General features: G+C 44.2%; 3 protein-coding genes across 14 annotated transcripts in view; 1 reads left to right on the plus strand and 2 right to left on the minus strand.

The window, feature by feature from the left end:
• tspan33b (tetraspanin 33b) overlaps positions 1-13,327 on the plus strand; it is a 16,168-nt gene extending 2,841 nt beyond the window's left edge. Inside the window, exons 2-8 of one of the 2 annotated variants that reach the window (XM_084476873.1) lie at positions 3,546-3,603; positions 4,221-4,348; positions 4,477-4,551; positions 6,367-6,462; positions 8,842-8,970; positions 9,786-9,947; positions 12,935-13,327. In XM_084476873.1, coding sequence (XP_084332999.1) covers positions 3,546-3,603; positions 4,221-4,348; positions 4,477-4,551; positions 6,367-6,462; positions 8,842-8,970; positions 9,786-9,947; positions 12,935-13,003 — 717 coding nt within the window. In that variant the 3' untranslated portion in view covers positions 13,004-13,327. Of the gene's footprint in view, positions 1-3,545; positions 3,604-4,220; positions 4,349-4,476; positions 4,552-6,366; positions 6,463-8,841; positions 8,971-9,785; positions 9,948-10,425; positions 10,515-12,934 lie in introns of those variants that run through there. The other variant, XM_084476874.1, reaches the window with a different exon arrangement.
• An 11,797-nt stretch (positions 13,328-25,124) lies between these two features.
• On the minus strand, positions 25,125-34,399 carry ttc38 (tetratricopeptide repeat domain 38). Its single transcript, XM_084477423.1, has 14 exons — positions 34,264-34,399; positions 32,745-32,822; positions 32,526-32,607; positions 32,180-32,351; positions 30,979-31,152; positions 30,305-30,380; positions 29,896-30,015; positions 29,657-29,716; positions 29,400-29,438; positions 29,092-29,173; positions 28,805-28,970; positions 27,015-27,174; positions 26,675-26,748; positions 25,125-26,087 (listed from the first exon to the last, which is right to left on the minus strand). Exons 1-14 carry the CDS (start codon positions 34,291-34,293, stop codon positions 26,000-26,002), a joined length of 1,401 nt encoding a protein of 466 aa, XP_084333549.1. The 5' UTR covers positions 34,294-34,399; the 3' UTR covers positions 25,125-25,999.
• Positions 34,400-43,917: 9,518 nt separating this feature from the next.
• Positions 43,918-117,601, minus strand: mical3a (microtubule associated monooxygenase, calponin and LIM domain containing 3a). Of its 11 annotated transcripts, XM_084477306.1 has the most exons (46): positions 99,648-99,778; positions 88,971-89,406; positions 88,397-88,604; positions 87,777-87,893; positions 87,320-87,421; positions 86,800-86,955; positions 86,355-86,455; positions 85,010-85,267; positions 84,536-84,651; positions 81,733-81,859; positions 81,373-81,466; positions 81,187-81,216; positions 80,540-80,687; positions 79,332-79,525; positions 78,858-78,976; positions 78,693-78,764; positions 78,401-78,583; positions 76,992-77,093; positions 75,241-75,351; positions 73,934-74,047; positions 73,277-73,378; positions 72,680-72,793; positions 71,785-71,886; positions 70,440-70,547; positions 69,883-70,069; positions 68,657-68,751; positions 68,059-68,161; positions 65,657-65,852; positions 64,820-65,187; positions 64,443-64,535; positions 63,507-63,671; positions 62,748-62,813; positions 61,030-61,104; positions 60,781-60,894; positions 60,583-60,662; positions 58,285-60,496; positions 58,000-58,094; positions 57,655-57,840; positions 56,471-56,521; positions 55,549-55,656; positions 54,168-54,261; positions 52,064-52,114; positions 49,280-49,348; positions 47,298-47,397; positions 46,524-46,597; positions 43,918-46,298 (listed from the first exon to the last, which is right to left on the minus strand). In XM_084477306.1, the coding sequence occupies exons 2-46, from the start codon at positions 89,250-89,252 to the stop codon at positions 46,114-46,116; spliced, it is 7,827 nt and encodes a 2,608-aa protein (XP_084333432.1). In that variant the 5' UTR covers positions 89,253-89,406; positions 99,648-99,778; the 3' UTR covers positions 43,918-46,113. The 11 variants fall into 11 exon arrangements, with proteins under 11 accessions (XP_084333432.1, XP_084333433.1, XP_084333430.1 ...); XM_084477307.1 differs by lacking the exons at positions 52,064-52,114; positions 57,655-57,840; positions 99,648-99,778 and adding an exon at positions 117,432-117,601; XM_084477304.1 differs by lacking the exons at positions 52,064-52,114; positions 57,655-57,840.
• Between the last annotated feature and the right edge of the window lie 3,226 nt (positions 117,602-120,827).

The following is a 120,827-nucleotide window of genomic DNA, read 5'->3' on the forward strand; positions in this document are numbered from 1 at the left end:
GGATATGGTATATTTCTAGGTCGCAACATATGCACACATAAATGTGTTCTATTAGTACCACTATACTATTTTCACCTGCATTTACCCTGTGCATTTACCCTGGCATATTGATCACACAATGTTATAAAAATAAAAAAGAACTGCTGCAGACTAGGTAACCCTGACAAGAACGTTTTTAAGTGTGGTGATCAGACCCCATGATTGCCTAGGATAGCATTGGGAATAGCTACACTATTTTGCATTGTTAGCCTCCCCAATAGAACACGCAAGTAAAACAGCTTACTTTAATCTTTGACTTTGCTAGATTCAGATGTAATGTGTAAGTATTCTCCAAGTCTTAGGGCTTGTCCTCAGAATATCAGGGAGGCACTGAATTTGAAACTTTATGACACAGGAGGTCTGGCTTTCTGACTAAAAAGCATGACAATAGATGGAATGGATCTGGCAACCTCTTGATTACAGAGTTAGTGTCGCTGCCACAATGGCCACACAATTTTAAGCAGTTTCGCTCATATACAAGTATATGACGCTACAACTGAGAACTTTGTACATAATGTATCTTATTAGAATTCATGACATTTAACAAAACAAATAGGATATATAGAATATATAAAATACATTAACCCCATTCATATAAAGTACACAAATGCGCAAAGTACACGAATGCCCGGGAATTCCCACACATGCGTGATGCCCATACGCATCGCAAAGGGTGTTTTTAGCCCAACTGTGTGGCCAAGGCTATTCATACCAGGGGTACGAATAGACACTCCGTTTAGTTGTTTATCGCAGGGACAACATGTATTTCTTTGTTTCCTCTGCTCTAAAAGGCTCAGTTTGGAAAAAGCTTAAAGAGGCTTAAAGTGGGAATACAAATTGAATTGACACCTCTGGGATTCTTTTTCTGTAAAAGAAAATTATGCTAACATTACCAAAAAAACTGTGCTTGATGTGGCTTAGTGAAATGCATACCAGTTACACGTCATCTTGGGGACATGCTATGATGAGAAATGAGAGTTATGGAAACATTTTTAGATAGCCTCTCAGCTTTGTAAAAAAAAAAAACCACGTTCTGGCTAAAACTAATTTAAAAAAAGATGAAGAAAACCTTAATGCAGTGGAAAAAGTTCCACACCATCCCCTAAGTATTTATCAGGAAGTGTACTCAAGAGGAAGTGTAGTTTAAAATTAAGTGCAATTACAGTTGAAGCTGACTTAATTTGAAGTGTACTTACATTTTAGGTGCACTTAAAATTAATTTATAATAATAATTACATACATAATACATCCAAATTGGGAGTGCCTTTGATATTACTCAAAAACACTCTACGGGGAAGGTTTTAAGGACAGGAAACAGAGACCTAATTGGTGAGTAATATAATAAAGTTGGGCTTTGCGGGCATTCATAAATGCTGAAACTCTTATGAGTCTCTTATGAGCAGTAGCAGTCAAGGGCGTGTCTTTTGTTTCAGCTTTGGAAGGCTTGAAAAAAGATGGAGAGCTCGAGAAGATAGCAAAAAAGGGAATGAAAAAGAGGCAGAAAACGAGAAATTTGAATCATTTTTTTCCCTCCACCTCTAGAATACTTTTTCTGAAATTGGATTTATCTTTCTCATTTAGGTCATTTTCTGCATATTTTAGGTTTTGATGCAGAGCAGCCTAGGCGGGACTGGATCTCAGGTCTCCTGCACTGATAAGCAAGAACTCTCTTCTGAGCCAACAAGCATTGTTGTGGTTGGAGGTTATCATTTACATACAATTCACATGACATCGTTCGATTTCCAAAAGTCATTATGTCAGGTTTCCATGGAGGGCGGCCTCAGCAGAACTTGAACCTAGACACCCAGATCTGAGAACCAACAGATTTCTCCACTGTGCCACTGAGATGCTGGCTGTGATCTGGTCAGAGGTTATAAGAGGAAAAGGCATTATTTCCAAAATTATATTTATACTTTAGGATTCCATGGAGAGCTTCCTCTGCAGGACTTGAAGCCAGGTCTCCAGAGCTTCCTACCAGCTCTCTCTGCCTGACCACCGAGACAAGGACATGAGGTGGTCGGAGGTTATAATTTATGTTAAATGAATGCGCTATCTTGCAACGATATGATCCATCATCCGAGACATGTTTGTCTTTTCTAGGTGACCCATCTCCTTGAATCCTGGAGGGTTGGCAGCCCTACATGTAATTTGTGGAAATGTTTACCAAGTACCTCATAATGATGAATTATTATCTCATAATGATGACTCAAAATAATGACTTGCATATTATGTCCTTATCTAATCATTCTAACATAAATTATAATAAGATAATTTTTTATAATCATAATTAATACTGTAGAGAGAAAGTTTATAGGACTATTTCAAATGTGAATTTTACAAATGGGATGAATTTGCTACGGTTTGCATTTATTTGCCCTAACCATTTGTTGTTTTAGGCATCATGATCCTCTGCATGCTAAACTGGTATCCAAATATATTTAAATTTCACATTAAAATTACATTATTCTCAGGGAGTGTTTTCCCCCATCTTCCCCTATTAGACAACTGTACACTTGAAAGGGTTTAAGGCTTTGGTGTAGTCAGACTATGCAGATGAGGTAGCGCCCATTGAATTGCAAATGGTTTCACCCTAAATACATGATGCACAAACATCCAGGGGTGGACTGGCCATTCAGAGATTTGGGATAATTCCCTTATGGACGCAGCGTCCGGCCAATAGGACCCAGCACCGGGCTAGGTTAGGGTTAGGGGAGGAACCTGCAGAGCCTGCTGGAGTCCGACTGCAGCCGCACCAAAAAGAGCCGAGCGCACGGAGCTCGGCCCTGCAGTGCACATCGTCAACATGTTTTATTTAGGGCAAAGGCATGTGGCTGTGAGGTTTATCTCTTAGGGATTTTGGGATAACAATTCTGCATATTCTACTGCAGATATTTTGCATAGTTAACATTTACTTGCATAATTATGTGATTACTTTTATGGATAAGAATAATTGACATATAGGAAGACATTTGGTACTTTGCGAGGCAATTATACTACTTGAAGCCTTCATCCCTTAACCCAGAGCCTTATGCCTAAGAGGCATGAGAGCTTACCAATGAGCCATCTCAGCTGGCCTCCTCTATGGAGAACTTTACCTTTTTATCCTCTTCAGTGGCCAACACAACATTGTTTTTAGGGGCTTAACATTGTCCTCCATTAAAATCCATAATTACCAGTGCACTTAATTTTGAAGTGCCCTTCAATTTCCTATCTCTTACTCCCACCTTTGTGCTGGGAGTCAAGCACATTGATAAGTAGACTATTAAGTCAGGTCCACATTTCTTTTGTATGCTATGTCATATATTTTCTAAAAATGATGTTAAAATAATAATTACCCATTCATTTAGGTACGATTCTGGCTTATGACGACATTGGGAATCGAAGTTCGAACAATTCTGCTGGGAGTCAAGCACGCTAACCACTAAACCTCTAACCTCTAAAACTTCTTTGTAGGGGGCTATTTTAGGGGCTATTTTAACTGTTTTCACATTTCATTTTCTCTGCAGGTTTTCTCCTTGTTGATTGTCATGATAGGTGTGTATGCCAAGGTGCAGAAAGCAACAGGTATGTACAGTAAGGGACGCACTTGTGTTGCTCATTTTAGATTGGAATTATTATAACTGAATTACAACGTGGAAGATACAATTATACCCGTTTACTCTCTTTGAATGTACAATAGGAATGGATAGTCATTGAGAAGGGATCATCACACTGATGATTTCATCTCAAATGAAATAAGTGTGTTTTGTTGTTTTCAATCAAATGACACAAGAAGGGAGAAAGCAGGGAAACATAGTTGCTTGGTCCATAGCCCTGGTGTAGAGCAGATGGGGGACATCAAGGAGAGAGTTAAAGAGCAAAGGAGTTGCAGGCTTTCTGGTTAAAAGGCAAAGTATTGACAGCAAACAGTACAAAATCAATACCGACAGAGGGAGAGGGAGAGAGGGAGAAAGAGAGGGAGAGGGAGAAAGAGAGAGAGAAAGAAAGAAAGAGCAAAATAGAGGGATAACCAGAGAGAGAAAAAGAGAGAGGGCAAAAGAGAGAGAGAGAGAATAAGAGCGAGATAGAGGGAAAAAACGATAGCAAGAGGGAGAGAGACAGAGTGAGAAAGAGAGCAGTGAAGGGGAAGTGGATAATGCAGCTGGACCTGCGGGACGTCTGTTGATCCGTCTGTTCTTCAGACACCGTGAGGGACACCTTCCTCATCGACCCGGCCATCGTCCTCATCGCGGTTGGGGTGGTCATGTTCTTCATCACCTTCTGCGGCTGCGTTGGGGCTCTGCGGGACAATATCCGTCTCCTGAGAGCGGTAGGCTGGTGTGGCCATAGCAACCCATCGACAGAGGGCACCACCTCTGATGCAGATGCTCTCCTATGATAATTCATTCTTTGTGTCTGAATCAATATCTACGTACGCCCTTTTCCTGTCTCTTCCAGTTCTCCTTCAGTCTGACCCTGGTCTTCCTCACCCAGCTGTCCATAGCAGTCCTGGGGTTCTTTTACTCGGATCAGGTAGGTCTACGATGTATGTGAAGGATCCTACTCATCACAGGATCAGGTAGGCCTAATCTGTATGTTAGGGATCCCACTCATCACAGGATCAGGTAGGTCTACGCCGTATGATAGGGATCCTACTATTCATACTCTTTTTTTATTTTCATGTTCAACGTATCAATGTCTAGTTACATTTGTTATGGGGTGCTTGCTTGTGTGTTTGTGTGTGTGTGTGTGTGTGTGGGGGTCTGTGTGCGTGCGAGAGACACACAAATAATAACAACCTACAAATCAATGACAAAATACTATTATTTTCCTCCAACGGCACCATAATATTCCCCTGTACACCACAGAGAATAACAAATACAACTCCACATAAAAAAAGAACACACGGATAAAACGAATAATACCAATAAATAAATAATAACACAAATGTGATCCGCGGTGAGGCACCTCTGGATCGTCTCTATGGCGCCTCCAGTCCCCCACCGCCCCGCCCCTCCCCTGTGTACTGTCTTCCGTCCCGGCACCTGCTGCTAAACAGAGCAGCCTAACATACCCTCCTGGCATCCTCTCCCCTCCGCGCTAAATGATTAAAACGACGCCACGGCACTTCAAAGTGGAGCCAAGTTGTTCCATTTCCACAGCTATCCCCTTCAAGGATATCCCTGTTGCTCATGACACGTGGGGGCGGGGCATGTCTGAGTGGCAGGAACACACAGGCCTAGGACGGGGGCAACAATGCCGTACATGTTTATATCGACGCGAGGGTCGGACGGGTTGGTGAGGAAAAAGTTTTGCCAGAGAGTGCTTAGGGACTCATTCCCTAAGCACCCATTCCCTAGTTGGTACAACAAATAAAATATTATATTAGTTTTGTAGGGGTTTGAACTTACCACACTTGCATATTCTATCTGTAGTTAGTTTAATGTGGACTAGAAAGGACAACTTGAAAAGCAATTTTATTTTCAAACTTCTTCATGTACACGTGCTTTATTTTCTTTGGTCGTTTCTTTGGTAGCAACAGTAGCAACGCACGCCAGTGTTGCCTATGGTTAGCTTTATTGCTCCCCGTCGCCCTCCATGTTTTAATGTAAAGATTTGAGCCCTGCAAGAGCTAATGGATGTCCTCAACTTAAGAGAAACCCCCAGTGGATACAGCTAATCCCTATCTCACTAGACTGCCTTATGGAACACTGCTGGTCGGAAAAATTCTTTAATTATCGAACTCCATGCTGTGTTAGGAGGAGATAAAAAACTTAATTTGAGGGTTACTTCAACTGACATGGCTGGGGTAAAAAAGAACGGTGGATATTTTTATTCAAAGGTCTCTTGAACAGCGCTTGCAGAAGAGGGTGAGCCCCCACTCGTCCGATAGCTGTAGCTCAAACTTATTTATGATTGGCAGATTCCATCTGCTGTCTCAGGTGTAGTGAATTTATATGACTTCATTATTTAAATCTGGAGAGATGCTTATCTTCTGTAACTCAACATATGACCTAAAATAGCAGTGTGTGTGTGTGTGTGTGTGTGTGTGTGTGTGTGTGTGTGTGTGTGTGTGTGTGTGTGTGTTGAGTGTAGGGGAAGTGTGTACTGTGTGTTTGAATGGTTCTCTTGGGGAAGTGGGGGGTAGGGGGCGTAGGTTGTTTCATTACTCTTTTTAAAGTCAACATTATGAAAGCCATCATGGTGAATCAGGACTCTCCGGCTGTAATCCAGAGTTCGCCTTGTTGAGACACATCCCTCGGGTCCGCTCACTTCGTATTAACATCTTACAATAAGCCCCTCAAACACGTACTGATGGAAACACCCTCTGTTCCCCTTCTGCCACAGACGCGCCATGCTGTGGGGACGTTTGTGAAGAAGGCCATAGTGCACTACAGAGATGACTTGGATCTGCAGAACCTGATGGATTACATCCAGAAAGAGGTGCTCCAGTTTCCTTACCAAGCCAGAAAAATTATTTCATATCTGTTTGTGTGTGTGTGTGTGTGTGTGTGTGTGTGTGTGGTATAGGGCCAAGGATGACCATCCTCCCTCATTTTCAATAGCTGGCAGTGAGATTCATGTCTATGAAAGACACAAAACTTACAGCTATCTGGGTCATAACTTTAATGTAGCAGGTGAATGGCAAGAACAGGTAGGAGACATCTGCAATGAATATCCTGCCAGATTGGACTTGATAGATCAATGCCCTCTGCCGACCTGTATGAAACTTCAGGCAGTTCGGGATATAGCCCTCTCCAAGAACTGAATAATAAGACATACATCAACAACCACAACAAGTATTATTTTCTTGAACAAATCAGAGGGGGGCCTTGGGGTCCCCAACATCGAATGGATTTATACAGCCACCAGGATAAGTAATCTATTACGCATGCTAAATAACGACGACCCGACAGTTCGAGCAATGGCACATGGCTCATTGCTGGACCTACGCAAAGGCAAGATCCCCCTTGCCCCTCATGGAGAACCAGGTTTCCTGGGCTTCAGAAAGAAACCCAGTGGGAAGCTGGACACCAGGGCCACAGGATTTGGAGTGCACTCAGACTGGCCTGATTTGAATGATTTGTGTAATAACAATAACATACAGCTAAATTGGGTGCACAAGCAGGGAACAGGTAAGCGTCAGCGAGGAGTTAATCATGGACTTAAATGTGCATGTTGAAGCTTGACGATTCCAGCAAAAAGCTGGACAGCCGGACATACAGTTATGAAATCCTACAGCACCTTCACTCACAACAATTACAACCAGGTTCACCCAGCAATTACTGGGTGAACCTGGGTAAACTTGCATGCCTACAGTGTGTGGACCCAGCAGTTTCACATTCGGTGCTCCATAATGCAGCTGTTAACGCAGGCATTCTAAAATTTGTAATCAAAGCTAGACTGCAAGCACTCCCCACTCAACATAACATCCCTATGGTTTACAAACTGTCATGAACCATTCTGTTTATTACATAACAATAAACACTTGGAATCAACAGTGCACATATTGAATGGATGCCCTGCATTTAAAGGACTATACATTGCCCGTCACGATCGCATTGTTGACATTACAGCAAATAAACTACGCAAAGTATATGGACTGGTTCATACAATGATTATTCCCTAGAAAGTGTTCTTAGAGACTCTCCAAATACTCCTGACATTGTTGTTGTTGATGATCTTTTAAAAACTATTGTGATTCTGGAAGTGGGTTGCTGCTTCGACATGTATATGGACTGTGCTGCTCTGAAAAAATGTTAAAATTACCAGCCATTAATACATGCTTTGACAGTAGGTGGTTATAGCACAAAACTAATTGGACTCATTCATGGTAGCCTTGGACATGTTCATAAACTCTGTGTTAGAGGATTGCAAATTGCTGGACTCAATAAGAAGAACTCTAAGCAAATAGCCAAATACTGCTCTGTGTCAGCAATCATAGGCAGTCTGACTCTGCATATATGGAGAAGGCGCCGTCATCTCTACCCATAATATAACTATAACTATATATTTATCTCTATTGATTCACTTGGTTGTGGATACTTGCAGTGTTTGTGTTGTTGTGTGAGACATAATAGGCTGTGTGTGTGTACACTGATGTAAGGACCGCAGAGTCGCACACCAGCTTCCGCAAAAGACTCCAGACTCACCTGTCAGAGTTCACCTAGACTGTTCATAGCCTTGTTGTATGTTGTACGTCTTGGTACTTAATGCACACACTTATTGTATGTCCTATTTGGTTATAGTACTTGGTGTAGCATCTTATCCTAGCTATCTTTGTTGCTGCTAAATGCCCTACATTTAGAATGTAAATGTAAATGTATTGCCTATATGGAATACAGGCCATTAAAAATTGTGTTTTTTGTTGTATAAGGGCAATGGGTTAATCTAGCAATCAATATATTGTTTCTCTTTCTTCTGGCAAATGTACTTATTGTAAGTTGCTCTGGATAAAAGTGTCTGCTAAATGCCCTAAATGTAAATGTAAATGTGTATTGTGTGTGTGTGTTTGTGTAGGTTGGCCCCATGTTCCATGTGAGCGTCTATAAATAGCATTGTAGTTCCTGCTTTGAGGCTCTCTTCATGTGCTTTCTCTCTGCATATCTATCCATCTGCATATGTTCTCACAAATGCAATGGTGCTTCCAACAGGGACATCCTCCGTTGGAAACAGCCCCCCCCCCCCCATTAATGTACAGAACACTGTGCAACATGTCTCTTAATGTATACTTCCTCTCCTTTGATCCTTGTGTAATATTCATTTGTTTGTGTGTGTGTCTTTGTGTGTGTGTGTGTGTGTGTGTTTGTGTGTGTGTGTTAGTTTAAATGCTGCGGGTGGAACGACTATACCGACTGGTCGTGGAACCTCTACTTCAACTGTACAGAGGGAAACCCGAGCACGGAGCGCTGCGCCGTACCCTTCTCCTGCTGCACCCCCATCCCGGGAGAGGTGGGTGGGTGGGTGGGGTGGGGTCGCTAGTACGGACAACCAGTACACACAACAATGTACACACACACACACACACACACACACACACACACACACACACACACACACACAAACCGCATAGTAGAGTCTAGGGTCCTGACCTGTGTATCGCCGATGAATGCTGGAAGACTCTTTGGAAAACCTTGACTATTTCACAAGCGCACGACGTGTTGATCTCGCTCTGGGCTCATATCGACTTTATACCCTCTTGGACAGAGAGGGCAGATCACAGGGCGACCTTTCTGTACTACTGGCAGCACTGATGGTATGTGTCGTAGGTGCGGCGAGGGTAATTGGCCATGACATGAGCGGAGGCCATGTTCTGACCTATGGACTGTAACTCTTACGGTTGAGACGTGAAATGTTGTAATATAACACAAAATGTATAGATGCCGTGATTGTATTGGGCGATGATGAATTGGATTGTGGAAATGGGCTGGCTGAATAACATAACATATATCGTATACGGTAGCTGGCACTGATATTTGAGAATTTAAAACAAATATATATATATATACATTGTGGTCAGCAGAACAGCTCAATTTCTTACTCTGAAGCAATAGGCATAAAAAAGGCTTCTGAAAAACCAAGTAATTGTAAGTAATTGTCTGATTTAAGACCCAACCGAGCCCACAATTTACTGCCACCCATAAAACCGATGTGATCTCTCTGCCTGATGCTTGATGAAAGGAAAGTGCTACAAGATGAGTATTTCCTGTGCAGGAAAAACTTCATCCCTCACACCCCACGCCCACTGGCGCTTTCTTTGCTCGCAGGCCGTCATCAACACCATGTGTGGCTTCGGCGTCCAGGCGCAGAACTCCTTGGAGGCCGATAAGTCCATCTACCCCGTGGGCTGTGCAGACAGAGCCGTGGTGTGGATCGAATCCCATCTGCTGCTGGTGGGAGCTCTTACCCTGGGTCTCGCCCTCCCCCAGGTAACTCCACATCCCAGCTCGGAAACCCGACTCCATTGAGTGAGGTCAAGCTTCACAGTTGGTGTGTCACAAACGTCCAACATTCAAAGCAAAACCTGAAGGTTTCTTGTTTTAAAAACCGTAAGATGAGGAATAGAACACGAAGGACAGAGAGCCCTGAATGAATACATGAGTTAGCCGTGAAATAATACCAATAGGACTACATGTGTAGACACCGTGGAAATCAACCGCAAGCATGAAGCGTGGCATAAAATATGTACATTTAGGATGTCAAGGATGGAGTACAAATCCCCTGTTGGAAGCATGATGCAACATCACTGGCTGAAAGTTTGGAGGGTTAAGATCGTTCTGTTAAAGAATGCATGAGTCTGAGAGTATCTGGAAGAGTGGACGTAACGCTGGGTTCAGATTGGTTCAAAGCAAGTTTGGATGAATTTGAACCCCGTTGAGACCCGTTGGACAGTCTGAAGTGAAACAGAGGCCTGTCTACATTGCAGTAGTGATCCGAGCCATTGAGAGACTAATGAAAACATGATGGATCGGAGGCACATGGGATGCGGTTGTTGTTCTCAGTGGAAGACAAAAGGTGCGTTTGGGATAAGTTTGACCTTTCCTACAAAAGTTAATTTCTTGTGTGTGTGTGAGAACAGGACATGCAGGGGCTCTATCTGCAGGGTCTGGATGATGTTGGTGTCTGCTGATCAAATGCAGGCCTTGTTTTCTTGAAACATCCTAGCCTTCTTTGATGGTTGGCTTTAAAATATAAGATGATTTATCAGATCTGAAATGGGAGCCCCGAAGGAATCCAAATTAAATTGATGATGATAATGTTCCCAGTCTGGTTAATAAAATTCAGGCAGGCTTTCAAAATATCTGAAAGAGCTCTTTCTACTCGTTAAAAACATATGAACAGAGATCATAAGCCATCAAGGTGGTTTGTTGGTGATGAATAGCAGTATAATTGGTATTTACAAAACCGTCTATTTTTTTATAGAGGTTTTTCAATTATTCATAACATTCATAAACAGACACGGTAACACAAAAACAGGAACAAAGGGACAAAACATAAAGAGGAAATAGAAAAAGCTGCCGACCCAGATGTGAGGTATCATTTACTAGCATGTTTACTAATAACAGTAATTTCCAACAGACACATTGTAAATCCATAAAAAAAAAAATCGAATTAAGAGCAGGTTTCACATATTGTGGTGTTACTGCTTTGCATTATTCACGTTCTTTTGGTCCCCAAATGCTGGGAAATCTGCTCCCTGTGTTGATTTGATTAAATGTTGTTGTTCCATCCGAACAGCATCTTCTTTTAAATGATGTGCAGAGTCAGTTTCCATTCTCAAGAATGAGCTTTTTGGCCCACGCCATACCCAGACACAAGCCCAAAGTCTCCTCCCAGCGTCAAAGATGGTTAAGGTCAGGCTGAATGTCTTTGTTGTAGGCGACAGCTACTCTTATGCTACTATTGCTTCTATCTACTACCCAGTTCACCAATGGATTTTTTAGCTTTAACTGCCTGTCTAACTGAGAACCCCTCAGTAGCCCTTGATGATGTAGTTTGCAGTTGGTAAGACCGACACATGGCCCATACCGAGATTCACACCCGATTTGTCTCTGGAGCCATCGACCTATCGACGGGCCCTGTGGCCTTAGCACTCAGCTGACACACAGTGTCAGCCAGCCCAGTGAGATACCGCAAGCGTCTGTCAGTACCGACCTGCCCCTTGCCTCCCAGCTCCATGGTCAGACTAGGCCCTCGGCAGTGACTCGGTACCACTGTTCAGGAAAACACAGCAGAATCTCTTCAGGAGCGGAATTTATGAGAGAAAGCTGTTTGAGATTCGAGTCCTACTAAAACATTATTGAATTTTTTACAGAGACATTCGATGAGGGACAATGTGTTATAACGCCTGCAACATTTTGCAAGCACGTTCACGTTCACGTTGCACGTTGCGTGCATGTGTTCATCATTAATTAATTCTGTCTCATCCACTCCCAGAGCAAACAGTTGGTGTAATAGCTCGCTCTGTGCTTGTACTATCTTGTATTTGCAAGTCATCGATTCACTTTTGATGGCCAGTGAGGGCAGCAGGGAGCTGAATATGTGTGTGCGCTGTTACCGAGCACTACCTCCAAGGAGTCTCCTGCTCTTCCCGTGCAGCTTGAGGCTGTTATGAAATGCAGTCATCCTTCATCATATCCTGCTGATTGGAACCCCTAGAATACTGATGGGAGAGAGAGAAAGAGCCGGTAAATTACCCATGAGTCCCGTCAAAACAATCGCGCTACAATTGCAATCGCTTTGATGTTGAGTAAATCGGATGGGGAGGCTCTTCACATCTTCTATTGCTTCATCATCAACTTTACGTGGAAACGGAAATACACTCTTCACAAGAATGTAAAGAGAATGGAGTTCTCATTAATCAGACATTCAGCTTCAGGTTCCATTTTCCGAGCAACCTCTGATTTAAAATGTTGTCAAGGTTTGAGAAATAAACACATTTACTATAAATGTGGTGCTCTCTTGTGACAAATTTCATTTTGTACATTTCGGATAGGCCTCTGGTATCTGTGTGGAAACCAAACCAACAGTAATATATAATAAAACAATTGATAACTTATGTGAATTCCTGCTCTGAATAGAAGCCAATCATTCTTGCACCCCTAGAATAACTAGGCATGCTTTATAGGTTCACAATACTTCGGCAATACCAAATCACACTTTAATACACCAAAAATAAGACAATATGACACCCCATAATTTGATATGGTAAATATAAACATAATTAATATTTTGCATTACTATTGTATTACTGTATTACTATTGTATTTTTATTGTACTTATGATTGCATTTATGTTTTCGTTATGCAAGATTTGCAGCCCAACCTGAGCGATCCCATTCCAAACAAGATACTTGATTCTTAGTACAAACCATTGATCTGTGTGTTGATGTGCCGTGCCGTCTCCCCACCCTCAGATCGCGGGCATCGTGCTGTCCCAGATCCTGATCACCCAGATCCAGGACGAGATCGGCGCGGTGTTGTGAGGCCCCGCCCCCGGACACGGGGGAGGAAGCGGGATGAAAGGAGGAGCGCAGACCTGACAGCAACCGGTGACATCTGTAGAGGAAGTCTTGTTTTCCCCCATCACCCCAACCGCTAACCGCTCTCAAGTATGATCTCTCCTTGTTTATTGTGCTGTAGCCGTGGGGACACCGGAGGGTACTTCATCCCACAGTGGGAAGAAGCTACAACCGTGAGTCCACAGAGCGGGAGGTGAAAACTGTGGACTTAATTGGATTGGATCGATTGGTATTCATTGTATTCATAACTTTTTTTTTTACCTGGGAAGTATTTAATTGATCATGTGATTTATTTGGGCGACACACATTTGGTGTTTTAAGAAATGTTTTTTAAAAATACTGTGTTTTTTGGGGTTAATAACATCCTAGGATTAAAGTGGACGCAGTAGAGGTACATTTCTTTTTGTCAGAGCATTTCAATTTATTGATTGTGGAACTCCAACAAATATAATTAAAAAAATGCTTCTAAAATAAATGTCCTACCGTAGCTTTAAGAGGTATTAAAAGTGCAATGGGCAACATGTTTTTTTTTTTATTACATATTTGGCTGCATAGACCAGCTGTCAACCAGCAAACCTTCCTTCATAGTAATTAATGCGGGGAATGTAGATGCCTTCGGGAAGGGGATGGGGTTGGGAATGTGCAATGTTGCATCCTAGCCGTGGAGTGCTCTCTGGATCAGACGACGACAGTAGACACCTGGAGGAGATGGAGAGAACACAGAGATCAATGGACATCTTTCAGTCCTTCGCCTGTCAGGCCTTATGGATGGAAGAACATAAAAACAACCTGTACAGGACTACTAATTAAAGCTGTGAGCAGCATCAAACCTAACCCTAACCCTACCGACCAATAAACCATCAAACCTAACCCTAACCCCAACCATTAAGACCATAGACTAACCCTAACCCTAACCTGTGTTGGGGTAGTTACTCCAAAAAAGAAATTAGTTACTGCATTTGAAAAGTAACTTAACTACTTATTACTTTACTTTCAATAAAAAATATAAAAATAAAGGTCACTTTATCCCCTAAAATTAAAACAGAAATGCACTTAAGCGGCGGTGACACATGCTGTTACTTTATGCGATGGTCCAAGGGCTGAATGAACCTGATCTATTTCGCAAGCTATGACATCGTGTCTTCCTCTCTCTTGCAGGCAAGAGCAGCCTTCTCACGTTTAAAACTAATGCTGTTTATCCAGTGCACCGTCATTCCTAAGTAACTTTTGTTGTTGGCGGACACATGACCCAGGGACTCAAGTTATTTTGAGCTTCGATTCCATGGCGGAATAACACTTGTCCAGGTAATGGGAAAATGTTTTCCTGTTGGATATTGGCTTGCGCGTCGCGGGTATTTTAATCTACTGTTTTTCAAAATTTGGGTTGCGACAGTTGAAAGACGCCTGTCGCCTGGGCATAGAGTGCATTTCACTCGAATATTTTTGTCCTTTCAAGTTATAAACTGAAAGTAGCTAATCGCCACTGGCCGAAACACCCTGTCTCCGTCTCCGTCTCTATCTCCATTTCCCTCTCCCCTTCGCACCAGCAGCTACGTCACTCAAATCGATCGCTATGGCAACGTGCCGAGGCAAGCAGCGCACACAGGCAGCGCACACACAGGCAGCACGCATGCACGCACCACTTAAACGGATCAGAACTTTACACACAGGCAAACACGGCTTGAGTAACGCAGGAACGCGCGTTCCTATAGTCTACAGCATGCAAACTAGCAAACTAGTCACCTTTCGGTGAAATTGGCCACTTGTGTGATTCGTGGAGATCCATTGAGAAAACATTGGGGGGGGGGGGGGGGGGCGAAAACGAGACGATAAGTCTGACGAAAACGAGACGATAACTAAATCAAAATCAATTTAGAATGACAAAAACTACGACGAAATCTTTTGACACTTCGTTAACGAATAAAAACAAGACGATAATGTAAGCGGAACGATTTGGGAAGCAATCTAATCAGAACTAAGCTCTTTATGTATGGAGGTAGATTTGTGTCTTTATTATGCAATCAAACAGAATAGGTTTGAGAGCAAAACTTTCCACACTGCAATCAAAAAATAGATTTGAGAGCAAAACTATCGACACTGCAATCAAAAAATGTTTTATTGCAAGTAAAATAAATGTGATTAAAAATGTATTAATGGGAATCCAAAAGTTTTGTTTGCGAATCCAAAAGTTTTGTTTGCGAATCCAAAAGTTTTGCTTGTGAATCCAAAAGTTTTGCTTGCGAATCCAAAAGTTTCGCTTGCGAATCCAAAAGTTTTGCTTGCTGTTGAGCTGAATCTCGTGGGCGGAACCTAGGGCCTACGCCAAAAGATGTAAAGCCCAGTTCAGACCAAAGATTCGCGACGCAACGACTTGCAACGAGACGGTTTTAGAACGTCGCAGGGGAAAAGTTGCAGCAGTGTGAACTGGTCGTCGCAAGGCGTTGCAAGGAGTCGCCAAAGATTGAACATGTCAAATCGCCAGGTCCAGTTTTAGAACGCAACGATGTGGCTATTTCTCTTCAGCCAATCAGGACACAGCACAGAACAATTTAGGCTTATTAAATAGGCCTACAAGTTGTAGATCCTTATCTTTGGTTCCAGAACAACGATTGTAGATTGTAGACTTTTGGATTTGCAAACAAAACTTTTGGATTCCCATTAATACATTTTTTATACATTTTTTTTCACATTTATTTTACTTGCAATAAAACATTTTTTGATTGCAGTGTCGATAGTTTTGCTCTCAAATCTATTTTTTGATTGCAGTGTGGAAAGTTTTGCTCTCAAACCTATTCTGTTTGATTGCATAATAAAGACACAAATCTACCTCCATACGCACGCATCTTTTTTTTTTTACATGCGCGCAGGTCCAAAAAAAAAGATGCGTCCGCAGGTCAAATTTTTTTAATTTTTTTATTTTTTATAGAATTCTTTTATATATATATATATATATATATATATATATATGCTTTTTTATAGAATTTCTTTTTTTTTTTTTTTTTTATAGAATGTTTAAAAAAAAAAAAAAATTATTATAGAATTTTTATACTCCCCGGAGTATAACCCTGGAACCCCCTAGTGGGTCTGTGTTTTCCTTGGCTCACACATCATTCTCACCTTTTTCACCCCAAACCAGTTTGCATGCTTGAGTCTAGTAAAGTAGTGTAGTTATCGATATTTTTAGTGTAATGCGTTACTTTACTTCGTTACACAAAAAAGTAATAACGTTACTGTAATCCGTTATCCGTTAATCTTTGTAACTTGTTACCCCCAACACTGACCCTAACCATAACATAACCCTAACCATTAAGACCGTGACGCAGACCATAAACCTAACCATTAAGTATAACCTAACCTAACCTATAACCTAACCAAAAATGGCCAAATTTGCAAGTACGTCTCGCTGGGACCTGCGGGAAGGCAGTTCATTCAAATACAAGGCGAAAAAGTTAAAATGACCACAAAATGGCGATGATGATTTTTGAATTTTTGGACTGTTGCTATAGCGCCACCTTTAGGTCGATTTAGGTCGACTTAGGCAATTTACTGTTTTTAACTAAATTCAAAATGGCGGTAAATCTGGAAACCGGAAGTCATAGGTTCTTGAGGCATATTTGTTCAGCATGTGGATATGCATGTGTGAACAAAGTTTTGTGAGTGTAGGTGAAACCGGTTACGAGATATGCTTGTGCAAAGTTCGCATTTTTGGACAGTTGGTATAGCGCCACCTTTGGGCCAATCAGTGTAATATTTGCTGTCTGTTAATCTTGGGTCAACCTCTACAGGTCTAGTAAGTTTCATAAAAAAGTGTGCGAGCAGTTTAGGCTGTGTAAGTCAAACGTGTCAGAATAATAATAAAACTAACGATTACAATAGGTTGCCTCGCACTTTGTGCTTGGCACCTAATTATAATAAACACAGATCATTGAAGGGAGTCAGAGGGAGAGTGTGGCTGAGTGTGAGTGGCAGCATTTGTGTGTCTGTGTGTGTGTGTGTGTGTGTCTGCAGGTGCACAATGCCTCTCTGAGCTTAACAAACCTTGAAGCGTATGATGGGAGCCAGTAAACTGAAAACAAAATTACAAGTAAAGAAAGAAAATATTTCAAATAGACCCTCTCCCATTCCCTTTAGCACTTTACGACATGCGTTGCATGCTGTATGTACACTTAGGGGAATAGTTTCCCCTTGACACACAATACCTGGAGTCCATCAGCTTCCAGGATACAGATCCATAATTCATACGTTGGTGCATAGCATGTGTGTGTGTGTGTGTGTGTGTGTGTGTATACTGATGGTGCTGAAGGGCTCTAGTTTTCATTATACAACACAACCTTTTTTCATCAATGCTCCCAACGTCTATACTGTCCTTGTACAAGCAGGTTGAAACTGCACAGCAAACAAACATAAGTTTGCCATCAAGGATCTCAACACACACAAAACCAAAACATGTGTTAGCACCACCTCGAAAAAGAGGTGGTGCACCACCATTATATATACATGTGTTAGCAACACCTCGACAGAGTTGCAAAGTGGGGCAAAGCACACTTTTCCCCACACCTGTCAATCACTGCCCCCTGTTTCCATCAGGCAGTGGCGTAGGGGCTGCAGCAGCTCCACGGTGCGGCTGTGGTTGCCCTGGTCCACCATGGCCTGGCTCATCCCCTGGGTTGTCTCTGTGGGGGTTTTGGTTGCCATCCAATACGGGTCATTTTTTAAAAGGATATTTTTGGGTATTTATTTGAATTGATTGACATATACATACCTATAATGAATAAATAAAGGTATCAGTGATGGAATATGTTGCAGGATTACTATATTCATAGAAATATGAATGTGTGCCCAAAAGGTGCATTAAACTCAAAGACAATCACTTTGCTTCACATGTAAGTATGTTAGAAATCTTTTTGGTCAAATAGGCAATCGTATTGTTGGATAAGACCCACATACTGCTACGTAACTTGATGTTGTCTTGTCTGAATGTTCTTTCCTTTTGACGAGGTTGACGTTACTTAAGTTAAGATAGGTGATAGATATAGCTAATACTGATGATTTGATTCCTGAACATTGTTCTAAAGTAATATGTATTATATATATAACCCGGGCCGTGGCCAGGGTTTAGAAATGAGTAAAGTCCTTTTTTATTTAATATATTTACAAATGTTTGGACTGTAACACAACATTGGCTGCTATACACTACTCATGAACACAATATCAGTGTCTGAATTTCGACAAAACTGTCTTTAATTAGGATATATAAAACGTGCCACATAATGTGCTTTTATGCTAATGCTATGTGTGTCAGAGAAGTTTAACCCTTTCTCGAACACAGACAAAAAAAATCAACTGCTACCCAGAAGGCGCTCCACACACCCACAGACACACAGCTGTTATACTATAAGTGTACGAGAAACATAAACTTCTCTTGGACACAGATCAAAGTCCACCACTGCCCAGACTGCCAGTGTAAAGAGTATGCTCATAGGCACTTCGACGTCACCAAAGAACGTCCCCTGAGTTTGGAGAAGAGATGAATGTTCACAAACTGGTTGACAGAGATTGTATACAACCATGTTTGAAACAATATAACGATTCCGGGTTCACAGCCCTTTTAATGTCATTGTGTGACTATTTGCTTAATTGATTGATTTTAATTGCCTGGTTATAGTGCTGGGCAGAAGTAGCTTAGTGTTAGAGGTAGGCCTACAACCGTCATAGATTGCACTGTCCGTGGTTTACTATTCCATGCAATGTTACATTTATTATCATCGTACATATGCTGCATTTACATGGTAGCGATAAAATGTTAATGTTGATCTTTGGGCTAAATATTGCATGAAGTTGTAAAGCAATTTAGGATTATCCCTATTTAAAGATAACTCTTCCCAAAGGCTGCAATAGAATATACAGTATGTTAAGTGAAATTAAGGCTCAATGACTTGGTGGATTATGTAAAACGTTAAAATGTTTCATCACACCAAACACAACTATAGTAAGCCATGGTATATATGGTATTAATCTGGGATCCAGCAGTCTAGCTTTGCTATAGCAGAACTTCTAAAGGCAGACGGCACAGAGCCTGGGCCGGAAACAAAAGACTGAGAGATGCAGAGTAACACTTTGTTTCCTGTTTCGTTATAGGCATATTCTTTTGAAATGAGAAACTCATACGCATGAATGAATGAAGCTTCAGAAGGGGATTTTAAAAGCGTATTTCTACAGTGGGCATTCTACAAAGTGTTGATTTGAAACCTTTACACAGTCTGTGTGTGACTTAAAATGTCCTACTCTTTTTTGGGTTTCCCTGGATAGCCCACATTTCGCCCACGGACGAATTTCCCTGAATGCGTCCGTACCAAACACATTACATAACCATTTAACAAGGTTTAACCAGTTACACCTGGTTAACAGACGATAACCAGGTTTAACAGGACGCCTTAAGGTGGACTGTTTAACAAGGGTTAACCAGTTAGACCTTGTTAACAGATGATAAGGCAAGGCAAGGCAACTTTATTTATATAGCACTTTTCATACACAAGGCAGACTCAAAGTGCTTCACATATAAACATTGTCATAAAATAAAATAATAGTAGATAAGTAAAAGAAAAAAAAAGTAAAATAGAGAAAATAAAGGAAAAGTTAAAAAAAAAAACATTTTAGAAAGTGCAATGTATTTAAGATCAACAGTCTCTGATACCCACGTCGGGACTCCAACCCGACCTAAAGGAACTTGGTCCTTACCCACGTGGGGACTCCAACCCGACCTAAAGGAACTTGGTCCTTAAGTTGGGGCAAGTCTTAAATCCTCAGGGAGTTTATTCCAGCTATTTGTTGCATAGTAACTAAATCCTGCTTCCCCATGTTTCATGTTGACTCTGGGGATAATTAACAGATTGGTCTCAGAAGATCTAACCAAGTTTAACAGGACGCCTGGAAGTAGGACAGAAAGAACAGAGAAGGCTCCAGTATGTATTTTCTCTAAAGGGCCCCATGGAGACCCAGAGGAGACTGGGACCTCACCCTCCATCTGCAGTCTGTAGAGCAGAGAGCAGGCATCCACCGTGTCCGACATGCCTCCAGTAGATTTAAGGCTTCTGGACACCTGACATGAGGAAAAGGCCATGTTAGCCCCCAACCACAAACAACACACTCTGTACATATACTAAAAACCGCACATTGTGGCATTTACCAAGGAAAATAACTGTCCTGAAAAATTCAAGAGCCTAGTTGACATGTGGGTGGACAGATATGAGTGCATAGCCACAAGATAATGAAATGTTCCTGAAGGATTTGGAAAAAAAGGACATGGCCAGGGTCGCCATCTGTCCGTAGCTCTATTTTAAGACAACGGCCAGATTAAAAAATCATGACAGACCTCAGCAAATAGAGCCTCTTACATGTGCACTCTTAACACGCACTTGACCTACACACGGTGGGTGCAGACATTTCCTGCATGTCTTCATGCGGTCGTTGGATTGGCAGACGCGTTCATCCTTTAGACAGGAAACGGTGATCCCCCCGATGTATGGAGCGGAAACTATACCGCTACTTGCCGAAGACTGGGCTTGCTACCTTGCTCTCAGCACAGCTCCATATAGTCTCCCTGTAAAGAGAGAGAGAAAGAAAGAAACAAGAGATAAATCAGCAATAACATACACGGCACGTCCCTTTAAAATAAGTTGAATCTGTTATAAGTGTATGCTGTCTCTTTTAACTGACTAATGGCACATAGTGCCAATCACAAATTGCTTGCTTGACTGAACAAACTCATTATATTTATTACCTTCTTCATAGAGTACAACGCCCAGTGCCAGTAGTTATGACAGGCATGTCACATCCCTGGACAAATAAGCAAATAAATATCTCTAATGAATAATTTTTTCAAACACAAGTACACTTTGGAGACCTTCCTGACACATTGTTGTTTAATCATCTCCACGTTGAGGATCTATTCAGCGAGGAGATGGGGAGGAGTATTAGAAGAGGGACGCGATGGACAAAGGAAAGGGCGGGGAACCCACCTGCCAGTCTGTCTCTGTGGTCTCCAGGAACCTGAGCCCCCTGGTCCACCGCGCCACCACATCTCATGAACGTGAACCCACCAGGGGGCAGTCCTCAGTATCGCCAGACTCTTGGGAAGGGAGAGATGAGGCACCTTTACATTTAGCAGACACTTTCATTTAAATCCATTTACAATTGAGGCTGAGAACATTCAAGGCTGACGACCAGTAGTGACTACAAAAAACAAAAAAACATGCACAAGCAACAACAAAAGTTTAAAAAATAGATCAAAACTGGACACAAAAACTTTAGGAATCAGAAGCGCTGGGAATGCAGGGAAAATAAAAATAAAGAACTGGACTACAGGAGAACAGTGGCAATTTAATAAATGATTCAAGTTTGCCATCTCATCAGGCATTGGCCATTCCGGAGACTAGATGTGCTGCTTAGCACTTCTAATTGACTCAACCTAACTTTTCTAATGCTGACTGACAGTAATGGCCCCACCAGAATAACAACGGCACAATGAATGTTCCGACCACAGTAGTGTGAGTGAGTGGCCCATTGTGCCACCTCAACCGCAAATTAATTACTTTAGGATTCATTATTTCATCCAGAGATAAGGTAAATGTCAATTAATTACAGCATAATGTAAGGGAGACTTTTTCTGCTCAGGCATAGTAATGAGTCTCCAACAAACCTTTCAGGTAGCTAAGAACAGACACAATCACAAAATATAATCGCGTAACACAATTTTCATGAGATTTTAATGTGCCTCCACAATTTATGATATAGCGGTGTATCGATGTATTCTTTTTCAGACGACGTTCCCCTAAGGCAACACAACCCTGAATGAGAGTGGATGAGAGCGGATGAATGATCATAGCCATGCTTTTATTTAAAGCGAATCAATCTGATGATGACAATAAAATGTCATCACCTAGCTAGAGTTGTATGTTCCCACACCCCTCGTGTCCCTGCTGACTTGTGCATCACACTAAGCACCATCAGGTGCACTTTGGATTTTGGAGTCAATCCTACATAATACATGCAACTCTTTGCCAATACATATATTGAGCTTCACCAACCGGAGAGAGTCTACATGACGTGATCATTATCACAATTGTTTCAGGACAAAGCTGCACTCTCAACTGAACAAGCATCACTTTTCACCATGGTAACAAGCCACCTAGTTGCTGAAACTTACTGATGGCTGGGCAGTACGTGACGTTGATTGATTACTAACATAGTGCAGCATGTGTCCTGAAACCCTGCCACTATATGTGAAGATAAAGCTGCTAGGTTATGTACATTATCATGTGGTATAACCCTTATATCCAAGGACTGTTCAATCTGAACAGTTAATTTGACTTAAACCTTGCTTAAACTACCATTAAATCTGTTATGGCAACTATGTTTGTTCAGAGTTGTTGTTGTTGCAGGTAGTTTCCCCAAACAGAACCATACCACCATAATGTGTTGTCCCGGCTCCTTATACAAAATGTACTTTAGCAAAAGTGGTCTGCATGAAACAGGATTAACTAAGAGTAGTATAAATTGCTATTAGTAATAATAATAATTGCATTTAACCTCTAAGAATACCATGTCAACAATACATTGTAGTCATGCTTTGGCAATACAGCTGAAATAATCGTATAACCTGACATTGTATTAAGTCAACAATTTTAATAAGCACATGGGCACTTATTACCTCCAGTTTGTCAGTGAGCGAGTTGGGTTGTACTTGAACAGCTGTGTGGTGGGCATATAAGCACTTATAACACATCGTTTTCCTGTATGCACCCTATCTATGGTTTGCACAATCTCAGAAAATTAGTGTGAGTGAGTGATGAGTGATAACCAAGGAGAAAGATTCTGTGTTGCAGCCACACTGTATCTGTGTTTTACTAATTAAATTTAATTGCAAACACATGCAGTAGGTGCAGAAAGGTGTCTTCATCTGTAAATATATATTTAGTGTGATTGTTGATAGCACAGATCATTATTTTCTTCCTGTAGAATATCCTGCTAGGATTTATTGCAGGGCAGATAAATATTTGGCTTGTGTGTTAGTGTGACCTCCCCTTCAGCCACGCCCAGCAGTCAGGCCTGCACTGTTTACTGACCAAAAGGGGCTGCGTACAGCATGAGGGCCAAGTTCAACCAGTTGGTGTAGCCAGGGAACCAGCAGGTGATCCATGCCCCTGAGAGATACCACAGTAGCTCTGCCAAAGTTTAACCAAATATTCTAAAGCCTAAATATTAGAAATGAGTGTTCTAGGAATCAAAAAAACGTCTTTAGTTCGATTCTGTTTGCATATTGCACTGGTTGTGCAGGGATTTGTTAGTATGATTACAAGTGAATTGTATGATATTGAATTGTAAATCTCGGTGCATCTTATGTTAACTGTATAACAAACCTATACATTTTACCATTGTTGCTTCCTAACTCCCAATTTAAATAAGGCCTTCCCAGCATCACCCTTTATTGTTCTCTTATTAAAATACATTTTGCTGCAGTCCCACTTGAGGACCAATAGCTCAAATGTATATGTGCCTCCTGGCCCCCTGCAGCCTGCATGGCTCTTTGTTTTACAATTCCTCCAGGGCTTTCTGTCTTGGTTCTATATGTTCTTGTGGTAGGCCTTGCCCTTACAAGATGCTTGTTGATGCACTTTGCATGTATAGCTTTGCATCCCATGGCCAAACTGTCACAAAACATAGACTCAATGCTCGTCTAGTATGTCAGTCTTAGTTTTCTTCAACACTAACGTTTAACCATGGGAGTATGAGGGAGGGAGGCTGGAACCAAGTCAAGCTGGAAAAGGCCATGTGGCGGTGAGCTGGGGAGCCATTTGGCCAGGCTTTCCCAGACAAACATTGCCAGGAAGGCTGAGCAGCTGGGTTAGCCAGGCGGCCCAGTGTTAACTCAGTGAAACGTGCAGAAAGCATCATGCACAATACAAAATTGATATTTGTTTTCATTGTTAGTTATTTTTTATGTATACAATTGGAATTGGTAGATTATTGCATGTGAAGAAAAATTGTGTTGGGATAACCAAAGTATTTTGTACGCCACTGTGACACGTTGAATCATCCAAATAACCATCTCAATCCACGTTAAAGTTGTAATTGAAAATTACATGAGAAAACATTGAACTTGTATGTGTTTGATTTATAATTCAAGAGTTATGGTTATCACTCATCATAACTTGTTCAGTGGCATGACATAATGTTTAAGGAGACATGACCTTAATGGTTTGCCTTACTTTATCTTTAAAGCTACTGGGGTCACATTTTACACATTTTTTTTACACATTTTTTCTTTAAAAGGTGACCGTCCATCATGATCCCGGCTAGTTAGGGTCAATGAATGAATGATAATTCTTCCATCAAATGGTAGATTGACAACTGCTTTCCTGAAGATGGACAATGCTTTCCTTACAGTTCTGTTTGTGTAAAGGGTGAAAATTCATGTTAAAATGAAGTACCCATATAAATGTGCATTTTCATTGTAAGATTTTGCAAGCTGCGGATGGCGACATTTGCATGTAAAAATCAATTTACCCTCTGTTTACTTTAGTCACTGACACAGAAGAAAATGAACAGACGCTGTCAATCAAAGCTCAGCTTTGAGGAGATTGAGATAAAAAGAAAGTGGAAGGTGATGGAGATGAGAAAGGAAGAGCAGTTACTGCCCGCTGTGCACAGGGAAGTGTGTCCCTTTGCTGTTGAACACAAACACGATCTGCAATGATGTTATTCAAGCAATATAATTACCGCAGATATACCGCAGTGTTTGTGTTGTTAAATTTGGCCTACAGGTTCCACTGTGATGGCCAAAGAATATATATATATATATATATATATTCTTTGGCCATATATAATTTTAATATATATATATATATATTCTTTGGCCATCACAGTGGAACCTGTAGGCCAAATTTAACAACACAAACACTGCGGTATATATATTCTTTGGCCATCACAGTGGAACCTGTAGGCACAATTTAACAACACAAACATCTAGCATAATTATAGTTTAATAATACATTATTATTGTATGCATATATCATTGTATAACACACATTTTGTAAAACACTTTGCGGAGTCAGTTTCTAGTTTCGGCCCAAGCTCTGTGCCATCGAACCCAGAAGTTATATTTTAACATGGTAGAAAGGCTAGCTAACGGACATGACTAATAGTAATACTAGTAGTATTACTAGTCATGCATAAGCAGTAATTTTTGCTTGTAATTTTGACTTAAATTTATATATAATGAATACATTGATCATTTTTTTATTTGCTCCAACAGTATATTTTTTATTTTATTTTGATACATTTAGTGAGTATGTATGTGTATTTGGTATCTAGATACAACTAGATACATTTCAATGGGTTTCCCCCCTACCTGGTTACAGATACTACCAAATCCCAACCTTCTGACTCCGCCTACAAGGAGGCCAGAGAGGCGGCTCAGGTCATCTCTACACTTGGGAATAATGAGGCCAACAGCCTTACAGCCAACTTCCAGCAGCATTGACATGGTTCGGGTAAAAAAAAAAAAAAGTTATTAACATTACATCCATTCTACCCTTTTACAAACCATGTGACAAGCAAACTCTGAGCCAGATATCCACATAACTAATTCCTTCAGCTCGCTCCAAACTCACAAAGAAAAGGCAGCTTTTTAATGCTTTCATTAAGGCTAGTGCTCATCGCTGAGTATGAGTGTTACAATAACAGATTATTGTAATTGTATTGTTGTATATGAAATGTGTCACAGAAACTACAATGTTCATCATAGAAGTAAAAAAAAAAAAAAGAGAAAAACAGCATGATGTTGGGTTCAGTGGCTACATCAGGGTTTGCTTGTTTACTTCCTTCATAGCAATTAATACAAAGGAATGTAGATGCCTTTGAAAGGAGCGCTGGGATGGGGATGGGAATGTGCATCTCATCCTAGCCGTGAAGTGCATGGGCTCTCTGGATCAGACGAGTGGTGAGCGGGGAGTTATCTTTTTGAGCATCTCGTTCATTCAGCAGACACCTGCAGGAGATGGAGAGAACACAGAGATCAATGGACTTCAATCCTTCCCCTGTGAGGCCTTCCGGATGGAAGGCCTTATATCCAAGGACTTTGGATATAAGGGTTATAAAAAATATTTTGGTTTGACTATTGCTGGAAACGTCACCTTTTACTCCAGCAAAAGGATAAGTTCTTATCAACAAATGGGAATACACTCCAAACATAGTACAACTGAGTAGTGTCAGCCACACTTTATAGACCACGTGGGAACGAATGCTGTGAGCTAGATCTTGTTGTAATCAAGATATGTCATTCAATGATGGATAATAATTTAATAATACTACAGAGAGACGATGGGGGTTATGTGGACACTGATGTGCGAATACACCATGAAAGGAAATGGGTGTGAGTTTGAGTGCGAGCCCTTATTTATTCGTGTGTGTATGTATGTGCGTGTTTGTGTGTATGCAAATGAACAACGACTCTTTATGCTTCCTATATATCTCGCCAGCTGCTATAAACAAAACGTGCGGCTGCTGATAAGAGTCATATATGTATACTGTATGTATAAATCGAAAAAGAGGAAATATTGCAGATAGAGTCATTACCTGGCCAGTTTGTTGTGGTGCTTGTTGCTGGACTTCATGGCTGCTTGAATGAGCAGCAGGTTGAACACGTCCCGCTGCAGCCACAGTAAACAATTCCATGAGACAATGTACAAAACAAGGCAAGACCCTCTCCCTTTCCCTTGAGCACTGTAGGACATGTCTTGTATGCTGTATGTACACTTAAGGAAATAGATTCCCCTCAACACACAATACCTGGAGTCTGCACCAAAACGATGGATTTCAATGGACGCAAAAAAGAATAATGGTTCTTAGCACGACCCAGAATGAGGTTCGGTCTACACACACCCATCCAGCTCGGTCTGCTGGCCTCTCCCCTCACCTGTGCATCACTGCCCCCTATTTCATTCAGGCGGTAGCGTAGGGGCTGCAGCAGCTCCACGGTGCGGCTGTAGTTGCCCTGGTCGTACTCCACCATGGCCTCACACATGGGGACGCCCAGCCCCATGGAGAGCCGGTGCTGATAGTTGTCCCCTGGGTCTCTGTGTGGGGGGGGGGGGGGGGGGACAGCATCAGCCGAATTAGCTTTAGTTCAGCACATTGTTGTTTAAACATATATACTGTGTAGTCTCTACTGGATGATTCATATAGAATAAACAAAGATTCACACACATTTTATCATTTTCGCATGTGAGGGATAATCCTCACATGCGTGTGTGGTTATCGTAGAATATTGCAAGATGCAGTGGTTTGCCTCTGCAAAAAAATTTAAACACTATGGGTTTGACCGTATAAATATTTTGGTTTGACTATTGCTGGAAACGTCACCTTCTACTCCAGCAAAAGGATAAGTTCTTATCAACAAATGGGAATAGACTCCAAACATAGTACAACTGAGTAGTGTCAGCCACACTTTATAGACCACATTGGAAAGAATGCTGTGAGCTAGAGCTTGTTGTAATCAAGATAATCATACTTTTTTTTTTCCATGGAGATGCTTGCAACTACGCGAAGATTTTGCAACTACATCCGGGAAATTCGCAATATTTTTAAGCTAGCATCACCTCACGCAAAAGTACTAAAGAAATAACTTTGGAGGGCAAATTATTTATCGTTTTCATTTTGTAGGAGAATTCTTTATTTTTGCTATCTTGTTAACTGATGGTATCCTATGACCTTACAGGGCTGTTGCTCACAGAACACTGGCCAGCTAATGTGAGTTTCTGAGTTTCAGAATTTTTGCTGTGCCTTTATTGTACAAGAAATATCTATGTTTTTCAGTTACGACTGTTTTTCATGACCCATAAGTCATTCTTTCTTAGGTTTCAGGGAACTAAAATGTAAGTAAAAAGAAAGTATAAAGGTGTCTTTATGCTTGTCAGGATAGGAGAATCACACCATGGCGCTCATAATAAGGCACTGAAAGAGGACGGTCACAGAGGCAGGGTGATGCATGGAATCTCTGGCATTATGCTGAACATCCAGCCTTGGAAAGCCATTTAGGATTATCCCTATTCAAAGATGCCTTTATCCCAAGGCTGCAATGAAGGATATGTAAAGTGAAATTAGAGCTAAATGTGGATTATATAAAACAGTTTCACCACATCGAACGCAACCACAGTAAAACACAGTGCATTATGCATATGATAGAATAAGAAATATAATGTATTATTAGTACACAAACCATTCAATGAATGCAGAGCCCTTGCAGTCCATCTTCAGGAAACCCCCATTACCCGATGACGCTAAAAACGTCCTTCTCCCCGGAAGCCCCGCCCCCCCCTCCGTGCCCGGCCCCTTTCTTAACATTACATAACGGAACAAGCTTTTCTCTGCGAGAGTCTTGTCGCTGTGGGGAATGGAACAGGACAGCTGGGGCGGACTCGCTGTGGTCAGCGTGTCAGAACACATTTTAAGAGCACCGAGATGCACGCAAACATGGGCCAGCGGCGGCTGCGAGCACAACGCCCGCCATTCAGACACGGGGGGGGGGGGGGGGGGGTGTGGGTGTACACAGCTCTGAATCCAGGACAATTTTTTAGCCTTAATCCATCACGCGCCAGCACTCGTTCCTGTCTACAGCGCGGAGGCAGAAAGAAGGCCAGTTATGTAAAGGGTGGTGGTGGGGGTGGTGGGGGTGTGGGGGGGGAGGAGATGATGAGCAGAACTTACTGGGCCACGGCGCGGAGCCCGTCCAGCAGGCGCTGGGAGGCGTCGGCCTCCTTCGCACCGAGAGACGCCATGAGGAAGTGGACGTCGTTGAACACCGTCACGTGGTCGTCGGTGTGAGGCAGCGTGGCCTGGACCAGCTCCCGCCATCGGTCCTTCACACACACACCTGCACCAGACACCATGACAACCAGGTTCAACAGGGCGCCTTAAGGTGGACTGTTTAACCAGGTTTAACCAGTTACACCTGGTAAACAGACGATAACCAGGTTTAACAGACTGGGCCTCACCCTCCATCTGCAGTCTGTAGAGCATAGAGCAGGCGTCCACCGTGTCCAACATGGCTCCAGTAGATTTTAGGCTTTTGGACACCTGACATGAAGAAAAGGCCACGTTAGCCTCCAACCACAAACAACACACTCTGTACATATACTAAAACAACACACATTTTGGCATTTACCAAGGAAAAAAAGAACAAGGAAAAAAGAAAACACCATTAAGCTTTTCTTTCTTATCCGTAGCAAAGTTGATGTCGATATGGGTGTGGCGCAAAAGGGAGTGCATAGCAAGAAGAACAAAATATAAATAAATAACTGACCTTGCCATCAAACACTCTCAGTGCAGCTTCATAGTCTCCCTATGAGGAGAGAAATACAGAAACGATAGATAAATCTGAATTAGTAGCAATAAAATACATGGCACATTGCTTTGAGATGGCTTGTTTGAATCTATTAGTGGCAATCCGCCGTACCTTTCAACTGACTAATGGGACACCGGGCCAATCAGTAAGAGACCCTGCAATGCATTTGAGTGCAATCTGTTTGCTTGACTGAGCAAACTCATTATATTTATTACCTTCTCGATATAGTACAACGCCCAGTGCCAGTAGTTATGACAGGCCAGCATGTCGCAGCCCTGGAAAAAATAGCTCTGATGAATAACTTTTCCCACACACAAGTACACTTTGGAGACATTCTTGACACAAGTTGTTATTAAATCTTCTCAATGTGGAGGATCTTTTCAGCATTGGAGCTGAGGAGTAGGAAGTATTAGAAGAAGGACGCGATGGACAAAGGAAAGGGCGTGGAACCCACCTGCCAGTCCGTCTCTGTGGTCTCCAGGAACTTGAGCCCCTTGTCGACCTCGCCCTTCATCTCATGAATGTGGGCCATAGAGTGGACACACCAAGCGTCATTCCTCGTCATCTCCAGACCCTGATCAAGCACATTTGCATTAAGTCGTTTAGCAGACACTCTTCTGAAAAGAACTAGAAAATATACAATTCCAGAAGATATTGTAGTGTGCCGCTTGCTGAAAATAAAGTTTTTAGTACCTGCTACTTTTGAAATGTACAGCAGAGGGAAGTTAGCAAGTGCTAAAGCTAGAGCTGCACAACTAACAGGAAGTTAGTAGATTTAATATTTTTCATTATTATGATAATGGAGGGGAAACGGAAAGGGGAAAGAAACAAGAACAGCTTTTAATAAAGAGGACAGTGATTACCTCTTTGGCAACTTTCTCTGCTTCGTCATAGAAATGAGTCTCCAGCAACCCAAAGGCGTACAGGCCTTTCAGGTAGCTAACCACAAACAGAGAAACCCCAATCACATTACACAATGTACTGGAAATCTCAATGCATCGCCTCAATTTCTGACATTATGACAGCTCACTCTGTGGTAATTAGGAGGCGAATCGATTTTTTTCCGGCCGACGCGCCCCTAAGGCAACACAATGTTGATTGAGCGAGAGTGAATGAATGAAAAGCCCAGTGCTTTCATTTTTAACTAGTCAATATGATGATTACATTACAATCGACCTGCAGGAGGTTCATCTAACACCCCTTGTGTCCCTGCTGACTTTTCCATCATACTGAGCACCGTCTTCCAGGTGTGAATTGGATTCGGTGTCAATACATGATTACATCATTTGCGACTCCTTGCCAATACACATCCATGATTAACTTATTATAGTAACAATTGGTCATAGATGTTAACCTCTCTAAGCAGGCCATGTCAAGACAACACATAAGTCCACGTAAGTCCTGCGGCTGTAGTGCTATGGGGATACAGCCTTCTATATAACCTGACATCATCATATAACCTGATGACTTTGTATTTACGTCACCCGTTTTAAGCACTTGGGCGTAGATAGCCTCAGGTGAGTAAGTCAGTGAGTACCTGTACAGAGGGATATGTGGCTTCCAGTAAGGCATCACCCGGGCCACAGAGTCTCTCAACTGGGCCTGGGCACCCATGTAGAAGTAGCCGTCATGAGCGAACTTCAGGGCCAGCAGGTCCGTGGGGTGCTCCACCAGAATACTTTCCCATACATCACATGCTTTAGGAAAGTTCCTGTAAGGAGAAAGCAACGGCCTTTAAGTCCCTGCAATGTTCAATAAGGAAGACGTTTACACAAAGGACACAAAGCGCTTACTGGTTACAGGTATGCACCACATCCAGGGTTGGCACCATCTCGAAAAAAAAAAAGCAGGGGCACGGGAGATGTTTGATGTGTTTAAAAGGTGCAGTGTGTAGAATTTAGGGTCATAGCGGACCGGACTAAGGAGATGTAATACATTATTCATAAGAACATTATCCTTTACAGACCCTGCCATGTTGCACCACTATGTTTATACGGCAGCTAAGAATGGAACATTTTAAAGCTTTATTTTGAAATTAGATGTTTGTTTCAGCCAGTAAACAACTGCGATAAGGGCATCTGTGTGGACTATATGCAGTCAACCTCACTACGTGACCTGGGGCTGCATATACCACATAATGGTTGTGGGGCCATCTATTGTGTGAATTGTATGACATTCAATTGCAAATCTATATTCATCTTCTGCTAACTGTGTAAACTGTAGTACCCACTTGCCAATTGTTGATGCTGCCTTCCTAATTAAAATATGGCCATTTAAAGCTATGTTAGTATGTTAATGATGCCTTCCTAGCATCACCCCTTATTGTTCCTTCATTAAAATACTTTTTGCTGCAGTCCCATTTCATGTTCAACAACACCCCAAACAGGGAGACACAGAGAGAGAGACACAGAGTTTTGTGCGTTCAGAATAATTGTGTCAGCAATACACAAGTATTTTCCTCACAAGTGTATTTGTTTCAAGGATTTTAAACATCCTTGCCGTTGTTTATATTCCATGCTTTATTTCCTAAAATATTATACAAGGCCTCTCCATATGTATCAGTGCACAATATAAACCCTTTGGATTGAACAGTATCAACATTGTCTCTCATCTGAAAATGTGAGATCAGCAAAATGATTCCTGTTAGTTTGGCATTGTCGCCAACTGCAAAAACTAAAAATCACGAGTACAACCACATGTCTCGACCAACCAACTCCACAGCCAAGGCATGTTCCTACCCAACGGAGAAGAGCTCCACAGCCTGGGCGTGGAGCTTCTCCCGGGGTGTGATGTTCTGAGCTGCGGCCAGCTCCATCGTGGTCTTCACGGCACTGGCCAGCCGTTGGTTGAGCCTGATGGAGCTGCCTGTCCCCACCAGCTCCAGACCGGTGGTCATCACATGGCCCATGACTGCGGGGGGAAAGGGTCCGTCGTTAGAGAACCGATTAATCAAACCGACGTGGTCCCGGGTGGGGTCTCCGGGCCCCACCAGTCATCTGTGGACTGATGGTGATTTAAACAGGGGATGACACCAGTTACCCTGCAGATCGCACCACACAAATGTTGCACCGTATTCACACGTACCAAAATTTGGATCGGCTTCCTTAATTGCAGTCATGCAGCCTTGTATTCCGCCCAAAGTTTCATCATTACGCCAGGTCACATACTGGATACAGAATGACATTGATTAACTTAATGCGCGTGTGCGTGTGTGTGTGTGTGTGTGTGTGTGTGTGTGTGTGTGTGTGTGTGTGTGTGTGTGTGTGTGTCAGAGGGATGAGTGGCTGAAAGGAGACCGGATACCTGAGAGAGTATTGCGTCATACATTTTGCAGGCGTCATTGCTGCTGGTTGTCAATGGAAGACCCTCATCCTTCCATGCCTGTCCCAACAGAGATGGTCAGAGATGAGCCTTTTGCACAAAGAAGTCTGCTATAAGAAAAACACAGGACTACGTCTATGGCGATTTCTGGTGGATGTCCAGTCCCATGTGTGTGTCATTATCGTTTATTACAAAGGGCTGTAAACAAATTAATACTGGGGGTGGAGGGGGGGCACATTAAGAGGGGTGTCTGCAGGACACCTTGAGCGTCAAACACTACATTTCCTGCATTCTTGTGATGTTGTAAGTGCCAATTGGGCGTTTTCTCTGCATCACTTTACGGTGGAAATGTCTCTCTTCATGTAAAAAAACACCAAATTCAAGTAAAAGGTAAAATTAAAAAAATATCAACTCTTTTGTGTGTGTGTGTGTGTGTGTGTGTGTGTGTGTGTGTGTGTGTGTGTGTGTGTGTGTGTGTGTGTGTGTGTGTGTGTGTGTGTGTGTGTGTCATATTAAATATGATGTAGCCTGGATGATTATTATGTTATATGATGATTTATTTTTGGAGTGTGACAGTCAGACTGTTTAGACCCTGGGGCTTGGTGAGGCTTCATTGGGCAATGAAGGCTCACAGGATAAACCAGCACACACACACACAAAAAAAATAATTGACAGTTGTATTGGACTTGAGACATTTGTTTCACCCAGTAAACACTAGATAAGGGCAACCGTACGGATTGTGTGCATTCTATGTCGCTATGTTACCAAAGGCTGGTGATAACCAGCCTTGTAAAGCATTGTTATTATATAACCATGGGTAAAGTACAAGCTTCTCCAACATCAATCAACTAACGTGCATGCACGCTGCTCGGCGTCTAGAACTGAACCTCATTACGATCACAAATCGTCTTGGTTTAATAATCGACCGTTTATTAAGAGCAATAAAAAAAAATACAAATAAAAACGTGTAATAAGCTATATAGCTTAATACAAGTTATACAACTATACAACTTAATACAAGTTAATACAAAAACTTGTAATAGCTTAGCTTAATACAAGTTTGGATTGTTTCATCTTTCGAATAATGTTAATAAATAAAGCTTCGTGTAAATAGGTATAGAGGCGAATAGCCTACATGTACATGGAATGAAAATAAACGATAGTCTACGCATAGCCTACATGTTAAAAAGGAGGAATGGGGTATTACGTAATTTTATAATTATTTACTAATTCTGTTTTTCATTTTGTCGGGTCGTTTCCAGTTGCAGATGAAATACTTAGTTACCTTGTTGAGCCCATATGGAGTTCTGTGGATCCTACCTCAATCTCCTATCTGCCTAGCTCTATGCAGTATTCTTTAGTTATCAAAATATGCCTACTGCCAGTTTTGTATGTTATAGTTCGTTTTGAAGCTCGTTATTCCAATGATGTTTAATGTTAGGTTTCGTTTCAACAGTTATCTGAACACATACCAGTTTACCGGATTTTATACAGAACTTACCTTGCAGTCCCTAAAACTTGAGGCGAGCATCTTAAGTAGTTCTGAAGTTCTGCAACCAAGGTAAGGTCAGTGCCAATGTGTTCCATGGACCTATAAGGGTTCACCTAGCGCAAGTCTTCCGGTACCTAGACCCCGCCTCCGCTAAACCCAAGTGGGGCTCGCTGCGGAATCAAATGGGCGGAGCTTGACCCAGTACAGCTCCACCTCTCTGGACCTAGGGTTAACTCATTTTCATGGGTTTTATGCCATCAACCCAGGCATGTGGGTTATGGTAATGTTTATGGGTTAAGGTGAAGGTTAGGTGTTAAAGTGATAGTGAGTTATTGTTTCAGCTAGATTCGAACAATATTAAATTTAATTTGAATGCGTTTTGGGCAGAAAGTTCAGTAGCCGATGGGAACAACTCAAGCGTTTCTGAAGCGTCTCGGTTATGATGTGTAGGCCTATTATCTGATGAATCTTGAAAATACAGCGAAATAAACGGCGGCGGTGTGAATTGATGACGCCTATGTTACGCTCGATTCCCTAGACAAATTTCTCTAAAGGTTTAAAATCAAACCTGTGTAGCAGAGTGGCCGCTCTAGAAACACGTTGTTAAATCGCCTTCCACAATTCAAAATGTCATTGTATCATTAATGATGTACACACAAAATGAATATGGTCATTTTGATGACCTATCAAAAATGAATATGGTCATTTTGGTGATGACACATCCAAAATGAATATGGTAATTTGGGTGACATATCCAAAATGAATATGGTCATTTAAGTGATGACAACGAGCAAAAATTGAGTTGTTTTTTATTACTATTATTACTATATTACTGGTTTGTTAACGGCAAAAAGGTCAGAATTTTGTGTTATTTAGCTAGGATGCTAGCTTAAGAACAGCTTATATATAGAATAGATTAGCTAACTATATTGTAGCTAACTAGCTATATAGTTGACTAAGACAAGGGTTAGAAAAAATATACAAAAAATGTTGCAAAATATTCACATTTGATTGAAAGATTACAGACCTTGGCAAATAACCTTTGCCGCATACATTTTTACCCGTCCTCAAATCATTTTAATTTAATTTTAGGGAGTCCACATAGTCCGCATACATGAAGAGACAAACATTCTCAAATTAAACTGACCTGGGCTTTAGCAGAACCAATTTGTCCATCAGAGCAGTAAGACTAGATCTTTTGTTTGATATGGGCCAAACACTTTTCTATTCTCCTTGATAACCCCAATGAAACACTGCATACTGCTGTTAGTTGGGCCATTTGTCTTGTGTTTTTCACCATTGGTTGGTAGCTTAGTGGCCAGTGTGCCTATAAGGTTGGTTTGGGCAGGGGCTTCTGAATATGTGATGTCCTTGGATTTTGGCACAAGGGATTATAACATCTGATCCTGTGTATTAATGAAATGTCGCCCTGTTGTGATATACAGTTTTCGGACCTTGCAAAAATGGCAAACTTTACAGCATCAACAAGACAGAGAATTTAAAGAATCTTTGTTGCAAACAAATAGTTTATATTCCATGCTGGAATGTCCTTGAGAAAGCCATTTGTATTTGACTAATAGCTTAGCCATAGGTTCCCATGGGTGGTCCTCCCAGCCTTAGAGGATCATACATTTACATTGATCTCAAACAGGATGTTAGGGACGGGAGGCACCGGAACAGAGACAGTTGAAGTTAAATGCTATCGGTTCAATAATTAAATATAATTATAATGACTATTACAAAGACTGTTCTTCTTCAAATGCCCTTTGTGCATGCTGCCTTTGTGAAGAATATGTTGAGAGTTAAAAGTCCTGTCTCTATTCTTACAATGGCCCCCTACCCCATCTCCTCTTCAACCAACTCTGAGAACACTCGAGGAAAGTAAATCCTTGTTATTTCTCCTGTATTTGAATATTTATTCGGAAACCTTCACTTTAGCTTAAAGAGTTTTTAAGTTTTAAGTTTTAAATGTGTTTTTATGTTAGAGAATGAATCTACAAACTGTTTTGATTAAGTTTCTCAGCAAAGTGGATATCATCTCTTATTGAAAGAGAAGTTAAATAACCTTTTGCACAGATTTAAAGGCTATTTGTTACATGATGATGAGGGAAGTCTTCACACATTTAAGCAATGCTGACCAAGGAGCAAAGCTGGATGGGATTTTTTATTTAGACAATGAGGTAATACCAGGTAATACCTGTGGCTGCTCATGATTGCGATACAGTGCTCAAATATATTTGACAGGCCTGAGAATAATAGGCTTTCGGTGCTCCTCCATGACCAGGACACTTTTTTTTTTGGAGATTTTGGAGACCAGTTTATTCTAGTTCGAAGGACAATGGTACATGAAGATGGTGATCCATGCTGCCATTTCAGAGATCACTCATACACTGAGTGTGTGTGATGATGGCTGGTTTAACCTGTGCTGTGCACATTGATTAGTCAATGTACAACAGGTGTGCAGCCTGTGGCCAGTGTGTCCTCGGACAGGCCTTCTGTGTCCTTCACGGTTTGGATGGGAAGATGCTGACAGTCTGCATAATTCATGGTGGAGTTGATCCACACTTCTTTTCTGGGCGTCTGTTTCTTGAGCTGTGTGTTCTCAACCTCCTGTCTCATGGGATAGGAACAGAGAACCATTATTCATTGAAAAGTTATTGCATTGCAGTTTAAAGGTCATGTTGGTTTTCAGAAGCCTAGGCAAAGCCACTAGGCAATGCGTTCAAAAAGTTTTCACACCAGATTGGTACTTTTTGGGAGTATTGGATATTGGAACCAGCCTCCTACAATGCTTGTTGGCAAGAAGTTTGAATGTAAAGCCTATTGCTTTGACTATTGCCATACTTTTTTTTTGAGCTGAGACTATGAGCTGTCCACTATGTTATCACAGATGCAGAATACAGCCTGAGTGAGATGGAAACTCTGAGGTACATCTCCTCCTTGGAGTGAGGAATTGTCCTGGTCCAGTCTGCAGCAGATTACCTTACAGATGGACAAAGGCACTGGGTCAGTGGTATTGGGTCAGTGGGTCAGAATTTATATATCAGGGAAAAACTGAGGTGATGGAAGGGGGAACTCATCCATATAACATTAGATTTGTATAGTGTGTTTCTCTTAAGGTTTGAGGCAGGTTTCAAAACTCTTGGTTTCCTTGACAAGCCTAGGGCTCACCCTGAAATCGTTGAGGTTCACCAATGTACTGAAACCACTGGAGGCGAAAGATATGTCAACTTTGTTTGAGGTTGACTACTCAGCTCCTGGTAGTAAGTCACGGCATCTGTTGCTGGGGAGAATTGCTCTAGTAATAGTTTTGTGTCTGTGTAGGAGAATGCAGAGCCTTGACACTAGAAATGGGCCTCCCACAGCGTCCTGTCAATGTATTCCCCCATGATGAAGACACTTCATGACACACAGCTTTCCAGAGGTAAACGCATCTGTCGTAGTTCTCACATTGCCCATTCACCAACAATGAAAGATTAAGAAGCTGTATAACGTAGTATACAGTATGCAGGCTTCATGTTCTGACATTTGAATATTTTACATTTACAATCAAAACAAGAAAAAAATAGTTTACATTCATTACATAAATAAATGTTTTTTTAAATTTTTTTTTAAAGACATTTATTCATAACATTTATTAACTACCAACATCCAGGAAAAAGCCTTCCTCATAACACTAGAACTCTAAGCACTTAGAGGATTGTTATACAATTATTGGAGCCCAACCAGTACTTGATTTATGAGTCTGATATTGATAATTTATGATTAATGGCCATCAAACATTCCTGATGCCAATATTTTATCTGATATCACGTTTTCTTTACCCTCAACTTTGTTTGTCAAAGAGCTCTGAGGCAGGATATTATACAGTTTATACCGTTTTTTAAATGACATGAAAAAAACATCTTGTGGAGGCATGATTATACTTCCTGCAATTCAGGTATGTAATTAGACGAGTTTCTATTAATGGCTCTGTGTACCAAACCTCACCTTGTGATAAAAACAAAGGAGAAAGGTTCAATAGACCGATCAATCTAACAGATTGATGCAGTTGGATTTTAACAATAAATTGTGTTTGATTGTTTTCAAACTCCTCTGTAAATGTATGTCTGCAATCGTTAACGACTTTATAACTGCACGTAGCAACAAGCATGTTTCCATAATGGGATGAGGAAGGTGGAACACACTTCTGGTCACGGCACTGCTCCACCTGCGTGCAGCTGCAGCAGCAATTATCTGGGTCAACAAGTAGCATACCCTAGGCGTAGGGTAATTTGCTGCCTTTGCTGCCTTGAAACTTTAATGGATAGTCTGCCACGACTTTCTGAACAAACAGGATTATATAGATTACTTTCAAAATATATGCATTAAGCAGATCCTGATTACCTTCTTAAATTGTAATACACCCTCTAAATGTCTGTCTTAAAGTCCTGCATTTACATTTCTACGTACGTAAAAGAAGAAAGATATTTTATATTAAATGTACATTTAATATAGTATTAAAAGTATGTACACCAATTTTTTATGGTTGAGGTTTGAAGGGTAAATCTTCGATGAGGGACCTAGCGACCTCGAAGGGTTCTGATCAAATATGACACATATCGGATTAATAGGACCTGGGATGCGCCACCAGTAGACATTTAAAACGATGAAGTGTTTAAGGCTGTATTATTATTTTAATGAAAAATGAAACGGCAATTACCACTTGACCCACTTGTGCCCACATTAGCCTTCCACGCTGCTGCAAGGTCACATTATTCATCCTTAGCGGTTCTCTGGGGACAAAACGACATTCTTATTACATTTATTCAAGTTGCTGACACCATTGTAATTTATGGTAAATAGTAAATATATAAAATACCAGAGATTAACTCAAAGATGTGTATAGTATGATGGATTGTGCTGCTTGGCCTGAGGCTCCCTATGTTTACATCTGGCAGCTGCTCCTCTCGCCGGCCATGTGTGTCTGAGCCAGCCTGGCCAAACGGATCACCAGTCACTGCTACATGGAATTCTGAAGGTTCACCTAGCAGCTTATTTAATCAAAATTGAAATATCCAGCAATAAACACACACACAATACATTACACCCCACTAAAACCATGTGGCATTTGTTTGATTTTGTTTTGTGTTTGTTTATACTATTTAAATTCATCCCTAATCATTCCAATGTCCCAGAGAGTTCTATATTTATTTATTATATGTAGAGATTTAAAAACATTAGTCAAAGATGCAGTGTGTAGGATTTAGTGGCATTCAGATTACAGACTACAGATTTATCCAGGTTATTTTAAGCGGCAAAATGAAATGTTAGGTAGGCTACTGCAACTTCAACTTTGGCAGTTGCAGGGGGAGGGGGAAAGGGCTCACCTGCTGTTGCCATGGCTACACCAAATGGTTGAACTAGGGAAACTCGGCACACGGCGCACGTTATAAAGCTACACATGCACCCATAGCCAAATATTGATAAAGGAACAATCCTATCGACTGTTCAACACACACACACACACACACACACACACACACACACACACACACACACACACACACACACACACAGTAGGCCTACACCAAAACACACACACACACACACACACACACACACACACACACACACACACACACACACACATAGGTTAATGCAAGCTTATCTCAGCCCAAGCGCTCATTAAAACGGTGAATGTAAACAGAACGACATCAGCTTATTCACCGTTTCATGAGCTGATTCCCTCTAGACACTTCTTGACAGCAAAGTATTTGGTTCAATGGAGCATGATCACGGGAAGACACACTGGCAGTGTTCTTCAAGCCTCTTCCTTGAAGTAAGGAAAATCTTTACATTTTATAGGAAAATGTTGCAAAGTTAAAAACATCAGAGCATGCACGTTGGGTACAAAGAAACAAAAGGTGAACCCAAAAGGGGTTTCTCGCAGTTGGTTGAACATTATACAGACCGTGAGACTGACTGGATACGTTGTATGTGGTCACATAGCCTCACGATCATAAAAGGAGACCTTATTTATAATGGTATCATAAAATGGACTAGTTAAAAATAAAAGCATGGCTCTATTCATTCGTTCACACTCATTCACACAGTTATGTTGCCTGAGTCGGGTTGTCTGAATAATACATAATTGCAGCTCCTCATGACCAAGTCAATCTTTAAGGGGCCAAGGTCCATCACCCACGTTGTGTAACATCTGTCTTAACAACTGTCCTTTTTCTGTGTTTGCTCTTAACAACATGAAAGGCCTGTACTCCGTCAGCTTGTCGGGGACTATGACCAAGCAGAGAAAGTTGGTCAACACACTTTACTCCTCATTATAACCCCGCCCCATTTCCTTTATCCTTTTCTTTATTGTAAATAATATAGCACAGAGCATTCATTTGCCGTTGAGGTTTGCCGCCCAGCCAGTTCTATTGGCTGCTCCTGCACACCTCCGTGGTCTGAATGTTCACTGTGGCATTGTTTAATGGGACTGTCAGTTAGCATTATTAAAACGGTGAAACGGAAACATTAATCAAATTGGATTCCTGTAGCGCAGTTTTTCCTTTCTTGCCCCTGCGTTTCAGCTTCTTATTGCCATCTCCATTGGTCCGATGTTTGATATTTCTAACCGCCTGTACAGAATCTTTGTTCCCAGATCATAGTCACAGTTGTTCACATCCTCGGTTATAAATGTCTTTGAACAAAAGTGTCTGTTCAAAGTCTAAATGTGCCTGATCTCCAAGGATCCAGCGATGACGAGGAACGCCCCCGCTGGTGGGTCCACGTTCATTGAGATGAAGGGCGTGGTGGACCAGAGGGCTCAGGTTCCTGAAGACCACAGAGACGGACTGGCAGGTGGGCTCCCCGCCCTTTCCTTTGTCCATCGCATCCTTCTTCGAATACTTCCCCACTCTTACTCCTTCCTTCTCCATACCTCGACATGGAGAAGGTTTAATAACAGGACACGTTGTTGATAACCACGTGTCAGGAATGTCTCCCAAGTGTACTTATGTGTGGAATAGTTATTCATCAGAGGTATTTATTTGCTAATTTGTCCAGGGATGCCACATGCTGGCCTGTCATAACTACTGGCGCTGGGCGTTGTGCTATATCAAGAAGCTAATAAGTGTAATGAGTTTGCTCAGTCAAGCCAACGGATTTCACTCCAATGCAATGCAGGGCCTCCTGCTGATTGGCCCGGTGTCCCATTAGTCAGTTGAAAGGTACAGCATATTGCATAGACAAACAAGCTATTTTAAAGGGATGTGTATGAAGCTCATTGCTATTCATCTTGCTCATCTTTTCCCGTCTCTTTGAGTGGGCGGTAGGCTATCTCCATTCCATTAATAAATACTAATGCTGCTAAATAACATTTTGAAACCACATTTTTTATGAAGACTTTAATTACAGAATGCTTCTGGCAATGTATGGTTAAAAGTAATGTGTTAAGTAAGTAAGTAAGTGTGTGTGTGTACGTGTGGATTGTGTAAGAAGGAACTCACTCTCCGCTCCACTCTCCAAATGGGAGGATTTTTGTATTCCGTCGTTTAAAAATAGAGCCATGGACAGATGGAAACACTGCCTGGACAGATTGAAACACAATGTCCCTCGGCAAATCCTTCAGGAACATTTCATTATCTTCTGGCTATATGCACTCATATGCGCTCCACACACACGTCAACTAGGCTCTTGAATTTTTCAGGACTTCCAGGAGTACCCTTTCCTTTTAAATGCCACAATATGCCGGTCTTTTAGTATATGTACAGAGTGTGTTGTTTGTGGTTGGAGGCTAACATGGCCTGTTCCTCATGTCAGGTGTCCAGAAGCCTTAAATCTACTGGAGGCATGTTGGACACGGTGGACGCCTGCTCTCTGCTCTACAGACAGGTGGAGGGTGAGGCCCAGTCTGTTAAACCTGGTTATAGTCTGTTAACCGGGTGTAACTGGTTAAACCTGGTTAAAGAGTCCACCTTAAGGCGTCCTGTTACACCTGGTTATCGTCTATTAACCAGGGGTAACTGGTTAAACCTGGTTATCATCTGTGTTAAACAATCCACTGTTTAACCAGGGACCGATGGCGGGAGCTGGTCCAGGCCACGCTGCCTCACACCGACGACCACGTGACGGTGTTCAACGAAGTCCACAGGAGGCGGACACTTAACCCAGCGCCTGCTGGATGTGCTCCGGGCCGTGGCCCAGTAAGTTCTCCTCCATCATCGTTCCCCCCCCTACTCCACCGCAACCTAACCACCCTTTACATTACGGGCCTTGTTTCTGCCTCCACACTGAAGACAAGAACGAATACGGGCGCGTGATGGAGCCCCACCCCCCGCCTCAAGACTACGACATAAAAATAAAAGTCCTGTATTCAGACCACCTAACCCCACGACTGACGTTGCTCGCAGCAGCTGCCTGTGTGGGTGTGCGTCTCGGTGCACGAAATGTGTTCTGACACGCTGACCACAGCCCCCCTGCCCCAGCGGTCGACTTGATGAGAGGAGATCTATGTTATGTAATGTTAAGAAATGGGCTGCGCTACAGTGGCCTGCAGGGACAAGTAGAAATAAGAAGAAAAATGACATTTTTTTCTGTAGAAAGGCCCGCTAATAGGGTTCCTGTAGACGGGTGGAGGCGTTGCATTAATTTATGGAGTATTGCTATGCATATACCATCATGTCTTACTGTAGTTGGTGTTTGGAGCGATGGAACAGTTTTACATAATCCACATGTCGCTTTACATATCCTTCATTGCAGCCCAGGGGAAGAGAGGGCCTTGAATAGGGATAATCCTAAATGATTTTACAACTTTAGCCCAAAGACCCCATGCTTCATTCCAAATGACTGGGTGTGATTCTCCCATCATATACTATTGTACACACACCTCTCAAAAACGAACAAAAACAAGTTTTGATGTTCTTTGAACTCAGTGACTCCTGACTGCTATACAGTGAGTGTTGGCGTCCAAATTTTTAATTTTTTTGCCCGATTATCCGATTTTACATTTACATTCCCAGTTTCATGCTGTAAAATGGGGAAAGAAAGAAAAGCTGGACCCTTATCCCTGCATTTTTCATAACGTCCCTGATTTGAAATCCCCAATTGTTCAATGCTGCTGCACTGATTCAGACAAACAATATTTTGGTTACATTGATTCTAGTAAAGTCGTGTTCTCAGATATGAATGAATAATCAAATATGTATGAAGCTTTGTTCATCTATTCAATTATGTTTTTCTCTCAGTGAAATGAAGTGTAAATATTTATAAGTTTCCATAATTCTGTACATATGCATATGCATAAGATAGACAAGCTAAGAAATTCACACAGCCGTTCATTAAAAGCTTGCTGATTAATTCTAGCACCACCACATACTGAGACAAAGTAATCAAAGTATTTTTGGGGGGTTTTCTGTTGAGATCTGCTACGTGTAGTGTAATTATCCTATTTTAAAGTTTGGTAGTTCTATAGTTTGAGATTTATATATTACAGTATGTGCCCTATATCTCCTCAATTTACAGTTGAATACATTGGATATATTTAGATGTAAGCAGATGTGGCACCAAAGAATAACAGCTGGCCTCGTGCTGGCTACTCCATCAAACACATTCATCTGCTGCCAGAGCAGAAACAGGAGTCCATATTGTAGTGAACACAACAGATGTGATATGTATAACGACTCAAAATGACTGCATTGTTTTATTGCCATTTCAGCATACATCCAACACCCTATGCGGCTTTAGCTACATGAAGCATTTACAAGTCAATAGTGAACATGGCATTTTAAAAATTAGGATTCCATTTTTTTGTACATATAATAACATATAATACAGCCTTGCACACATTAATAAATATCAACACAATCTGTCAAACATATCACACCATTTAAAAGCCTTGAAATTGTGTAACATTTCCTTCACAGCTCAAGTCATAAATATAGCCTCTGGCCCAAGGTGTCTTTGCAAGAAAAACAGTGACGACCCTCTTGTGTTAACAGTTTGTGAGAAAACTATTGGATTGAAACGCTGAACAAGGAACTACACGTTCCAAACCACGGGTTGTTCGTAGATCTCATGTTCTCAGCTCTACGCTTAAAAAAAACTAACGGTTATGAAGTCCTTTTGTATAAAAGCATTTGACTTTAAAAAAAGAAAAAGTGCATTCCCAGTGAGATGTACAAAATGTTTGCCACACCTCAAAGTAAACCCACAGACATCCAACATGAAACGTGTCCGATGACGACAGAACTAAAAAGGCCTTTTGTTCAAGAATAACACTAGCGTTTATGTGTTTGTGGTGAATTCCTTTGTTGTTGCAGCGGCTGAACCAATATGTCCGGTAGCATCTGACTCAGTGGACCTACCCAGTTACAACAGAAACCTGCCCCAAACTAACACAACCACACAGTAGGAGCCCTCAATAACGGCCAAACAAGAAGGCTTATCCATTCTCACTCTACTAATGCCCGTTATGGAGTAGGGATATGTAATCCCACAGATGTTTGTGTGTGTGTGTCTAATTATTGCACTGAGCTAGAAGATTAAAACTGGGTTTGATCTTACCCAAATCAAGATTGCCAAAAAATACCAGGCAATGGGGAAAATGGCTTTTTTACTTTGTGGAAGTCTTAAAATCCCTTTGTGTTTGCTAATCTATTTTGTAATCAGACAATGCATGTCAAAAAAATATGCAGACTTTGTCCTGATCCTGTGCTCGCTGTTCTTGACATGCAGTTGCTATCAAGGTATGCCTGGTTAAGAATGGTTGAGGTCTGGTTACTCTGGTTACACAGAGGAAAACACTTTATATCTGCTGAAAGCAACCCACTCTAACGAGTGCGTGTGAAGCCCATGCGGCCACATTCAAACGGATTTAAAAAAATCATTGTCAGGGGAAAAGAGAGCTTGAAACAAAATAAAGTCTTTGAGCCTCTTTCGGAAACAACTCCCAAGGACACAGGAGCTGGCCTGTGATTGGATAGAAAGGCAGCGTAAGTGGAGTGTCAGTTTCCCTCATCGGGGTTGCCAATCACAACGGATCCCCCGCAGTGGGGAGAGTGAGTGTGGGGCATCTCTGCAACACGCAAACAATCTCTTTAGCAGTCCTTGCAAAGCAATAAAACGAGAACCTCTCTATATACTGTGAAATGTGATATACCTACCAGTGAATTTGTACAACTCCTTTACATCAGCAGGACCCAACCTCTTTTCCTTTTCCCTTTAGATGATAAAACCCTTTGATTATGTTCTAAATTCTCCCAAAGTTCCTCTTATAAAGAAGAACATTTTTAGCAATACTAAGCTGTGGCTCGACAATCAGTCTCTCCAGGTCTGGAGACTTGCGAGACCCCATAAACCTTTTGGGGGTGGGAGGGGGGGTAGAAGGGAGCAAATATGTAAACGGTAATGTCCATGTCCAAACGTAAACATTAGTGAGGTTAGCCGACGGAACTAACGTCAACGTCGGTTTCTAGCAGCCGGTTTTCCGACGTAAATGTTAAAAACTAAACAAAAACCGTCTCACGAGCCACTCGTGGCTGTAGCGGGAGAACACTACACATTCACGGCTGTGGGTGCAGCAGTAGCAGAGACGCTGCCGCCATCCATCAGTCCTCTCTGAGGGCCCTGGCAAAACACAGACACAGGCACACCCAAAGACCCTGATGAAAAAGGCAAGTACTGTCCGATGAGTGGGGTCATACTGTAGAAGGGATCAATCTCTGCGTTGAGCGACCGCTTTCCATAGCTGAAAATCTGCAGTCTTGCAGGGGGGAATAAAAGAAAGAAAAGCAAAAAAAGGACATTCCAGGTGGATTGGTCTGTGTGTGTTTGTGTGTGGCTATGAGTGTGGGGGGGGGGGGGGGCGGCGGCTGCCCCTCACACCCAGTTGAGGTTAAAGCCCTTGGAGAGCATCACCGACTCCAGGTCCTTATCCTCCTCCTTCTCGCGGAGCCTCTGCTCCTCCAGGAGAGCCACCAGGGAGTCGCGCTGCTCCACCACCTCCAGCATCTCGTTGAGGATCTGCTTCTCCCGGCTCAGCTCCTGCTCCGTCTTCAGGTGGTCTGCGGGGAGGAGGGCCAGGTCAATGACACGGGTCACACCAAAAAGAACACAAAAAGGACAAAAAAAAAGCGATCAAGGCAGGAGATTGAGTAAGCAGGAAGGAAGGAAACAAAGAAAAAACAGAAGTGTTTGACATGTCAGTGGCATCGAGAGGAAGAGACAGAGCAGGGGGGGGGGGGGTTTCAGATTGGAGGCAGGAAGCTCCCTGGAGCTTCGGTATCTACCTTCCACAGCCATCCTCTCTCTCAGGTCCTGCTGCAGCCTGCTCTGCCGGTCCTCCAGCTCCAGCTCCCTGGCACTGTGGGAACACACAGGGCGAGGCGAGACACGTTATTAGGCTAATTCGTCCTCAAGCGTCTTGCTCAGCGTTTGTATCTCCGGCCGCCGACCGCTTCGTTTAGCTTCTACGACGCTATATAGATGAAGGGGACTCCGATGTGCTTGGATAAAGCCTGCCACTCTTGATGCAAGAGAGAAAAAAAAAAAGGAGGGTGAAAAGTACAGAAAATGTAATAGTCAGCGGAAAGGCAATAATGCCCAGGAGGATGTGAATATATTAGGATTTTTGAGCACGGAAATCGCTGTGTAACGTAAGGGTGAGCCGGCGAGACGTCTGCAGCCTCTTAAGTGCCTATTATAACTGAAAGGAGACGACTTCCGGGGTATGATGTAGCAAAGCACTGCCTACCAGCTTCTCTTTAGATCACGTCCCTTTGATTCCGATTCAGAGGCAGAGAGGCAAATTATAATTTTTTAAATAATAATAATAATAATAATAATATATTATATTATATAATAATAATTATAATTATTATTATATGGGCCGTGACTAGCGTCCCATAATAACCTCCACTTCAGGGCTGTGTTCGGGCGACACTGAGAACCGGCATCGTGTGTCAATCACGCCGTCTAAACCAGAACCTGATTGTCTGAAGCGGTGGCACAAAATACATCAAAATACTTCAAAATCAAAACCCCATGGACGAGGCGGTACTCACAATATCATGAGCTCCGACTCGTAGCGGACCAGCGCGTTCTTCTCCTGCACAAGTTTGAACCACTCCTGCATCAGCTTGGGGTCGTCCTTCTTGCCCATGCCTACGGAAGGGGAAGACCAACGTGTCATCGACCAGCGACAAACCACCAGTCTACCCAGATTACCCCCGACACGCAAGACGGACACGGACACACACACACACACACACACACACACACACACACACACACACACACACACACACACACACACACACACACACACACACACACACACACACACACACACACACACACACAGGGTGGGAGGAGGGTGGTTGGGGAGGGGAGTTTGGCAGGGATGCAGTAACAGCCAAGCCAGTATGTCCTAGCCAAGGGGGCGGGCACGGTGGCACATTAGACGCGCAGACCAATGAGGACAGCTGTTGGCGTACCGTGGCTGATGTACTATGGCGGTACGGTGAGCCCCCGTCTTTGGCACGTGTACGCAAACACACACGCAGACACACACAAACACACACGCACGCAAACACACACACTGAAGCACACAAGATGAACTCTTCTGGACACGGAGTCTGCCGTGTCCAGTGTAGATGATGCGTGACGACCGGGGTGGCTATACACAATCGCTAGGCTCTGAGGACCTCCTGTCCCGTCCTGGACGAGTTACGAGGGCCCAGCCCACCTCCCCTCCACAGCGCAATGGGTCCGGGTGTGGGACAGGCACACGATGTACGCATGGCCCTGGCCAGCGGAGGCTAGTCCAACGCGTGACACGCTCATGAATGAATCAGTAGCTGGGGGCCATGAGTGTCTGCTGTAGGTGGAGCCATGTTTCTCTCCTGCACCACCAAGCCTCAGCCCAAAGGCTCCAGTAGGGGGGGTTTGGAGAGAGAGAACGAACGCACGCACGCACGCACGCACGCACGCACGCACGCACGCACGCACGCACGCACGCACACGCACACACACACGCACACACACACTCAGAATCACCATTGACAAACTGTTGGACAGCAGAACCCGACGAAGCACTAAATAAATAAGTTTGGACCTTGAATATTTAAAACTAGTTTTCGGACTGAGGCAAGGTTCTTACTTTAAGGCAAAACAACACCCAGAGGCCAAACCAATCCAATCCATGCTCAGACAGCTTTCTATTATTATTAAATTCCTCAGGTTAGTCCCATGAGCTCAGGTGAACACAACAACAACAACTCAAAAGGTTGATGAAGTATCAGCCCAAAATAAATATATTTTCCGTTAGCTGAACAGCAAACTGATTACATACTGTTGACAAAACCACACAAACCAAAACACACACTGCAGGTAAGTGTAGCTTCCCCTTTCATCTACTGCCGCTACTCAGAGTAGACTGAGGGACGGTCACGTCTCCACCTTCTCACTAACATGCCGTCTCCTTTCCAAGCCGTTTCAAGTGTTATTTTGTTATGATACGACAGTCCCATCCATGCATGCCAAGTACAATGTTTAATAGAGAATACATCAATTATCCATGATTTTCCGGGACACATTTAAAATAAATATGATTGAATGAAGTGAAGTGAATTCCACTAACCCCAAAAATATCATCAAAAATGTATGGGAGGCATAACCTACTTTCTACAAAGTAAAATACGCTTGTCTTGGAGTCTGCACTGCTAGCTAGGATCCACGGTGCCATCAATGGTAAACTGAATGCCCTTTTAATGGCTGTGTGTCTTCATGCTAAGAGGACATGGATTTAGTTGAAGCAGATTCCGGGGGAAAAAATAAAAAATAAAAAAATAAAAAATATCGACTGAGCCTGTTCACACACGACAAATCATAGGCAGGGTAAGGAGGGGACAGGACAAGGGGGGTGGGGTGGTTATGGACTTGCTGGGTACAAACAAACAAAATGGAGAGAGGGCGGGGGGCGGGGGGCGGCTTCGGCCGATCCTTGTGGCGGTTGTCATGGTAACCCACCACAGGGTTACGTTACCTTCGGGGGACCAGCAGGAGCACAGGGAGAGGGTTCTTCGGCGGTAGGTCCGCACCGGGGAGGGTTCAACTTCAACACGATAACAAAGGAGGGAGATGGGCCATGGACAGGGACACACACACACACACACACACACACACACACACACACACACACACACACACACACACACACACACACACACACACACACACACACACACACACACACACACACACACACACACACACACACACACACACACACACAGAGGCAGAGAGAGAGAGGGAGCAAGAGAGCGAGAGCAAGAGAAGGAGAGTGAAGGAGTGGAGAGATAGAGAGGGAGAAAGAGTGACAGACAGAGAGAAAAAGGGAGAAGTGGGGATAGTAGGTGAAGGAGAGAGAGGGAGAGAGATAGAGATAGACAGGCCGAAAGAAATAAAGAGAGCAGAGTGGATAGGGAGTGAAGGAGAGAGGGAAACACAGACAGAGTGAGAGACAGACAAACAAACAGATGAATGTGGACGAGTGGAGAGGGAATGGATTGATAGGCACATACAGGGAGGAGGAAAAAAAGGAAAAGTATGAGATGTTTATCGAGAAAGATGTGGAAGGTGAGAGGAGGGTCAGCTGACAGAGAAGCAGGGTGGACGTGGCGGCGAGAACATTGAGAAAAGGAAAGAAAATCATAAGACAAAGGAAGAGATCACATGGTAGGAAAAACCTTGGAGAGGAGGGGTGTGTGTGGGTGTGTGTGTGCGTGGCCGTGAGCGGTTTAATACTTAAGTAAATGAATGCACTTGTTTGTTCAATGTTTCGTATTTATAGAACAAAATGTGTTTCACTGCAAGTTGACTTGTTTTTCACATATTACTCCATCATGATTACGTCTGACTCCATCTCCTAAGTTAACTTATATATGCATGGCAGAACTTAATAAACAATCTTTCACAAAATAATATGTCTTATGGTATGTTTCAGGTAGACAAATAAATAAAGGATTGTGTGTTGTACTGTGATGGTGGTGTCCTTGAATGGCTGACCAAGAGAGAGAGAGAGAGAGAGATGAAGCATCACTCTGCACCTGGCTCCCGTTGCAGGACTTAACACACCAAAGTTGTATGTGAAGACTTGCGGGAGAGCGCTCTAAATGGGAGCTTTTCTACATAACAGCGGTGGAATAGGGTGTTCAAAGCTGGCAGCGTTCCACCTCCTTCCTGGGGCTCACTCTGATGGGTGCACACTTTGAGATGAGACCGAGACGCACGGAAAGTTACCGTGAAGGAGAAGCCGTCAGTGTTTGGTTATACTTACCACGGGCCATGCACACACACACACACACACACACACACACACACACACACACACACATACACACACACACACCCCTGAGTGAGTAAATCACTCAGGGGTCTGAAGTCTGCAATGATTACCATGATTGGTTGTGTGCATAGCAGTGTGCATCTTTTGTGATTCAGCTAAAAGTACAGAATTATGCAAAATCCCTTTTTATATGGAGATGACGAGCTTGTTGTGTTTTTTCTTGCACAAATGGTTCCTCAAACAAAACGCACACGCAAACACCTGTCTGACAAAATGCACCGCAGAAACCAGAGTACACAGACATACCCCCTCCCCTCCCCTCCCCTTTGAAGACACACACACTCCCTCACTCCTTCTGAAGAGCATCACTTCCCGTGCATCCCAAAGACGGCGCTACAGAAAGGAACCGTTACGTTACGCAGACGCCTGCTGCCCACCCCGCGCACTTTGTGTCCGAAGGAAACACTGTGACTCCTCTGCAGCAGGTAGACGGTATAAAAGGCATGCTGCTTGGAAGTGGCCGTTCCAGCTCCCCCAGTCAGACCTCCATAGAACCGCACAGCGGCAACACACACACACACACACACACCAACAACAACACAACACATAGAACAACACACCACACCACACAGTGTCCCGGCGAGGGACACACACACGTCACATTGTGTTAGCGCTGGCTATTTTCTACCCAAGCTCAAGGTTGGTTGACGGATACCCGGGGCTGGTTAGAATCCCTCTTGTTAGCTAACACACAACACTGGGGGCAGGTGGTTACGCAACTGAGCCGGTATGCAGAGAGTTAAGGAGGGGGAACTACAAGAATGATGAAAGAGCTACAACACAGTCCTGCAGCAGGAGGGTCTTGGAAGAGGGATGGCGGGAGGGTTAGGGACCAGGGTTGCCAGGTAGGAGAGGCTCGCACTCACACTTCTATGGGAAAGGAATGGCTTTGTGCTTTGGAGTGCCAGTGTGACCTTGATGATAATTACGTTTTGTGTGGAGCTCTGCTCATGGCAAATTGCATTTTGGAACAAATGTGCACTATAGGAAACGAGTGGGGAAAAACATGATTACCAAGAGGATCTCATCAGATCGGATAGATCAATGAGGAGCACCTCAAGGGGATGTGCATGAGACGCCGGTCCATGTCTGATCATGTGGCTTCGTATAGAAAGGAGCCCTCAGAGTGCCAGGGAGACCAAAGTACCGCAGCAGGCTAAAGCCAGCCAGCCAGCCAACCAGCCAGTCAGGCAGCCAGCCGACCAGACAACCAGCAAGTCAGCCAGCCAGCCAACCAGCCAGTCAGGCAGCCAGCCAACCAGCCAGTCACCCATCCAACAGGGGTAGAGGAAGTGCAAGGAGGGGGTGGGGGTGGGGGGGGGGGGGGTACAAAGCTCAAAAGGTGTTCGGGGGGGGGGGGAAGGACAGGTTGGGTTAGCCATTAGGTTAGTGAGTTGAAAGCGACAGATTTGAAATACATACCGCCCAGATGCAAGTCCAGGATTTCACTGTAATTAGAATCTCCCCAATAGTCTATAACGACAGGGATATATGTAGAGTTATTCCACACGCAGCCACGGAGCAGTCAAACATCAGCAGGTCATGCATGTCTTTTGCATACGGAGATGTACACACACGCACACACATGTACACACCGCAACCACACACAACACATACATTCGGTAGTAATAACGACAGTACACAAAGTACAGGTATACATTCTGCGTTACATGGCATTTACCAGAATGCGGTCACACTTCTGCATAGATTTGCTGTATTGCCATTTGCTGGTCTTGTATTGCATTGTGTTATGAGTAATTGAAGCACATTTTTCACAGGACCGTTGGAACAGATGGAATAGTTAATTTATTCAATTTGTTTATATTCATTAAAAATGTAAATGTCTCAAGAATACAGTGCAATGCAATTCCGAGATGCAAACTCAGAGCCGTGGGTAAATGATGATTGCAAACACATCTCCACACTCTAGTGTGTGTGTGTGTGTGTGTGTGTGTGTGTGTGTGTGTGTGTGTGTGTGTGTGTGTGTGTGTGTGTGTGTGTGTGTGTGTGTGTGTGTGAGAAACTGCAGCATGTTCAGTATCAACGATAATTCACAATGTTTTCTATATGAGCCTAGGAACAAGAAGATGCAGAAATAGACTGCATAAAATACTTCTTCCATAATTGTGTGGGTGTGTGGGTGTGTGTTTCTCCAATCCCATTCAAGCTAAAGCTACATTCACCCCCCCCCAAGGGATGCGGAATATTAAGATGGAGGAGCCCGATTCTCGTCTCCATTTAGGGAACAGAAACTCCCTTAATTGGGAGGTAAATGAAACAACACAGAACGACAACACAATAACAGGTCAATAAACCCACATCCAGAATGAGCACACACACAGAAATCTATGTCGGAGGCCCCCATTCCCTCCTCCCCCCCCCCCCCCCCCCGATGGCATGCGGTCGGGGCAGGCAGTGGACAGACGTTATGGAGGACCAGATTGGGGTGTTGAACGATGGAGGGGTGCTGGTGGTGCAGGGTGTCACCACGGATGACGGGGTGACGGGTGGCGGTGTTAAAAAATGGTGTTCAAAAAAATTATAGCCAGAATAAAAAAATAAGAGTGAACTCGAAATAAAGCTAATACCTGATCTTCGTTTGTGCTGTTTGGGTATTGTACAAGTACCTTTATACAACCCTTTGGAAGAATGCAGTAGTAGAAACAGAAGGTTAGGATCTTTAAACAGCCCGTTTAAAAAATGCAATTCATGTGCAAAACTAGCTCACTTATTTAGCAATAGACGGAAAGGCCAATCTTTGATGAATCTATGCACAGAAGAAAAACTAAATATAAATTCATTATTATGTGCATTTGTAACGTACGGCATGCACTTCAAAGGCGTGTTGGAGAGGACCGAGAAAAAGGATTGAAAAACACTGTCGAAAGGAATAGACCGTTCTCCATCAGAATTACTTTAAACGCAAACAGGTCAGACAGCTTGTCACTTCAGCTGGCTCATCTGTCAATGCTGGTCAAACACGCAACTTATTCGCCTTTCTCTTCGCAGTCGAGTTGTTAAGCATCTTATCTGTGACAGTTGCTGGCTTTCCCTCCCCCAATCACCAGCCAGGGGAATGAAAACAGCATTTACCTAAAACTAATAATAATAATAACTAATAATAAAAACATCCTCTGCAGGGATATTGGCTGTGACTATTAGCAGCTGTGTATTTCAACAGTCTCCAATTTAAGCCTAACCGAGCCTGAAACCAGGAATGAGCTTTTTTTTGTATCAGTATATAAATATATCAAAGTTTAAAAGAGGATAAAAGGAATACTTCATTTTGTTCTCACCCACTGTAACAGAATACATCACTATCCCGCTACTTTGAGTCTAGTCCTTACTGACTACGGACCTGATGGAGGTGGTATTGGTGTCATTGACTGAATCTTTAGAGTTTTGATGTGTTGACGGATCAAGGCCGTGCTACCATTAACACGAGTCTGCCTCACGGGGTCACAGAGTAAAATACAAAATGAGAATGGCTGGAAGGTTTTGAGTGACAGGGGGCCCCCTCCATTACCTGCTTCCCCTCGCAGGGCCTTCTCCACAGCCACACCCCTCTCCTCCAGCTGCCTCTGCTTCTCCTCCACCTGCTCCAGCTGTCTCTGGATGATCTGACAAGGGGGGCAGAGAGAGGGCGGCGAGAGTCAATCCCAGGGACGAGGTTACAACATTAGACGTTACAAGCGAAACAAAGACGGCTCTCACGCTCTCTCTCTCGAACAAGGCCAGGCTCTCTCTCTCTTTCACGAACGAGGCCAGCGCCCTCTCTCTCTCTCTCGAACACGGCCGGGGCCTCTCTCGAACGAACAAATGAACGAGGTCCCCGCCCTCTCTCTCTCTCTCTCGAACAGGGCTGTTCAAGAGAGAGAGCCAGGCCTGAGGAGATGGGGGGCTCGCTCTCTCTCTCTCTCGCTCTCTCTCTCTCTCTGTTCGGCGCATCCCTTTAACTTTTAACTCCTGTTGACATGAGTTAATGAGTGCCCTCTTTGCTGCGCCGCAAGGATTATCTTTGCTGCGTACTTTTAAGACAAACCTTCGATCGGCCAACACTTTGCGATCAATGTCACAGCTTTTGAGCCAAAGCGGTTGGACACTCGGGTGAATAAATGAGGATCAGATGCCTCAGTATACACACCGTTTACTTTAATCGATTCGCTGCGAGTCCATCGTAATTATGTGTGCCGGGGGGGAGGAGGGCAGACGTGGGCTAATCAGCTGAATTTTAATCTGGGATCCAGCGTGTTTCTGGTACGCCATCCAAGAGACACATTAAGGCGAGCAAATGGAGCTTTCAGAAGGTGACTTAAACAAATGTCATGCTACAGTGGTCAGTTCACACAGTGTTGAAGTGAGACCGCAATACACTTTTTTCGAAATAACTATTGTCCGGACAATAGGATTCACCGGTAAAAGTGTACCATTACTGACCATGATCGTGATAGCCAATCACACACAAACTCACGATCCCTGCCTCTAGCAACACGATGGTTTGTAACTAAATAAGTAACGAAAGAAAAAAAACACCCCGTCGACCCCAGTGTGAGCTGGTCCGCCCTCAGACTTCAGACATTGATCTACAGCGTGATCGGTGAGTCCGTAGGGTTTCCCACAGAAAATGTGTTGGTTAAGGTGGTGGGGTTTGCCGTCAGACCGGGGGATGGGATGCCCTCTTTTTTCAGGTGGACCATTTATGCTTATTTTCATGCAGGCTGTCAGACTGTTGCCCAGCAGCCAGATCTATACACAGAGAGTGAAGTTTAGATTATATCTTTTTTTTTTGGACGTCGTCGTTAAGGCGGCAGGCTTGTGTTGCTTAGCTGTAAAGCTGTAAAGTGCTGTGGGAAACCCTGGACCAGGTGTATTCGGACGTTTCCCCCCCCCTCAAAAGGTGCGCTTACCTGGGCTCTGTGCAGCCGCTTGAGCTCCTCCTGTTTGGCCTGCCGCCGCGCTGCCTTCTGCACCCGCCTGGTGAGCTTGGCGTTCAGCTCCTCCTCCGTGTACGTTTTCTGTCATCAACACAGAGCAGGGTGAGTCAGGCGGTCTCTGGAGGGAGGGAGGGAGGGAGGTGCGCCCCCGCCTCTCGGAGCGCTCGTTATGTGTGGCCTGTCTCCACGGCGACGCTCCGGTCTACGCGGGGGCTCTTCTAGATCGCACCGTTATATCGACTCACAGTCTACGGCCTGGGGGGGGGGGCGGGGGGGTGGCTTCTACAATATGACACCGGGTACAGAGACTAACACTTTTTCTTTGGATGATACAGGAATACGGTTTACAGGAAATAAGCTCTACTCCCCTGGACATTTAATTTCCTTTGCTAAAGCTGGAGCGACACGAGCGGAAAATAAAAGGAGAGAACAGAGCGCCGATAGCAGTAGAGTGTAGCCGTTCTGAGTCCTTCCATTCGCCGCTCTGCGGTAAGTAGGAAAACTGTGTTGAGAATAGCTTTGATGGGTTAACTGTTGACCAGAGAGAGAGGTAGAGAGGTAGAGAGAGGTAGAGACAGCCCTGTCATGACGGACAGTAGAGTAGTGCTGCAGGTTGGCGAGGCATTGTTAACAGGGCACGGCGCCAGTATGATAAAAAGTGGAGGAGTTGTTGGGGGAGAGAGAGGGATGGTGGCACACGCTCGGGCAGCCCACTGACCCATGCATCCAAAAGGGCCGGTTAGTGAAGTGTTACGGCAGGTTAAACACATGTAAATAAACGTTGAGATTGTGGTGGTGGTGCACTGGTGCATGCACAGAGGGTGGGGGGGGGGGTAGGAGAAAAAGAGGGTGGCAAGGATGATGGAGGATGTGTTGGAATGTATTGAAACACTACCTTTGTAGCATACGATCTCTTGAAGGCCAGTGCATGAGGGACATAAACAGACTTGGGAGGAGGAGGGGGAGGAAAACAAACATGATACAGATGGAATTAAATTTAATGGGTGAATGATTATGTTAAATTAAAAAAAATGAAATTAAGATAAACGATATGCATTCAATTACTGGTGAAATCAAAACAGGGCTAGGTTAATGTCCCCCACCAACACACAACAATGTGCAGTTATGATTGTGCTAATTATTAAAACAGATTTGTCCAACACAATTACCACACTGGAGGGTTAATTCAAAGAATCTACTGAGCCAAACGGGAATTTGGCAAAGTAATCGCTACTGGGTTTCTCTGTACTAAAACATAAACAGCTAACACAGGTGGTGGACTGCTACTCTAACAAACACTGACGTAAAGACGACCACAGCGACAAGATTAACGACACAGATCCTGTCGCTACGCAGTGGGATCTCACAGGGCCAGGCAGGCATGCTCAAGTTTTAGAGGTTGATATTAAAAGCAGTAGAAATACATTATGGCTACAGATGCATGAAGTCGCAGTCATCGTTTGCAGCCGACTGCGGGAACATCCTGTCAACTATGATTTGTTCCGGATTTTGCAGATAAATAACAAAAATAGCGATGGGGGGGGGGTTATGGTTTGTTGTAAAGAATATTTAGTTGGATAATAAATGCAAGCCTCTGGCCCTGAACCCAATGTATCGTTCTACACATGTATAAAACACAGACCAAGCAGCACAGGAGAGTACACTTTTGAATTTCATCCAATCTTACAATAAATTAATCCATGTTGAGTCAGCGACATTCAATTGGAATAAGCACAGATTTTTCTGCAAACAAACAAATCATTCCTATACCAAAATATACCGTAGGGGTTTTTGCTGCCAGACTAAGATATAAATATATATATTATTGCAGTGGACCTTTTAGAATACTAATGGGTCTTATGAATTTATTTTGGGGTGGGGGGGGTTGGGTTGGACTGTTCACTATAAAACTATTGTACGTGAACATAATAACAATCCGTGTTTGATCATTAAGGAGAATGGGAATGTCTGGTTGAAACACTGCGTACCAAAGAGTGAGTTGCTAGTGCACCTTTGTTTTCCCATCTCCAGTCCTTCTAATTGAAATTCAAAAGCATTTGTCTCCCGGCTGCACAATACCTCATCATTTCCGATCTCCCTTTCCCGATTCCTGATTGCTGCTTCTCTGTCACATGCTTTCTCCTTTTTCCTTTCCTTTGCCCTCATCCTCTCCTTCAACACTCTCCTCCTTTCCTTCCCAAGTTTCTCCTCTCTCAGAGCCTCCTGCTGAATGCCTGACACTAAGTCGAAGATGTCCGCGTGCCGCTGTCAAGTGGTGTAGCGTTTTGCAAAGTAAAGTGGGGTACAAATAAAATCAGACAAACAAACAAACACAAATGGATGATTGGATGTAACGGTCAAACGTCAAGCACAAGTGAGTGGAAAATGTTCTCAGTTTAACGGCATCTTTGGCCGTTTACTCACGTCTGCCTTGGACTTCTGGGAGGATCTTTCCAGAACGTCGTCGCAAGACAGGTCTGACTCCTCGGAGAAGCTCAGGTTACGGCGCGACTTTAGCTCTGTAATAAAACGACAAAAGCGGCAAGCGGCTTTTCAGCGGGGAGAGATTTTGACTTCCCCCGCAAGGAATCCCCAAACAGAGTTAATGAGAGTGGAACGGGAGCCGTAAAGGAGCCGTAAAGGTCGACGAGACCAGAAAGGGAGCGATAAAAAAGAACCAATAAAAGACAGCCCTGACGACCTCCGTACCTGACGTCTTCCCGTCGGGCGACAACTTGCCCTTCTTCCCCGAGTCCTGCGTGGTGGAGCCGGAGGACGGCGTGCTGGGACACGACTTGTCCTCGCTCTGCTGCTTCTTCTTCTTGTCCTTCTTGTAGCCCGAGAACACCGCCTTCCACAGGGACTTGTGTTTGGGCGGCGTCTCGCCCTCGCCCGAGTGCCTGCCGCCGCCGCCGCCCCCGCTGCCGCCGCCCTCGTTCTTGGCCTTCTTCTCCTTCTTGCTCTTCCGCGGCGAGAACAGGGAGCTGCGCTTCTTGCTCTTGCCCCCCGAGGAGGCCTCCGACGAGGCCGCCGAGCCGTCCAGGCTCTTGTTGCCGCTGAAGAAGCGCTCCGGCAGCGTCTCCGCCTTCTTCGACTCCAGGGCCTTGACGGCCGACGTGTTGGGCGAGACGGCCGGCTTCCTGCCCTTCCCGCCGTTGTCGACGGCGGCGACGACGCTCCAGGCCACCTTGGATGACACGCTCTTGGCCGCGTCCGACTCCTTCATCTTGTTCAGCTGCTTGCTCATGGCGTCCTTCAGGGCCTGGCTCTTGATGGACTTCTCCCTGGCCCTCATCCGCTCCTCGGCGATCTCCTTGGCCTCCGGGGAGAACTGGGTGGCCCTCGGGTTCCCGGGGATGTTGGGCTTCCCGTTCTCCATGGCCAGGGCCAGGTGCAACGGAGGCCTGTCCCCCTTGGGCCTGAGGCTGGTGGGCGGGGTGTAGTACTTGTTCAGGCTGGTCTCCGGGGTGCGCTCGTCAAAGTTCTCGTCCACGTCGTCGGCGAACGGGATCTCCTCCACCGTCTCCACAAACGACTTGCGGGTCTCCTCCCGCCGGGGCCTCCTCTTCTCCCTCATGACCACCACCACCACCTCCTCCTCCTGCTGCACCTTGGGAGCCTTGATCGGCGAGGTGGGCGTTCTGAGCGCAGGCTTGGGCGCCGCCAGCGCAGGGCTGAGCTGGGTGCGCGGCGCGGGTACCGGCATTTTCGCTCTCGGTGGCGAAACGGGGGTCTTGGCCCTGGGAGGCGAGACCGGGCTTTTGACTCTGGGCGGCGACACGGGGGTCTTTGGTTTGGCGGTGGACGGCCCGTTGGCCAGCGTGACCCCCGGCTTCTCCTTGCCGTTGGTCCAGGCCACCTGGGCCCTCTGCGGGCGGAGCACGGCCGGAGACTGGTTGGCGGGCACCGGCGGCGGCGGGCTGGACGGAGGGGTCAGCATCGCGGAGTCTGCGGCGTTGGAGCTCTCGCTGTGCGCCGCCCGGCTCCTGGGGGCCGCGACCCTGTGGAGCCCCGGGCCGGAGCCGCCGCCGCTGCTCTCGGCCGAGCCCGCGGAGAGGGGCGCGGCGAGGGGGGTGATCACCTGACCCTCCAGGGTGATGTTGAGGCGGCGGATGACGGGGCGCTTCGGCTCCGCCGACAGAGACGGAGGTTGGAGTGGCTTAGGGGTGGTGGTGGTGGAGGGGGAGGGGGCCGGGGGGGAAGGGGCCGGGGGGGAAGGGGCGGAGCTGGAGTTGGAGGAGGAGGCGTCGGGGCTCTTCTCCAGGATCCTGCTGCTGCGGTCCAGCGGCGTGAGGCCCAGGCTCTTCCGGATCTCCGCGCTCTTGAGCCAAAACTCCTCGATGATGTCCGCCTTCTTGGACGGGGTGTCCTCCGAGGGGGAGTTCGGGGCCACCACGGGCTCGGTGGCGGCGGCGGTGGCGGCGGCCTTCGAGTCTGTGTTAGGCCGTGGCGTGGAGCTCAGCGCGGGGACCGGCTGTGTCCGGACCGGGGATCTGGCCGCTTGAGGCGAGGCAGCCTCTCGGCAGGGTAGCGACGGGGCACAGATGGGGGAGAGGGGGTTGCCGGTGAGGGGGCAGATGGAGCGGTCCGGATACACCGGGGATATGGAGGCGCCGGACGACGCCGGCAGAGGGACGGGCTGGGACCGGATCGGGGGCGTGAAGGCGAAGGTGGTGGGCGACGGGACGGGGGATCCGGCAGGGGACGCTGGAAGGCCCGGAGAAGAAGCCGGAGTCAGACGGGGAGTGAGACGGGGAGTGAGACCGGGAGACGGGGTGGGTGACGGCGAACAGCCCCGTGGGCTCCCGGGTACGGGCGACCGGGCGGCCCTCTCGGGCAGGGCCGTCTCCGGTACGAAGGGTGCCAGGGAAAAAGGCGAGCTGGGAGACTCCACCAAGGAGCAAGGAGATGGGGGCTTTACCTGGAGGACAAATAAGTTGAGGATGAAAAAAAAAAGACTTTTCCCTGGAGAAATCCTTGCATAGACCTTAATTTAATATTCCTTACCTGTATCTCAGGCTCTGCAGATGGCTTGCTGGGAGAAACAATTATATTTTCTTTCTGGAAAGGACTGATACTGGATACTTCTGCAAACATACCACAAAGTTATTCAACACGTGACCAAACACCAGCCCATCTCCTGGAGATGCACGAGGAATACTAACTCTAAACAATGCAGACATTTTTCCCACCGGGGACACTCACCAGCGCTGGACACATTTCCCAGGAACCTGGACTTCCCGTCCTCAGCAGGAAGTGTCTGAACGTGTTCCGACAGGTGCAAGCGAGCCTCCGCCTCTGCATCCGAGGGAATGTCATCTGAGAACGTCAGGCAGAAATGCTTCATTGCTTTCGATTCCAGGGGTCGTTCCTCGAGTATAAAAGTTATATAGTACCCACAGTAAACCAATTTGATGGCTGCGATTGGTGAAACCAAATTCAATTATTGCCTACCCTGATCCATCTCGGTGCCAGGCTCTAAATCAGGAGTGTATGCCTCTTGCTCCGGCTCCAGATCCTCGCAGGGCTCTGGTGTGACAGAGATTATAACGAGTGAACACCACATCATGCTCGCTCGCTCCATGTTCAATACAAAGGCAGGCGGGACGGGCGCTTTCTTAAGCGTGACAACCTCACCCAAAATGAACCTTTTTGAGAGTGCCTGTTGCCATGGGGGAAATATGAGGACGACAAAGATTGTGAGGTTGGGGGGGCTAAGAAGCTTTAAAAAAACGATATAGTGAGGAAGTAAAAGTGCTAGTGGAGGGATGAGGAGGACTTTCAATCCCAGGGACAAACCTTATTTTTATCCAAGGGAGGTTGATACATAAGAATATACTTATACTGTTCAAAAGATGAATAAAGGAACTAATCCTGACGGACATCAAATATGACATGCATGCCAAACACAACACACATCGACCAATTTGATGGGATTTCTTGCTTGTGGCATTAACACACACGCTAACACACACCTCTGTCACTTTGTATTCTAAATACCGTGTGCATTAACAAATCATTCTCTCCAGAGGCTGCTTTCATTTTGTGCCAATAAACACAAAGGCTTTGTGTTGTCCTTTCAATAAGATGTTAGTTATTATTGCTGTATTGATGACATTTAGGCATTGTGAGGTCCAGTGAAACAAACCTAAGCTATCAGTATTAGACACCATCTTTAATCTAGTGATGGTATTGGAGGGGATAAACCAATAGGAATAGGGTTAGTAGTGTCGCCTGGTGTCATTCAAAGATCTGTAGGAACAATGATTCATCCAAAATGTGACACAAATAAAAAAAGGTAAGCAAAGAATAATATTAGTGAAAAGAGACATGCAGCTTTCAGTTTCTGTACGCAAAAGGGTATAACAGCCAAGGGCACAGTCAAAAGGTGTTAATTGTTAACGTTGGTCAGGAAACAAGCAGCTGATACAATATTCTTGGAGAGACATAAAAACAATAAAAATGAGAAAAAAGGCCTTGTGATTGCACACATGCACACCCGCAGGCACGTACACACACACACAAACTCTGGGCCAATTTTGTCATACGATTCAGGCATAACAATAACCATCCATGTGGATTGTTATGCAAGTCACCCAAGCGTGGGAGTAAAGGTGTAGAAATAACCACTTTGTTATTTATAACCAGCTGTTAAAAACTACATTTTACACATTTAACTATCCAGCAATATAATCAACATTGTTCTTAGTTACCAGTTGCATTTTGGCAAATGTGTGTGTAATTTAATGAGGAGATCTCGCATATAAAAGTTTTACAGTCCAATAATAGAACTTCAATGAAACTTCAATGAACTCAGAGCAGGACCGAAGTCAGTACGACAGTGCCGTCCCAGAGAGGGACTTGGGGGGGGGGGGGGGGGGGGGGGGAGCGGTGTAGCAAAGGGAGTGAAAAGAGTGAGGTGGGAGGCGGGGCTTGAGCCCCCCCCACCCCCAGCAGAGTGAGCTCTCCAGTGGGACGACCGGGGCCATGCGTGCTCGTGAATCCTACTGGTCCCGCATGTGTTGTTGTTTTTTAATGCATGCGCCAGGACAGGGGAGAAGGACAGAAACCAGCGTGTGGGGAAGGTGGACAGGGTCTATGAAGAGTGTGAGACCCCCCTCCTCGAGAGCAGATCACGTGAGATCTCTTTTATTTCTGCAGGTCTGCACTACCTCCCGAGATGCTGTCCAGCCACACTCTCACGGCGTCCTGCCGGGGGGACGCGTGGGCAGCCGCGGCTAGGGTTTTTTGTTTTTTTCACGCCAGGAGACACGCGGGACAAATGGGGTGGGTGGGGGGTGGAGAGAGAGAGAGATCACGGAGGAGGGGAGGGGGGGGGACAAAACAACAAAAAAATCAAACAAACAATCAAGACAGGTATTTAATGAGACACATGGGAAAGAACAAGGGGGGGGAGGGGGAGAACAAAGCAGAACACAATTCAAAAGGGATTAAGAAAAATATATTAAATTAGATGGGAGACGGGACGTGATTGGAGACCTTGGGTTGCAGCTGCACAACACCCACCCCCACACACACACACAACAAGAAGCCTGGACACAAAAGGAACAGGAGATGAGATGCAATGCAACAGAGAGAGGGCGACCACAAAAAACAACAACACAGTTGGTTAAATACACACAAGGTGTATGTTAGGGGTGGGTGGGGGGGGGGGCGATGATGCGAGGGAGGGGAGGGATCCTCCTATCAGAATCACAATCAGAACAAAATGCAGAACACAACATCGACAACAGAAACATACGACACATTAGTCACAAACAAAGACCACAAACAGAAACAGGGGCAGCCATTGAGGGTGCACTTGTGTCTCCTCCACCTAAACCTGGGGGGGTCCCTATGCAGCACGGCCATGGGAAGGGGGCCCACCCCCCGAGGGCGTGTCTCCTCTAGGTAGGGGGGGGGGGGTTTACCTGTCGAGGAGGGCTGGGTTTGCTCAGAGGGCTGGGACAGCTGGGAGGTGTTAGACAGCAGCCTGTTGCCCTCTGAATCCACGCCCGCCACCGCCCTCCTCCCCAGACCTGCGAGGGCCTGGGGGTCCACAGGCTGCAGCACCTGCTGGATCAGCAGGTTCCTGGCTGTGGGCGTTGGGGGGGTGGGGGGTGGGGGGGGGGGGGTCGGCGGTCAAGTGTTTGCGAGTTTGCGAACGTTTGAGGGAGAGAGAGAGAGAGATCGCGAGTGGCGTCCCATGTGTGGCGGTCAAGGCAGCATGGGTTCGAGGGAGAAGGGAGGAGGAGGAGGATGAAGAGAGACAAAAGACAAGCGGTTCAGGGAGGGGGACACAGAGGGAGGGGGGGGGGGGGGGGGGAAGAGAGACAGGACCATGGAAGAAGTTTAGGAAATGACTGGTAAGACACTAGACACTTTGATTAGCAAAACGTAAAGAATAACCCTCCAGGAGTTTGGGCTGCAGGCATGCTCTATTTTAAAAAAAAAACGTGAAAACATTAGAAGTTAAAAATAAAAAGAATACACCCAATCAAATTAGATCAACAGGATTCTTCTGCAAATTGCTACCAAGCAACAGCTGCATTGCTAATAAGCCAACGGAAAACACCTGCAAATTGATGGAACTGTTAATCTGATTAGTACTTTGGGAAGTGTGACAAAATCCCAAGAGTCAAAGCGGCAAACAGCATTAACAAAAGATGTAAGGCTTCATAGCCACACACAGCAGGTCTCATAACAATCTGAATCCCATTGAAGGCCAAAACGCAAACGAGGGTCACACTTAAATTGGTCATCAAAAGGGCAACAAGCGTCACACGTGTTGAACAAAAACGAGCGAACGGGGGAGTGAACTCAAACCAAAAAGGTACTGCAAAGGCATCCACAGGCAACGCTGCTACCTTTAAATGTACCAACATCCTCTTCGTCTGTGAAGTACTTCTCCAGCCAAAGCCCTGACTGAAGCTCCCTCTCCCAGGGGAAGTACTCCCCCTCTGCCAGTAGGGGGAGACAAAGCCCCAACAAAAATAACACACACACACACACACACACAAATGGGGGACAGAGGAAGAGAGATCAAGGGTGAGATGAAAGATGAAGGGGAGCAGAAGGGGTTGTGGAGGACAGGCAGACAGATGGAACAGTAGGTATTTTGGTTGTAGGATGTAGATGACTCAAACACACACACACACACACACACACACACACACACACACACACACACACACACGGTCATTTGGTGGCACAATCTACAATCAACACCCAAAACTAAACCTACCGTCGCTAGACTCTTCCTCATCATCCTCCTCCTCCTCCTCTTCCTCGTCGTCTTCCTCGTATTCGTCTTCCGCGTCCACTTCCTCCTCCTCCTCCTCCTCCTCCTCTCCACGGACAGCGTCTGCCTCGCCTCCTTCTCCACCTTCTTCGCTATCTCCCTTCAGCTTGGCGTGGAGCTCCACCGCCTCCCTCCAGGGGACGCCTCCCAGATCTGAGGGGCTTCTGGGGAGCAGTTGCTCCACCTCCTCCTGCTGCTGCTGCTGCTGCTGCTGCTGACCCTCCCCCTGTAGCTGCTGCTGCTGCTCCACTTCCTCTGGTTCCTCCTCTTCTTCCTCATCCTCGTCGTCCATGTCAGACTCTGAGCTGCTGCTGTGGAGACATGAGAGGTACAGAGAACATGAACGAAGGTCGACGGGGCTAGTTCATCGTGGCTCAGGGGTGGTGCCATAGCCTGTAGCACCAGTGATACCTAGCCAGGGGTACGTGAGCCGGTACCGGTGGGTACTTGGAAACGCTTTGCTTTGTCCTACCGTCAAACAAACATGAGAAACTAGAGCATAAAATAGGATACATGGTGATTGTTGCTGATCGATACTAGACCATAAATAGGAGGCACGCCTCAGCTTAATCCATTTTAAATGCATAGGCCTCTAGAATAACGATGCTCAATGATAGTCCTGTAACAATAGTTCAAAGGAAATCATTTGCGGGGGTTGACGTTGGTGAGAGGGGGTGCTCAAACCGTGCTGATCGAGCCGTGCCGCTACACAACACACCGGTCGAGCCCGCGCTTCAGCTACAGCGCAAGGTGCGTGCTAGCGCGTGGCCTGGCCCTCACCTGGAGCCCGGGTCGGCGTTGGCGGTCTTGTCCAGCACGCTGCTGAGGTTGTGCTCCGCCAGCGTCTCCTCCGGCACCTCCTCCAGCACCTCCTCCCTCTGCAGCGACAGCTGGTAGTTCTCCAGCTCGATGCGCTCCGGCGTCCCGCGCAGCCGCTTGGGCAGGACGGGCTCCGTCAGCCCGTTGGCCTCGGGGACTGTAGGGGGCGACACAGAGGACGGGGTTGGAAGAACGCCGGAGGACAGGGGTGGAAAGGGCAGGAGAGAGAGTGCAGCGGGGGCTGTCAGAACCACTTAGGTTATCACTGTGGACCTCTATGGGTTGTGTGTTTGTTTATACCTTATTTTTGGGGTCATGCGGTTGTTTTCAACACCCCCGCCAACACAACACCATCAACTCTTGAACGTGACCAGTGGTCATGGTTGGGCAACGTTACGTTTTAGACCAGACAAAAAAACAACGACACAAAAGTTAAGATGAACGAAGGAATTTATTGCAGGAGGTCAATTACTTACAGCAACTGGAATCTTAATGCAGATAAATATCTTTCAGATGAATATTTTGACATTTTATAGTAAAAGCCACTTAATTTATCCGCACTATGGGTGCTTTGCCTTTCTCCCAACCTTTCTCCCATCTCTCCTGGAATTTGTTTTCCAATTTTCCGCCTACTTTACAAGTTGGCCTTTAGAAAACGTAATCACAAGGGGTCCAGATTGTGCACTATTTTGATGGAGTGCAATTGCTATTTCTGATTGATTAGCATGACCCCAGCACACAGGCAGAGCAGGGACTACAGATGACTGAAGATGCTGTAAGCAATGACCTCATGCCAGCTAATAAAAAGCAACAAGTGGGAGGTGGGGAGCGAGCTATATTTCACACCATCATCGTATTAAATGTCAGAGAAAATGAAAGGCCTGGCGCATTACTGCAAACAGCTTGAGAACCATGCAAGACGGCAATTAACACAAAGCACGGTAGAAACCACCATATAACTTCAAATGAATATGCTAATTGGCTAATTAAGGATAATTGCATGCAATATAGATTGGATATAGTGTCTGTTCGTATCTACTCTGCTTTGGATTAAACTGTCTTAGTTTACTTACCACTTGCCACACAATGTGGCAGGCCTACACATCGACTCAGTTTTTACATCTAGGAACCTCTAACATCTAGGAATTATCTTTAGACTCACCGAGCAAGAGCTTGAAAGCACTATTGCAGTATACGTTAAGGGAGTAGGAGGTTAGAGGTAAAGATCACTTACTATGAACATTGCATTGCAAATTGCATTGCGTGTTGCCAGCGTTACAGCGGTATTAAATTAGCTCTGCGTTAAATGTAGAAATTATCCAACACAACAACGGTGCAAGCAATGGTGTACTGGCAGGAATGGGAAGGAAGCGGTGCAGCCAAAATGCTCTGAAAGGACGAGGGGGGCATTCAGATGGCAAGAGAATAGTGTCAAATCAAGCAAGAAGAAGACCCAGCTTCAAGCTTTTCTGATAGGAGGAGGGGTAAAGGTAAAGCTCACAGAGGAACCAATCACAACCGGCGGAACAGGGCACGTCATCACAACACTGCAAGTACCCCAGGAGGAAGGTCATGTGCAAAAATCACAAGAGATAAACATAACAGAGAGAGAAAGAAGGGAGTCTGGGACTCATGCAGTTAAAACCAAAAGGAGAAGAAAGAGGTTGGCGCTCCATTAAATTAAAGGCAAGCAAAACAGGCGTCAAAATAGACATTTCTAATTACTTCATGTAGTTCACAACAATAAATGATGGCAGGTTGTCGCATCAGCCTGACAAAAGAATTGGCTGCTGCAGCTCTCTGCTTACAAGGAAAACCCGGTCACTAGCGAAGCCAAGAAGAAGGAGAAGTGATTTAATATGCAACATTTACTTTTTCAATTGAGCTTAAGAGCTGTGAAACTGGCTGCGAGCCTGTTGCCAATACTCAATTCACGATCCATTCTTCCCATAAAATGAATGTGAATAAACAACATTCACGAGCTAACAAAGACAAAACACTAAATCTATGCAGGTCACTGGCATTTTTGTGTTAGAGAGAGAGAGAGAGAGAGAGAGAGAGAGAGAGAGAGAGAGAGAGAGAGAGAGAGAGAGAGAGAGAGAGAGAGAGAGAGAGAGAGAGAGAGAGAGAGAGAGAGAGAGAGAGAGAGAGAGAGAGAGAGAGAGAGTCATGCTACAGCAGCTTGAGCAGGGCGTTGAGGCTGACGCAGCAGAGGAGGTAGATGCAGTAGGCGCGCAGGAAGGGGGAGTCTAGGGGATGGTGCGCCACCTGGTGGCAGCTCCGGGAAAGGGTGCGGAGGAGCGACGTTCCCAGCGCCGGGCGGCCGGTCACGGTCGCCACGGCGACAGGGGGAAAAGGGGTACCTGAGGAGCGGCGTTCGGCAGAGGGCCCCGTCGGGGCGGCGAGGGCCGTGCCTGGGGGGGCGTCCACGGTGGCCGGGTCGGGCCGGCTGGCCGCCACCATCTCCTGGAGACGGAGGAGAGGACGGTGAATGCGAGGTCCTCGGTGGGGAGATGCGGTGCCCACCATTTCAAACGAATGCATGAATTATCAATGGCTTCATTGTTAAAAAAGGTGCGGTAAGAGAGTTTTTAAGAGAGAAAGAACAGAAAAGAGCAAGACATGGAATTGTAACAATCAAAAAAAGCCTCTCTACCCTCCCCTCCTCCATCCCTACGTCAGTGGTGCATTTCATGCGCCACTGATTGACAGGCAAGACGGGTTCACCGAACTGATCAAGGAAGAGATGCCCTGATTGGTCAGAAATGAGTGGGCAGCCTGAATCACAAAATTAGCTGATACTGAGGAAGGTGCTTTCACCTTAAAACAGATGTTCATACAGAGCATCTCAGCCACTGAAACAGGATGGTTGGCTATGGCATAACTGGCAAATACACACACTTACCTACGGCCTCATTAATGCCCAAATGAACCGGGGGATGAGCAGAAGTATTCACTGACCTTAGGTCTGGGTAGAGCGGGGGAGGGGGCAGGCCTCTTCCTCTGGCCTTGGCCTGACGAGCGGTAGCAGTAGTGGGGCTTGCAGTAAAATTTACCTGCAAGAAAATAAAAATAAAGTCAAGAAAGCAAAGCAGAGCAATTGGACATGGACATGGACAAAGACGATGCAGGTTGTCATCGTCCAAAACAAGGGGGACCTTCAACCTGTCTAGACCTACAGTGAGACGAAGTCTACCGAGGTGGATGGTATGCGTTTGTTACATGTCGTCAAAGGGATTGTCCTACTATTTCCCTGGTCGGGAGGCCCTTGGGGGGGGGGGGGGGGGGGGGGGGGTGAGCCAGGCCCCTGAGCCGGGGAGGAGGCGAACAGTCGGTTCCCTGTCTACGGACACAATAGACCCAGCAGCAGTACATTACCAGAGACTGCATTGTATGCAGTTCCCAGCACCATCAAAAAATGCAAGAATAATAACATATAACACGATTGGCGCTGGCCAGCAGCACGATGCTGTGGGTTGTGTTTGGACTACCGGAGGGGGAATGTGTGCACTGGTGTGGGCAGCATAAAGAGGCGAGGCATGGGTCTCTGTAGGCCCACCAGGAGGACTCATACCCGGTCGTATACACCCACAAAGTGGGGGGAAATAACATCAAACGGCAACAACAGACGCTGTAAAAGGCAGCTCTATATATTTTTATGCCATAAATGTCCCTCTATATTGAGACCCACCCCGTCAGAGAACTCAGAAATCGACTCGGAAGCACTTTCTTGTTTTTGTTTTTTTAAGCTCTTACATTGAATTCAAGTATGCACGTTGGCCCGAAACTAACCGTCTTTGTATCGGTGATAACATATCTGTGATAACACGTTTCATTCCACTGATAAAAACGTGCCTTGCTTGTGCTATGCTTTGTTTTCAGCCTCACTTAAAAACTTTTTAAAAAATGAACTAAATGGCAAAATGTAAATCCGACCCCAAAACTGGCGTCTCTGAAATTAGAATAATTTAAAGAAAAGAAAACGTCCCCATGTTCGTCCACCACCCCCACCTCCCCCCTTCACCCCCCCACTGCTTTATTCACAGCGGCAGCGGACTTGTTCTCATTACGACGCGGGGCAGGATTTTAAAGACGCGGTGCTCTGCTGGCGGTGCGATGACATGCCCCTCGGGGATCCTGGATGAATGGAACATGAGCTCTGCGTCTGGTCGGCGTGCTGAGCGTACCGTCCTCCACGTCGAAGGCGTAGGAGGACAGGCGCAGCGTGGTCCCGCAGTAGTCGCACTTGAAGCAGCTGCGGTGGAAGAAGCGGCCCTCGGCGCTCAGCCGCTCCATCACGTACACGCGCTTGCTGCAGAAGAAGCACACGTCGCTGCCACCGATGTTCACCGGGAACTCCTTCCTCAGGGAGCCCTGCGGAGCGAGGAGGAGGACCAATCAGACAGGAGAATGGCGACGATGTCACAGCGGAGATATAGTACATGGTGAGGGCGGGTTTGATTTCCCCGCATTTGATTAAAAACATGCGCGCACGCACGCACGCACACGCACACGCACACACAGCTTTCTGTAGAAGCAACACTGTCTTTATGAGCACACAGACACACTGGTAGACACAAAAATAATGGTTTCTGTGCACAGGCAGGCACACATGGGACATGTACAACGGTGGGTAATGGGTAAGGGGGAGGGGGGGGGGGTTGCTCTCCAAAAACAGCACACTAGTGGGATACTCAAGCTAAGCAACCACATGCCTTCCATCTAACAACCACCACACTCTTACCAGTTCCCTCTTATCAAGCAGGGGCTTGGGTTCTTCGTGAGACTGAAGCTGATTGGCTATCTGATCAGCCAATAAGCTAACGCCCCCTGTGTACATCTTTACATAGCGCTGTTCAGTGCGCATCAGGAGAAGTGGGAAGAGAGACAGGATGTGAGGAAAAGAAGCAAGGTGAGATGGAGACGTAAACAGGAGAAACCTCTTTGCACAAAACACTCAAAAGACAGCGACGGTGGTGGATGTGTGACGTGAGCGCATTTGGTTTGTCAAACACTCCGCTAAGGGGGTAGTAGCACTCTCGCCCGCACCATTCGCATCACGTAGAAAAATAAAAACCAAAGCGCATCGAGGAGTGAGGACATGCCCCCTGATGCATAATGCCACAATAACACAATAGTGCATTCAGAATGATCACAAAATGCAGACTCTGAACCTATTCAGTTTCAGATTTGTGCTGGAGGGAGAAGGGGAACACAAAGTACTAGGAAACACAAACTTAGGTGCTACTTGATACAACAGCGCAGCAGGCCTGTGCAAGTGTATAGCTAACCAAGCTTTTAAAATCATACTATAAAGTGCATGTTACATACATTAAATCCTCTGCAGTTATACCTTGTCTAGTTTAAATTGGGACTTGGTAAACTGCTTAAAAGTCGCCAAATGAAAACGTTCTTCATAAATAGTAGAAATCTCCCACAAAAGTAGAATAGGGCAAACATGAAAGATGGAAGTATATCCCACGGCAGCGGCACTATTATTTTGGACAATACGTGGGTAAATGTGGTTATTGCACTTTGATTTCAGTGGTCGTGTTGGGTTAGTTCTGATCCGTCTGGCCCAGTTTCTCCAGCGTGGGAACAACCCAGGATGAGACGTTGTCTTTCTTCTTCTGCCAAGTTTCCTTCCGGGAGGCTCCCAAAAAGCAGCCAGCACTGACGCCTCCCCTCTAAAGACGGTGACATGCAGAACCGTCTTCACACACCACGTATACACAAATATTGCTTTTCTGTAATCACTAGAAAAAAAAATGAACACGTGCCCCATAAGCGCTTTTCGACTGCTTCATCTCAACTGACACAGAAACCAAATCACCACCCACGGGGTCTGTTACTTTAAAGAGTGGGAATGGTAGTACAGACAGAGTAGCGATAGATTGCTGAATCATGCGATTTTTTAAATGAGCTTCTTGAGATCCGCAGTCAAGGGACTCGACTTCAGAGACTCGTTAAAGAAGACTCGTTAAAGAAGACATCTTCCCATAACACACACACACACACACGACCACACACAAACGCCAGCGAGCGATATGATGGCCTGTTAGTGGCGTTCCCAGCATGCAGCGGGCTACCTGTCTGAAGGTATCAGGGGAAGAGAGGGGGGACTCTGGGGGGCTGTGGGCCCGGGCCAGGTGCCACTGTTCCATTAAGGAACGCGAAGGCTTTTTCTTGGTCTCCAAAAGAAAAGACAACGCGAAAGGACACATTTTAGAGAACTATAAAAACTATAAAGCCCTTGAGATGCACAGATGGATATTAGGAACAAGGGCCGTTCTGGTGACTTTTGAAACCCCGCAGCACAGTGAATGCATACTGGAAGAGAAAGGTTGTTTTTCTGTATGAATGTTATTAACCGCCTCAGGGGCTGATCACACAGAACAGCGAGGCAACAGATACAGAGGCTTCAAAAACGCAAAAAATGAGTGCTTTGAGAACAGCGAGGCAACAGATACAGAGGCTTCAAAAACGCAAAAAATGAGTGCTTTGAGTGAAGCGCCCGGAGCAACTTTGTAGGGGGGCTGTGTGTGCAAACCGGCCTTTTAATTGAATGGTCAAAAGGGAAACCATGCTGTTTCGACAGCTTTCATTAAAAGAATAAACTATTTTCCCTACAAAAAATGTATTTAAAAACATTATTTAGCCCTATTTAAATCAGCCTCTCATCGTTGTTGGATATTTATGCTTCTACCTCATTAAAGTGAGTATATAACCTTCATTCAAGCCCGCCTTCAGCTTGATTTGAATGGCTGCACGAATGTGACAGTGACGAGTGGCACCCAGCACATGAAGTCAAATGCTTTGTCGAATTTAAGCATGGTTGAAAGATGTCAAGCTCATACCGAGGTCAGGACAGGCGCGCTGTCATAAAAGGAAGAAAAGTAAAGTGGGTGTTGCATTTTTAAATACTGTTCTGTGTGATCACCCCCTTATGAGGACTTTAAAGTGAAGGTGTGGCAGACGGGTCACCTGTGGTCTGGCTGGCTTGCCCTCAAACTGAGAGGCAAGCTGTTGAGCCCTCTGCTGAATACTAAGCACGTGTAAGGGCATTCGGTTCTCCGAGCGCAGAGCCCCAGCCGGCTCCTGAACAGAGAAGCATTACTAGCCCCAAGAAAAAGGACTTCCCCTTCATCCATAAATGGATTGGAGACACTTTGTTCATGCTGGTAGATCTGTCTGAAGCTACTTTTCACACACTGATCAGCTAAATAGCGGTTGAAAGGTAAAAGCTGAAAAACGCAAGATACGATTTATCAACGGGACCCAGCCATTGCCTGAGGTGCTTTTTTTTCCTGCACTAAAATGGAATATCTTTATATTTGTAGTGATTGAGATGGACATACTCTCTGATAGGATAGATTAATTACTAACAATATGCAGCATAATATTTATACGTCAAATTATTAATTGACTGGAAGAAAGAGGCCCTAAAATAATAATGGGCCTCAGCCCTATTGTCTCAGACTGCTGTGCAGGCTTCAGGTATGAAACACCGGGAAGAAACCAATCAGTCGTGCTGCAGCTGAGAGGGTGCAACGGCCCACTGTCACCAGGTCGACCTCTGACCTTTCTGGGAGAGTCTGGGGAGGACAGGGGCGAGACACTGGGACGCAGGCCTCGGGAGAGGTACCACTGCTCTACAAAGAAATGGGAGGGCTTCTTCTTGGGCTTCACGGTGTGAGAGAGAGAGAAACACAACACGGTGGAAACAGAGTTATTACTTACTTAATTACTTAAGTAAGTACTTAAGGTTAGGTTAAGTTAAATATCAAGCATAAAGGCATGGAGGATGCCTCAAAGTGCATCGGGGTTGACTGTTTTAAAATTAAATTCACTAATAGGTGACAAGGAAACACAGTTGATAGGAACATTTAGGATATTGAAGCAGGCTACACACCGGCGCCGAAGCGTTGCGTCAAACCAACCGCCCCCGTTATTTCCCACGTACTGCCGCGGCTCGTCTAGACGCCGCCGGTGTCGGAAATAATGGGGGCGGTTGGTTTGACGCAACACTTCGGCGCCGGTGTGTAGCTGCCTTTACATAACTATGGGATGGGACCAGATCTATTACTTATGGTTATTGGATTATATTACATATGTTCTGACGATCAATACCCGTGAGTAATAGATCGGCAGTTCACGCCGTGATAAGGAAACTTTACTTATTTGCTCATAAAACACTGACTTATCAAACAGCACACCCATGCAAGTGGTTCAGTTCACCTTGGGAGGCTTCTTAGGCTTGCCTTTAAACTTAGAGATCAGACAATCAGCCCTTTCCTGTATGCTAGGGATGTGAATGGGCCCGGGATCCTCCAAGTGCAACGGCTTCCATTCCTGCAGAGGAAACTACGTCAACAACACATGACGCCAAGAGGGCCTCCATTCCCGTGGCGTGGCCTCTATACCGGACATTTGTAGAAGCTGCGAGGAGAGTCGAGCACTTTACTTTCAAGAGTAAAGCTATGAAATGACATATAGTGTGGCTCAGTTACTCTCGAGTGGGCATAGCTAGCAATACACCTCAGTGTACTGCTGCTACGTTCTGTGTGATGAGACTGTGTGTACGGTACATATGAAGTGCCATGATGCAGTGATCATCAACCCCCCCCCACACCACGCATCCACGCTGCTCATGCGCTATGTGGGTCATCATCGGCCCTGTGAACTAAACACCGTGCTCCCGTGGTATTAGTGTCGGCATAGCCAGGTGGATCGGGTGCATGTCCGCCGCACATTCCATCACGACCAGCGCCGGCTTATTAGACAAAACGTAACACATGCTTAGGCCCGGGCACCGTTCAAATCAGGCGAGTCACACGTGGGCATTGGAACAGAGTGAACATCTGCTTCTCTGGCTGATTAGCATGCGGCTACGTTAGCATTTGTCAAGGTTGATTTAAAAGTGGGAGACTTGCACAGGCATAAAATTGATGTTGATAATTAGTCCGCGCCGTTTGAGAAGTGAGCCATGCTACGACCGCCGTTACTCCACCCCATATGTCAGAGGGGGCCGGGGTCTGGCTGGCACCTGCTGGATGAATGCCGGAGTGCCGTTATTGGAAATGGCCCCCCCATTTAACACCATAATGATATCACTGTCCACTACACTAAAACGCATGCCGTGATGAGCAATGTAAGAGATAGCCGCTAGCATTCGCGGAGGTATTCAGCAAAATGCTAATTGCATCCATGCACCATCTGTGCCATATGTTAACTACTACATGTTTGGAATGAAACAACCAATAAAATCGCTGGTTATAAAAACAAGCCGCAGATCGCGCAAATAACACACAAACACTCGAGTCATTGGGAGACTACTGGTTAGGTTAAAACGTACACCTTTTATAGTTTGGGACGACCGTGGGAAGGGAACACAGAGCGGCACAGAACACAAACTACTCGGGTACCTATCCTCTTTTAGACAACACTGCAGTGAGTTAGGAAGCGGAGCAACAGGAAGTTAGGTAAAACCCCTTCGACTGAACAAAAGGGGCTGGGTGAGACTGGACAGACAGACTGTGCGTCACCTGTGAGTGAAGAGAGAGTGAGGAGGTGGAGGAAGAAGAAGGAAGCAGAATGGTTTTCTTAGGGCAGCTTCGAGAGGCCGAGCTGGGCAGGTGGTCGGTGCTGCTCCTGGCCTTGAGGAGATAAGAGACGACGATGATGATGACGACGATGATGATGACGCTAACAGCAACGATGATGAGTAGTCCTCTTTCAGCAGGGTAAATATTGATCACAATCACACTAATCTACATGCACACATTTTGCCCCACCAGGGGGGCATTAATTTAAAGGTTGCTTGCTGAAAAGCAGGTTTTCAGCAGCAATTACAAGCACTTTGAGTTAAATTACACCCAATGAATACAATCATTAGCACAGTCAGGGTGTGGTTCACACTTATGTTAGCAATCACGCTCGCGCACACGCAGACACGCAGACACACAAACGCAGACACACACAGTCTTGCATACCAGTGTCTTAAATTCCAGACAAACATGCCTGATAAATAACGTAACAGAACAGCTCAGTAATTATCTGACTAAATTGTTGCAACTAGAAAGTGCTGGAAGCATCCAAAACTAGCTGAGAGTGTTTTTCACACTCTGTTAATCAGTTATAAAGAACCATGGAGGTCCCCATTGGATGATAAATAATGCACAGCTGTTTAAGCAAAGTGCTTTATAAAGGATGGTGGTAAATCTTATGTGATAAAAGTGGCCAACAAGTATGTCTAACTGCTTGGTTCATGCACTCACTATGCATAGCCTTTTCAAAGCTTTCACATTGTCTGATAATGAGTGAATGAATAAAACACATGTTGGTCAAGGTTAAAAACCTGAAACAGCAATCTTATCTAAGAATAATGGAAAAAGTGCTTGCATACATAGCTGGCAGAGAAAAGATTACATGAGCGAAAATGAAGCCTAGGCAGGTCACTTAGCAAAGCCAGCTAGTGAAGGTCATAACACCAAAACACTAGAGGAAGTAACCCAGGGTCAGAAATTTTACTTTCCTTTTTTTAAGAATTGCGTCTTTTCAAACCAGACTGGAATGATCTAACGTCCAAGCAATGGTTTTATTATTTTTTTTGTTGTACCTGCCTTTTGGTCAAACCTATCCGCTCTTGGCTGGGGCGTTAATTTTGGACCCTGAAGTAACCACAACTACAACCACAACGCCAACTATCAACAACTTTATACTTTCCTATTCACTATGAGGGGTCCACAGACGGGGAAGAACACGCAGACTACCGGTACCTGCTCCCCTCTGCTAGGCTGAGTCTGATGCTCCACCCTCTCTTTATAGCGAATGCTGAGCTGCTCCTGCTGCTGTGTTCGCCTCTGAACCGGTTGGGGACAGGAGACACCATGATGCATGACGTAACACACACACATTACTACTATGACTCACCAACCATGACACACACACACACACACACACACACACACACACACACACACACACACACACACACACACACACACACCTAGCCAGGGTTAATAGCCAATGATTAGGTTAGGAAGGAACTTTTAAAAGATTTGGACTCAACACACAAGACTACAGGCGTGATGACATCATCATCCTACCACGCACTACTCATAGGTTGTCTTCGGGGAGGGGAGTGCTTGGTATAGGACACAACAAGCAGCAAGCCCACCATCACACTCGGGGGGGGGGGGGGTCAATGAGGGGAATGGATTAGCTACATTATCTAATGGCTTAGGCTGGGGGTAGGAGGGGTTGTTTTGGGGGGGGGGGGGTGTAAAGTTTTTACCTTTCTCCACGCTGGCACAGGGGCCAAGCGGGTGGGCTCCTTGGGAGGAGCTGCAGGCGGGCAAGGGGTGAGAATGCGGTCCAGATTGGGGAGAGAGCCCGCCTTGGAGGTCAAAGGGTGAGACAAGAGATGTGTCGCATTTTTTTTAAAGAGGCCCCAGAATATACCAGTCATGGAGGAGAAGGAGGGATGAGAGATGGAGAAAAAGGAAAAAAAGGAAAAGAATAATGGAGGTAAGTGGGACATGGTCTGAGAATACCGATGATGTCATGAGAAGATCACACTGCAGGACATACTTTTAGAACCAAAACCTGGAACTGACACAGTACAAAAAGAAAGAAAGAAAACATCACTTCTGCTTGAGATGGTAATATATCCTGAATTCCAGATGACACCCACTGGTTATGTATATGGAACGTTCTGGTGAAATGCAACAGTCTGACATTATGTAAGATTCGCAGGACACAAGGCTAGAACAAATGCTTTAGTATAAATAAGAGGAGCATTGAGGACACAACAGCAACGGATAATATTTATTTTTCACCATAACAGCTGTATTTATAAAACTTTTATAAAAGCTGTATTTATAAAGTTGTTTGCGCTTAGAATATACAAATAATAGTTTCATGATTCTTATCATCTGTAAAGTGATTCATTGTTCAGCCTTGTGTACTAAGCAACACACAAAAGGATTCATTCATAAATTCTGATGGACAAAGTTTCAGTTTGTAAACTAAACAATTCCCCAGCAGGACGTTCAGTCCCGACCTGGTCACAGAGCATTCTAAAGCACAGTGCAACAAAAGAGAATAACGCATGGCAAGAGTTCATAGGCATGATCCGCTCTATTTTTATATGGACAATAGAGTCTGGTGTTCTTTCCTCAGCCCACTCCTCCCTCCCACTGGCCCCGTTCTGCTGGGCACGGGTGGCTGCCAGCCCACAGGTCTTTGGACCCATTCAGCCCGGACCATGGAACACATTCAGCTCCATGAGGCCACCTACTGCCCTGCAGAACAATACTGCACCAGCACCGCCGCGCCAACATTAACATTCTGGACGTCAGCTAATTTGGATGAAGTGGCCCACGACTTTCTTTCCGTTTTGTTTTGTTTTTACGAGAAGACTATGCCTGTGAAACACAAGCTGAACGTTAAATCTGAATATTTGTTGAAGCCGAATGGACAAATAAATGCAGCGGAAAAAATAAATAAAACACAAAACACTGTCAACCTCCTTTCCTTTGAGCAGATCTCCGGTCTACATGATAATCGTGTTTGCACCATTCCTCAAAATGCATGTGGAAGAGAAAAACCCACCTGGGCAGAGACAAAGGCAGAGAACATCTCCCTAGATGGAAGCGCACTTAAAAAAAAAAGGGACCCCCGGTCAGCGTTCCCTCTGCATACCTGTCTTTTGAGGCCCGTCGACTTCTCCGGCGCGTTCTCCTCAAACTTGGCCAGCAGCTGGTTGGCCATCACCTTGACCTTATTATCCCGGCACCCCGCCACGGCCAACGGGTCCATCCTCCTCTCCGACAGGGCGGTGGAGGGCGACGGCCTGTCGTCCTGCCCCGTCCTCACCTGATCCTCCTGGGGGGAGGGGAGAGAAGACAGTTGGGAATCGACTGTGTTGGCGAGATTTACTTTAGTGCGCTCACTGGAACGGATAAAAAAAAAACAAAGAGCCGTGTCCACTTACGTCTTCAGAATTCCCCGCCTGGATGGTTTTTCTCCTCTTCCCCAAACCGTCCGTTTCCTTCTCCTTTTTGTCCTGTGGTGGACATGTGAGAGGATATTTTTAGTGAGTTGGTTGCTTAAATTTCAGCCACAGTGGCGTTGGGATGACTCATCGTTCCCTCCTGACCTTGGGGTTGCGTTTCCTGGAGATGGCGATGCTCTGGCCAAGCTTGCTGAGGAAGGAGATGGGCGACTTGGTGCTCGCGATCAACGCCGTCTTGTCCTCAGGACTCAGGTTGGGGTTATCTGAAATAACGTGCAGAAAAGTGCACGAGAAGTTGAATGATGACGGAAATACAGGAATTTCACTTTAAGAAGAAGAAATATATACATTATACAAATGACAAATGACAGCACATGAAACTGTGTCATTTTTGGTTCAATGAGTGTCTGAATCATGTTGTTTATTCTAGAGAGGGAGTCTTATGCGTGTCTTGCGTGCATCGTCTTTTTTTCTTAGATGTACTTTTATTGTATTCTTTCATTCTCTCAATTGAAAAGCACATACACTAAATTACATAACGGGCCACATTGACAAATACCATCAAAGGGGCCATGGCTATGAAACCCAAGCAAGCCTGCTGCACCGACTCAGACTCACCTCCAGGTGGCACTGTGTCCTTAAACATCTCGTAGAACTGGCTGAGGTACATGACCATGGAGAGCTTATCTGGCTCTGCCACGGAGGTCATCTCCTTGCCCGTCATGCAGGGGGAGATACCAAACTCCCGCTCTGCCACGTCGAACGCCAACTGATTGTTCCTCTCCTGGTTCCGCTCGTCCAAGTCAAATTCCCTGAGGCCACGGAAAGAAAAAACGAACAGGAGGGAACAAGAGGAGAAAAAAAAATGTAATAAGAAGGGGGGCTGGTTTCTCTAGGCAAGAATCTGAACATGTCCTTTTGTTTGTTCTCTGCTCAACTCATATTTTGGGGTCAATTATATAATTACTGATGTTATAAACATCACAACAGACAATGTGCATTGCATTTATCTAGATTCTAGACCCTAACAAGACCCTGTTCAACACACACACACACACACACACACACACACACACACACACACACACACACACACACACACACACACACACACACACACACACACACACACACACACACACACACACACACACACACACACACGATGGACCACTTAGCACACGGTCTGATGCTGAGCTTGCATAACAAACAGGCAATCCACACTAATTAGAATGACATACTAAAAGTCTACAATGCCAATGCATTAGTGTTTTGCATTACACCGTCCTTGAGGGAATACACCCTACTTATAGTCCATCTTCAAGAATTAGTGCATCAGTACTGGCGAGCTTAGTTTCCTTACAGAGGTCTGGCCCGACTGACAAATGTTCCCCCGTCATTTGGCCTATAAAAGCCAGTAAACCAGAACTCCCCATAAACGTTGCATGGTTGAAAAGGTCAAAGTAGACATGAACATTATTTGATTATAAAAAAGGTAATCACCGGGTTGACCCATGGCAATAACACACAGCGGGCCATTCAGATGGCAGATGCGTTTGTAGCAGGTTACACTGATATGAAGTACAGCCACAGTGCTAGACATCCCACCAAACCGGTCATAAACACAGCAGTGGAAGCAGTGGTCATGGAATTCCATGGCTCACAAACATTTCAAACCGTGCAGTAACCTGGTCATATGTGGCTCAGTCTCTAAGGGTTTGAGGCACATGTTTTAAAGATGGCTGCCTCACTACCCACTGTGATCTGAGCACACATACAGAGACACATTTGTGTTTTGAGTGTGTGAGTGTTTTCCATAGACTCACATGAGATCCGGTCTGTATCGGTGTATGAGGGCGCACAAGGCCAGCCCACTCTTCCAGGACGTGGTGAGGTCTGTAACATTGACGTTTTTATAGCCCTCTGTCTGCCTCTGGCACCAGTTGAGAAGCTTACTGGATCGAGCTATGGATTCTGGGTACAGGAAACGCACAAAAGGGAAAACTTGTTTTAAAAACAGCTAGATAGGACAGGGATTTACTAATGCATCATGGGAATGAGTCGGGCAGCAGGAAAGAGTGTGTGTGTGTGTGTGTGTGTGTGTGTGTGTGTGTGTGTGTGTGTGTGTGTGTGTGTGTGTGTGTGTGTGTCATGGGGTAAACTGCAGGAATATATGTTTTTAGTGTTTACCCTCACAACACTGAAATAGAACTGACAGAACAAAAAAACATTCCTGACAGGTTAACAGTCAAAGAGTCAATCCTCTATCCAGACCAAACAACAAGTTCAAACGACAAGTCAGTGCATTCAAATAGAACTCCAATCCAATCCACAGAAAACAGCAAAAACATCAAGTTGTTCCTCGGGTTCCATATGCTTTGTTACATCCATGAGGACACAGCATCTGGGACTGAACTTAAGTTAGTGGAATCACACCCAGAGAACCACGCCATGCGTTTGTGCTTCATGTTACCTCGCAACCGCTTGTCATACCGGTAATATTCTAAAATATTAAAAACAGTTCATAGTCACATTTCAGAATTTTTGCGATATCAAAAACCTAAGATTTAAAGATTCACACCATTGAGATCAACTTATGTGCTCTTATTATTATAAGTTATCCCAACTTTTACACATGTGTATAATAATAGTTACGAACCGTTCCTGGTCAATTTGGACGACGCAGAGTTGATCACGTTCTCGATCTCAATGCGCATTTCTCTGGACTCCCCGTTGTCAATGAGGTGCCGGACCTGCAGAGTTCACACACACACACACACACACACACCTTACTTAGACAACATACATCTCTTCCATGCAAAGGATGGGAGAAATCTCAAATATACACTTTTACAGTGGCTGTCATCTTCCGTGTTCACAATTACATAGATTGTTGATTCCACTGTTTGAAACTAAAAGTGAATATTAAAAAAACTAAATAATTCCTGAAAGAATACAGACATGCATCTGAACAAATAATGGATCATTTGACGTTTGGGTCTGCGTTCTCCGTTCCTACCTGGTTTGGCCTGAGGAAGTTGAGGCTGATGTTGGGGTAGCGCGTGGTGGGATCCACACTGTAATGACTGAAGTTCTTACTGACGTTCTCCGGTGTGGTCTGGGGCAGCAGACGGTAAATACTCTCCCTGTGGTCCGAAATAAAACAAATCATTAACTCCACCCACAACTGAACAGACCATTTCTAAGTTAACGTTCGCTGGAGGCAAAACAAAGCAACAACTCGAGGCAAGTACAAATAACAGGCTTCATCGACTCTCCAAACTAGGTCATCTCGCTGTGGTGTGGAGAGCCAGTAGAGTTTTGCCTGTTGTAGGTATGGATACGGGACTACAGTATGCATTGTCCAACTCATGAGAAATTGGGGAACTAGGAGGAACAGGTGACTGATCTGGTAATATGACCAAAAAGACATACTTTTCGCCTGTTCACACGAACAGGCGAATGTTGCCACGCGACAAATCTAAATCTGTCGCTGTGCATAACTGTGTGCATTGAAACGTGTCACAGGGCGAATTTTGTCGCAGAGCGTTTTGCCCGCCAACGGTCCTTTATGCCAATTCATTCTCATCAACCATGGCCGAGATAACCACCATTGTGTGTCTGTATCTGTTGTGGAAGAGGGAGAGATGTCGGAATGCCCGTCGTTTATGGGTTCATAATATAATCCGGAGGTGCACACCGCTTTGTGCCGTGATATTATATATATATATATTGTATATATTATATTATATATATAATATCATATAATATTATAGAGCTCTGGGAGTCGCAAACGGCAACAATCACTTTCTCCTCCAAGCTGCGGTTCACTGCGGAGTGCAGTGATTGACTGTTTTACGTTACTTCACCCACGTTACCCACAGGGAGTGAACACTGATTGGCTGTCTCAACACGAATGCCACAGAGAAGTTAAAATATTTCAACTTCTGCGAAATCTGTCGCTCATTCGCGCGACAAATCCACGTGACCGCGCCCGCCCGTTTTTGGGAAAACTCACCCCGTCAATTAAATCTTGTCGCAGGTTTTTGCTGCGACAAATTTCGCCCGATACACGTCTCTACGTTCACTTTGCATTGAAACGTGTCACCCCGCGACACGTTTCAATGTGCGGTGTGAACACACAGTTATAAAATATTATAATAATATTGTCATCTATCATCTATGAGATTTTAGCATTTTTTAACAATATTAACCATAGCTCTATAGAACTGGCAGTATTTTGCATATTATGTTGTTAGTTCTACAGCGGTCTAAAATAATTGTACCGTTTTACTTTTGTGGTTGAAGTACAGCTCCTTAGATGGTATCGTACCATACCAGGGTACAATACCTTCCCGTTGCCATTTCAAGTGTTTATTTTATGACGTTAGGATGTCAGATTCTGAGAGCAGAGCTCTTAAATGATGGTGGCGGATTTGAGATTGAGCCAAGACCTAACCCTGGCATCCTAACCTTGTTAAGTTATAATAATAAACACTTTATAACTGCTAGGATAGAAGACCGTATAATAATAAAAAGAGTTTCAATGCTGGACATATTCAGCCAAACAACACATAAACAACACATTGCCAGTTTTTGCTAAGCGTTCAGGGTAGGGCTGCACCCTAAAAAGTGAACTAGTTGAATGATTGTTCAGTTCAACGTACATTCTCGCAGTCCAACAATCTCAGGTTTTTTAAATGCCTTACAATAATGGATCCAAACAGGATATAGAGGCTTAACATATATAGGAAAGTCACAGTCATCATGGAAAAGAGACACTAATTATTACAAAACAACTAATTCTTCACAATGAAACATTTCATGAGACATCCAATGAGACCAACATATTAAAAAACAAACCTGGAAAGGCAAGTTCTGCAACAGCAAAATAATCCTAAGCATTATTTAAAAAATATCAGGACACGCTGGTAACTTGGTAACCTAGTCTTGGATTGAACACAGTTTACTGTATGCAACTAGGGTTGCAACTTTCTAACTATTAAATACTGGACAGGAGGTAGCGTCCTAGTGGCCCGCCACCTCTTGTTCTGTTATATGGATATACACTGTACATCCATATTTTGGTGAATATGGTTAATCTACAGTATGTTTGCAGATGTATCCATATTAGCAGGTTTATGCATATTTGCCAAATTGACCAAACAACGCCAGAAATGATGTTGTGACTATTTATTAAAAATCCATCCGTTATATTTTACATTGGTTCTCTTTTAATGTTAAAGTTGGACTTATCCATTTGGCTCTATCGTTTTAGTCACTTCAACCTGGTCCCTTCAGCGAGTTACCGTAATGGCGCGTAAAGCTGGACACTGTTATAGAAAATGAACCAGAAAATGACCCGTTGACTCTGATTCGAGTACAGCCCTAGTTAATGGATTCTTCCGGTTCCACTCTCAGCCATGCTAACAAAAGAATGTTATTGTTTACTTTCTATTGGTGCCGCCTACAACTGAATTCCAAATGGATGTAAACCTACAACTACGGAGGAGGAGATAACCCAGAGGTTAAGGCTCATGGTAAATTGAATACAGATGGAATAGTGGTGATGGTGGTGGTGGTGGTGGTGGAGGGGGGGGGGCTGTAAGTCAGAGCTGAGTATACCACGATGCACTCAAGAGAGCCTCTGATCTCATTAGTAGCAAAGAGTCCAACTGACGCCACAGACCTAATACAGACATACTTCCTCTTAAAGTACTTTTAGTGTGTTGTGGAGGTTGAGTATGTGCGTGCGTCTTTTTTCATAAGATGGAAGGAACAGGGGGAGGGGGAGAGGGTATATCCACTCTCGCCTCACTCACCTCTCAGCCAACACCTCCAAGGGGCTGTTTCCCTGAGCCCAGCTGCGCACCATCCAGGCAGAGTCGATGCCAGCGAGGAAGCCTCGGGCAATGCCCGTCCCCATTGGCCAGAAAGGCTGCAGGAACACAAGAAAAAACAAGAAAACACTAAATGACTTCTATTCAACCAGCAAACACATTCACAGTCCAACCAAACCAAAGAGACACCTTGGGAGAAGCGGCTTCTCTTGTTTTACTCTTTACCCCAATAGCCATGTAGCAGAGACATGTATTCAGACTATGCAGAACAAGCAGACACACTCCTAGTGTATTGAGATCATGCACTCATAGTGCATGCAGAAGTTGAGCACAAGGCTCATAAGGCTAAGTCGCGGTGCGGTAAGACAACAGCGTCCAACATATGGCATACGTCATCCCTTTATTCAGCCTTCCAAACCCTCCTATTCACAAGACGTGGAGCGTCATCGCGCTCACCTCCAGCAGGCTGTCCCCCACCAGCGCCACCAGCAGCTTGTGGCCGTGGCGCTGCCGGACCAGTGCGGCGTTCTCCGAGGCGTACATGCACGTGAAGTCGAACATGGCCACGTCGGGCAGGCCGTAGTGGTTGATGGCGAAGTCGAGCGCGGGCAGCTGCCGATTGGTGGAGAAGTCGGCGGCCTCGCAGGCGTAGGAGAGCAGGGCGGCCTGGTCCACGTTGGCCCGGGACAGCAGCATCTCCGTGTCGGCGTAGTCCTGGAGGTACGAGCAGATAACGTGTGATGACTTGGGGAGAAGATGAACGGTGAGGAAGTTTGTTTTTTCGTGCACAGATGGGATGCCTCGAGGATTCTGTCCTTGAGTGTCCAACGAAACCTCAAAACTTGCAATTTTGCAAAATTGTAGTCAGCACTGTGGATTAGGAGAAATACATTGCATTTTTCAAAGTTCAAAAATGTCAAGCACATTCTCAAAGTGCTACTCGTGAAAAAGTGATGGCACGGTTATTTCCGACTTCCCCGTTGGTCCCTGGGCTGCGATGTGGGAATGAGACCAGGGTGGCGGTGGGTCTGTGGGCGGACGGATGGCCGAGCTCTGAATGAACACTGACACATTGCCTGAGGGACTGAAGCGTTACCGCCTATCCGGGTACCAGTACCTTCCAAAACGTCTCCTTCCCTGACCCCACTCATTCCAACGGAAAACATTCAACTGGTGTAAAAAAAAAAAAAAGAAAGCTAAAATAAATCTGTATAAAGTTTAACTTCCTCAAGGGAAGGTAGAAAAACATTTGGTGTAGCATTGCTAGTTCCTGACCTCCAGACAGACACAGACAGACAGACAGACATACAGACAGAGGCGAAGACACAAAGTCACCCAAGGCTTGACCAAGGGTTCCAGGCATGCTAACTTTGAGATAATTGAGTGCCGGTTAAGTGGTGCTTTAGCAACTATTTTATTCTCTAACCATTTAGAAATCCCCCAAAGATGTAATTTCAAATTGGGCAGCGCACAGGAGGAAAGTCATTTGCTTAAACCCCTTCAAGAAAAATGTGTGTCTTAAAAACCAACAAAAAACAGCAGTGAACTGAGTGACCTTTAAAAAGAAAGAAAGCCTAAAGATATAAAAGCACCAACAGAAAATCCAGAAAATGCACTCATTTCCTGAGTAAAGTGGGCTGACGAAGGACATGAACACTGAGTAAATTGTGCTTGACTTGGCAGTTGGTGTTCATTGTACTGCAAAAAAAAAACACAGACCTTGTCTGACTATCACATGCACATAGGCTACTTTCTAAAGAGGGAATAAAAGCCTATGAAAAGCCAGTAATGGATCACCCACATGCAGGATGACTCCTTTCTCCAGTAGGCTCTGCTTCTTAGCCGTCATCACAAAGTAGTGTGTGTCGTCCTTGTAGTAGACTATGTTTTCCAGGTCAACCCCTTGAGGAGGAACGAGAGAGAGAGAGAGAGAGAGAGTTAAGCATTGTTACCATCATGCTCAAAAACCAATTCACCCTCTGTTCCCATTGGCTTTCGCAGACTGCTGTGTGACTGCCAACTGTAAATGCCATCATTAGTTGACAACGGGGGCAATTACATGGACTAGAGCTCACACAACAAAGGCCTGGGGACACATGCAACGTCAGCAGTGAACTCCAATGGGAGAGCTGCCATCCAACTGTTTAATTGGAGGGTTAATGCAGATTTTTCTTCTTCTTCTTCTACAGCTTAAGTCGTCGGGATAGGGATCTTAATGACGGGTGTTCTGGAGCGATGGGGCAGACCTGTGGCTTCTCGGAGGTCCTGGAAGAACTTCTGGTTGAAGATGAAGGCCACGCCGCTGATCTCCTCCACACTGGCCTCCGCCGTCGTGTTCCTGTTGATGAAGTTCGCTGTGATGGCAATGGCCAGCTTGCCCCGAAACTCCTTGCGTGCGAATCCTAGGGAGGGGAAATGAAGCAGAAGGAGGGAAGCAGAGAGGATGACTTCAACGTTGAGAACCAGGAAGTTAAGGTTGTACGGTTAAATGAGCCTGCCAGCAGTAGGGGTGTAAGAAAATGAGGTTATATTATTTAAATTGTAAACCTAAGACAAGTTTCCTTTTACATGTCTAATGAATTGAGAATTGATTTTGAATCCAATCGTGACCCCCAAGAATTTTAATGGCATGTAAAACGTGAGTTACCAAAAGCTCACACCCCTAGAAAAAAGTTCAAGTAATTGTGTTTGGAAGAACAAGAAAAGGGGTAAGAGAACATTATAACGATGCAAAGCAGACACGCACACACACGCACACCGACTTGCCTGCCAGGGTGTTTCTCCTTCCATCTGCCCCGATGATGACATCAAACTCCAGCTCGTTAACGGGGTGTGTCCTGGGGTTAATCTCAGCCCGCCAGCCTATCTCTGAGATCACAGCATTGATCAGTGTGTCAGCAGTCAGAAATGAGTCAATCATTAAGTGTTAAACACAGGTTTTTCTTGCCATCAATTGATCTCAACGCATGCTGGAGCAATGTGTACTGGAGACTTTCTGAAGAATATGGTGACACGCCAACTAACTTGCATTTTTGCTATTTCTGGACTAATCGGTCAGAGCCTTTAAGTGTTCCTCCCTTGTTTTGGTGTTTAGTGGTTTTATTACCCTCAGGGTTAGGGCGTGTCACTAAAACGGTGCTTTGTAAATCCCTTTAAGACTGGGACTGCGATTAAGAAGAGTCGCTCAGCTAAAAGGGCATGTCGTCACCCGGAGCAGGCTTACTTTCGCTCTCCTGGTCCTCGGGGGGCTCGATCAGGCCCTTGAACTCCACGTTAACGTGGATCTCGATGCCCACCAGCAGAGCCACCTTGAGCAGCATGAGCTGGAGCTGACGGATACCTGCAGCACACCGAGAGGAGGCCCGAAACACGGGACTGATGTCAGTAACACAATGACCGTGAAACAACATTATCCACCCAATCATCATAATCCCCTTATAAACAGAATGCAGCTGTTTTGGATTTTGGTTCTTCAAACAAAACGGGATATTGCATTACAATGTTATCCAAATATTTGTAGCAGAGGCACAAATTGTATGTAGTCTAGTGGTAAGGGTTTCCAGAAGAATGGTGGTGCATTTCAGTACACCAGTGTCTGCCTGTAATTCAATGACGTCTGTGTAAATGAATTTGAATTATAATATGATAACATTAGTTCAAAAGCAGAACATCTGCGATGACGTGTCAAGGCAGGGAGGCTTGAGACACACTTATAGGGCCATGGGGGGAACTAGAGACCAAAAGATTGGGAAACACTTCAACTAAATGACTGAATTAATAATATAAATGAATATGAATAAAGAGGAATAGTAAACGGCAGCACGGAGAGAGACGTCCACTCACTGATATGATCGATAGCGCCGGCGCAGAACTTCCCGTAGAACTTCTTGGCCCCCAGGCCCCGGAGGTCCTGGATGGTGAAGGGCCAGAGGTGGAGCACGTTGTTCCTGGAGAAGGCGTCTCTCTTCTCCAGCAGCACCACCTTGGCCCCCAAGAAGCCCAGCTCTATAGCAGTACGCAGGCCGCATGGCCCCGCACCAATGATCAGACACTAGGGGATGCATGGGGAAGAAGATGATGAGGATGATGATGATGAAACGTATTTAAAAGATTTTAAGGTGACTTGAGACCAGTTGTGTTCATTGTCTTCTGGGTTACTATTCGTAACAGAACATGACATGACATGACACATAACATGTTCAGTATTGAGTAGTTTTATTTTGCTTTGTTCAAATCACACCCAAAAAGACTTACAACTGAAAACAAAAAGGAAAGTAACTAATGACGACCCGTACACAAAAGTTGTTTGTGACTCAAAACAAAACACAATGAACTTTAGACGCCTTGTTTTAAAACGGGGCTTGTCAAAAAGACGACCCTAAATCCCCTTCCTCACTATACGGGACAGGAGGCCTACCTTAGAATTAGCGCACGCTCTGCCCTTCTTGTACTCCTTCTGGCTGGCCCTCTTGTCCAGCTTGGCCCAGAGCGCCTTGGCCTTCCAGTAGTTGAGCTTGGACTTGAGCTTGTGGTAGAAGACCCGGGAGTCGGTGGGCTGGAGCTCCAGGTGGTCACACAGCTCCTGGAAGGCCTTCAGCGTGCCCTTGCACGTGCTGGCCTGGACGAAGTTGTCGAACAGGGTGTGCGAGCGGATCACCTTGACGCCGCCCCCCGCCGCCCCAGCGCCCACGTCCCCCATGGTCCAGACTCACTGCGCAGGGCGGTGAGGGCCCTGCAACCCCCCCCCTGGCAAGGGGTCTCTGGATCCAGCACCGGCCCTCACACCGGCCCCGACACCGCCTCTCCGACGATGGGGGAGGGTCGTCTAACTGCCAGCCTCAAGCAGCTTCCACCTGGAGGAGGAAAAAGAAGGGAAGAGGAACGTTGAGAATTGTAAAAGGTAAGGTGCATAAGTTCATGAAGTGGTTTAATTATTTTTCGATGATTTATCTGAAGGAAGATTTGTAAGTCAAGTTTATCTCCAAATGTGTCAATGTTTGCTTCGATGCCTACTAGCAGTAGTTACATGATCAAACATGTTAACCAAAGCCACAAAGGAAGCCCAAAACCGGTAAACCACTTAAACACTGAAACCAATGAAGAGCTTCCGTGTTGCTGTGTGGTGAAATACAATACATTTCTCTTCCAAAAGGTTGATTTGATTCGACAGAAGATCACAACTTTAACCTGAATAATTACTACCAGATCTTTCTAGTCTCCAGAACCCCAGCAAAAGGAGGTAAACCAGGAGGGAAGTATTTCATGATAAAAGATAGGTCATTCAAGGTTTGTTATCTTGTAGGGCTCATTACAGAGTTTCATTGTAGTTGATGTAACCTTTGCAACTCCTTATCTGTCTAGGAATGGTGCTGCTGGACTCAGGAAGTGACAGGATTACACCGGGCTCAACAGGAAGTACCAGAACATGTCGAATCCAGTGGAATGCAATTAGTCTGGACTCCAGTCATTTTATCTAAAACATTTGTGGGTCAAAAGATTTGAATGGAGGCAACGTTAAAACCATTGCAGATGATACATGGTGGGGGAAGGAATCTTCTAATTAACTATTATCCATCTCATTTAAACCTATTTTGTATATGTGCCCTATGTTCTCATTGCCTATTGTAGAATTGAAAGGTAGAATTGTGGTTTAAGCTTAAACTTAAGAACAAGAAGAAAACGATAAAAACAAATGTCTATAGGAAGCCCGGATGTTTTTTTCTTGAAACGTGGCCTACAGTTTTGATGACAATAAATGCAGTCCAAGAAAAAAAGAAATTAAGAAATTAGCATTAAATAATTTGTAGTGAAATAAGTCAGAGTTCAACCAAGTGGTTAAAATGTTGACTGCTCCAATAACATTAAGGTCCAGCTCCACAACTGTCTCTCCTGTGACTAGGAAGTCTATTACTTTGCTAGTGGCTATCAAAGGACAAACTCCAGCAAAGGCACTGGAATATGCTCCACCGTACTGTCCTTACTAGGGGTGTAACGATACACAAAAGTCACGATTCGGTACGTACCTCGGTTTTTAAGTCATGGTTCGATATTTTTTTCGGTACAGCAGTTTGTTTTTTTAACAATTGGATTTTGATTTGATTTATTACATTGTATAAAACAAATGACTTACACAAATGAAAATACATAAAATACAATTGAGGATCAAAAAAATAAAAAAATAAAATAAAATGTTTCGGTACGTACCGAAATGAAACTCAGATCGAACCGTTAGACCCGTACCGAAAAATGTTGGTACGAATGAGTGTATTGTTACACCCCTAGTCCTGTAGGGGTGTAAGTGTTCCTGTGTGTTCCTGTTCTAAAATGACCACAATGAAATAAAGACAGACACCCTTCTACTTGTACCTGACCTGAAGTGAATTAAAAAAAGACTCGTCAGGCTGCTTACCCTGCAAGGGTTGGCAGCAGAAACGTGTCTTAACTGGAAAGGGCAGCAATCCAGTACAGTATAATAGCAGATAGTTGAGAAGAGGAAAACTAGAAGGTTGCAACATAAATCATCGCATGATATCATGCAATGTTGTGCCAACAACGACTCAATGAATACAAATTAACTTTAATGTTGTTCCCGTCTTCTTGTAATGCTAGTCAATGTTATTTAGATTGTGTCACAGCCTTAAGGAAAAACATAAAACAAATATGTACATGCAAGGCTCCTTGAAGTATAGTGTGTGGTGCGTGGATGTTCCTGTAGGCTATGGTGAAAGCTAGCTCAGGTCACGGAAACTCAAAGTCCCAGTGGCAGTATGATGAGAGAGATGCAGGTACAGAGGTCAGCTGCATCTCTCTTTCACATCCTGCCTTCCCCACTGCTGTGGAAATACCAGGCTAAGAGTTTGGCTTCACCTCAGTCAATGAGGCCCGATGACTGGAAGAAAAATGTACTGAAGAGCAGAGCATGGTCTAGCTCTGCCACAAACTTGATTCAATAACAATAAAAAAAAGGGTTCAGATCTCTTCTTCTTTTTTTATCTTACACAAATCAAACATCCCATAACATAATTGGTTAGAATGATGAGAATGATGATCAGGACTGATAACATAAAGTCTGTGAATACAATTAGGATTATCTTCCTATTAGTTAAGGCTTACAAAAGCAACAAAGTGAAATGTTGCAGTTAAACTTCAATTCAATTCAAATCACGCTAAATCAATCGAGAGGTAAGGATGTGCTTGTTCACAGAATTCTAAAACGGAAAAAACAAATACAGTAAAAATTAAGACAATATTTGTATATAATCCATAGAGCCAAATGCTAATCCCTATAATACGATTACATCAAACGAGTTTTAGTAAAGCTTTGCATTTCAACTAAATGCCATCTGAAAAGGCTATAGGATTTTCCCCATGAAAAAAGTGTGCGTTTGCATTCAGTCACATAAATCCCCCCCCCCCCCACCCCATCTAGTCTACGCATGGTATCGGCATGTGATGTTTTGGAGTAAACAATTGCCTTGCAATCTAAAAACAACCATACTGACAAATGTTTTTAGGTTTATCAAGCCAGGAAGTGGTGGATAAAGGTTGCTTTCTCCTTTGTGTAATAGAAACAGAGATAAGATTACAACAAAACAAATAACAATGCATTACATTTTCATGGCTTGGTAAAATTGTGTCTGTTGATTCTGGCAAATAGAATATTTGCCAGAATCAACAAGCGATGCTAAACAAAACACTCATAATTAGGGATCGAGTTGGGCCATTTTCATTACTCGTTGCCAGACCCTACAGCTTTCTGGATGTGTGTCTGGATTTCCAGGCTAAGCCGATACTGCTTTTGCTCCTTCAATTTACATCATAAAAATGACACAATGATGATAACAAATGTTACAAGTCTCAATTTTACAAAGGAACATTTATTGAACTGTCTGTAAATTATGCCGGGAAAAAAATTGTAAAAAATAAAAATAAAATAAAAAATATGGGCCAATACGATACACGTAAAAAAAGCAAATATCGTCTGATAATATTGTCCGGCCGATATATCGGTCGATCACTACTCATAATAATGTAGGAAGTTATGAGTCAACAATTTCTCAAAAGACAGTACCAAGTAGCCTGTCATAGCTGGTATACCAGGTGTACAGTAAGACCCTAATGTTAACCCTTAGGTTTTCATCCAGGTCCTTGTGCCAATTAAAGTCGATATCTAGATTACCTCGTCTGTGGTCAAGACAGACATTACTTAATAAGGTAGGTAACTTAGAAGCCTTGAACTTCTCATGTAAGTAATCTGCGCAATGGTTAAACTGTAGATCTGCCACAGGCTTTTGATTAACTGCAGCAGCCCTAGTCTGCCTTGTAGTCCTGCCAATTTGTTTTGATTCAACTGTATTGAAGTCTTAAGGGGAATTTACACCACAGGCGAGAGAGAGATGTGAGCGTAACGTAGGCGTATCAATTCACACCTCCGCCATTTATTTCGCTATATTTTCAAGATTCATCAGATAACATCATAACCAAGACGCTTCAGAAACACTTGAAAATAGAAGTGAAGCGTAAGTTAAGCTTTGGTCGGCCGTGAGACGGGCGTAAAACGCTGCCGGTGTAAATCAGTGTACTAATTTTAATTAATTCTATCTCTAGCTGAAGTCGGACGGCCGAAAACGTCGTATAAATTGGCCTTTAGACTGAATCTGAGAACTATTGAATTAGGGAATTTCAGTGGCTCATGACGATCCATTGAAATCTATCCATTAAAATCTTTTACACATACATTGTAAACCATGGTTCAAATAAGGCTACCTCAATTTGTAGGGTTCACATGCTGGTGAAATCTTATTTTCACACATTACTATCAAATAACAATGGTCAACAAAAAAAACATTCGAACTTCTGCATCGAAAGACATTCTATTACGCACTTTTCAGCGAGTATTTATTACATTGTTAAATTCTCTATGAACGACATCTGATAAGGCAGTCTACAGTGGATTAACAAAAGATTGTTTGAACAATGAATAATAATTGAACATTTTTTAGCACTACCAACGTTTTCCTAAGAAGGGAAAGGCCATCTTTACCTTTTGCACAATATATTTCACACATGATTGGCAGAAAGTCAGAGAAATAAATTGTTTCACTTCATTATGGAAAGATTATACTGTCCAAAGTACAGGCTGCAGAGTTATCATAACACTGATTTGGCTACAACAAGGGATTTTGTGATTTGCCTATTTCTCAATCATTTGCGTTGCTATCACACGAGAATCCTCAGCCACATTGTGTGTGCTGTGCCAACACATATATTTTCTCAGGCAAGGCTACTCACAGCCTAGCTAACCACTGTAGGAACTGTGAGTGCAATCAATGATCAATGCCTCCACAGAGGCAACACAATTTGGCATTGGTATGAGAATACATAGTGAAAACAAGGAAGTAGGAACAAGTAGCACACAGCCTGACCAGGTGGCATATTAGCCCTGTTTAGATATGCAAAAATATGAACCCATCTGGTTTTATGTTGCCCTTCTGTAGAAAAATAAAATAATGAACAGCACTTCCTTCAACGACCTCCCAACATCAACTTCAGGTGATGATTGATTCACATTTTTTCCAGCACATAGCAATCATGTTAGAGCATATCCTTTTACTTTTGTACATTTAGCAATACATGATGGACAGAATATCAAGCAGCCAAGCCAAAACGTACAACTTCTCTCAATGCATACACTGGGAAAAACACACACAATACATTCCAAGCTTTTGGCATGTACATCTTATTCTTGGCAGCGATGGAAAAACTCAAGTTAGACAATGTTTCAGCTGTCCTTCCTTACCTAGCTAGGCTATAATAATGACAAAAACACATTTTAGGGGCTTTCGCAAAGAGCGACTTAAGATTTGGATTGTGACCAACGGGAAATCTAAAAAGAGCTCAACGGTGTGCAGTCAATCAGACCCAATATTCTCAGAGCAATTCCACTCGCAAATAACTGAGGGATGGCTGTAGCAATAAAAACAAATTACACTAGAACAAACTACAGATGTCTAATCTTGAAAATGTAGTTATTGTTTAATGGCCCCAATAATCCAAACATTTTTGTGTAATACTGCTGCCCTTTAAAAGAGTTTTGCTGTGCCAACATTGAAAATATTACAAAAGAGGGCAGAGGCTATAGTTCAGCATTTGCAAGAACAGAAAATGTAACAGTAGCAGCCAGCAGTAACCGCTATAATCCTGTGACACAAACTTTCACTAATCCTTGGTTGCGTGGGTCGGCTGGGAGCAGCTCAGATGGTAAACAAGTGGTGGACATTCAGACACTGCAAGGTCTGGGAACATCAAGAATAAAAGGCCTTTCAGAAAGGAAGCGTTGTGGGTTGAGCTCGTCACTTGGTACAGAGCATAGACACTTAAACTGTGGCCTGTGCATGGCATCATAGAGGGTGCACATGGTGCCTAGTCACTGGAGGCTAGGGCTGCTCGAAAAAATTGGAAAAAATCATAATCACGATTATTTTGGTCAATATTGAAATCTCGATTATTCAAACGATTATTTTTGAGTTTGAAAACATGATGCATTTATTCATAATTTCTCTCCAAAAAAACCTTTAAAATTTTCCCTTAAAAAAATACACAAAATGGTCAAATAGAAAATAAAGTCCAGATACATCCAGCTGTTCTGAAATTTCTATAAAAAAAATTAAAAATAAAAATAAAAATCGTTTCAACTTGATTATATTAGTTTGGTGATCGTTTCACTCTGAAATCAAAATCAAAATTTGATTAATCGCCCAGCCCTACTGGAGGCTATGCCACAGAGGAAGGTTGAGAGTGTAGCACGATGCACAGCTCCTTCCAGCCTGTAAGTCCACTGAAGCCCGAATCACACTTCTGCATCAAGCATGAATGCCTAGAACCGCTACTCAGAGAGTGTACATGCCCCCATAACCTGTCAATGACTTCCAGAGCTTAGCAATGTGCTGCCCTTCGTGGCAAGTCGTCGCTGATTGGTCGAATCACATAAGAATTTTGTTTTCTTTTCAACAGCCAGACACTGTATTTTTAATTGAAAAATCATAGTAGACCAACTGATTTTCAGCTACATGTCATATCTTGTAATTTGAATGATTTTGTAAAATCTTTATCACATGGATATATTGCTTTTAAAATATGACATTTTGTAAAATTCACAATGGAGCAGACTGTGTCGCGTTTCTGTGTCCAGATTTACTCATCGGTTGTACATTTTTCAATGGAGCAGACTGTGTCGCGTTTCTGTGTCTGGATTTACTCATCGGTTCATTTGTGGTTTGAAATGTTACACAGCCTCCTTGTGTACACGTTAATGTGATGATTTTGTAAAGTGGAAGTTAAAATGCAGGCGTTTCTGCAAAGATCCATGTCGTGTCTCTGAGTCTGGCCATGGATCTTTTACGAACGTGGGTTGCATAGAAGTTTGAATTCAGCTGAAGACTATCTCCACTCCAACTTTCCTTTATGAAACTGTCGCTATCCAGTACACATTATAGTAACTACACAAAAACTCTAGTTCCCTTCACCTTCTCAGGATCTGAAGAAAGTCTGACCTGTAACATCAGACAGCAACCAAACACCATGCTCATCCTACGTCAAACAAGACAGTAACCACTTTCTCACAAAACAAGATTTTGGGGAAAATGGGATTCACAGGTCTTACGCTCAGTAATGTATTCATTCACTTTATAGTCCATCTGAGAGGGGTCTTATTCCTGCATATTAATGAGGCTTTTATCTTTCTTTGAAACAAGCCAACTTGGAAACTACTGGTGGAAACTGGTAAAAGGCATGGCACTATACCCACTCTGCACTGTTTTCCAAGGGCTGACAGCCTATTAGCAGGCTAGTTCTTTGGGAATAAAGTATTCCCCGGCTGAGAGAAATGGCACTAAGGTGTTGTAAACCCATACCAGGAGAGATGTAAAATATTTCCTCTCAGCAGGGTAAAAACCTTTCTGAAAGTGAAACGACTTGAGACAGGTTGGTCTCATCCCATTCCTGTGATGATGCCAATGATGACATGTTTGTAATTTATAAAAGTCAGGGTAAAAGTAGCACAAGATTAATGCAGTTTAGGATAGATTCAAATCTAGCAATAGAAAGGCCAAATAAGCCTACCTTAATTGTAACAATCTATCAATAGAAAATACTAATTATGGATCAGGATTCATCAACCGATAATTTAAGCAAAGTAAGGCCTACATGGCCTGTTAATGCTGCCCTAATCTTTTTATACAATAAATATTTATTTTGTCATGGTGTTGGAATTAGGATAACATTTCAAAATGCCAATGAAAAAACTACTACTACTACTACTACTACTACTACTACTACTACTACTACTACTACACACAATGTACAAAAACAAATAATGCTTTTGCAGTTAATGCTCAATGGAGAGGCGGAGTGCAGCATAAGGCCGAGCTACTCACAATCTACTGTTCAAAGGTCAGCTGACTGGCTCAATGTAAACAGTCCAATTTGACTGGACTGAGGAATGCAGTTGTTACAGTGACCCACTTCTGACACCATGAGGTAGAATGAACAGACCAGCCATATTACTGTAAGATCTTGGGAGGTACATGAAATTGGTTGGCACAACTAAGGACAAAGGGTCATTCACTATATGCTTTAATTACAACTTTAACCATATAGTGAACCAAGTAATTCCACCGGTCATAAACGATATGCCCGGTGTGGTCAATACAAAGGATAGTCTTTTTTTACATAGATACAAACATAATATAGGGTAAATACCTTTGAAAAAAACTTTTATTTAAAAGGTTGCATGTGTTTGGCAAATGATGTTGCACATCCCACATCCCAAGAAGCTACATTTCGAGGTGTCATCTGGACATACCAAAGGGAGTCGGTTGGCTCAATAAAGTGAATTCCTTGCGGTAGTCGACTGTTGCAAAGTATAAACTTTGAATGCTTAACTGCTCACCATAAGAATCCAATATGTGTCCTTTTTAGGCCACAGAGCACATTGGACCTGGTCTACTAAAATTATACATTCATTGTTGTCACTTCTGATGCGTCATTATTGGGTTAGGCTTAGGGGTAGTTGGAAAAGGACTCACATAATTTAATAACATTCAACCACAGGGGCTGATTTCAAATAGCTTGCTTTCTTTCCTACCACCTTACTTCCTTCCTTTCATTTATGTGACCAATCATAGGGGAATCGACTTGCCATTGATCATGGACTCAATATGAGCTCAGACAATATACATTCATCAACTAGGAATTCATTGGCAAACTTTAACTCATATTTATGATGTTTTTGCATTGAGTTAGTGTGCTACAATATAACCTGCAGTGATTCAATGTGGTCACGATAAAGCATAGACTCAAGCGCATACTTTTACAAAGATTTGACATTTAAGCTCTGTCATAGCCACAATTAAAATACAAACGTGTTTAATCTGGTACTATTAATTCACCTTAGTGAAGAATGGAAGAACTTTGAGTGAGGGCCAGGAAAAATTGTCTTAGAAGTAGTATGTTATAAAACCTGCATGTGATTCATGTGGGTAACGGTTTGTATTAGTTAGCAAATTCTCCAAACTCTCCAAGGACTATGGACCAGAAAGTACAACAGGTAGGACAGAGTCTGCACCAGTTTATCCTGAGAAAAACGTCATTCGTTGGAATCGTATCAGTGTAATTGTCCCGTTAGTGTTGAGTCAGTCAACAAGGACACTTACTATTCCACGGCCTCCTTTCCATATCCTACTCTCTTGGGAAGGAAACTGAGCTATGATAACAGAGGGAGCCACAAAGGGCTTTGAACTCCTAGCTAGCATCTGTCTTACTGCAGTCATTGACCTTCAAAAGAGTCCATAGCATGAATAGTAGTATAGCATGAATGGCAGCTGTGAACAAGTGATGCTTGGGAGACTGCAGAAAACCATGTGAATCATGTAACATCACAATATATGTAAAAGCCCTGGTGCAGACACAAAAGGAAAATACTTTTGTCCAGAGTGCCCATCAAGTCGAAACTTCATTGTTCCTTTTGACCTAAGGGTATTGTTGCCAAGTATTTGGTCCAATGTGGGTCAACTACAGTCAAAGGGCATTGTATTGCTGAGCATGCTACTAGGCAACACAAGGAATACAAGCATATATAAAAGACAGCATGCCTAAATAACGTCTTACAAAAACAAAGTAACACAGATGATAAACACCGTAGCTAACAAGTTATGTTTTTAAATGTGTCACTAAATTGTCTTGTTTTTATTTTGTTCTCAGGGTGAGTGGTAGACCATACAGAACAACACTTAACTGCGTTAAGTGAATTGTTACATAATCAAGCTATGGTCAACGACTACATAACTCAGCGTTGGATATAGGAGCAGATATAAGGCCATAACTAGGAACTCCACTAGTGTCAGAAGACTCTCCAAACTCTGGTTAGTCCATATTCAAATACACAGCATCCACATAAGTAGACTTATTTTCACTAGGCAATAAAAATCCCCTTATCTTTACGCACAACACCTTACGGCAGCAATGAGATACAGCATACATAAGACTGCAAACCTAGTGCATAAGTCAAATGAGCTGTAGAACTCTGAAGACACACTAGAAGGGTTCGTCCGAGACAACTATTGCAGGTATCTTTGTTTTTTGTTTTTTTCAAAACACTGCAACATGGCATGGTCAAATTGTTTCCCAGTAGGAAGACATCATGATGAATAGACTATGCACATCTGGAAACACAATTGGGATATGCGGAGAGCATGTAGACAACCTTAGCTAATTCGATTGATTATATATCGTGTGTTATAAAAATAGGAAAAAAGGATTGTGTCCGAGGAGCTGCATTCATTCAAAGCACACTGTGCTACAATCCACTGCATCTTACAGGCTCGTCATTCGATCTATATAACACAATGCGCATTGAAAGAACGGATTTGCATTTAAAAAAAGTTTTGCTGTAGTTTATTCCATAACAGCTAGTTTAATGTCGGGAGCCTTACCTAACGAGAACCACCAAAGCGTGACATTCCAAAACGTGCAAAGGGTACAGACCCTAAACCAAAGCAAAAACGAATCAACCGCTCTCAAGATCGATATGTCTTACCTTTGAATCATGACATTAATATATCCACCGATGTCAATAGGAATTCCATTGCATGTTAACAGATTTACATATTATCCTGAATCTAACATGTTCTCTAGTCCCGTTCGAGGGTAATGCTTGTTTAGTCCTGCCAGGCCAGACAGCAACTAGGCGCAACTTGAAACTGACAGAGCGGATTCGGTCCGAACCATGTTGACTTTACAGAGGGGTGCTTTGCCACATTTCAAAAAAAGAAAACATTTTCGACAACACAAAAGTCAAACTATCAATGTAACCTATTTCAGAAGAGTAGTAAAGACAATATCTTAATTTAATTGAGCTTCATATCTAGTTATTTTGAATACTTTGAGCAAAACGAAAATCTCGATTACCCGCTGCTACTTGGTGTGCGTCTGCATGTTCTAACAGTTTAATCCGATTGGTCGCTTCAAAGGTGACGTTTACTGGATGGGAGTGTGCTTCTGCTACCAGTCGAAACATCAGCGTATATAATCATTCTTTATGGCTGAGCGACATAAAGTAAATGGTGTGGCTAACATTTATCCACCCCCCCCCCCGACCCCACTAATTGTATCTTCCTCTCTCTCGCTCCCCCTTTGCCAAGGCAAACATATATACGAAATACTAATGATATTACCACTTTGTCACCAACCACATCAACATCATCATAGTTATAAAATAGTGATGAGTAGATATAATAAATAAAAAACAATAATTAATACAAATAGGAATATTTGTATTCAACAATTGCTTCTGAACAAAATCATTATGCATATTGTATTAAACATGAAGGAACAAATCAGCCATATTATATGATGTTACTGTGTAGATCTATTTGCCATTTGTCAAATTAGCATTCAATATCACTATCATATTTAATATTTTCGCCAATCCAACATATCACAAATGTGAATATACATCTTTGTAACTGAATCTTTAAGGTTGTCTTGTAAGTGTAGCAATCATCATCACCACCACCAACACGCAGGCCCTTAAATAACCCACACTTGAATATCAAAGCCACTGTTGTACCAAATGTACCAACCAACTTGTGCACCACAACAGCCTTCAAAATGTGAAAACTTGAGATAACATTTTGATATTATTAGGTTCTTATCTGTTCCTAAGTGAGCATTTCAGACAGCTGTCAGCAGCATCTGTATCAAGAGGGTGTTGCATGCAGGGGTTGTGTCGTTGCTAAGAGGACCCCCTCGGCCCTCCGTCTTTCTCCGACTGTTATCACCCGACCGAGGGGTACAGACTCGGCGGTCCACCTCCTCCGCTCACACTTCACAACAGGCAGACACTCTAGTGTCCCTCATATCTTGACAGAGAGGACAACACTGCAGACACGTACACTACTACAAAGATGCACAAGAAACACACACACACACACACACACACACACACACACACACACACACACACACACACACACACACACACACACACACACACACACACAATGTGAATTATTTAACATGCTACTGGGTCAACTTCTACCTGATTTCAACCACAATAGCTAAACATTCTCCCTTTAGACTAGGGTAGTGTGTTCCTTTGAAACAACTAGTCTATCAATATATGATAGTGTGGAGGAGTGTGGAGAAGATATTAGTAGTGGTATTAATCGGCAATCTTGTCATGCTCATCGCATGCCATCAGCCACCTTTAACGGATCACTGAGGACAAAGTACTGATGATCCGTAAAGAAAAGCATGTAAGCTTGTAATTATGTCTTTGAGTACACTGTTAATAAAGCAATTTTATGTCTGAATATATGTGTTTCATTATGTCCTTACATGTGCCATTTGACTGCGAACGATGGTGAGTAAAAAACACCTCTTACTAACAGTTTACTCCATTATCATAGTTCCACGTTCGGTAGTCGCTGAGCTTCAATTAGAAGCACCTGACCTAATTAAACGACCCGCAGGAGAGATCAGGATGTCAGCTGATTCAAATCGAGAAAGGAATGAGAGCGAGAGAGCAGTAGCGAGTGAGAGAGAGACATTTAGAAACAATACGAAAAGGGAGCGCTTAGATGTTAGGAGAAAATCAGCCCACCATGTCCCCAACAAACAGTGTTCCAATCGGGGCTCCAAGCGTTTGTGACATTACCAAACCTCTCAGGGTTGAACCATACACCGTGGTTCTCCCCCCCCCACCTCTGGGCACGCCATTGATGTTTGTCAACAACCATTTGGACATGGCTCAATGCCAGCAGACTGACAGTGTGTGTGTGGACAGACAAAGGAGTGTCTCACCAAGGTATGACACACACATGCTGCACACATGCCCGGCATAACAAAGGAACTGTGATGTCATTCATTCATGCAAAATGAATCAAAGAGCATGTGCTCCGCCACGCTGCATCATCAAACGACACGCATGACAATGGCTTGCACCTGACATTGACACTGTGGTGATGATGATGGTGGAGGATAAACAAAAAGGGGAGAATATTACTCACCGACTAGACTGACAAAATAATAACAATCGGTAGCAGCTGGAAAAAACCAAGGTCCCTCTCTTCCTCTCTCCCTCTCTCTTATTCTCTTGTTCTAACTGCTTTTCTTATTTTTGTCTTCAGTCTCTTTCTCTCTCTCTCTCTCCCTTCTTCTCCTCCTCCTCCTCCTCCTTCTTTACCACAGCAAGATGCTGCCTGGACCAGCACATGTTGTCATAGCAACCGGGAGCCGACTGGGAAGTCTCACGTGACCACAGGACTCCCTGGGTGCTGATTGGTCAGGCACAGAGGAAGCGGGAGGAGGCAGGGAGGGGGGAGGGGAGGGGGAGGGGCTGCCTGTGTGTGTGGGAGAGTCAGTGAGCCTCCCAGATGATGTGATGTCACATGCCCAGTAGCTCACAAAGGATGGGATGCTTGCACCGGCTGTCTGCAATAAATAAATAAATCCCTAAATAAAAAAATAAAATAAAAAAATATATAATTAAAAAATCTGCAAGATGGAAGTCAAATCTCCAAAGATAAATAAATATGGAGAGAAAGACACAGCCAGTTCAGAACGGAGTAGACTTGGCTCAATTGACTGACTGACTGACTGCATATGGTGTTCTTGAGCTGACTGAAGTGGACATTTGGCACAGCTGTTTCCTGCTGCTCGCTCCGTGCTGTGATGCTGCCACCGACCAAAGTGTGCCTCGACAGCCCTCTAAGCCACCCAGGGCCCAGGATGCAGAAATAAAACAGCAGCTATACGCACCACACTAGAGCTGCCATATATGGCAGCTTGACCTGCTGGACCTACCACAGCAATGCCTCTCTCTCTCTCCTACTTCAAGGTTATTTATAACTCGCCAGATTTGCTGCTGTGATTTCCCTTGAAGCTACGAGCGTACTAACACACTGTATGTGCGCTTTAAATGATCTATATTACACTGGGACACAATGTTGGGATGAAATTGCATCTGTAGAGAGGCATAAATAAACAAACATAAACAAAACAAATAATTTGCCAGTATCTGAGTCCGATATACAACAATAGCCTTTGCTTGGTCCAAAACAATGGAGGACAAAATACATATTCTTATTGCTAATATTACTTATTCTACTCCAGTGGCGGCTGCTGGTCTTTCAAAGAGGGGAAGCTAATTTTCGGCTTACATCAAACAAATTGTCAATTTATGTATATGTCAATTATGCTCCTTTTCAAGGAAATGCTCTGTCATACCAACTAGCTGTCTTTTCCAGTAACTTGACCAGTGTCCTCTCAATGGCCAGCAGAGCTAGGCTACTTAAACGGTCTTGGTCCATTGTGTTAGGTGTAGGACTTGAGCCGCTTTAAACAGGAGAAGCTCCTTTCTACACCTACAGATGTAGCTCCAATTGTTGCCACTAATAAGAACAGTTTGTAAAGCTGAGGCATTGCACTGTCCAACTCCATGTCTTTAAGGAACACCAAGAAATCACACAGCTTTCCCCTGTCACCCTGCAAGTCCCGATCTGAATACAGGACTTGAAGTTCAGACCTCAGGCTCCCTGAATCAAAGTGATGGCCAACTACCAAAACGATATTAAACTTGAACAAGGAAATGTGGGAATTATGTTAAACTGAAGCAAGGAATTGTGTGAATAAGGGTTAGTTGTATGAAATGTACAATGAAAATTGTCTAGTAATTTCGCCAAGCAAATATCAAGAAATTGGTTGCAGTTCATCTTTCGACTCGCTTGCAAAATCCGCGATGGGACTAAGGAATGAAGACAGCTCCGGCGACTTTTTATAGTTCAAAATCACTGTCAATCAAACGGCAACTCAGTCTTTCGCAGACCCTCCAATCATCACGCAGAAGCCCAGTGTCCAGGCCAGCCCACTCCTCCATTCACCCCCAGAGACGCTGAGCGTCCGTGGGAGGGACATAATCACAGCATTATCCAATGACGGTCAACTTTCAACGCACTAAAAAAAGCTGTTCTATGCAGCCCCATTGAATTGGATGGACACTGAGCTTCAACAGGCAAATGCACTGTGACACTACGGGAATGTATGAGAAGGAAATCGAGTCAGTCGACCTGCGATAAGCAGCTGATTCTGAACAAACTCGTCTTCGAGATGGACGTGTTCTAATGCATTTTTAGTCAATGAAATGTTAACAAAACAGTATATATTTTACCATTTATTTTTTTTAATTTTAGGGGAAGCTGAGCTTCCCTTGCAGTCTTAGAGAAATCGCCACTGTTCTACTCCCAATTCTACTTCTACTACACATTCAACTTTTGATTTAAAGGACTATTATTAGAGAAACCAAGAAAGTTGTACATTCCACGAACACCCATTAATTCTCCATTTGTCTGTATTAAAGATGATTAAGTATTAGGCCCTTAACGGCAGCACTACATCACATTTGCACGCCAACAGAAAGAGAGAGAACAAATGGCACAAAAGGAACAAAAGGAAGCGAACAAGAGAATGTGTAAAGGCAATGCTTAAAATCAGTCCATGTCTGAGGTACTTCAGCTCTGCAGTTGATGACGTGTATACGATCCTGGTCCAGTTTTGTTTCCTCGGTTGTCATAGTAACATACACTGAGGGATGACAATAATCGGGATTCAAGCCACTCTGCCAAAACTGGGTGTGGTGACAATGTTTGCCTCTGCTGGGTCGTATATTGGAAATTTGCATTGTCGTATGTAGTGTTTTTAGTGGGCTCCAGAGACACATAACAAACCAAAGAGGAATTTAGTGATGAGTAACGGGTGGTTCAGAGAGCTCACCTAGTGCTGAACTCTCTTCAAGTTTTCCATCAAACTGTAAAAATATGTTTCTTGACTGTCGTTTTAGAACAGGCAGTAACCCCTGCCGATGCTGTAACAGGGGAAGGCACTGAACTCAGGAGCATAGCTTCTGTTTACAATTTTTAATAATGTATGTTTATTTTTAGAACCTGTCCATAAACTCTCCCATGTACTGTTATTCTGCATTCCAAAATGCTTGGAGGTTGCATTTCTAAAATAATGATTTAGAAAACAGATAGCACAACCAGTCCTTCCATCGTAGCACTTAGGGTACTTATTTGTTGCACCAGATACCAGAAACCTTATAGAATCGAGTTAAAGTTCAAATGTACTGCCACTGCAGCCAGGGCTAATGTAGAATACAACCATTGCACTTCCTTTAATAGCATGAGTGGGCAGAAGGAGGATGAGAGATGTTAATAAAACATACAGGCCTGTCACAGGTGCCATCCATTTTCACCCACACAGCGGAAACATGCAACATATATATGGTATCATTCATATTCAATGTGAGCTATTGCAGTTGTTTAATTACAAATGTCAGGGCAAAATTACTCAGATATGATTTATGTTGATATTTGGAGCCTGTCATTGGCTGCTGCCCAAATTCATCACAGCTAATTAACATATACTTGCTCCGCCACTCTAGACAGAGGAGTGTGGAGAAGATATTAATAGTGGTATTAATCGGCATCAATGCTCATCGCATGCCATCAGCCACCTTTAACGGATCACTGAGGACAAAGTACTGAGAGACAAAGAGAGAGAGAGAAAGAGAGAGAGAGAGACAGAGACAGAGAGAGAGAGGGGATTATAACTGGCTATATAAACCAGGTGCCATGCTTTAATGAATTTTCCTCGAGCATAGAACACCATACCATAATGTAAACACAAATAACTAATCATGTAGGGCCTAAGCAGTCCTATCAGATCTGCGTTCACCTCTGTCTGTATTCTAAATGCTGGTCATGAACCACATAGTCCCTTATTGACGTCATACAAAAGGAAGGAGAGACGCTACAGCTTAATGTGCAGCCTCACAAGTGCTGAGCTTACATTTTGCTTGCACAAAGAAATTGCACACAAGCATGGATATGTTTATAATGTCACCGTGTGGACCAACTGGTTTTCCTGTGACACGGTGGTTTCTCCGCTCCAGTTCCACCACTGAAAGGATTATGTCATGGTTGTAGATTTGGTTTTAGTTCCAAATCCTATTCCTATTTCCTTCTGTTTGTTATGTATGGCATTGGATATCCAACGTGACATCTGGATCCTGGGTGAACCAACCATAAGACAAAGAAGAGTTTTATTGAATCTTCTTTTTTAAGTGAACAGATACAGGGCACCGGTAGAGGCGGGTTAAGGTATTAGACAAAACAGAAAATTGAAAACGCAGCGCTTCAGTATTTTTAGGGTAACATGAGCCCAGGCAATGCTGTAACCTGAACGTTTAATTTCCTCCAGTATGAGGAGGGCTCACTATGCAAAAGCATAGCTGTGTAAACCAACCCCGGTCTGATCTTGCTAGGCCGCCCTTCAGCTGGGCGGGAACACAGAGATAGAAGGAAGGAACCAAAGAAAGAAAAAAGAAAATGCATAAAGAAAGAATGAGAGAAAGAAAGGGAAAACACAACAAGAGAAAAGAAGCGAATCGTCAGAAAGACAAACAAGGAGCCCAGGGCCAGTGTGTCTGTGTCTGTGGTCAGTGGGAGCCAGTTTAAATATAAGTGTGTGTGTCCAGGAGACCCCGCAGGGGCCTGTGTGAGGCTGAGACAGCAGAGATGGTCAGGGTGTGACCGCGTGGCACTCAGCCTCTCACACCATGACCCTCTGTGTCTGTGACCGGTGTGACCTGCTGCACTAAAACACTATCATTAAGCAGAATTTTGCCATGTCTCGAAATAACTGGAACACAAGCATTTTCAGTTTCAGGACTGAACAAAAGAAGTAACCCAAAAAAATGCCCACTCTCACGCTATAAGGCAGTGCTGCTTTCCATGACAGAAATGCAACTACTTCGACAGCTTTCCAAAGTTGTTTATTATTAGATTGATTGATTTCTTTAAGATTATTCCTTATTATTCATACTTGCTTTTATCCACACTGTTCCCAGAGGCCTGGGATTTAAGCGTGTCATTTCGATAAATGATATATGATATGTAGGCTATATAACAATCAACTTTTAACTCAGAAAAACATGACTATTCTATAGGATAATATAATATATTTGTTTTAATCATATATTGTATTACTTTCGGGATCCCTCCTGTGCGACCAGCTTATGCACTGTTGCTCATATGTTTAGACAATGCTATAGAGAGCATGTAGACACAAGCCCTGCCTAAGATGAAGCATTTGCACAGCAGCTTGGCTGATAGACAAACAGGCTTGTATTAATTAAATAAAGAGGCCCTCTCTCTCTCTCTCTTTCATGATATCACATGCTGGCTCTCTCTCTCTTTTTCTGTGCTTCTCTCATGTCGAGCACAGAGATGGCAGCGTAGCCTTGGTGGGATTTATGGAGGCCAGAAGTCTCTTTATAACAGTGGCAGTGGCGCATGTTCAATACCAGTTTAGACCACCCCACAATGTCCACAGTAGGTCCTGTCCTGAGGAGAAATTAAAGCTTTGAATTAGCCTCTTATCATGGTGTGCTACACTACAACTAGACATCTGTGTCTGCATTGGATCCTGTGATCCAGGTTCATGTTTGTGTTAATCGATGCCTAACTGGCACTAGATTAGATCACCCTTCAGCTTCAAGTATGCCAGCTTCCATGGCAACTAGGGATTCTTCCCTTCCCTACTTTGAACAGTGTGAGCCTATTGCATCTCTGTTTGGTTTAGTTCCAACAAGCATGATGCATGGAGCCATGCACACAGGATCGACTGGGAAGAGACAAGTCCTACCCTTAACGTGCCCTAAGGGGAATGCCTGTGCATGGGATTGGTTAAGGCGACACATACGGCTGACGTCAAACTCAGTAGCACCTTCAATCGATCATGTATCATGATGATACGACGATCACACCCCTAAGCCAGGTCTAAGCCACCTTATATTCCAAGCACAAGACACACTAACCCTATTATAACCTCATCTGATCTTAATAGGATCTGAGAGCAGGCAATTAGTGTTATGTCATAGGTTTATGTATGTCAAGGTGCCTTGTACGAAAGTTAACTGAATTATTCCCTATAGACTTCAAGAAGGCCATGTGTTTTCTCGTGCCAAATACCCATACACCCTTCAGTGCATATTGATGAGCACCACAATCCCACCTTGCATGAACACTTTGTTCATTTTGAGATTGTTAAAGCCCCCCGCATTAACGGTTATGGTTATGCAATGGTGGCCTCGCCACGCTTAACTAGACATGCTTGTCTTCTGGTCATTTCTGATGGTTTCTGATTGTGAAATACTTTGTTGTGTCAAGCTCTATCAGAGAGGAGGTTTGAGTTCAACCCTGGTAGTGATGATGCAGTGATGCAGTCTAATGCTCAATCTGCTGAGTCTAACAGTGTGTCCTTGAAAACAGCTTTTAATTGCATTTTACAACACTGCCAAGTTGCTCTCTCTCTCTCTCCCTCTCTCTCTCTCCATCTTTCTTGCTTGTCACTTTCTCTCTCTGCCCCACTTTTCCTTAATCTGTCCTTCTTTCACTTTGCTGCCTACCTCTTATTTCCCTTTAACTCTCTCGTTTCCAGCAATTTCTTCTCTCCGCCTCTCTTACTTTCTCCATCCCTTTACCTCTTTCCAAAGTCTCACGGAAAATAGTGTCTCAATGCTGTGTTATCAGGCAATCAGGGACAGGCACACAGACCACATACTACTGCTGCTGTAATCAGTGTGCTGTGAACACGATCCTAAGCATGAGCTGTTTGAACCTCAGAGACCATGCAGGACATGCAGGTCTTCAATTTCACCCAAGACCCAAAACCTCTGCAAGAGAGAACCAAAACCTATTAATGAGAGACCCAGAACCTATCTTTTTGCGCATGCTACCCCACAAAGCACCATGCAGGGCAGTTCTTACATGTATAGCTTGGGAATGTTACGAAGTATGTCACACACTTTGAGAGCTCGCTACTGTCCCCGTCTAATCCTCCATTATAGCTAAATAAACAAACACACAGGCCCAGCAGTAGATGTGTTTACCCACACAAACCTTGTGGTGAATAAACATTACGTAGGCCAGAAAACCCCTAACAAAAGGGAGAAGTGGTGAGTGAACGCTTTATCTCGCAAGTCAGAGGACAGGACTGCTTTTGTCTTGTCGCCCGCTCTCTCTCCCTCTCTCTGTATCTCTCTGTCTCTCTCCCGTTTCTACCCCTCGCCGCTTGCAAGACGGTCTGACAGTGCGTGCGCCCTGGTAACTCTCACAGCGGTGTTTTCCTCGCCTATGTCACTGACATGGATTGCACATCAGGAGAGGAAAAATACACAGTCCAGGTCCTTCAGCGCCGAGCTCACGGCAGGATCCCACATGCAGTCCAGGACCGTCGGGAAGTACACAAAGGCCATAGCCAATGAGAAGGACCTGAGGGGCCTGGAGGAGGAACTAACAGTTCAGAGTGTTTTCAAGAAGGGAGGAAAAATAAAACACAGAGAGACATTCAGGGAGTTCAAAGTATTATAAAGCACTGCAGCTCTATCCCCTAGTTCACACATGACGTGAGAGAGAGCCTTCCAGGGAAACAAGTTGGAACGGCCAACAGTCACTGCTAATTATGCATAAGTGGCTGACAAGTATGGAATTACCATTTCGCTGTTTTTTTATTCAGTTGTTAAAGGAAGGCTGGGTTATTTTCATGCCAAGAATGATTTCAATCAAATTATGCGCTTTGTGCATGACCACTGACATTTTCACAACTATTTATAACGCTTGTCCAGAGCTTAGACACACAACATGAACGGTATTTAAAAACAAAGTACCGCATAGAGCCACACCAGGGCTGCGACACATGTGTGGCTTATAATATATCCTTGTTAAAGTAAATGTAGAGGTTGCGCAATCCCCTCTCCGAATGAATCACCAATGTACACCAGGTGTTCTGCAAGCACGTGGACTAACCGCACCGCAACGTCAGTGCAGCTAAATGTTTCTTAATTGTATAAATGAAAAACAGGCCTGCGAGGAATGCAACAAACATAACGTCACATTGCAGCTATTCTGATAATGTGAGTGTTGAGGTCTGACCTCACACACCAAAGAGGCCTCTTCTTATGTATGCGTCACGTGTACATGTTTCATCCTGTCTCATCGACGTTTGGTAACAGCATTCGTTCAAGCAAAGAAAGTCAAGACAGTGATGGAGAATGTCATGCTGATTTGTGTTTGTCTATCACCAAACATGTCTCGTAATTCCAGGGTAGCAGGTCAGGTTGATTGAAAGAGCACTAATAGCCTTCTCTGCGATTGAGATATAGGCATGATATTGATATTGATATAGATATCCATCTCCCTCTTGACCTTGAGCAGTAAAACAAAAACAAAACAACGACACAAACTTAGCCCCAGCCCGGACTGTCACATAGCTACATTGAATAGGTAGAACATGATTGCAGTGAAGCATCTCTTGTATACAAGCATGGGCACCGCCCATCAAAACACTAATCCCCTAACAACCAGTTAGCCCTTCCTCTTCCTCCTCTCCTGGCCAGGGTGTGGAGCCGTGGGGCTGGGACACTTCAGGGGGTTCTGGAGTCAGGCTAGTCTATTTTGCAGCGTGATTCAACACATCGCCATGGTAACTATTCTCCCTGGGACACAGCCCCTGTCAGCAGCTCATCTCTGTGTGGCTGGTAGAGGCTGGAGGGAGAGTGGGGGGTTGGGTTAGCGGCTGTCTGGCTGTATCGCTGCTGCATCATTTATAATTCCATGTCTCTGTTTCTTCAATGACCTTTACACAGGCAGTAAAGGGAGGACAGACAAATAGGTAGACACTCACTCAAGGGAACATGCACACACACACACAAAAAGAGCTTGTGACCGCACCCCGTACTGACATGCTATAAGCAAACAAGATGCATTGCATGCCTTCTGAAGTTCCGACGCTAAAGCTGTACAAGCCGAAGGCGTTTAAACTAATGCAAACCACAAAAAAGATTCCACTGCACGTGTTATGCTGCTCTCTGCCCTGTGGATTTCCTATACACGAAGGTGCTATAGAGAACTCGCGACGAGTTCTCCCCTGTGTTGAAACTGCAAGCGAATCCTGCCTCCAACCCACACCAGCCCAGCGGGCAGAGCCAAACGTGTAATCCAGTTGTCAGAGAAATCACCTCCCGATACAGTGGCACATTCCTGGAGGAACCACCAGGCTCCCGCTGTCTGCGTTGATGCTTGCAAATAGAATGGCCCTCGAAATAGAAACGAGCACTGAAGAAACCCGTAAAGGAATGATCTACACATACTTCAGGAAAGGAGGACTGACTACTTTAAGACGGAAATCTACGGCACAACTTACAAATCATTTAATATGATAGAAATATGGAATATACTAACTTTTAAAGGATCTAAAAAAATCAAGGCGCTCAATACAATTTCTCGAGTTTCTGCCCTGCTGGCTTTCAATAGCGGTTCTTCAATGATTTGAGTGCACTCAGTCGATGCCGCATGACATTTATGTGTGGTGGAGTCTGAGTTTGCTTCCTTGGTGCCATGTGGGAGTTAAAGTCAAATGAATCAACCAAATCCCCCCCGCTGCAATACGTAACTTGATGTTGATCTTTCTCCTTAAAAAGGCTTTTGCCATTCTTCGCCTGAAAGCTGATCCTGTGATGATGCAGCAGTTTGTATTCAGGCCTTTGAGTGTGGCCGTGTTGTGGTGTCTGAGCGGTTTAAATGCTACATGTTGAGCACCGCTGCTGGCGTGTTCATATGTGAAGCCCCTCTTGGAGGTTAAAGGGTGACACTGGTTGTAGTGTAACTGACACCCCGTCTGCTCGACAAATGATCCCTGTGGGATTGAGGCAGAAAAGTGGGGAAGACAGCTGCACTGTTGCACTCTGGGTAAACTACCCACATGTGTATGTGTGTGTGTGTGTGTGTGTGTGTGTGTGTGTGTGTGACTGTTTTCAAGCGAGTCAAATATAGGGAGATACTGTGTATGTGTGTGTGTGTATGTGTGAGTGAGTGAGTGAGTGAGTGAGTGAGTGAGTGAGTGAGTGTGTGCACTTGTGTGTGCACTTGTGTGTGTGCGTACGTGTGTGTGTCAGCATGCGGCGGGTATGTGTTTCTAGGCGTACACCTGCTCTAGCCTTAGCTCTGACCACCCCCTCCCCGTCTGTCTGTGCACACTTGAAGGTGTGTCTGTGTGTACACTTGGAGGTGAGGAAGCTCTCAGTTTCCTGTTTATCTACTCATCTCCACGGCCACATCCTGACACTCACACATCCCGGTTTTCTGACACGTTGGGCCACTCACTGTCTGCAATAAAAGGTAATTACACTAAATAGAAATAAGCGTTCTGTCAAAGGTAAGTCAAGCTTGAACTGTTAATTGGATCTTTTGCTTATAAAATACACTGTCAAGCTTCTAATTAAGCATTTATTGCATTGGCCTACATTCGTTTACAATATTTCAAGGAGGTAAACCCATCCACGTGAAATGCATGCATGTCGCACACACAAGTGTACACACAGAGCATAACCATGGTAGCTACGACCGTCTCTATGTTCTCATCCTGCAATCGGAGCAAATCAAAAACACATTGCAGAGAAACGAGGCAAAGGCGCCGGGACAAGTGGGCAGTAGCACAACAGATCCGACAAGACCACTTTATGTTGAAACCATCCAGCATAGCATGGACAAGTTCTACCACACTAGTCCAAGTGGTGAACTAAACGGTACCAGATGCTTCTACTTGTCTATCATGAGGAAGAAAGGGGGTCTTGGAGAGAGAATCTCAGTGAATGGATAGCTGCTCATGCTGGATTTGGCATGGAACAGACTCATCCTCGCATGAGGCCCTGCGTATGCCGGGTTCGTAGTTCAACATGTGTCATCTGTTGAATCCGGTGTCATGGTGGGGGTCATGGCAGAGATTGGAACTTAAGCAGTTCTCAGCAGGAAACCAGATACTGAAGCCAAGACGGTAATCAGGTAGGTGATTAATCAGGTAGGTGATTATATAGTGCCCTGTGTTCTCAGGAAACTTAGGGAAGAAATACCTGAACAGGCCTTCTAAGGTTAGTCTGGCATGTCTGATTGTACGTTCATTGCTCTTGGTTGTGACAAAGTAAAGTAGCAACTAGACTACCTAGAGCCTAAACTTAGGTTTGTTAAAGATTTTCCACAGTGTTTCTCATCAGCATCACTGACAACTAAGTGTTCCTTATTCGTCCTTCTGAGGCTCCTGGAAATAGTGAGGACAAATGCAAAGCACATACGTTGCTATTCAGCCAAATAAAGCTGAAACAACAGGAAGTAAATCATCTCTGGATGCTTCTTTTTATTCTGTCCGTTCAGATGACGCAGGGCCATTGGACTATCTTCTTGTGAGGAAACCATGCCCAATGCAAGAATCTCTATGGGAACTATAAGAACTCAACTACAAAATAGCAGAGAACTTTGAAGAGAACTTTGCCCAAACTGTAAAATGTAGGCATAAAAACACAACTTTTGGGGCAAATATGTAGCCAACATTGGATCGCTATAGCAGCAAAGTTTCTAATCAACGAAGGTGGTCCTAACCCCAAATCTGGCTGTGGTAAACTAAGAAACCAATGGTGTGCAAAATATCACCATGGTTCCCAGACACGGGGGGAAAACAAAATTATAAGAATTGCATGTTGAAGCCAAAATCAAAAGCAAAGCGGCAAAAAGCCAAACGGAACATGAGATGACCTTAACAATGGACAGGGGCATCACAGGGCCATTACAAAGGCTGAAGCCGTCATTTGAATAGCCCTCACCTGCTGGCTCCATTCCTGCTATTAACTCTTTAAGCTCATCTGCTTAAGATGGCTCCCCGGACCGGCACCTCTAAGGTAGATAAACAAACTGACTGACACCGATCCGAGAGGAAGAAACTTACGACAGGGTTCAATGAATCAATGCGAATCCATTCCTTTCCTCTGCACCCACAGTGTGTGTGTGTTTGTGTGTCTATATGCTTAGGCCAGCTCACTGCAGTGAGCTGATGTCTGCAGAGCAGCTTGGCTCCAGGAGACTACAGGACCCACGCCAGCAGTAAACCAAACCGTGGGTGGTTGACTGCACTGGATGCATGTGGCCAAGCAGAAGCTCACCTCCTTTCTGCATCTGCACTCTACACGTCTCACACATCTCGAGTATAATGAAACTGGACTGGTGTCCGTTTGCCATGTGGGGAACGGTGGACTATAATGGGTTTTATAAAAGAGAGGGAATATGACATTAAAAACCCAAGAGATGCAGACAGACCTTGACACCAACCGTTTGGAGAGCTCTCTGTAATGTTCAAGACGAGGTCTGATGACGACAAAAGTACAGCAGCTTCCCTCCGAGAGAAGGTCGCTACTGTCCTGCCCTCTCCAGATTTGTCAAGGTGGGACGGATTAATAATACATTAGAAATTGTGTCATGACGTAATTAGATACGACTCTCTGTAAAAGATGTACAATTGATCAATGTTAGTTGACTAAGGTTACACGCACACACAGACAAACAGACGGACAGACAGACAGACAGACAGACAGACAGACAGACAGACAGACACACACACACAGACACACACACACACACACACACACAGACCATCTGCCCCTCCTGAGCCATTCTAAGAAACAATAGCTTCATGAGATTATCTACTGATTGTCATTTGGACGTTAAGTGGCGGGGTAAGATTGAGGGCTCTCCTCTTGAGTGCATTACTTTGCCCATACATACAGTCGTAGGGACACTTTGATACATACAGGAACATTTCCCATCAGAGCAGAAAGAACAACGCCCATTGTCTGGCTGTTCCCAAATATTTAGATGAACAAAAAAATCACCCAAAGCCACAAAAATTAACACCATAACATGGACACGCAGATAGGTGGAGACAGACGCATCTCTCTTTCTAACCATTTCCCACGCGTGCACACACAAACACACACACACACACACACACACACACACACACACACACACACACACACACACACACACACACACACACACACACACACACACACACACACAGAAACTCAAGCAAACCATGAAGCATAAAAGCTTCTTCTCTTCAGAGAGATGTCCTGTATGCGACCTGTTAGAAAATCTAATTCAGTTCCAAGCCAAGATGAACAACTCCCACACATGCTATGTCCACAGAACAGGCTGGGCTGTTAAAATGCAGTTGGGCCACACCAGAGCAGCTCAGCTCCTGAAAATACATCACTTTTATTCTCATGCTCATTGTGAACTGAGGGCTCAATGAACATTTCAAAATAGCTTTATTAGCATGGAAACACAGACAGTACCTCGCCTATGGTTAGGTTTAAAGTTAGTCACTCAGAACAAAAACACCAGTTAGTCACCCGGCTTTTGCTGAAATCTTTCATCCGTAAAAAACACTAATTACATAAATCGTCTCGTTTTAAATCATCGTTATGGCATCGTTATGTGTGCTGAGTGCCAGGAGGAACAAGCAGAAGCAGCTGACGGGTAGGACGGCTGCGTGAAGTGGGTGTGCACAAGGTGGGGGGGGGCATCTCCTTAATGAATGACAGCCTTTCACCTCCCTCATAAATACATCACATGAGAGCTGCCTCCTACTTGCCTCCAGCAATCAGCACAGCACAGCACAATGGCATACAATGTCACACATTGTCTCGTCCGCTACTGTAGGTGCAAGTGGACGGAGACAGGGGAAAGAGAGAGACAGAGAGGGGAGACAGAGTCAGAAATGGAAAGAGGGGAGTGGGAGAGGGAGTGGGAGAGAAGGATAGCGAGAGAGAAAGCGAGAAAGCGAGATTGACCCTGAACACAGTATTATAAAACCTGCATAAACATAAAAAGGTTTTGCCTTTTCCATCTAATACCATTTTAGTAAGTAGGTTAAAGTGCTACTCTAGGAGATAGCACTGGTCTGCGCAATGCTACAGGGTGTCGGAGAGCCACTAGCCTTTAGCAACAACGACACAACTGCAACAAAACAATACATTTCCCCTTTCATTTACCCTAACCTTCACGACCACACCACTGCAGTCTCTCTCTGTTATGAAAACACAGACCCCCCTAAGGGTCCAGGCTTTCCCCTACACAGAGTCAAGTGTGTGTGGGTGTGTATGTGTGTGTGCGTGCGTGTGTGTACGTGCGCATGTGTGTGTGTGAGGTATTCTTAACCACGATGCTTTCCAAGTGTTCAGTGTCACTGGCCGATCCCTGAACTCAAGATTAGCTTAGACGAAATGTAGCTCCCTCTCTCCTTCCCCGCAAGCTCCCATTCTCTCTCAGCCTGATGACACCGTCCAACGTCAGAACGAGGAATGAGAAAACTGACCGACTACAGTGCAGATAACGTGTACTCGGTGGTGCTTGGTGCTCAGGGGAAGATGTGATGATGTCACACCATGATAATGTAGAATCCCCCCCCGCAGCCCTCCCTCTCTCTTTCACTCTGCAACTCTCTATCGGACCATGTGTGTCTGTGTAACTACGTGCATGCCAGTGCTCTCTCGTTACCGCCTTGCAGCATTCTACACGCATACCTACCGTAGACATTTCTTTGGTTTCACAACGCCGGCATTCAGCCAATTCTAATAGCATAACCATACAACTGGGAAGTCAAACATAGTGACGTTCTGTCAGCCTGCCTGCCTGCCTGCTTGGTGGCAGCAGCACTGGCCGGTGACTTCAAGCCTGAACACTCAATACTGCAGGTGTTCTGCATCAAGAGTCCCTATTGGCCAGCCAGGAATAGCCTGCTGTCATTGGCCACACTGCTGTCCATGCCGGTAAACAAATAAGACACCATGTTTTCTTACGTGCAGAATACACATTACGTGCTGTCTCAAGGGAGTGTTTACCGAAGCTATGAATGTCGTAAAAATGGAATTCAAACTGATATCTGACTACCATGTCGTGCCAGAATTGATTAAATAGTGATTACAATATAATAAAATAATCAGGACAGGCAGTCCTTCACACACTGCCTTCTTAGGCATGGCGCAGTATGACACCCACAATACCGAGATGGGGAGATGCATACATTCCTGAGTTTTGACATTCATGGCAATGTTGCAATATTATGATTACACACACACATAGACGTATATCTACCCAGCCACACACACACACACACACACACACACACACACACACACACACTGACACACACACCACCCACACACACATATCTTCACATCAACACACATACTCACTCACATAGCAACACATCAACACACAGACATTCCCAGACAGACAGAAACACGCACACACCTTGACATTCACAAACAAGAAAACCTTCATTATTTCATACCACCACGGGCACTTGGCAACAACAACAAATGGCCAGGGAAATGACACGTGAGACGAGGTGAAGCCTTTAGCGTACTCACGAGAAAACACAGCCTACACAGGCTATCTCCTTTCATCTGTCCTCTACTTCCAATGGCTTCCCCGCAACACGACTTCAACGGCTGGGCTGCTAGCCCCTTCAGCCACAAGCACAGCACAGATTGACAGCGATAAAGAAACAGGCAGATCTGCAGTGTTGGAACTCTGTCAGTAAGCTTACGCCTCTGAACGTGAGTGTGTGTGTGTGTGTGTGTGTCTGTGTGTGGGTCTGCCCCTACTCTCTCCTCCCATTTCTCTCTCTCTCTCTGTCTCTCCACCCTCACTCGCTCACATTTTCCAAGGTCAGTGGACTGAGCAGCCTGCTGTAGCTGAAGGCTCCTCCCTCTTGCTCCGTGTACGATTGCACCGGCTCCCCCCCCACCCGCCACCACAACACCTCGTCTCCCCCTCCCCTCCCACTCCTGTTCGCTTCTCTCTCTCTCTCTGCTCTCAGACCGGTAATTACCATCATGATCCAGATTAACTCCTGGGTGTGGGCTCTGTTGTTGTACAAGTGTGCCGGTCTGGACGGAGCTGCGCCACCGGCCTAAACACACACACACACACACACACACACACACACACGTGCACAGACACACACACACATGCACAGAGAGACACACAGACCCGGACACACACATACAGGGATTAAAGCCTAGACGGGTCAGGGCCCAGGTGAAGGGGCAGCCAGGCAACGGTTCAGGAGATTTTTTATAGTTTTATTAGAGTTTAATATGGGATAAGATAGATAGAAAATGCTTGTGGATAAAATAAGTCTGATTCTAACCACATGATGGTGATGATGATGATGATGATGATGATGATGGTTCTGTGAAAGCAGAAAAAATATGCAGTTTATTTGTCTTTTTTTTTATCTTGCGATTGGACATGTTGCTGGTCAGGAACAGCAACAACAGATTGTCAAATATTGACTATTGTGTGATCCTCAAAACATAAACAGAATGCACAGGCAGACCTGGCAAAGTCTTTCTGCTTAGAGCAGACATAAAGAGCTTTAAAAAGATAGGTCAGAGAGAGAGATAGAGAGAGAGAAATATTTTTTTTAAACATACCAAGGTGCAGCGTTTTGTTTGTTGTTCCTTTATTCCTTTTAACGGAAAAGTTGTGGTTAATTTGTGAATAAAAATGGTGCTCTATTATCTATTATGAAACTTGTAGCCTATATCTTATTTAGACATACATGTTTCTAATCAGAGGATGATTTAACCCTTCAGCTGATGCTTTGGCTACACCAACAAACATCCACCTTTGAGTTCAGATCAAGTTACAAGAATCACAGTTTCTTGTTTGTCAGGAAATGAAAGGTCCTCAGGAAAAAGACAATTAATCAATCGCAGTGATCAGGTCTTTAGTGGATTGAAGCTTGACTTAAAAGAGCGATACATTCACTGGGTCTAAATACTACCCGGCGGACAGTATCCAATCACTTGGATACTGTCGGAAAGTCTACGAAAGATCATTTTCCATTTGATTATACAAAATGTAATCAGCGAACCGAGAACAGGCTACTATCGTCCATGTGTATTCACTGGCAACTCTTTGGCCGACCATAAATGATTAGCAGGTAGCCGGTTGCCTCTACTCACTAAATCAACGCAACAGATAGCTCCGCTGACTCAGCGGATTCCCCGAGCCGACCGCTTTCCACTGGGGCCATATATTTGCACACAAGAAAGAAACTCTGTGCTCTTGATATCCCTGCATCTAAAATACATGTTTGATTCAACGCCGCAATGCTAGCATCGTTCTATATACTCTCTCATACTCTCGGTTAAATGTACGTGCCGTGGAAGGGTTGATGTCTACTTTGATGTTCTCGTGTGTGGTGCTGCCATCTTGTGGGCGTTCGGGGATCAAACAACAGCGACCAAAAAAACTAAAACAAATTAATAATGTTATAAAGTATAAATATAAAAAGCACTAATTTGCAAAATCTAAAAATATTTGATCAAGCCCTGAGACTAAAATAAACCTTTGATTATTATATGAGGTTTGGGTGTGAATGTATATTGTTTTAAATTCACAGAGAAGTCAATGTTGCATATGAAATATCAGCTGGAAAAAATTAAAGACAAATGAACTGTCATGTGTATTTCATGCTCCAAAACAAACAAATGTGAACAAAAAGGATACAGCTATCAATAATAAGACATTTGCACTACATCGGTCAAATACAACGTTGGACCAGCCAACTCTCCACACAAAAACAAAAGCACAGGCAAACAACCAACAAACAAAAACAACTTACTGTTGGCCTCAGAGGGTTAAAGGCTGTTAAATCATTACCAGACCAGCAGATGGAGGCATTCAGTGTGAAATTGATACAAACATAACCAATTATCAAAATTATCCTAAAAGTGGTTTTAAATAATACAATTAGTGACCACAAATAAACAATGAGTTTGTAACATATTTTGGAGGTTGAAAACAACTGGTAAACAAGTACAAATGGCAGGAGATGGGATGTTGTTCTTGAAACAAGATACTTCACAGAGGATGACTCATGAGGATGATGATAGGAAACCATTACAGAACATGACGGGTGGCGGAGGTATGAGTCTGCAAGGCACATCACATGGATTGAAGGAGGCTACAGCATCTCAGATGTGTAATAGTGGTTATTTCATTGAATACCCCTCATACAATGTCAAGTTCCTGCCATCCAATCCCAGAAAGTATTTGTCCAAAACCTTTGAAACCAGATCCTCTTTTATTCTTGTTTAATTATTTATTTTTATTTAAAATGAATACGAAATAGGACTTCAGGCCCAGAACATAACAATATGTGCACAGAACAGTCGTGGCTGAAGAATCGGAACACGCGTCAAACCAGTGGGATGACAAAGTAAGGTTTCAACAGAACATTATAAAATGGACCTCAAGTCAATGAACTACTGGTATTTCCCAAAGCACATTAGGGAAATGATTCAATGGGGCTGTAGGTAAGATTCCAGAGGTGTAAAGATAGAAGAAAAGAGCAACAATTTTGAAACTGAACACTATAAAAACAACCCCTCCCTTTCTGCTCCCACCCTCCCCACGTTCCTCCGCCATTGAGAAGTGTTGCGTTTGACACACGTGTTTGACGGGAAAGATGGCTCGCCAACACCAATCAAATAAGCCAGGAGCAGCCTCAAATCTAAATGGGATTATACAGAGGCAGGCGTCGTCATCTCACAAATGGTATTCTCACAGAGCTTTTCACTCACTGATAGCTCAGGAATGGCTGTGGCATTTCTAACCAGTTAGACTCAAAAACAACACTTAAATATTACCTACAGCATCTTTCTCAATTATCATTGTAAATAGAACTTGTGACCGCACTACTAAACAAAACACTTTGCCTGCTTTAAAAACAAACAGAAATGCCTTTATCG

Source organism: Micromesistius poutassou, assembly GCF_964030765.1.
Source record: "Micromesistius poutassou genome assembly, chromosome: 13".
Classification (NCBI taxonomy): Eukaryota; Metazoa; Chordata; class Actinopteri; order Gadiformes; family Gadidae; genus Micromesistius; species Micromesistius poutassou.

What these genes read in the sequence shown, in the direction of transcription:
- mical3a (XM_084477306.1), bottom strand. Translation starts at nt 89,252, where the DNA reads ATGGGGGACGTGGGCGCTGGGGCGGCGGGGGGCGGCGTCAAGGTGATC. An exon ending in GTATGACAAGCGGTTGCGAG is followed by an intron (nt 80,688 to 81,186) that starts GTAACATGAAGC and finishes TCCTGTACCCAG; the next exon opens with AATCCATAGCTCGATCCAGT. An exon ending in CCAGGAAACGCAACCCCAAG is followed by an intron (nt 78,765 to 78,857) that starts GTCAGGAGGGAA and finishes TGTCCACCACAG; the next exon opens with GACAAAAAGGAGAAGGAAAC.
- ttc38 (XM_084477423.1), bottom strand. Translation starts at nt 34,293, where the DNA reads ATGCTCGCCTCAAGTTTTAGGGACTGCAAG. An exon ending in CCACAGAGACGGACTGGCAG is followed by an intron (nt 29,717 to 29,895) that starts GTGGGTTCCACG and finishes TATTTTTTCCAG; the next exon opens with GGCTGCGACATGCTGGCCTG. An exon ending in GGGCTCCGCGCCGTGGCCCA is followed by an intron (nt 27,175 to 28,804) that starts GTAAGTTCTGCT and finishes CCCCCCACACAG; the next exon opens with AGACCCAGGGGACAACTATC.